Source organism: Ambystoma mexicanum, chromosome 3q (assembly GCF_040938575.1).
Source record: "Ambystoma mexicanum isolate Mex_15411 chromosome 3q, UKY_AmexF1_1, whole genome shotgun sequence".
NCBI classification, from domain to species: domain Eukaryota; kingdom Metazoa; phylum Chordata; class Amphibia; order Caudata; family Ambystomatidae; genus Ambystoma; species Ambystoma mexicanum.
In genome coordinates, this window is record NC_090926.1 from 1064381503 (window position 1) to 1064525681 (window position 144179).

A 144179-nucleotide genomic window follows, 5' to 3' on the forward strand; every position below is an offset into this window, starting at 1 on the left:
CTCGGATTGTGGGAGTTGGAGCATTCCAGTGAGTGGGTGCGAGATATGGGAAGCTGGATCCGCCCGCTCTGACTCTTTTTACTAGTTGTACACACAGCATGTTGGTATACGGTGGTCTTGTTGGCCTTGTAGAGGAGACGGGGTGGATCCTTTGTGGGAGGTAAGCAGGAGAAGTGAGGTGAATGCACTTGTGGGTCAGTGTCAGAGCTTTGAAGACAATTCTTTCCTTTATTGGGAGCCAATGGGCTGGTTTTCTGGCTGCCGAGATGTGTTCTCTTTTAGTAATGCCTTGGGCTGCCCGGAGACCACTATTCTGTATGACTTGTAGCCTCTCCAGGTTTTTATTGTAGGTTCCTAGAAAGAGAACATTGCAGTAGTATAGCCTGGAGCCAGTGATGGCTCTGGCTATGTTTGTGCAGTTCTCTTTGGAGAGAAAGGGCCCAACTGCGTTGATTAGTTTAGCATGATATGCAGCCGAGGAGGCTATTGCGTTGACTTGTCTGTCCATGGATAGGTTGGAATACAAGTAGACTCCCAGAGTTTTGACTGATACTGCAACAGGTATTTTGATGGTGAAGTCACTGAATTGGGAGTCTAGATTCTTTAGCGTGTCGGGGGAACCTACCAGGAGGAGTTCGGTCTTGTCGGAGTTGAGGCATAGTCCATTGTCTGCCATCCAGGCTTGGATGGTGTTGTAGCGGTTGTTGAGGGTCAAGGAGTCAGAGTCATAGTTGCCAGTGAGGGTGAGGAAGATCTGGGCATCATCGGCGTAGTTGGTGTAGGAAATACCCATAGCGTTGAGGAAGAGAGGTCATGTGAAGATGTTGTAGAGGGTGGGGGAGAGGCAGGAGCCTTGGTGCACACCACAGAGTATGATGGTGGGTGAAGCAGAGGCTAAGTCAGAGAATACTTGCATGGTTCTGTCTTGTAGGAAGGAGGTGATCCATGCTGTGGCATCGGGAGAATTTGGCAGTGGAGGAGAGGTAGTGGCATAGGACGTCCTGATCTACGAGGTCAAAAGCCGCAGATAGGTCAAGAAGGAAGAGAAGTGCTGGTTTGCCCATGTCTCTGGCATCGTCCATCTGGTTTTTCAGGTCAAGTAGGGCGGTTTCAGTCCCGTGTCTGGGGCGGAAACCAGATTGACGGAGCCCCAGAAGTTTGTTCTCTTCAATGAAGTGTAGAACCTGCAGGTAGGCTGCTGTATCCAGTATTTTGAGGAGGAATGGGACAGTGGCGATAGGTCTATAGTTTTTGGGGGAGGTGGGATCGAGAGTTTTTTTTTTTTTTTTTTAAAAGAGGGCGGACCCAGGCTTCCTTGAGGGAGGCAGGGACTTTCCCGGTGGCAAAGGAGGCATTGACAAAGGCTGTCAGGAAGGGAGCTAGCGCTTCAGTGCATTCCTTGATGATGGTGGCTGGCCATGCATCACCTTTGCAGTTAGAGGGTTTGATATTTCTCATTATATTGATGTCGTCTTTTTCCTGAATAGATTTGAAGGAGAAAGGGGGCGGGGGTGGAGGGGTTCAGGGGCTGGTGGTGGGACAGGGATGTGCGTATTAGGCAGGGCTTGTTTAGTGACTAGTATTTTGTTTTGGAGAAGGCTCAATTTGGTTTGCGTGGCCGTTTGCATTTCATCGCACCAGGCTTTGTCTTTGGTGAAATTCTGGGGGGCGGGAGTGGGTGTCTAGCTCCCTGAAGATGACGAAGATTTCTTTTGTGCTAGATTGGCCTTCCGAGATTCTGGATTCAAAAGATTTGGCCATTGCTTGGGCGATTGCCTTTTTGTATTTGGTAGAGCTGGATTTAAATATAAATCTTATCTTTGTCAGAGTGGGACGTTTGCCACTGTGTAAGTGCAGCCTTTTTTTCATTGCAGAGTGTATGGGGGTCCAGGGTGAACCAGGAGTTGGAGTGGGTGGTGGGTTTGATTCACGGGGTTTGAGTGGGGCAATGGAGTTGATAGCTGCTTTGATGGCAACATCATAGGCTGTTGCAAATGTTTCTGGGTCTGTGGAGAAAGGTGGTCTGAAGGCTGGGCCTTGGCGTAAGGGTAGTAGCCTTTCCTTCGTGAGCTGCCAGGAGTTTCTTGCAAGGCAGGGTGGCAGGGGTGAAGAAGTGGAGGGGCTGGTGGCGAGTATGCTTAAGGTGATGAAATGGTGGTCAGACCATTGGGTGGGAGTGCTTCCAGTGATCGGTGAGGACGAGTGGACAGTTATGCTGTGCGATCCAGTTGAGAGTTCTGCCCTGGGTGTGAGTTGGGCTAAAGATGGAGTCCTTACTGTGCAGGAGACCTAGGTTGACGTCCCCAAGGAGAATGGCTTTTGACTGTTTTTTGATGTTGTCAGAGAGGATGTGGATGAGAGGCTTGAAAGTCTCCTGTTGGGCCTGGAGGGCGGTAGACAGTGTAAACAGCAATGGTACAATGGGAAGAGAGGTTGATTTTGACTTGGAGGTAGTCGCTGTTGTTGTGCAAGGATTTCTCTACCTTTCTAATAGAGAGGCAGTCTCTGGCGATAATTGCTACACCTCCACCTTTAGAGAGGCGATCTTGTCTAGTGATGGAGTAGCCAGGGGGCAGTGCAAGAGAGAGCGCAGGGCCGGAGGTCTCATGTGACCAGGTTTCTGAGATCATGAGCAGATCGAGGTCATGGGTAGTTATGAGGTTGTGGATGTCTAGAACATGGCCATTGATGGACCTGGCATTAATCATTGCGCATTTAAGATGGGGTTCAGTACCGGCTGGGAGGGGGGGTTCATGGGGAGAGCGTGGGAGGTGGTGGTCATGGTTGCGCTGTGGGAGGTCTAAGAATTGCACATCACAAATTTTACACTGGGGGGGCTCATTTTCAGTGGTGGTGGACACATGTGGAATCACATTTGGCACAGTAGCATTCAAAATGGGGGTAGAAGAATTGCACATCACAGATTTTACACTGGGGGGCTCATTTCCAGTGGTGGTGGACATAGGTGCAATCACATTTAATATAGAAGCAGTACAATTGTAGGTGGGTAAAGTACTTCATTGGCCGCTATATTGGTGGTAACTAATGGCTGTGAAGTTGGGCGGAAGAGTCTGGCCTTGTTAGCACGTAAAGTGGGTGGCATAGTACGTGACCATAGCCAGGCATTTCGGGTGCTTGTGGGGAGGGGCTGGGAGCTGACGGTAGCTTGTAGAGTGCGGGCGCGTAGTCTGAAGCACCTGGTGGCAGGGCATGGGTTTGAAAGGAGTTGGCAATAGTTAAGCTCCTTACCTCCGGGATGCGGCATAGCTTTGGGGCAAACGGCAGATGAGCAGCGAATAGCTGCAAAAAAAATAAAAAAAAAATAAACACAGGAGGCCTTTTCTCCTGGCTTTCGCTCGTCGGCTTCATCCCTCGGTCCTCACCCCCCTCCATTTAAAGCAGGAGGGGTGGGCAGGCGGACACAACGAATTGGATCCCGGGCCTGCAGCGGTGAAATGCACGGCACCAGTTGTGGATGCTTCCATGGCAATGGCATCCATCTTAGGGGTATTCAGGACGGCACACGCGGCGGGAATTTCAGTGGAACACAGTCGTTCCAAAAGATCAGAACAACTGATCCAGCATCCAGCTGGAGTGGGCGGAGACGTGCTCGCAGCAGAGCTGCAAAGAGCACAGGAGGCCTTTTCTCCCAGGGATGCATACTCATCTCCCTGATCTCCTTCGCCTTCCCCAGGTGGCATCTCCTCCTTCTGGGGGCATTAACATCCCCTGGGTGGTGGGACATCTCCTTGGGGGCAGTGGGTTTCCCTCTGGAGGCAGCATGGTAAGTCCTCAAGTTCTGTATTATGATGCATCGTTGTCAGGCTAAATACAAGTTGTCAGGCATTAGGAGCAGAATCTTAATATCTCCAGGAGAGTCCACTGGCTCCCGCCACCCAGGCTACATGTCTCCAACTTAACATTCTGAGCACCTGCAGGACATTCCATTATGTCACAGCTCCACTCAAGCATACAAACAACGAAGAAAAGCAGGATACAACAGGCGGCATTAGAAAGGCCATCCGTGACATGGGCACTCAAGGGCTTTACTGTTCTAATCCTGGCCACATCATCTTCCTTGAGTTCCCCAATAATCATGGAAGTACATTTTCCACTTGGGGAAGCAGAGGATCCCAATACATCCCTGAAATGTGTATGCCCCAAGTCTCCTCAGTAATGCTGCATAATTCTCTTGCAGCATCTCCAGACCTACGGAGCAGCTACCAAAACCTTTTGGTGTCATGCGTTCTAATGAAAGTCTGGATCAACATCCAATTGGAAGAATCCTCCTGGAATTTATGACAACAAAGCCAGTTCTTTTTGGGTATGAAGTGCGGCAACATATTTCCTTTTCACGCTCTCTAGTAAGTACACGCCCCTTGCCAACAGCAGCATGTAGTGCTCACTTCTTTGAGATGGCAGATCAAAAAGGAACCCCAAACTGACCCATCAATTTATGTGCTACCAAGCGTCTACACTGTTTTGTCCAAAATATATCCATCATCCACTTATGGACAGAGGAATTTAGATTAATATTCGCATCAGTCCACAAAACTGGATTTCCTTTCCCTGTAAATTGAGCAACATTCGCACAGGGCTTTGCTCTAACCTTGGTAGAATGTAAGCTACAAGTTAAATTTAGAATAGTGTGGTCGATCAGATCCGTTGGGAGGGTCGAGCGTCCCTGAAAATAATCGCAAATATGAGCATTAACAAAAACAAAACCAATACAACTGTTTTGAGCAGGCAAGTTACAGAAGGAGTCGAGCTTTTAGGATTAAGTGGGCACAAATCATACTCCGTCAATAAGTCCAGCCATAAACCACCGTTTTTTTGGGTTCTTGGACACATTTTCATCCACTTCACTTATAATAGTCCGTCCATGGCAATCATCCCACCCTGTGAGCAATCGGTTACAAAATCGCAAGACAATATTATGCCAACCCTGGAGCGCTGGGTGGACCAGGACATTAATGCATCTGAAACCACCATCATTAATTAATCGGTACTTCCGCCCTCAGAGGAATCAAATAGTGTTGCCACCAATGTTTGTGTTCCACCAAACATAAATTGTGGAAGCATTGCACACAGAAAGTTATGATGGAATCTCACACCGGGATAGGCTCTGAAAGATCGGTCAGATTTAGCACCAATGCACAGTCCGGCACAAAGTTAAGTTTTCCTGTTGATGTCACAAGGTGTCCTGCCGACAAGGCCAGCCTAGTACCTTGGATTGTGACTGCATCTTCCTTCACTGGTGCAAAAGTGGTTCGTTGTTTAGACAGGGCTGTGTCCACTAAAATGTTATCAAGTTACATTGAGTCCCGACGGTGTTGCTACATGGTGGACTGTCTGCTCCTATGCCCTCCTTCACAAAAGGCTGTTGGAGCTTTGGGTTTGGGTATATCGAGCCATTTGTGAAGGGTCACTGGGTGGAGGCTCCAACGATTCCAAAAGCACCTCCCCTGTAGCTTTGCTGATCTCCTTTAAACGCATCTCCCCATTCTTCTTAGTCAATTGTGCCTCATCCAGACCTGTGTCTGTCAGGAGCACCTGTTGTTGCAAAGGAGCAGGAGGCGATCTTCTCTTTTTTGTAGGTGTACCTCAGGCCCAGGCAGTTAAGACAGCTTGCACGCCTTGCGTTTGCCACCAAAACGCAAGGCTCTTCCTTCAGAATATTGCATGCCCAAAACTGAACTTTTTCACCGTATTCTACAACGCACCATGCTTCACAGTGCACGAGCCTCGGAAGAGTACAAAACAGGAAAAGGTTCATTTTTCTCTCACCTTGTGAATGTGGCAGATGTAGATCCAATGCGCTGTGCATGCTCTGAAGGTAGATACCAGGCTCACCAACAAGCGCTACCTCACCACTTCCGTTTAGGACCCTGCATGCAGCCAAACACCAGGGACAAGGCACGAACACAAAACACTACCGCACTTTTAAGCTTGTAGTCCTGCCTCCTCCACATGGCCAAAAGGGGAAAAAAGACTTTCTCTGGCAAATTTGAGTTTGTAGCACAAACTGGGCCCCAAACACCAATTTTATGTATATAAATAAATAACAAACACTCCACACTCTGGGAGTGTTTGGTGTTAACTGTATTCACCTTTTGATGAATACAGTATTTTTCAACTTATCTGTGTGGACCTCTGTTACTTTTCAGTCTTTGTGTTAGGTGGTGGTGGGCTTGGTGTGAATGAAGTACATCTGGGTCCAAACCTCCACTTTCAGCCATACTTGCATTGAGAGCTTAGTTATGCTTAAGTGTAAAAATTGTTGTACCACTAAGTTGGATTCTCAGCACCGCTCACCAGAGTAGGTGGGAAAAACCTTAAACTTAAGAGGACAAAAACAGATCCAACCGTCCCCTACAATCTAAACTTGGCAAATACAGAATGACAAAGATACAAAGTGGCCATGGTTTGGCAGAATGGAGTAGAGAACATTTACTGACAGCAAACTGTAAAGAGAGCCCAGCCATGAATGTTTTGTCCTGCAGCTCCACCTGCAGGAAAAAGCTATTTGCAGGAGTGCCATCCAACCTTGAAACCATAGTTCTTCCCAACACCTTTCATTGCAAACAAATTCAAAACCCCAGCTAGATAAAACACTCGAATCCCATTACTTGTTCATACCATTTTCCAAAACAGAAACCAATCATTACTCAATTAACACATGTAGCCCCTTCCTTACAACTATGTACCCACTAAGCACTATTGACAATCATACACGCCTAAGAAGCTCGTCATCTTGACAGCCTTTTGAATACACACCCCACGGCATCAAGTAAAGCCAACACACCGTCACATTTCTGTACCAAGGTAAGAACGCTTAGTTGAACTCAAACTAGCCACAATTTGCAGTCAGCAGCTCCCTCACTTCTCACTGTTAAATTGCTATTGTCTCACAGGAATGGCATGGCCTGACATTTTATACACATCCAACCTCTGGCTTCCGAATTTCTAAGAAAAGGTCAAACACACAGTATACAGCCAGTTGGAATATTTTTATTTTATGGACATAAAATGGAAAGAAAACAAAATCAATTCCAATGTGCAAGTCTGGCTCCGAGACTTTATGGACAGACAAAACCAAAATTTTAAAAAAAAGAAGACATTTATACATCTCTGTGGACATGGAAGATGAGAAGCTGGGGCGAGGAGATCGCTGTAGGAACCCCCAAACACATGTTTGGTCCCAGTTCAAATAAGTGCAATCAAATTATCAGCAGAGATGCCACGATATGAGGCTGCAGAGATGGAGGACCGTCAAATGAAGAACTTTGGGCTGAAGGCAGCATGCAATCGCCAAGAGCTTTGTTGTGAAGTGTCTGGGGCATCATCCTCTACTGGGAAACAGGGATTCAAATCTTCTCATCAATGGCAATAAATATAAACAGGCTAGGCACAATATCGCAAAGGCAGAAAGAAGGTCAAGAAGAGTGGTGAAGCAAGACCTCTCCTGGACAGATAGCCGCTCCCCTTTTGAAGGGGAACTAAGGGTGTCCGGGCTTTGATGCAGGTGTGGTCTATAGCACTACAACAGAGTTATGTCCACCACTACATGCTTTACCCTGAAGCGGTTTTCTTACTCTAATCTTTGAATTCTTAATCACCTGCTTTGAGGTATAGTAGCAGAGTTCTAAAACTGCTAATAAGCAACAGTGTCCCTAGCACGGAGGTCATACCAGAGACGTGGCACAAACGGAGAAGGCAGCAAAACAGAACTCTTATCACAAGGCAGAAGGGTGACGGCAACCAGACGGTCAGACATCTCATACTTCACTATTGGCCGGCAACCAGGCTGGTGAACAATGCAGTCTTTTCACAGAATCTTTTCACAGCAAGATTTTTGAGTTTTTAGAGCTGTATCATTTCAGCATGCTCAAGCACTTGGGGCAGGGAAAGTGCTTAGCCGTATGAGCCACATTGTTAAAAGAGAATCGAATACTTGTAAGCGGTACAGTACAGGAATTTGGAATGCCACATGTCTAGACAACCAATATTGTAGGCCAAAGTTCCTATAGTCAATTGCTCAGCTCTTCCACCTAGGATTCACAATGGGCATTTGCATGCTTTCATGTGCAACATTTACACCTAGTCTGACACAAACCATAAAAACCTCCCACACAAACTGCCTCAAATCAGTTACTGAAACGAAGAGCTTGTCACATCAAGAGGGCACAACAAGATTGAGGCAGATGCAGTGAAAAGTATTGTGGCAGCACACCCAGACTGAGAGCCTTCAAACTGACATGTTTTGATTGAAAAGAAACACTGGTTTAAAACCCAAATACTACAGCCATCTTAAAAAAATTCACACTACTTGATTTAAAACAGAGCACAATTTTGATATTCGCTGATCCATTAATTGTATCCCCTTCACACATTTGATTTTAAGTGGTTTGATTTAGAAATGCATTCTCGTAATTCTCACAAACCAGATTAGAAGCCAATAGCAATCTAGAATCAGTAGTAACCCATTAAGTCAGTGGAACAGTGACGTCAACAGTCTCCATAGACTACTGTCTGCTAATCATATACCATTATAATATTTCTGGACACTCCATTCCCCTCACAGGAGCACACAATTAAGGCAACATGGTCACACAAAAAGCAATGGATGAAAGTACTACTATAAGTATTGCAACATTCCAAAGAAAAAGCAATACAGGTTGAGAGTAAAGACAGTTCCCCAGAACATAAAATGGAGGATGAGGAAGAAAGCTTCCAAGGACCCTAGTACTGCAGAGGAGTGAAGACGGGTGAGAATGTGCTGCAAGACTCCAAAAAGGGCGCAATAAGACACAAAAAAGAATGGTGCAGTAAACCGAGGATGCACTTACACTATTCTTGGTACACAGATAGCATGAATGAAAACAAACTTGTAGGCATTAACAGACCACAAAACCACCTGAAAAGTGGAACTGCTAAGGTTGACTGAGAAGGTGTTGGGACCTACATTTGAGGAACTAGCATCTGAGAATCAAAGCAATGCTATACAATAGAAAAAGCAGATGCAAAAATTTCAGCCAATATAAGCTAGGAGATTCTAGAACCCAAAAAGGATGCTGTGTTGAAGAGCGGAAAGGGGAGGCAAGATCAGATTGTGTGCAGAAAAGGAGTCAGTAGCACTTTTAAGGGTGTTGGAATAGAATGGGTAATCGCAATACTGGGGTGGGGAGGCTTTGAAAGGATTGTGGAATGGTATCAATTCAATGTCGGGGAAGTCAAATTTTGACATGGTCTTTGCATAAAATTCAGAGTGTGCCATCAACAGTTTGTATAAAGCGACAAATGGAAACTCCTGGAAGAGGGTTGGTATAGAGGGAATCAGCACTAGAGTTTGGTATCTGCCCTTGCTAGGGGGCGTGATACAGATAAAGGACTTAATAGAGTAAGCACTTAATTGGGTTGGGTTTCTCGGGTACTACTGATCTCTTGCACTCTCTCTCGCCCGTTGGCTGCTGGAGGCCTCAGTTCTTCCAATCCTTGCAGATGTGCAAGTTCCACTCCCAGGACAGGTGGTCCGTTTTGTCGTCATCTGTGAAACTCGATTTTATGTTGTAGCTCCCTCGGGCCAACAAGCCTTTGGGTGCCTCTTCTATGGGGGTCACGTATTCATATTTTTCCTTACGCGGTCCATAACTGCCCACCATGTGAGTCATCTTGTCAACTAAAAGGAGAAAAAAAAAAGAACACATCTTTAGCAAAACCAAGTAATCAACCAGCAGAACGGACTTGGTTTGCTTGTTGGGCACTTATACAGCAAAAAAATACTGTTTCAAAGCGCCCACAGGGCGAAAGGGAGGGAAGAAGGGAGTGAAACATTACACAACACAATATTTAAAGTAGTGGAGGGAAGTAAACAAACCTACTATACCTTGCGAGTATTCAGAACGTGCAAGTGCAGCAAGGAAGAGGGTAGAGGAGGAAAGTGCTGGGGAGTCCGAGCTCCTAGGTGAGCCACAGATGAAGTGATTGGATTGTAGTGCTACACGGCATTGAGCCATGTTGGGTATAAGTGCGAACCACCAGGGAGGAGGCTGTGCCATGGCAAGTGCCAATGGTAGACGGGAGATCGGGTGATTGGGTGTGGGAGGTCAGGGGCCCCGAGGATGCATAAGGGCACCGGACACCAATCAAAGCAACTGTGGGATTAGCAGAGAAGGAAAGAAGGAGGTAAAGAGGAAAGTGCAGAGGAGCTTCCGGAATTTAAGAAAGCCCTGCTCAAGGCACAGAGTGAGGGGGAGGCTGTTCTAGAGGAGGGAGCCAGCTGAGGAAAGCAATCTACCACCTACCTGTTTAGCGAAACACACCAACAGAGTTGGTGTCAGATGAACGCAGTGGTCTAGAGTGAGAGTATTTAGTAAGATAAAGTTGAAGATGGTGAGGTCCCAGGCCCAGACAGCCCTGTGGATTATGCTGAGGGATTTGAATTTGATCCGCGAAGCAACCGGGATCCAGTGGATACTTTTTAGGGCAGGAGAGATGCTGTCCCTGGGCTTAAGGTAAGGTCAATGATAAGTCGTGCTGCTCTATTCTGGATTAACTGGAGGCGGGACGGGAGGGGGGGGGGGGGTATTGGATATTCGAGTCGCCGCAAAGTGGAAATCTAGAGAGAACCAGGGATCGGGTAACATTGAGCCTCTAGGGGAAAGTGATTAAAGGGAGAATTCCTTTGGAATTCCTTTGAGAAGGAAGAGCTGAAAGGGGGACTTCTTGGCAATGTCCCGAGTGTGATGGAGTAGAGTGAGAGTGAGGAATTGAAGGACTCCAAGGTTTCTGGCTTCAGAAGAAGGGGGCGAGCCCAAGGAGGAAGTTCAGAGTGAAGGGAAGGATGGAGCAGGGCCCCGTTGGGAAGGATCTCCCATCTAAAAAGGAGAACCATCACGTGGAAGTGCAGGGCATGGGTTGCTTAAGTTACAAATATTACAAGCTATTCACTGTAGTGACTCTTGTACCTTAATTGGACTTCCTCCAGACTTCCAGCAAGAAAGAAAAAAAAACAAAAAAACGCAGATGCCCAGGGCTCTGCATGAACCGCTGCCCCTTTTGTAAAAGGAGCTGGGGGGAAGGTGGTGTTAGGCGGAAAGGGGGGATGCTTCAGTCACTAAACAGAGTAATGTACACAGAACGCGCAAGAGTCCCAAGGGTTTCTGCCATGCAAATAACTTTCAGGATGCAATGATCTTCAACACCCATGTAGGGCGCAGCAAGCAGCCTTTTTAAGGAGTCCATCTAATAAGTTTGCTCTAGACTAAAATGTTATTACCCATGGCAACATCCTTTCGACTGTATGTTCCTCATCTTTGATATATCCTAGTCTGCTTGCAGCTTGCTTTTGAATAGTTTCTTCATATAGAGGCATGCAGCGTCGAGTCATGACCCTCGACGGCCTCAGTACTGTCCTCGTCCATGAAGCATGCGTGGTTACCGTTACCTCAGTTCTAGGTTCTAGATTCCCCCCCCCCTTTTTTCTGCATTCTTTGCCACTTATGGAGATGAATCCGACATTGCGGGAAAGGAGGGTGTAAAACATGGAAATTCTTGGCAAGCAAGAGGGGAGGATGATGAGGAATATGTGTGAGGAACATGAAGTCGAAAGAACGTTAGCACGGGTAAGGAATTTGTTCTTCAAATGGATTGGGTCCTTCCACATATTCCTCATTGTTGATACACTCCCATAGCAGCTTGTTTTGGGAGGTGGGTGCTAAGAATTTCTATAGACAGTAACACCTGCTGAATGTACGAAGGGACGACCAAGTTGTCACTCTTTAGATGTCCTACACCAGTGATACCCCTCTTTCCAGTCAAAGAAGCAGCTGCTCCTCAAGTGGAATGCGCCCTCAAGCCTTCAGTCCTACCCTGCTTGTGAGTACCATTCAGTAATGCAGATAACTATCCATTGTGAAACTCATTTTTTACTGCCAAACCCAATCTAGGTCCTGCGTGTACTACGAAATGTTGGTCATCTTGACGAACATTAGCCGTTCGTGAAATGTAATAACTAACCACCCTAGGGTCTAGCTGATGAAGCCTCTCCTCTTTTTTGTGGTGGATAAAAAAAGCACAAAAAAACAATTCCGTAACACATTGCGTTAGATGAAATTCAGACACCAATTTCCAAAGACAAGACTTAACACTAACTTGTCCTGGAAATAAAAATAAAATAAAAAAAATAAAAAAGACACAAAAGGTGGTTTTGAAGACAGGGGCCATAGTTCGCTTAGCCTGCGGAGAGACATGAAAGCTAACAAGAAGGCAGTCTTAATTGTTAGCATCCTCAAAGGACAAGAGTGTAATGGCTCAAAAGGAGCCTCCATGAGGTACTAACACTAAGTTCAAGATCCAAGTTGGAACGATAAAAGGAATTGGAGGGAACTAAATAGTTAGTCCTTTTACAAACTGTACGACTATCAGCACTTTAAAGTACGACCCCTCATCAGCAGATCTCTTCAAAATTGAAAGTGCCGCTAAGTAGCCTTTGACTGGAGCCACTTGAAATCCTGAAAGGGTCAAATGGAGTAAAAAAGAAAGAACAGTAGGAAGCTTGCATGTGAAAGGATCAACTTTACTTTCCCTGCACCAGCTGCAAAACTTGTTCCAACTGCAGCATTATAGGGATTTAGCTGCTGGTCTTCTAGCCGAAAGTAACACTTCCATCACGTCTTCCAATCCTTGCATTTCACCCTCTCAGACACCAGGCGAGAAGATTGAGAGTCCTGATCTCTGGGTGAACAATGCAACCTTCATCTTGTGAGAGCAGGTCCTCTCTTTGGGGGAAGACGAATTGGGGGGTAGATGGACATTTCCAGAAGGCCAGGGTACCACGTTCTCCTGGCCCAATCTGGAGCAATAAGGATCATAGTTTTCCCGAACTTCCTCAACCTCCTGATGACATGAGGAGTGACAGGGACTGGTGGAAACGCGAACACCAGTGGAAACAACCAGTCCCCTAAAGCTCCTCTTTGAGAACATTCCCTGGAGCAGAACTGCTCGCACTTCCTGTTAACACCGGTCGCAAACAGATCCACTAGAGGGGTTCCCCAAAGAGCGAAGATCTCCAGAAGGACTTCCCGAGCCAACTCCAACATGTGGGAGATCGTGCTCTATCTGCTGAGAGCGTCTGCTGCTGTATTTTCTACTCTGGCTAGATAAACTGCCAGAAGAGAGACTCCTCTCAGTGCCCAGAACCAGAGCTGCATTGCTGTTCTGTACAGGGGCAGTGACCCTACGCCCTCTCTTTCGTGAGGTAGCGCATGGCCACTGTGTTGTCCGTCATTATCAAGGCACTTTTCCCCTGTATTGAGGGCAGGAAGGCCATTTGTGCCAGTCTAATTGCCCTTACCTCCGAAAAGTTGACATGGAGTCTAGACTCAGATTGAGACCAGTGTCCGCTAACTGCAAGATCCCTCACATGCGCTCCCCACCCTGTGAAGGAGGAGTCCATCACAACTGTCACTGCAAAATTGAAAGGAACACAGGATGAGAAACTATCCAGGTGTGAGGAGTTATTGCATTTTATGTTCTTTTGCAGTTTTCTGACAAGTGAGAGCAAGAACACAGAATTTGCTTTTAAGTCAAGCTGGTTTTGTATCAATGGCGTCCTGCACTGTGTTCTCTTGAGAGCAGAAACCCAATTGGTAGAATGGACTTTACTGACTTATCCAAGACAGGCCTTAAATATCAGAAACCCTCTTTTGTTGCTGAATTGCTATAATGAAACCAGGGTTATATCATTTATGTATTCTATTATTGTGTGGTTTATGGAATAATTCTGAAAACTCACTTTAAACTGAACCTAAAAGTTGACGCGAAGAACGATGCGAAGGTGTAGGCCAATAATTTGGAACCATTACCCCCAATATTGAAGGCTAGTCCAGCTAAACAACTGAATTAGATTCATCAACATAATAAGCATTAGCCACCAACTCCAGATCAGTGCTGGTCACTCTACATCGAGTGGCAATGGTTGCAGGCAGGAATGGCAAAAAAACAGGCCTTGCCAGAACATAATTCAAGCAATCATGAGGTGCCCTTTGCTTATGTGCTAATAAATGGATATACGTCGCCGACCTGGTTTTGCCTGCTTTTCTGTTTTAGCTGCCAATCTTTTCATTAGTCGAGTAGCTACGGTGGCATTACCTATAAGGTTTCGCTTTTTTGTGGACCATCTTACTATGGCAGACCCAGTCACATACACGCCCACCTTGGAGGATTAAAAGAAATGCTTCAGATTTCACTGCATTTTGATAAATTGTGAGCCCCCCCTTATTCAGTGACTTTCAAAGAGACTCAATAGCAGAGCAACCAACAAGAACATTCTTTCACTGGTCTCATGACATATCAATGCGTACCCTAGGTATGCAAACCCTAGTAATGGGAGGGGAGTGTGATAAGGAGAAGGTATATGCGAATGATAAATCCTCTGGATTACAAACAATAGAACACACAAATACAGCTGATCTTCCTTTAGTTAAATAGGCGTTAACCCTCCATAGTCCTTGTGCTTTGCTAAAACAAACTATGTGTCCAGAGGTCCACTCAGACGATCTTGCAGACCATCAGTTATTGGGGATAGTTTTTTCCTCACGCGTGAATTTGCCCTGCACTGTAAGAGCACATTGCAAATGTTGCCTTTGAGGTTCCAGGGGTCTGATCTGGCTGAGCGGCCTTATGTTTGACATCGCTGCTGGAACACCTTTTCCCAACTTCCCTTTATTAATAAACAGGAGCTAACTATTGTTGAAAAAAGCAGCTATAAGAGCCAAGAGCCCACACTCCTTCAGAAGAAAAATGCTGGCCAATATGCTATATTATATGGTCCACCCAACACACAAGGTTTTACCTTGCCACAAAAATACAAAATGGTCTCTCCATACGCACAGGATTTGTATTCCCTTTTTGACCCCACTAACCCAAATACCAACCGCAAGAGGTACAGTGAATTTCTTTTGAAGCTGAGCACTAGCAACTGACCTAGTCTGTGCCCTTGCTTCGCCTTTGTAAGAGTCAATGCTGTGGTAGAGGTACACTGCAAGTCCATGCGTGGACTTGCCGGTAAGCTTCTACCACAGGAATGGCATGCGGATGGGGGAGCCTGTACTGAAGCCCCTCCGACCAAACATCTGGCCAGATCAGATCATGAGTGCCTTGAGCTCCAAACATTACGTCGCAGAAATAAGGAATAAGTTACTTACCTGTAACTCCTGTTCTATCTTTCACAGATTCACATGCTGTGAATATTCCCAGTTGTCAGGCTAGGAATCCTCAGTAACAGAGCAGTTTACACTTAAACTGAAACCGTCAGTCACTTTCATGATCCATCAGTGATGTTTGGTCCCATTGCCTACAGCCAATAGAACACCTCCGTTAGCTCCTCCCTTTTCGGCCATCTTCAGAATTGGCAGCACACAGTGGCAGTAAGGGCCAACAGATGAGTCATGCGGTGCAGGTGGGAGGGTGGCAAGTGAACATATGAATGATACCAATGCTGGAGAACAGGAGTTACAGGCAAGTGACATGGTGCCCTTCTTCAGCATTGGATCTTTCATAGATTCAAATGCTGTGAATAGATTACAAAGCAGTATTACAATACCCATGGGCAGAGGCAAGCTCTGGAGACTCTAGATTCTTCTGCAGGTGAGCCACCACTGGTGCAAGGCACTTGGTAAATGCTTGCGGGGGCAGACTGCGGGCCAAAGGAAGAACTTTGAAATGATAATGTACTCCCGACACCTCGAAGCGTAGGTATCGCCGGTGTCCGAGGCGAATAGGGTTGTGGAAGTAAGCGTCCCTGAGGTCGAGGGTGCAGAATGTTTGCGTCTTTAGGAACTTAAGCACCCTTAGTTCGAAGATGGGTCTCCAACCCCCTGGCTTGCTGTGAAGTGCCTTTTTTTTTTTTTTTTTTTTTTTAATCGGGAAGTTGCGGGTGTAAACTCCTGTGCCCCATTCGCTTCTCTTGAATCTTCTCCACTGCAGAGCTTGCACTTCTTTAAGCAAGAGGTGTCCTAGTCCTACTGGTTTGTGCGTGGGAGGAATGTCTGGAGGATAGTCGACGAATTCGAGCAAGCGGCCCTGCTGGAGGAGGGATAGCACCCATTCTTCGGTTGTGATAAGAGTCCATCGACAGGCGTCCTCCCACTGGGGTGCGCTCAAGTGGGAGGGCCCGACCCCGGGCTGGTCATGCTTGCTTGCCGGACTGGCCCCTTGACTGGGCTGAGCCACAGCTTTGCTGTGAACCCCTGTAAGACTGGGATATTTTCCTGTACTGGTCCCTCGATAAATATGGGGCATTGTAAGAGGAGGAAGACTGGTACTGATATCCCACGAACTCCTGCCATAGCGACCTTTTCCTGAAATAAATGACTGGCGCCTTTGCTGAAGAGTGCCCAAGGAGCGAGCGATTTCCATTTATGGACTGCAGGGCCTCGTCCGCCATTTCTCAAAAGAGGACAGAGCCATTGAAGAGCAATCTCCGACCCTGGACTTTCGCCTTGAGCCAACCTTGCCGGCGCAGGACCACTCCGGTCCCTAGCTGGTGAAAACCAGTGCCTGGGATGTCTACAGATACCGTTATGGCATGGTCAGAAGCCAACTCGCCTTCATGGAAGATGTGTAAGGCTTCTTGCTTCATTTCTGATAGTAATTCAGCAAGGGACCCAATTTGTACCACAGCTGGCGATCGTACCGGGCGAATATAACCATTGCATTTGCAGCCCTGACAGTTGTGGCGATAACATTTCTTATCAAAAGGTGTCAAGGTATTTTCCTTCCTTGTCAGACAGGATGAGGATGGATTAGCTGACCTTTTCCTGGCTGCAGCGTAGACAACGGAGTCTGGTGAGGGTTAAGTACGGAGGCAGCACTCCCCGGGTCTCTGTATTTCCTGTCGAACCAGTCTTTTTTAGCCAGTGCAGTTTCAGGATGCACTAAGGTGATTAGGCCATCGTCCCAGAAGTCTTCCAACAGCGAGATAAACATGATGGATTTCCTGCGCAGTTCTCTGCACTGGTACGTGTTAGGACCGTTTTTCTGAAATCCAACTAAGGGCTTAGTAAAACCATTCACTTGAGGCAGTACAAGACTCCACTCTTATTATAAGGCCGTACCACAAGAGTTCAGGATAGTGTAGATAGAGCAGAGCAGCCAGGCTTATCAGGAGGGAGAGAGGGCTGTAGAATCAGTACAAATGAAATTGTAATACAAATGGTGCAAAGAAACACAAACACTATGTATTGTAAACATGGTTTATTTAAATACAAGTAAGCCCAGATAAATCTTGGGGGAAATAAGTACCATCACATTATATATAACCACAATTATAAAAACACTATGCTTGAAGGTACACAGACCAAAGCATATAACTTGATTTGTAACACCTAACACGAGTTCTAGGGAAGTCAAAACAAATTGTTACTTTTAGATTACATTCAGTAATACCAGGGTAGTAGGCCCCATCAGTTGTACCGTGACGCTCAGCAAGAAATCAAAGTCATATCAACTGGAAAATATACTTTTTTCGATTTAGTGAAACACAGATTCTAGGAACAGTATAAACCTATAACTCTGATTCAGGACAACACAGTTATTCTAGGGGAGTTGGACCTTGTGGTGTAATATTCAATTACAGTTGCTTTTCAGTTCACAGACTAAGGGAAGCAATAACCAACTCATTTTATAAGTTATACTCCAAGTAAAACCTATACACTTTATCAGCGCTATAAGCAACTAAAGGCAGGTGTAAACCTAAGACGCTTTTTGTGTCCGTCTAAAAGAGACCAGGGAAAGCAAACCCCAGTGTTACACTTTCTGAATGACTCAAAGTTATTCTAGGTAGGTAAAACCTAATGCAGACTTATTCTGGACAGGCTAAACACAAGTCAGTGGAAGCAAGACCTAGTTGGGAACACTCATACATTTATACTAACAGGAATAGTGACGTGGAACCAACAGCATTACTTTTGGGAAGAGGCATAAACAAATCACAGGTGAGTAACAACCTTATATGACATGTATTGCTCACCGTAATAGCATTTCTGATGATTGCATCTGCTTAGATTCACATGCTGTGCATATGGTCCGACATCCAGTGGTAACCGCAGAGTATTGCATCTCGTCTTTTAGGGACCGAAAGGGGACGTCGGCATAGGCGCGTCTGTAATACTATCCCCATCGTGACGTGTAATGTACCCAAAATCTCACACGCGCCGAGGTCCCTCCGATTGTATTTTTCCTGCCCGTGGAGGGAGCCCAAGGCTATTGCGAGCGAGTACATGAAGAGAGAAAGTAGTAAGATGTCTTATGTTCCTTTCACCCGAGCGGGGAGGTAGGGAGGACGGATGCGAATCTAAGCAGATAGAATCATCAGAAATGCCATTACGGTGAGTAATGCAGGTCTTCTGATGCTTGTTAATCTGCTTAGACTCGCATGGGTTGCCGCTTTGCAAATGGACTCTAGGGGAACATTTGCAATGAATTCTACGGAAGCCCCAGTGCCCCAAGTAGAATGCTCTATGTTTCAAGGCCAGTTCTCTCTTAGCAAGAGAGAAACAGTGTGATGCATTTGACAATCCACCCCGAGATAGCTGATTTAGAGACAGGATCCCCTTCTCTACCAGCTGCCACTGAAATGAAAAAAAAAAAATTGTTTCGTTCTTTCCGGGTAGAACATGACTGCCCTGCGCACATCTAGTTTGTGTAGGCTTCCTTCGGCCATGCCAGTGGGATTCTAGAAAAAGGTAGGTAGTTCGAACGATTGGTTCACATGGAACTCCGAGATTAATTTAGGCGCAAATCTGGGGTGAGTGCGCAGAACTACCTTATGCCTGTGTACTGTAACAAAAGGGTCTAGAACAGAAAGGGCCTGTTTTTCACCAATCCTTCTAAAGAAGTGATAGCCACTAGGAAGGCTGTCTTGTAAGTAAGGTATTTTAGACTTGCTTTATGTATTGACTCAAAGGGAGATCCCGGGAGTCTGGTTAAAACCACATTTAGATTCCTTCCAGGAGCTGGGTGAGAAATGGGAGGATAAATCCTCCTAACCCAATCCATAAAAGTTTAATCACCGGTATTTTCCACCACAACACCTTTTGTTGCGACGTGGTGTAGGCTGAAAGAGCAGCCAGATGAAGTTTTAGGGAATTGAAGACCAACCCTCTGTCCAACAAATGGCACAAAGTGTGTGGGTGAGCAATCAATGAGATTGACGCCCTTGGTATTACACCAGATGACAAACCGTTTTCATTTGCTAGAATAGCAATAGCGGGTGTTAGGTTTTCTAGCCTTCCTAAGAATGTCCATGCATCTCTGAGTGAGCTGAATGTGTCCAAAATCTATGACCTCAGGAGCCAGGCCACTAAGTTCAGAGTTTGTGGGCATGGGTGTAGGGTCCCTCCCAGTCCTGAGAAAACATGTTGTACGGGCAGGGTAGTTTTACTGGTGGGGAGAGGGACATTTCCATTAGATGAGCGAACCAGGGTTGGCGGGCCCACATGGGGGCTACCAATATCATGGTGACTGGTTCATGGTGCATCTTGTGCACCATCTTGTTGAGTAGGTAAGTCGGGAGGGGGGGTGGGATGGTGAGCGTAAACAAATTTCTCTGACCAGGTTATCCAGAGACCGTTCCCCTTGGAGCGGTTCTGGGGGTACCTAGAGGAGTAGTCTTGGCATTGGGCGTTCTCCAGAGTTGCGAACAGGTCGATCTCTGGGAAGCCCCATTCTGCAAAGACGTTGGGCACAATGTGTTCATGCAAACGCCATTCGTATTCTATGGGCAGTGGGAAATCTCTGCTGAGCACGTCTGCCAAAAGAGTGAGTTCCTCTGGAACGTGTTTGGACAACAGAAACATCTTGTGTTCGAGAGCCCACATCCAAATGTTTTGGGACTGCTTGGATAGCCCTGGAGAGTGTGTGCCCCCCTTGTTTGTTCAGGTAATACATGGCTGTGGTGCTGTCTGTCAAAACCAGCATTGTCTTCCCTTGTAGTTGCGTTTGAAAGGCTTTCAATGCCTTGAACACCGCTAATAGCTCCAGTAGATTTATATGGTTGGATGCTACTTGTGGGGACCACACTCCATGCGCTGTCTGCTGAAGCAGGCGAGCCCCCCCCCCCCCCCAGTCTCCCACCCCCCCATGAGGGATGAGTGTCGTGAGAGTGGCTTCCACTGCAGGGGTGGTGGAGGTTTTCCCTCGACCACCAATGCAGAGCGAGAACAAGGGCTGGCGAGACAACTACCAGATCTTCCCATTGTCCGCTGGCCCGACACCACTGGCTGTTGAGCCACTCTTGCATGGGACGCATACGCAGCCGCGTGTGGGAACCAAGTATATGCATGACGCCATCATCCCTACCAAACACATAGCTTTGCGTACCGTCACCTCCCGGCTGGCTACATACTGAGGGATCTGAAAAAGCATGTTCTGAACATCTGAAAAAGCATGTTCTGAACCCTCTCGTTGGAGGGGAAGACAAGGCCATCCTTCGTTCGGATTAGAGCCCCCAGAAATTGTTTCACTTGACTGTGGACTAGACTGCATTTTTTTCACGATGGAGAATTCCAGACTGAACAGAAGGTCTACGGTCATATGGGTGTTCAAAAAGCATGGGTCATAAGAATCCCCCATTATGAGCCAGTCATCGACGTTATGGTAAACTGGGACGGACAGTCTGCGCAGGTGTGCTGCCGCTACTGCCAGGACCTTTGTAAACACCCATGGCGCTGATGCGATGCCGAAGGGGAGCACTTTGAATTGGTAATGCCTATCCTCCATTATGAACCTTAGATATTTCCTGTGCGCTGGCAACATTGAAATATGAAAGTATGCATCTTTCATGTCCAAGGTTGCCATGTGGTCCCCTGTTTCAACAGTGGGATCACCTCCTGTAGTGTTCCCATACAAAACTTTTGAGGTTTTATAAATTTGTTCGCTGGGAGCAGGGCTAGAACAGGGCACATGGTGAGGTCCTTTTTGGGTACAAGGAAGTACACTGAATAAATACCCTCGTTTACCTAAAGAATAGGCATGGCTTTTATGGCGTCCTTTCCCAGCAGTGCTTCCACCTCTTGATTCAGGATCTGCAGATGGTCCGGTGAGAGGCGACGTGAGCGTGGTGGTCTGAACTGTGGTGGTCGGGTGAATTCCACGCAGTACCCGTGGGCAACCGTCTTTATAACCCACTGGTCTGAGGAAAGATGTTAAACGCCCCCCGACCGAGGTGACATGGGAGGAGACCTGGATTTGATGGTCATTACTGACCAGTAGCTGCAGCTCCTCTGGGATTGGGGCCTCTAACTCTGCCTTTGCCGCGTCGTGGTGGGTAGTAGGCGGGGCTTCCTGATGTTTGTCCAGAGTTCTAGTTTACCGTGCTGTAGTTCTGATTTGCATGGGACAGCTCTCGAAAGGATCAACGAGAACTACCTCCCCTTTTAGGGGGAAGGTTTCGGAGTTATCTGTTGCAAGGACTTAAGAGTCTCATGCTCTTCTTGACCGCCTCCAGGCCATCGTCTACCGCTTTCCCGAAGAGATTGGGCTCTATGGGTTTGTTGATAAGAGCGGCCTGTGTTTCAGGCTTGAACCCAGAGTTACAAAGCCAGGCGTGCCGCTTGAGTAAAGTGCCCGGGGCCAGAGACTTTGCCTGCTGTCTCAGCAGTGTCCAGAGTGTTCTTGATTAGACCAGCCTGCCTTCGGCCATGATGGCGAGAAGCCTGGACCCAACGGGTTTAGGACCCTCCTGGAGACCTTCCTGAACCAGGTTTCATTGTGCATCTGCTTAACCTGCCAGCAGCGTGGTGTTATTCGCTATTCGTGTGGTGTATGCAGCTGCTGAAGTAACACGCTTACCTAGAGCGTAATACCTCTTGGATTCCTTATCCAGGAGGTGCCTTCCTTGTAGCAAGGGGTGCTCCTGGCTATTTCCAGTTGGTAGTCACAACCAAGGAGTTGGGGGAGGCGTGGCCTTTAATATATTGAGGGTCCGAAGGAGCTGGCCGAAATAGCTTTTGCACTCTTGGATTTACTGCCCGGGTCCGAGCTGGCGACACCAGGGACGGGGCCAATCTTCTTTTAACAGAATTTAGGAGGGGAATGGTTTGGCTTGAGGGGGTGGAGGGTTTCTCCTTGAGAATATCCTCCACAAAGTCTTGTTCGGGTACCGTCTCGTGAGTAGTGATCTGAAAGTAATCAGCTGCCTTCCTTAAGATGGCATTGAAGGCCATTTGGTAGTCTACAGGCGAGGCCTGGCGAGCCGGGGCGGATGGGGGAGAATCCGGGCATAGAACAATAGTGTCCTGATCTTGCGTGAGGAGCATCCATGGCTCAGTTTCCACTTGCTGGGTTTCCTCCCAATTGTCCATGGAATCCACCTGGTCCTCAGTGTAGTCCTGCAGGAAGGAAGGGTCTTCTTCACTGTAAGTGTCCATCTGGACCACCTCTTCATGATAGACAGAGACCGAGGGATGAGTCAAGATTTTCTTGGAAACATGAAGCCGATCTTAAAATAGGTTCCCCATGCGATCTCTTAGGGGAAGGATGTTCAGAAAAAGATTTTTCAAGGCGATCCATGCACCCTCCAAAAGTCTCCCTTGTCCACTTAGAAGAACCAGGAGGGCCTAAAAGGTGGAAAAACGTCGGTTTCCGCCCTTTGGCGTCGGAATTCATCTCCCAGGGTGTTGGACAGAGGCTCCGACTGTCCTCGTAGGTTTAGCGAGTATCGGGGCACCATGGCGTGTCTTTAGACTCGTCCGCGGCCTGCCCCATGCGTTTCAACGGTGTAGGTACCAACCCAACTGCTGAAGTAATTCTCGCAATACTGTCTTCAATCTCTGCCGAATCAGCGTGAGAGCTAAAGGGTTCGAAGGCTTATCGGAAGATTTCCCGCCTACCGTGGCATTAGAGGGCCTAGCAGTAGATTTTTCTCCTGGAGGCCTAGTAGTAGGTTTTCAGCCTACCAGGCCTTAATGTTCGCTTTTGACGTGCAAACCCGATTTAGGGGTAGCGCCCTTGTTTTTTGGAGTGCCCAGTCGCAAGACGCTGCTACGAATGCAGGGAAGGCTGCTGATCAATCCGATCAGAGGAATCCTCTGAAATTTTCGATGGCCCTGTTGGCGCTTTCACCTTTTTCGACGGAACTGTCGAAATTGGTGGTGGGGTTGTATGCTTAGTGTGTTGCGGTTTTTGTACGCCTCCGGGTGTTGTCCATGAAGCCTGACTTGGGACAGGCCTTGAAGGGTCGGTGACGGGCGTGGCAGACCTAGAAGTGCCCGCCTTAAGGTCTATAACATCCGATACGGATGTTTGGTCATCGGAGGTGCCCCCCGTCACTGTCGGTGGGTGTGGCGGTGGGGGGAGGAGGGTTCAGCTCATGACATACAGTAGGCGGCCCACTGCTTTACACGGTGCTCCTTAAGGGTCTTAGGCCAAAGGAGCTTACAAGTCACACACCGGTTCTCATCATGATCTAAGGGGAGACCAGAATTACACGTTCTGTGCTCATCTTTTCACGGGTATCTGACCCTACACTAAGGGCAGAACCTAAATGGAATCCTTTCCACAGCGAGAAATGAGTCCTTTCCACAGCAAAAAGGTACAAACAAAGATGACCAGACCTAGAGGGCGAAAGAGGAAAGACATAACTAACGATATAGCCACCCCGACCCCACCCTCCCTACTGTGTAGGCTGGCCAGAGGGCCCGGCCACCTGGATGCCTCAGCCACCGGATCTTAGGTGCCGAAATCCACCGCCATAGAAACTTCCCGCAGTCGAAGTGACTTTAAGGGAATAACCGACAAAGTCGGTATAAATATAAACAATGTCGCTTATGTAAGAGCTCTGCTATAGGGCGACAGTTATCTGGGCGGAAAAAAACAATCTGATGGACCTCGGCGCGTGAGGGATTTTGGATACACTACATGTCATGATAGGGATAGTCTTACAGACAAGCCTATGCCGACGTCCCCTTTCAGTCCCCGAAAGACAAGATGCAATACTCTGCGGTTACCACTGGATGTCAGACCATATGCACAGCATGTGATTCTAAGCAGATTAAAAAGCATCAGAAATACATTTTTCAGAATAGTGCAACACATTCAAGTTACGTAAGAACTTTTGTAACTGGTAGCGTTACAGTAACCAACTCTTTTACAAGAAACTCACTTTTACACACGTATTCTCTTTTCTTAGGCAAAAGGCCCAATCCTTTAAAAGTTGTTCCCTTAGTTCTTGGGGCATGAGTGTGCTCAGTGCAGAAGGAGATTACTAGGGTCTAGTGTCCAATAGGCAGTGTCCGGATAGGTTCTTATGTAGCAAAAGTCAGAGTTCCGAAGGAAGACTGTTCAAATGTTGAAACAGGCGAGTATTTTACTTAGTTAGTTGAGGGTCCAGGGGCTTCACAGAAGACACCCTAAGAGGATTCCAGCAATGGGCCTGGGTGAACTGCACAAGGGGACTCCCAATCACAGGAAACACCCCAATACTGCACAGGAATCACAAGAGACTTAAGGTAAGTAAATACCCAAGCCAGCAAGATTTTACAGCAGGAGAAATTTCTGCAGCCAAAAACCCAGTCGGTGGATTCCTCGTTGTGGTGACTGAAAACAGGACCTTGGAAGGGACTGAAGCAGGTATCAATGGGGAAGGCTATAGGCAAGGTTTCATCTAGGCTGGATGCAGCTCTGGATTTGGCGTCTTTTCAGGAGCACAGAAGACAGAATATCACTGGTCGGATTCTTGTTGTTACAAAGGTCCAGCACACTGGTGTGGGGACTTTTCTGATTTGATTCGTGTCTGAGATCCAGCAGGATGCCCACAAAGTTTCAGCAAGATCCGAAATTCGGAAGACTGTGCACCGCACAATGGCTCAAGGTACTGCAGTAATGCAGCCAACCAAGGTTGCAGCACGGCGGGGGGTGGCTAAAAATGCAGGTCTTCTTGAGTCTAGTGGGTCTCACCAGGCTCTGGGTCGTCGTTTCGGGATTTCCCACCCCCCCCCCCCATGCCGATTGAAGGAAGGGTTACAGCGGGCTCCAGTTACACAGCAGGCTCTCTGGAAAACATCTGACGCTCTTCCTCAATGAGCCTATTCGGTTTTGGTTCCAGTGGTCGACTACCTCTTCAGCTTCCAGGTTCAGACTCTTATGCAGAAACCCAGCCAATAACAGCCTTGCAACATTCAAACTCAGCGTTTGTCCACCCCCTTGGTGTTTACCTCCCTGGAAGGGCCAGGGTTACCAGTGCAAGGTTGTCTGACTGGTGCTGTAACCGGGGCGGGTGCAGGCAGACGTTGCTGCAGGGTTGCCACTAGAGTGGTGATAGTAGATAAAATGTCTAAAGACATGTCTCTGTTTAGGAAGAGTGAAGACTTGATCTGAATGCAGATGGGGTAAAGAAGGTAGCCAAATTCGGCTTGCCTCTCCCCAGCTTCTCGGAGGCGATAACCTCTGCTCTGGAGAGGGCGGCAGTGATATGATGGCTCTTTCCTCTTCCTTCTCTGATTGGGAGAGAGCTGGCTCCCACAACGATTCCACCCAGCGCCAAGGCTACCCAAAGGTTAGGAAAAGATGCTCCCGGAAAGGCAGTCAATGCAGACACGGATGATGGCCGTGGTTACAATGGCCTGGTGGTCATTTTTGGCCGTCGACGAGGTTGTTGAGAGTGTGCGACAGCCATGGACTAAGATGCAGTCAACGAGGTAGTCATAGCCGATAAAGTAATCATAGTCGTTGACCGTTGCAATGAGGTAGTCGATGACTGTTTGACGGTTGATGCAAGCCAGTCATGGTCGTGGACGGTGTTGAAGGCCTCGGGGTAGACGACCTGGAGTGATGCTTCGTCGACGACTGTCGTCAGATTTAGATGATGAGGAGCTGGTCTTGACCCTGAAGATGAAGAGTGGCCTCCAGATTTGGAAACAAACAAATAGAAATTCCTGCAACAGATCCGCTCATATAAAAAGGAAATACAAAAAGCGAAGAGGAAACATTACGACAACTGAATCTTCAGAGCACCAAACGCACAAAAAGAACTCTTCAAAATGAAACGAAATAAAAAACCCACCAGGCTGCAACACCACGCCAATTCCATCGATGAAACTTTGCGACGACCTAGGAGACCACTTCAAAAACAAAATAACCTCCATCCAGCACACCATACAAAACAGACCAAGCAATCACAGCTCAAACCCCAGCGACACCGACGAGGAACACCCAAACAAGCTACGAAGCTTCCCAGAAATATCAGTTGAGGCTTTCGTCAAACTGATAAACCAAAGCAACAAATCAGGCTCTCCTGAAGACCCTTGCCCCCCCAGACATATACAAAACAATTCTCAAACAAGGAAGCCCCATGGAATACCACAGGAATCTCCTCAAACTCTCAATCTCAACAGGTAAAGTACCACAGGCCTTCAAATCAGCATACATCAAGCCGCTACTCAAAGACACAACAGGAAACGTAGAGGACTTCTCCAACTACAGACCCATCTCCAAAATACCCTACACAGCCAAACTGCTAGAAATGTACGTCTACAAAATAACCCAAGAATTCATAGAAGAGCACTGCCTACTAGACAGGCACAAGTTGGCTTCAGACCAACGAGAGGAACAGAATTAGCTCTCCTCTCAATATGGGACGACCTAAAAACTAACGCAGACTCCGACAACAGCACAACCCCGATTCTCCTTGATCTGTCTGCAGCTTTCAACACCGTCAACCACGACATCCTCAAAGAGATTAGAAGGACTAGGGATAACAGACACAGCCTTACTATGGATCAAATCCTTCCTAACAAATAGAACCGAAACCATATGGATAAAACCTTTTAAATCCAAACCTAGAGACTCCACATGCGGAGTACCACAAGGATCATCCTTCTCGCTGCTTCTATTCAACATCTACATGTACCTATTAATCAAACTCATCAAAAAACACAGCCTCACACGCTACAACTACGCCGACGATACTCAAATAATCTTCAACATACAAAACACCCGAGAAGAAAACACTACACTAGATAATTGCCTTTGTAAGATATTCAACCGGATGAACCTCAACCACCTCAAAATCAACCAAGGCAAAACAGAGAATGATTGTTTCAAAAAAGGGAGGAGACATCAGATACATCCCCTGGCTAAGAGAGCTCGGCATCACACCAGAACTATCAACTGTAAAAAACCTAGGGGTCCTGATGGATAACAACCTCACTCTAGAGACACAAGTTAACTCTCTACTCAAGAAACGTTTGTTCCTCCTGCGAGCAGCAAAAAGGATCCTACCGTTCCCGTCGTTTGCCAACAAAACACTTACCATCATCGCTCAGATCATGTCCAGAGTAGACTACGCCAATAGCCTATGCCTGGGCATGCCCGAACGACTTCTAAAAAAAACTACAACGCATACAGAATGCAGCGGCCAGACTCCTCCTCAAGGTACCAAGAAGTGAACACATCACACCTGCGCTAAAAATACTACACTACCATTAAAACAGCGAATAAAGTTCAAGTCCATAGGCATCACGCACAGAGCAATACACAAACAAGGCGCACAATTCCTTAACGATAAACTACGCCTACATCAACCTACAAGAACACTGAGATCAAGCACCGACATCCGCCTGGAACCAAAACCCTATAACAGAAGAAAACTCAGAGGATCCTCTTTCTCTCACCAGGCACCGAAAACCTGGAATGGCCTACCTAAGAAGGAACAAGTTACTTACCTGTAACTGTTGTTCTCCAGCATGGGTCTGGCATGGATTCACATGCTCATGAATATTCCCCGTCGTCAGGCTGGGAATCCTCGGTAAAGAAAAAACCAGTATCAGTTTCGTTTCTGATCTGTCTTTCGTAGTAATAACCAATCACTGGTCTCTGCGTCATACTGACCACAGCCAATGACTGCCCTCTACCTAAGCACCGCCTCTGGCAGCCATCTTCAGATTTGGAAGCACGTGAAGTGGCAGTATGACCAAGTGAAGAGCCGCAGAGGGGTAGGCGGGAGGGTTCGCATGTGAATCCAGGCCAGACCCATGCTGGAGAACAACAGTTACAGGTAAGTAACTTGTTCCTTCTCCAGCATGGGGTCTGGCATGGATTCACATGCTCATGAATAAAGAATACATAGCAGTACACACATGCACAACCACGGGAGGTGGCAAAGGCTCAACATTAAGCATCACATCAACTCAACATTAAGCATCTTACCTCCTCACCAGGCTCACCTCAGGCGAACAGGTTGCGCAGCACTGCTTGGCCGACCCTGGACTCCTCCCTGGAATCCCGGTCGACGCAGTAGAATTCCGTGAAGGTGTGCGTCGACCTCCACGTAGCAGCCCTGCATATGTCCAGCAGGGGCACACCAGATAGGAACGCCGTGGTAGCTGCGATCGCTCTGGTGGAATGGGCTCTCGGACGGCCAGGCAGCGGTCGGTTTGCCAACCGGTGACAGCACATGATACAGCCGGAGAGCCATCTGGAGATGGAAGCCTTCGAGAGAGCCTTCCCCTGATTGACAGGTCCAAAGTTCACAAAGAGTTGTGACGTCTTCCGAAAACCCTTTGTGCGGTCCACGTAGAACTTCAGCGCTCTAGCTACATCCAGCGAGTGCAAAGTCCTCTCAGCCGGCGACGAAGGCGACGGGAAGAACACAGGTAACACCAAGGGTTCGTTGAGATGGAAGTCCGACGGTACCTTGGGCATGAAGGAGGGGTGCGTCCTGAGCACTACCCTCGTGTCGTGGAAAGTCAAGTACGGGGCCTTGCAGGAAAGGGCCTGGATCTCTCCCACTCGTCGTGCGGAGGTGATGGCCACAAGAAAAGCTGTTTTCCACGATAGAAACTTCAACGGGGCCGAGTGCAGAGGCTCGAACGGAGGTCCCATGAGCTTGGTCAGCACCACGTTGAGCTCCCACGCCGGGGCCGGAGCCTTCACCGGCGGGAACGATCTGAACAGTCCCTTCATGAACTCTTTCACCAGACGATGAGACCACAAGGACGTCCGGCCCGTGGTTCTGGTGTATCGGGAGATCGCAGCAAGATGAATCTTGATGGACGCATGTGCCAGACCAGCTTTGGCCAGCGTCAGCAGGTACGGCAGTACTTGGGGAGCCGTAATCCGTAGAGGGTTAATCTTCTGTGCGTGGCACCAGACAGAGAACCTCTTCCATTTGTGTCCATAGCATTTAAGAGTCGAGGACGCCCTGGCCTTTGCAAGAACCTCTCTGCAATCGGCCGGTATGTCGTATCCTCCAAACTCTAGTGCTGCAGGAGCCAGGCCTGCAAGTTCAGCGACTTCGGGTCGTGGTGGAGGATGGCGCCTCCTTCCCTGGAGAGAGATCCGCGTCCGCCGGCAGCTTGATCGGCGGGGACGCTGACAAGTCCAGAAGGTCCGGGAACCATATCTGCCTCGGCCACGCAGGTGCGACGAGGATCATCCTGCACCGTGACCTCTTGAGCTGGTTGACGAGCCGGATTAGCAGAGGCAAGGGAGGGAACGCGTAGAGGAACAGGCCCTCCCAGGGGAACGAGAAAGCATCGCCCATGCTCCTCGTCTGGGGAAACCTGCTGGCGAACCTCCGGCACTTGGCGTTCGTCGCCGTCGCGAACAGGTCGATCTGGGGTGTGCCCCACCGTCGGAAGAGGCGATCCACCAGATCCTGCCGTAGTTCCCACTCGTGGCACGAGCGCAGCTCCCTGCTGAGTGAGTCGGCGATGGTGTTTTTTATCCCTGCCAGATGAAACGGCACCAGAAAAATCCCTTGGGCGACGGCCCAATGCCACAGGTCCTGCGCCTCCTTGGACAGCGCTGGGGACCTGGTTCCGCCCTGTTTCCTGATGTAAAACATGGTGGTGGTGTTGTCGGTGAAGATCCTCACCACCTTGCCCTTGAGGGACGGAAGGAAGGACCTGAGGGCCCAAAACACTGCACGGAGCTCCAGGACGTTGATATGTAGGGACTTCTCCGTCGGGAGCCAGAGTCCCCTTGCGTGCAGATTTTCGGTGTGCGCTCCCCACCCTTCCAGGGAGGCATCCGTGGTCACAGTCTCCTGGTGGGCTGGGGTCTGGAAGTCCATGCCCGCCGTCAGATGCGCGCGGGTGCCCCACCACCGTATCGCTCGTCGGAAACTCTCGTCGAGCTTGATCCTTTCCTCGAAGCTGCCCGTCGTCTGGATCCAGCGCGCATCCAGGAATTCTTGCAACGGGCGCATCCGGAGCCTGCACATGGGAATGAGGTAGATGCAGGAAGACATCATCCCGAGGAGGGACTTGATGGACCTCACTTTGGCCGCGTCGGCCACCAACATCCGTTGCACCTTGCCCAAGATGGTCCTGGTCCTCTCCTCCGACGGGGAGGCCAGAAGGGGCACTGTGTCGAGCCTCGCTCCCAGAAACAGTGCGACTTGCGCGGGCACCAGGTGGGATTTGGCGTAGTTCACGGAGAATCCCAGGTCCGTGAGGAGTTGGACGGTCCTTGCCGTGTGGACCACGGCGAGCTCCCTCACGAATCTGAGGAATTTGCGGTGCCCCTTTAGGATGGGAATGTGGAAGTAGGCATCCTCCAAATCCAATGATGATAGGAAGTCTCCTTCCTCCAGCTGACCCAGGACGTGCTGGAGGGTGACCATCCGGAACTTCTGCGCCTTGATGAACTTGTTCAGACGTCGCAGGTCCAGGATGGGGCGCCATCCTCCCGTCTTCTTCTTCACGAGGAAGTATCTCGAGTAGACTCCGGAGCCCCGAAGCCTCTTTGGGACGAGTTCGACGGCGCCCTTTCTGAGCATCGCCTTTACCTCCAGGAGAAGTTGAGGGACGTGAAGTTCTTTCCTGGCCACGGGGGGGACGCGCGGGCACCTTCTTTGAAACTCGAGCGCGTGGCCCCGGGCCAGGGCGTCCAGCACCCAACGGTCGGTGGAGATGGACTCCCACACGCTGACGAAGCCCGCCAGCCGGCCTCCCACCGGGGTGCTTCGGTGGGGGCCCGACCCCAAGGCCGGTTCAATCCTGCTTGGACGCGGCCTTGCCGCCTTGACCTCCTTGGCGACGACGGCGGGGTCCGCTAGACTTGCCTCGTCCTCTGTAGGCCTCTTGCGACGACGAGCGGGCCGCTTGACGGTAGGAAGCGAAACCGCCGCCGGAACCTTTGGAGGCGCCCTTGCCTCCGCCGCTCCGAAAGGGCGTCCGTCGTTGCAGGACTCCAAGGGCCCGGGCCGTCTCAGTATCCGCCTTGATGGCCTGAAGGGAATCGTCCACTGTCTTCCCAAACAGGTTGTTCCCGTCGAAGGGCATGTCCAGGACTCTGGTCTGGACGTCCTGCCGGAAGTCCGTAGCTTTGAGCCATCCACGACGTCGAAGGCAAACACCGTTGCCCAGCTGGCGGAATCCAGTGTCGGCGATGTCCGTCGCCACGGTGATGGCGTGGTCCGAGGCCACCTCACCTTCCTGCAGGATCTCAAGGGCCTCCGCCCTCTTGTCGTCCGGCAGAAAATCCAGCAGAGGAGCCATCTTGTACCAGAGCTCCCTGTCGTAGCGGGCCACGATAGCCAAGGCGTTGGCCGCTTTAATCGTCGTCGCTGCCGACGAGATGACTCTACGCCCCCATAGTATCCAATTTCTTTCCCTCGCCGTCCGGCGGGGAAGTCTATGTGGAGGCCGCACCCCCCCCCGCTTTCTTCCTGGCTGCCGCGGAGACGACGGAGTCCGGGGTAGGCTGCGCCCGGAGGCATAGGGGGGCCGTGTCCGGGACCCGGTACTTTTTCTCGTACCGGTCTCTTCTAGCTGGCGTCGTGGAAGGGTTCTTGAGGAGGGAAAGGCCCTCATCCCAAATGTCGTCCAACAGAGGCACTGCGAGGACCGTCTTCCTCTTGGCCTCGCGCCGCTGATAAAGGAAGCCTTCCTTTTTCTTCTCCTCAGGGCAGAGTTGGAAAAGCTCGGAAGCCCTGGAGATCATGGAGTGGAAAGATCCGATCTCGTCGGGCGGAGAGGCCCTGGTGGGAGGCGACGACGGAAAATCCTCGTCGTATGCCTCGTCGTCCGTACCCGTCGCTGCCGTGTCAGTCCCCGTATCATCCCCTCGGGTGGACGGGGAGGAGGGCTGGAAGGGGCGCGACGGTTGAAAAGGAGGTGGTGGATGGATCCTTCTTTTCTTGGTAGGGGGAACACCAGAAGGTCCCGGTTCTGGATCCCCCGACGGGAGAGGTTCCTCCGTCGGTAACGGTAGCCTCGTCCTTATCTCGGAGCATAAGGACTGTATGGCCAACAAAATGGCCGCCGAGTTGTCTTGCGGCGCTGGCAGAGGGGAATCCGACGGGCGAGCAGGGGCCCCGTCGGTATCCTCGACGATGTCGTCGTCGTCACCTGCGTCGGGATCCATTCCGACGGGCTGGCCTTCTTCCACGCCTAGGCCGTGGCTTAAGACCTCGATCAGTTCCTCTTCTGAGGTTGAGGCCGACTCTACGACGACGCCCTGCCCCCCCTTCTTCTTCCCCACGGAGGGTTTCACGGGGGTCCTATCGATGGGCACAAAGGAAGACTCCCTCCGAGGAGGCAGGGAGATTCTGGGCCCTGAGGTCGCCACCACTGGTGCAGCCACCACAGGCTGAGCCAGGGCCGCCGCGACCGTTTCGATAGAGGGCTTGGTCGGATGGATCAAGGCCTTCACCACCTTAGGTGCGCTCACCGCCTTATCCTTGAGGGAGGGGGCACTGCCACGCTCCTCCTCTGCCTTAGAGCTCGACCGGGGCCTCTCCAGGAGCTTCGCCGGGTGCTCGGCCTTCCTCTTACCCAACCCAGAGCGTTGGCTCGTGGTTGATGGTGCCGGGGAGGGTGCGCCCTGCCTGGCGCCCGCAGAGCCCGACCGTTCGGCGCTCCCGGTGCCAGCGGACTCGCGGTGCTTGGCCTTATGTTGGGCCCCCGTCGCCGGGGCGCCCTCAAAGGTCTTAGAAGACCGCTCGGATTTCTTCTTCTTCTCGCCAGACGGGCTCTTACCCTCCAGCCAGTTGGCGAGACGTTGATGGCGGTCCTTCATGGTCCGTTCCGACATGTTGCCGCAAAACGCACAGTCCTTCTCCACGTGCGTCTTGTCCTCATGAAGGCAGTAAAGGCAGAAAGAGTGTTCGTCCTCCTTGAAGACGTTCTGCAGCTGGCATCCAGGGCAGACCCTGAACAGCTTTCCGGGCGTCGAGCTTCCCTTCTCCTGGGCCATCTCCGAGACAGGGCCTGAGAAGCTTCTGGAGTCCTCCGAAGTGTAGCTCGACGAAATCTTCACCCTTGAGGGGCACAGATGAATCCGACACGGGTCCCCGTTGATCGGATGTAGGATCGGTGGAGCTTGAGGCTCTTTTGACCGAAAGAATCGAAGTTTTTGTAAAAAGCGCGAAAAAAATAGCACTAACGCTCGAGAGCAATAGCACGAGGATCCCAACACATGAACGTGCGGTAAAAATCTGAAGATGGCTGCCAGAGGCGGTGCTTAGGTAGAGGGCAGTCATTGGCTGTGGTCAGTATGACGCAGAGACCAGTGATTGGTTATTACTACGAAAGACAGATCAGAAACGAAACTGATACTGGTTTTTTCTTTACCGAGGATTCCCAGCCTGACGACGGGGAATATTCATGAGCATGTGAATCCATGCCAGACCCCATGCTGGAGAATATACGGAACACAACAAACCACACAGCATTCAGGAAACTCCTCAAATCTTGGCTCTTCACAGCACAACCACAACAACGACGACGCACTAGAATGCCCACCCCATTCAAACAACAACGAAAATAACAAACCTCGACCACTATCAAATGGACAAACACTGAACCCAAAGAACCGACCACACGACAGACCATAAGATATCATGGGAAATAGCCACAAAAGGAGCCCTCCAGAGACTGATCACATACTCAGACCCAGACGAAAGCCCCAAATGACTCCCCCACTCCCCCGGACGTACCATATCCAAACCGCAGATGCATTTAGATAGAAAGTTTGAGGAGTCCGCCACACCAGCCCACCACCCAAGGAGGAGAATAGCCACCCAACCCACAATAATCAATCCATCGGCACTAGAATGCCTATATAGCTGGCTAGAATAGAATGGCGAGGAGCAATCCTAACACTTACAAAGCGCGTTAGAACAGCACAGGGACCGCCCCACACAAACCAAAACCCTGCCAGGTGTAGCCCATTTGCCCACCCGGATGAAATTGGGAGGATTGGCCACACTCGGGCAGATTTCTGAACTTCCGTTAACCTTCATACAACCAACTAACGAAAAACTCAGTATTTCTACAGACTTATCTTACTCAAAATCTCACACAACCATCTCTCGCACAACAACCCGACACACTTCACAACACTGCAACAACACATTAGCAACACCAACAGCAGATGAGGACCGACATCGATACAATACTCACACCGAAGCTCAGCATCCGGTGTATACCGAGTTGAAGCTGCCAACAGAACACCACTCCTCTCACTATCCTACTCCTGCTTCACCTACTAACCAACCCATCCCACCTTCTCATTTGCAGATCCGCCAGAGCGCCTGGGGACCAACTCAGTTGGTGACGGTGCGTGGTACAAATACCTTTAACATTTAATTAACTCAAGACTATTTCATTAAAATAGAGCCACTCAGCACGGTGTTAGTAGCAAGTGCAGCAATGCTTCCACTACCACTACATCCTCTTTATCTTACTCAAGGTATATGGTATTTAGTTGCCCATAAGGCACATAAGTGTCAGGGATGCCTTCAAGGCAACCAATTTTTGTTTGGGCTTTACCAGTGCTCTACGCGGATTAAAAACGCAGATTAAAATTAGTAACCCTATGTACCTTTATGGTAGCCATTGCGACACTAATTTTTTGTGTTTTGTTTCGAAGTCCTACTCTCGCCCATTTTGCCTCAAGGGCTTCCTTTTTTCAGGGAAATCACAAGGTAGGCCTTAAATGGCTGTTCTGCCCCCATGGGTTCTTTATGAGTGAAAGATGGAAGCCTCCATAGTGGTCTTTACTGGTTTTCGAAGAGTTCCTGGTCCTATGAAGGCCACTACTCTTGCTTTGGGAGTGGGCCTGTGTGTCTGGTGGTTTTGAGGTACAATTAATGACAGGCAAAACTTTTTTTTAATTCCCTGATGGGTTTGGTAGTCTGCCAGAAGGCAGCCCCTGTAAGTTAACCTCTTGCCAAGGACTAGCCATCTCGTCCTGGACATTACCTCCGCGTTGCCAAGGACGAGATAGCTTGTCCTTTTTGGCACTTCGTTCCAACCACTGGGCTATGTGAGGGGGGAGGTTCCTCCTCACGGCCCGGGGGTTGAATTTCCTTCAGTTTCACATCGGTGTGCGTAATGCATGCCGAAGTGAAACAAAGTAATTTTCACTGCGGCAGCCATTTCAGGCTTCAGCAGTGAAAATGAAACGCGAGTCTCCATCTTTCTCCCACTCTGATCTGCAGCACTATTGTGCCGTTCAGATCGAGGAAGTGTCGTTGGAAAGGGGAAGACTCCTTTCCAACACCACCTTTTTGTGGAAGTATTGCTGGGCGCAGAGTGCTCGATCCACGTCCAGCAATGCCACTAGATCATCAGGGATGTTTGTGCCTTGGGGGGGGGGGGGGGGGTGCTGCTTACAGTGAGCAGCCCTCCCCCCCCAGACCCTCCAAAGCATGGGGCCATAAGTATTGGGCCCCCTCGGGGCAGGTGGGTGTCCATCAGCCCCCAGGGGAAAAGAGTAAAGAAAAAAAAAGTAATATGTAAAGATTTGGGTGGGGGGCCCGCTAGACCACCAGAATTATTTGTGCCTCCCCCCCCCCCCCCAACCTAAGTGGATGGGGGGGCACATCATGTAGCTCTCCCTGGGGGAAGATTTCTGTGTATCCCTCCCTGGGGGCAGATTTGCCCCCCCCCCATGGGGCCACTAGAAAACATTGGAATGGCCCCCCAATGTATGGGTCAGTATGTTTTGCCCTCCCCTAGGGGCAGATGGGCACACGTGCCCATCTGCCCCTAAGAAAGGGGCAAGGCAAAAAAAAAAATATATAACTCTTGTTTTGGGTGGGTGTGGGGGGCCACTAAACCACTATAGAGGTTTTTAGTAGACAGGGGGGTGCCCACGGGTGTCCTTCCGGAAGTGCATGGGATCCCCGTTTTCCTTGGTGGCTTCAACACCCTAGGCCGAAATCTGTAGGTTGTCCACCGGAGCAAAATCTGCTCTGCCGAAAGGCTTGGGGTTACCAGTGGGTTAGCCTTTTCCCGTTGCGCTTAGGTAGGTGCACCCACGCATGAGGTACCGTTTTCGTCGGGACACATATGGGAACGCCGGAAGGTAGGCCATGTGTTGTTGGCAGCGTGTTGCGGTGGGTGAGCAGAGTGAAATGTACAAAAATGTGTTTTTTTCCAACCACATTTTGGACTTTGCCGGGGATTGTGGGTAATAAATTCTGGGCCGATCCGCGCAAGTCAGACCTCTGGATTTCCACGGGGGTCCTCTTTTCGGAAATGCATGGGGTTCCCAGTTTTCCATGGTGGCTTCGACACTGTAGGCCCAAATCTGTAGGTTGTCCACATGAGCAAAATTCCAGAAAATCTGCTCTACCTCAAGACTTGGGGTTACCCATGTTTTAGCCTTTTCCCTTTGCGCCCAGGTAGGTGCACCCACACATGTGAGGTACCGTTTTCGTCGTGATACCTGTGGGAACGCGGGTAGGTACATTACCTGTGTTTGCATGGTTTTCATAACCTTCGACCCATTTGCTGCTGCCCTTTGTCACACAACCCTTTCATTGACTAAATGTGACCTACATTTGTTTACTGCTTTAGGCACTATACACTTTTGTAACCTGCACAAGTCACCTACCCTTCAGAAGGTCTGCCTGTGCCCTTTCAAAAAATGTATGCTTGCCCTTTCTCACCACATTTGTTTTCCTTAGTTACACATGCCAAGTACGTCTGTTTAGGCCGTAAGCCCTAAACTCATGTGTACCATGGATCCAATTTTGGCTTGTGGTATTGCTTGTTTTGTGATTACAAAAAAAATTGTGATTTCCTAACTGGAAGAGTCGGGGAATGTAGCAGAGCATTGCTTCTCTCAAAATTCACAGAAGCCATTGCCTTACCAGGCCAATCATGTCCACCACATACCTTTTTTTCTGTCATTTTCCCGAATTTTCCCCAAACTATGGAATTTTTCCCTACATAGTTGTTGCCTGACCTGCACAAATCACCCCTTCCTAAACTTGGAATATTGTCTTTCAGAAATGTATGCCTTTCTGTCCTCCCGTTCAGCTTTCCTTGCCTTTTCTTCCATTCCATCGACATGTCCTATTGGACAAAAAGGCCAAAATCGCCTACCTCTCACAAAACAGTTGGTAACCATATCAAAATATGTTTATTTAGTTTCCACTCAACCTGTTTTTGAAAGCCTGGTAAATGGGGAATGCAGTACAGCAAACCATTTGTACTTACAAGAAAAAAAAACACAGGCTTCTTTGTACATCATTTTATTGGCATTTTCTGAAAAGCCCAAAATGTTCCTTTGAATGGCGACATACCGAAATCACCCAAAAAGGCCTTGGCACGGGGGGGGGGGGGGCTTGGGTGGCACAGGGAGGGCCATGGCAAAGTGGTTAAGGATTGGGGGAACTGGCAGGTATAGGTAGTATAAACACGGACTAGCAAGTAGAACACTGGTATTTTGGCCCATTTACTGCAGATTTTAGGTGGTGTGTATGGGTCACCTTATCACAGGAACAGAGATCAAAAACTTTGGCAGGACTCCCAATCACAAGGGTCAAGATCTGAGAATGCAGGCGTTTCTCTGGTCCAATGGTGAAGTGTTGCCTATTCTTGGGGTCCAGAGGAGTATCCTTGGGGAGAAGAAACAGCCTGATGTCCTGGCCTGAGAGTAGAAGTCCCCATTGTTTGTGCCAATTGTGCACCGGTGCGGAAGCCCTTCACTGCAATATAACAAAACTAAGGTCTACATGAGACACCCCTCTGTCAGCTACTGGTTCAGTAAGCATTTCAGGTCTTCATTCTCAATGACTTCTTTCATTTTGGTTGGTGGCAGACTCTGGGAACAAGGGAGTATTTGGCTAACTGCGAAACGCCTTTCCGGAGAAAGTCCACAAGGTTCTTCAGAGCTTCACCATCATTTTTCTACAGCTTGCTTTGTAACCTCAGCTTCGCTCAGCACCTCATTCCTAGCGTCAGGGTCATGCATCACAAACGTGGAGGAGAAAAGTACACATGTATATAAAGTAGGTTGATTTAACTAGGCCTCAATTTAGCAGTAGGCCCAACTCAGCCTAGAAAGAGAATATATCTTGACAGCAGAATGGAGACTACCTTTGCTGTTAACGTTTACTGTTCTTTATATAGCGCCTTTATCCAAAGCGCTTTACATGAGAGATCAACAGTACATCAGAACAGTGGAGCAAAACATGGATCAGGTACAGGTAACATTGATTGCATAGGAGATGGAGGCACACTCACTGCCAGAATTATATGAGCCTACACTGATAATGTTGCTTTTAGCCTATCACTGTAATGAACATTTAAATTCTTATTTGTATTAGTTCCTTGGAGCTCTGAATGCTCATGCAGACTCATTGTAACCTTAAGTGTTTGAATTGGATGGGATTCAGAAACCCTGCATATTGGTTTCATTGGCGAAAACGAAATCTCCATTACAAGCTCACAGTAATATTCTGTTTGCTGCATTGAAAGTAATGGAGTAAAAGTAATAAGGTTTAACACGCTGTAGATTTATGGGACAGGTAAAGTATGGGATTCTACGGGGACCTGTATAGCTCTTATAGTCTGTTTATGACAAACTAACCTCACCATAGATGGAGTGTGGGTCTTGTCTGTGACAATCCAGTGCTGTTACTTGGATTAATTGGCCGGCTGGGGCCCTAGGAGTATTCAGCGATGACCCTGGGCCCACAAGAGAAACTAAGATGTCCAGTGTTCATGGATATCTGGCTGAAGGGAGCGAGAGTGGGTCAGGGAGCCTTTGGTGAACGGAGGAATGAGCATTTTTCATTTGGAGGTTAATATTGAAGACTGCGACTAGTTTGTATTTTTGTCTTTCTCCGTTAACACTTAGTTTTGGTGGCAAGGGAGCAGCCGACTGTTCAACCAAGCACACTATGTTTTAGTGAGGTCTTACAGTGTTGGGAGTCAGTATTCATGCGAGAATGATTGTTGGTTCATTGAGAAAGAAATATCTAGTCAATTCAGAATTTTAATTAAACAAAATAAAAAATATAATCCCAGAACAGTCGTACCTAGCCAGTGAGTCCCAATGGAAATCACAACCAGGCATAGGTTGTAGTTAAAGGCTGGCGGCAAAAAGGATTGTACAAGTGCCAAGAAGTGACCATGGGAAAATGTGCCTGTTCACCCTTTACGATCCAGATTTATTTGTGCAGCCAAAGTCGCGATGTCTCATTATATACGTCTTTGGCGAAGATTATTTCTCTCTCGAGTAACCACAGTTCCAGTGTTTACTGGTGGAAGCATCAGTTGAGCTGACCTAGTGGCTTGGTGAAGGGGACACTAGTAACAGGGACACTTCTTGATGCTTTTCTTAGTACTATAATCTTGCCTTCCTATCCAGGCAGTAGACATGTGCATGGAGTTCCCATTTTTCTTCCCTACTCTGTCTTGGAACCGCTATAGAACCAGTCTCGACATAGTGTGTGGCATGGTTACTGTGTGCCATTGTCTGGTCTAGCTATGTTTTAGCACGGTCTTGCAGGAGATTGAAAAGAACAGCAAAGACTTCATAAGCCAACCCAGGTGAGCACGAGTACAGGTCAGTCTAGGCAAGTGCCACTCCTTCCTTTATTTAGTTAAGATGGTCCATTAAATTCAACAGACCGTTAAGTTACTTGGGTCAAAAGTCCCATTCAAAAAAATTGGGATGCGTTCTTTGACTGGTATGCAGGCTACTAAAAGAAGCTCTGAATCCAAGATAGATGCACATGCTACCAGGGTAAAGGCTTGCAGTTGGCAATCACTTACCTCTCATTCCCTTCCTGTAGGTCTGCTGAATAAACTTAAGGCCCGACACAATTTCTTTGTTCACCTGCAGAGGAAAAATGAAAATTAAGTGTGGGTGGTGTGACCAATTCGGTTCTCAGGCTTCATGGCACACTACAACACACCACAGAGAGCTCCATCCATGGTCAAGTTAAGACTCCCAACAGACCTAAAGCATTCGCCTCAGCCACAAAACCAGCATGAGAACCACTCCCACTTAGTCCTCCAACAAACACCACTGCATGGCAGTTAGTCTGGGGTAGATAACCAGCGACTCGCCCGATGTTTCGAATTATGGCTCCCATGGACTTTGCTTGCTGGGGCTGGTGGATCTGTATTCCAACACAATAGGGAACACAAATGTGCTGACTTCTGCAGTAACGCAACAAGCCCAAGGGTGCGTGACATGCAAACCTCCCAAACAGGACTCATCAGTCTGAATATCATGCAAAAGAGTTCCTTACCTCAAAGGTAATTTTTATCATGTACTCTACACCCTCTTTCAGTAGAAACGACTGCTTCTTGAAGCACTCCAGATCTCCTATGGGAGAAGCAAACATTTGTTAAGAGACAAGTCCAGGATAGTTTATGTCCTAAGGGAGCAAGGGTTGGTGGCATGAAGAGGATGGGGAGACCACAAGTGCATGTTGTGCATTTTTCATAGGTACCTTAAGTGAGGCTCTTCATGCACCTCCTAAACAAATGATTTCATAAAAAGCATACAAATTAATTTTATGTGCAGTTCATTTAAGGAGGACATGGTGGGCATGAGTGTTAGGGAGACTTTTCATTTCAGTGCCAATTCCTTTTAACCATAGAGACCCCCGCCCCCCACCCCCAGCTTTTTTGCTGAATCAGGGCTTTAGAATTTTAACGCCCGAGTGAGCAGGACTTTCTCACGCATGTGTTTTTACTGACTAGGAGTTTTGTGTTTCTTACTGTGTAATAGAGTCTAGTAAACTCCATAGGCATCTGTATTTTGCGTGCAGTGCCACAGAAGTCCCTTGACTTCTCTGAATGTTTAACTACATTTTACTGGGTGAACTACTGTTCCCAAGAAAGAAGACTCCCGTTTTATTTACCTTTCCTTTTGTGGGTCCAGCACACACTACCCTATGTGGAGGGCTGGGGGTTACATAGTAACTCCTTTAGTAACATACAAAAACGGTGCCCTTTTCTTACTTTTCATGCCACTAAGCTTCTGGTTTCTTCATTAGTCTTTTCTCGACTCTTCTACTGCTATTTTATTCTTTGGTCTTCCCGGTTCACGTCTTGTCCCTCTCAAATCAATATATCACTTCTATTCACTCACTTTGTCTGCTCTCTTTCAGAGACTCAATTTCCTCTCTTGACTCTCTCGGATGGCTTTCTTCACTCTCAGCTCAAATACAACTTCTTTGGTGTGTCTTGGCCCAGATTATCTTGCTTCTCTTCTCTCATTCTATTCTCCTTCTCGGCCTCTTTGTTCTGCTGGTCTTTTTCGACTTAATGTTCCTCGTGCCTCCTGTGCGCAATCCCGCGTCCGATCCTTCCACCTTCTTGCCCCCCACCTCCACTGGAATCTTCTTCCTCCATTACCTCGTATTCTCTTTTTCACTCTTAACAGCTATTTACGTCAATTATCTGATTGTTACTGGTTGACTCCGAACACCGATTGCCATTTTAAATCTACTGCTGATTGTTCTCTGAATCGCTTTGGTTAAAAGCACTATATAAAATATTTAAATATATACAAAATACAAAATGTATCCCACTTCTCATTTAACATTCTGTTACACTAACTAACTTAAATGGCTGGTGGCAGTGGTTTCTTTTTTACTACCTTGTGCCATGTATATGCAGGCTGATGCCTCAGCTGCAGTACAGGAGCAAAGCGTGACCATTTTTCCAAAATGACCCCGTCTTTTTTGCCATTTCTTGTCTGTTAGTTCCATCATGGCTTTTACTTCGTTTGAATCCGATTTCAGTCCGTTGTGCATTTGTCTTTGGCAGGCTTCAGCCCTGAAGCCGCCCAGGCTCCAGTGTGTCTGGAAAGGCATGAAGTGAGGGAGGGTCCCCAAACGTCCATGTCCTTTGTCGGTGTGCCTGAGTGAAAACAGTTCTGATTGGCTGGGGGCAGCCACCCTGCTGGGTAATTGACAGCCTAGGGCTGTGAATGAATGGGACTAGAGGCAGAGTCGACCACTGGAGGACAACATCCGACAAAGACGATGTGAAGAGACGCCAGCAGCACCGTCCAGGACCACAAAGTGCCCGGTAAAGCCCTGAAGCTGTGTTGACCCAGTTTTCATATCGAATGGGAAGACCCGTACGGGACGAAATTCCTCTCTTGGGCTGGTGGAACCAACTAGCCTAAAGACGAGCTTCATTTTGGTGCAACCTCTCCGACTTGCTGAGACTTTCCAAGGCTGCAGAATCCCAATTCCCGAGGACCCCCCCAATCGCCCCGAGTGCATGGTCTTCGAAGTGTCAAGACGTCCTCCCTTTCGTCACCACGACCAGGAACAAGGGTCTGCTACACGGCAACAGGAAGACATCCAGCTGGAACAAATTCTTCAAAGGCTTGGTGTATTTATTCTGATGTCTGTTAACAGCTTCCCGGTGGGGTGAGTGGTGAAATAGTGTAAAGGCAGGATTTATCATTTCTTAAGCTCACATTTCAGGTTTATGCCAAACGCCATACGAGTCTGGTTTCTACTTATTTAAAATGTTCACACATGCGTTTCTTCTTTGTATGCCAGTACCTTTGAATTGGCAAATATTTTACATTTATGGATTTTTGGGCACCATCTTCCATGGTATTAGAACAGTTCCAGGCCATCGCCATTGTAACCTGTACATATAGAAATGTTCTCAACAGCCCAATAATTGAAACATTGCGTTCTGGCTCATTCTGGCATTTGCTTACACTTAATGCAAGAGAACAGAAAGTAACTTGAAAAAAACAAATAGCGCGATAAATTAAAACATTTCCATAGGTTTTGTAAATACGTTACCACATGTATTTTCTATGAAGATTTCAAACCTGTGCGCTGTATATACCCATACCATTTCCACCTTAACAGTCCACTTAATGTCCCCCTTCAACCCAGTTCATACATCATGCATAGCATGAATGATGTACTTTTGTAAATCACAGAGAACCGGAATTGTTCCATCCAGTATAGTGCTTCGCACAAATAAATATACATTGGATATCAGCCAACTAACAAGAAACAATATATAAACCGGGTTCCCTGCAAGTACGCCCCCACCAATCTATTTGTTACACAGATTATTGTGGCATAAAGCATACATGTACTCTTGGAACGATTTAAAGGTTTTCTAACTGAAGTTTTCTTCATTGGTAAATAGGATGTATTCTATTTTTATTTGTTGGATATTTGTATGGCGCAGAAGTGTTTCCAGGTGCCACAAGATAAAAAAGGGGGTGCGGGGGGGGGGGGGGGAGAGATAGCAGATAGCGAGAAAAACAAACCCAACAATAACGGTCCTACTAGGCCTTGTGACATTCATACCGTGCAAGCGCAGAGACAAAAAGAGCAAGGAAGGGAGGGAATAGGGAGAAGGGCTGTGGAGGGGACTGGAGAGGAGGTAAAGGGGTGATGTGCAGGAGTGGGGGCCTCCAGGGGGCTGAGAAAGTGCTGAGGGGAGCCACGGAGGACAAGTGCAGGGGAAGAGAGGAAGGCAGAAGTGCGAAGGGGAGCCAAGAAGGGCAAGTCCAGGGGAGTGCGATGAGGGGTGGACCAGATTCAGGCTGGTCCAGGAAAAGGGTCCGGAGGCAAGTGCTCGAAAGAATGCTGGGGGCTTGGGGGGCAGAGAACTGGTCAAGGAAGGCCTGGACCCTGTAAGGCTCATAAGGGACCAGGCTATCAGTCACAGCGGTAGAGGGACATTAACATGATGAGCATTTATGAGGGGGGCAGAAAGGTCTTGACAAGTTTACGGAACAAAAAGGGATCTACCTCCCACTCTCTGCTTGGAGAAGCATTTGACATGCAGAGAGCTGGAGGACTAACGAGCGCTAGCATGGAGGTATTTAGGGAGAGAAAGCTGGATGTAGAGAGGTCCCAGGCCCCAAACATCCTTGTGGATGATGCAAAGGGTCTTGAATCGAATCTTTGCGGTCACAGGGAGCCAGTGGAGAGATTTTAGGGCTGGAGAGATGCAGTCCCTGTGCTTGAGGCCAAGAATACGTCTTGCAGCCCTGTTCTGGATTAGTTGGAGGGCGAAAGGAAGAGACAGAAGAGTTGGTTGCAGTCGTCCAACCTAGAGACCCAGAGCTCTGGAGTCATGGAGTTGCTGGGGGAAGGTGATGAAAGGGAGGATGCCTCTGAGGAGGTGGAGCTGGAGCTGGCCATTGTACTTTGTCATAATGTGCTCGTGCTCTGTGGAATGTTGATGCTTCCTCAGCAATCAACATTCCACAGTGGCGGTTGGGCTGGACTGCTGAAGGAAGGAGCCTGCGCTTGTGGGGCCCAGTAAATAAACCTTTACCTTATACTTGGTGTCCGTGGATCTTGTCAGTGGCGACGAGGATTTTACTGGGCCCCGTCCCACGCGTGCGGCAGCTAATTGCCCCGGCCCCTCGCCGGCATCACGACACCGGGGCTGCAGCTGCTGAACCCGCTGGCACATCAACTTGCAGGGGTCCGGTCTGGACGCCGAGTCGAGAATACGAGTTCTTCCTGCCCGCCGCGGATGTGAGCGCAGGAGCAGCCGCGGATCCTGGCAAGTTGTGGATGGTGTGTGTGGGCGTCCCCAGGACCATTCGGGTTGCGCAGGATTGGTGGCTGTCAGCGGAGGGCTCTGCTGTGCGTGCCTGTAGAAACCGCTTGACAGCTCCGCCCCGGCAGTGTCGACCCAATCAGCTCCTGGCCTATTTCACAACCACGAGTAGGAGGGGCTGCGCTGACGCTGCGTGTCCCAGGAAGACACATCAGCTGATCGCTGTCGGAGAATCAGCCGATTGCTGCTTTTGAGCAGCCGCGGACCCTGGCAAGTTGTGGATGGTGTGTTTGGGCGTCCCCAGGACCATTCGGGCTGCGCAGGATTGGTGGCTGTCGGCGGAGGTTCTGCTGTGCGAGCCTGCAGAAACCGCTGCAGCTGATTGCTGCTCTTGAGGAGGAGGTGGACAGCGATTGGCTCCTCGCTGCCCCCAGCAGGAAAACGGATGAGCGGCGATCGGCTCCAGCTCTGGCCGGTTTGGTGACAATAAACGCCTCTATTGGCCCACTGGAGGCGAGTTGGGGGCATATATTGGCAAGGAAAGCTGACAGGAGGAGATTCCTGTATTTTGTTTGTTCTGGAGGTGTTGGGCCCGAAGGCAAGAGGGGGGTTCGGGGGGTGCACAACTCCAATCAGCAATCATAAGTGAAATTGCTGCAGTTTTCAAGGGATGTCGCTGTACTGACTTTATTCTTGGATCTGATAATCGTTTTGACTCACCCAGCAGCACCAGTACTGCATTCAACGTGTGGGTGCACGTTTACAAGGAGACATTGGGGTTATCTACACATTCCAGACCAGCAGACATTTTGTGGCCCAAGTTCCTAGTGTGGGCCTAGCGATCTAGAGACTGTCTCCAGCCATGTTGCATACAGCAGCCAGGCCTCCACCTGCTTTTCTTCCAAACCCGGGGGAGCCGACTGTTGCTTGGGAACAATGGGTAGACGCTTTTAAAGTATACTTGAGGGCTGCCGGGGGAGCAAAGTTCAGTGATGATGAAAAAGAAGCTGCACTGTTAAATTGTATTGGTACTGAGGGTTTGAGGATTTTCCGTCACCTTCCTGGAGAGAAGGTTATGGTTCAAGGGGGGGGGGGGGGGGGGGAAATGGTAGTAAGCGCTTATGAGACTGCTTTAAGGAAGTTGCAAATACGCTTTGGTAAAAGAGTGAATGTGGTGTTAGAGTGATATACGTTTTTCTCTAGGGCGCAGGGTTCAACAGAAAGCATTGATGCTTGTGTTACTGCATTGTGTGCACTCATGGCTACTTGTGCATTTCCTGGCAATTATGATGAAGACATCTAATCAGAAAATAAGAGAAAGGTTGTGGATTGAGAGTGACCCATCCCTTGATAAAGTGTTGGAAATTGCCAGAGCATTGAGGGTTCTAAGGCGAGTGTGCAAATTGTTATGGAAAGAGACATGTCTAAGGACATGGTGCATGCAGTGGTGGCAAAGAATAAGAAAGGCTGGGATAAAGCTGCAGTGCAGGCGAGCAGGGGATTTAAGAGCAAGGAGGGGTGCAAAAATTGTGGGTGGTCCAGCCATACTGCCGGTTCCAAGTCATGTCCTGCTGGCAACGTGGAGTGCAGGAAATGCAAACGGATGGGCCATTTTGCATGCATGTGTAAGGGGCAAATTGTTGCTAGTGTGGCTCCAGATGATTCTACTGTGTTGTTGGAAGGTGCATGTGCAGCTGCATCTGATCAAAATCTCATATTGCATGTGGAAGGGAGTGGGCGGAGAGGTCCATGGGTGTCAGTGTTGGTGGATCAGCATCTCGTGGACATGCTGGTGGATTCAGGGTCACCTTATTTCCTGGTGGCTCCGGAAGTGTACCGAGATGTTTTGGGTAGACAGGTGGCTACTCTGTTGCCCCCGGATATCAATCCATCTGCATATGGGCAGAATCCTATTGATATACTAGGATACAATTGGTCAAAGTTTTCTTTCAACGGGAGGCAAACTGTGGGTAAATTGTATGTAGCTTCAAAAAGGTACGAGTGTTTTGGGTTGGGATGAGCAGGCTGCATTGCAGTTACGGATTCACCCGGGTGAGGAGGTGCCGGTTCTCAGCGTGATGCAGGGGGCGGGGCAAGAGATCGCAATGGTTACTCCTGCAGTGCTCATGGGTGAGTTTCCTGAAGTGTTTTCGGACACCCTTGGTAAACTCAAAGGTTTTACCCATCGCATTGTCCTGAAGAAGAATGCTATTCCTAAGGTGCATAGAGTGAGGGGAGTACCCGTAGCGGCGAGAGAGGCATTGAAAGTGGAATTGGATAAGTTGCAGTCTGCGGGCATAATTGAACCTATTGAGTCCTCAGAGTGGTTGTTCCCTGTGGTCTTAGTTAAGAAGGGTGACGGGACCATTAGAATGTGTGTAGACCTTAGGGAACTTAACTCTAGCATATGGGTGGATCGGCACCCCTTACCGAACATTAATGAGTTGTTGTTAACATTAGGTGATGCCAGATATTTTTCAACTTTTGATTTGTCAACGGCATATCACCAGATTGACCTGCATAAGGAGTCCAGGCCCCTTACTTCGTTTGTGACTCCATTTGGGGCATTCAGGCTTTGTCGCATGCCTTTTGGCCTGGCTTCGGCTGTGTTCCAGCGGTTAATGCAGCACCTTGCTCTTACCGCTGCCTGCGCATTCCGTTTGAATTTCCTGCACTCCACGTTGCCAGCAGGACATGACTTGGAACCGGCAGTATGGCTGGACCACCCACAATTTTTGCACCCCTCACTATGTGTGTTAAAATTATACTTGCTATAACAATGCTTTGGTCCCTCGCACCTGGTGGGCAAGATTGTCATGAGTTGTATTGTGTTACAAATTTCTTTTTTTTGTTTTCCTAGGATATGTTATGATCTGTTTAATAACAAGTTCAAGTGTTCCAAATCATACCTGCATTTTAATTAAGAATGTGTAAGTTACCTTGTTAAACCAGTTCATGTTTCTCATGGTTGCTAAGTAAGGGAAGAGGATATGTCATAATGTGCTCGTGCTCTGTGGAATGTTGATGCTTCCTCAGCAATCAACATTCCACAGTGGCGGTTGGGCTGGACTGCTGAAGGAAGGAGCCTGCGCTTGTGGGGCTCAGTAAATAAACCTTTACCTTATACTTGGTGTCCGTGGATCTTGTCACACTTCTTAGCAAGGTCCGTAATGTACAGAGAAAAGGAGGAGTCAACGATGATCAAGGTTTTTTGCCTCACAAGAAGGTGAAGGGGGGACACAAGGAGGGTGGTCAGAGAATGGGGGGGGGTGGGAACAGGTGTCCCTATGAGAAGGATCTCCGTCTTACTGGCACTAAGGCAGAGATCGTTAAAGCACCACACCTGAATAGCAGTCAGTATGAGGGCGGACAGGGAGGAGGTAGAGTAAGGAAATTCAAAGGAAAGACGAGTGTTGTCAGCCTAACACTGGAAGTGGGGAGAGAAGGTGGAGATCAGGGGGGCAAGGTAGATGTTCATCTGCATGGTCATGTAAAGGTTTCCTTTTCTCATTGTTCCAAATATTTTTGTTTGTATTCCTTTCATAGTTTTTGGCAGCTTTAATAGGGCCTCGCCAGTGGTCCTTTAATGAACCTCCAGTGCAGCAAAAATCCATACTGTTGGGGGGATAGATTGTACAGGTTTCTTTATACACTTCATTAGTTTGGGCACGTACATGCAGAGGACAGGAAGCTCTAGGTTCGCCTACAGACCTTTGAATAATGGAAACCAGTTATCCAGATCTCTTGCTCGAAATGTGTAAATGCAGATCTAAGCTGCGAGTGCGTTGGGGAGGAAGGAAATTAGAACACACCAAAACTTAAGGACTGTGCAAATCAAAAGCACAGTTTCAAGTTAAGATGTTTGGTAAACATGTACTTCGCAACAAAACACAGATCCTGGCAACAGAACACAGATACTAACTGACCAACATAGCACAAAAATGTCACAGCAGCATAAACCCGATCTGGCATAGCATAAGATACTAAACCTAAGAAATGATTGCATTTCAAATCATGAGATAGTATAGGTACTACAGTACAGCCACATGTCACAGCGTAGCACGCACTAGTAAATAAGAACAGAACCCAAGTAAGCACATCTTGAATAAGATTTTAAAGTGTGCCCTCTGCATACACGTTCCGATTGAGGCCAGACTGGCAAAAATCAGTACTTTTCCCTTTATGGGAAGCAACGTTAAAACGTTTCCACAGATATTAAGTGGAAATGAAAAAATCATTCGTTAAAATGCTTAAAAGCATCACAGTCGGCCGTCTGTCTCTGATGGACTTCAGACATACGTGATCAACATTCTTTTCAAAATGCTGTCAAAGTTAAAATGTTAAGTGTGCAAGAGGGATATAGTTATTCTTCTGAATTTTTTCAGATACATTCATTATTTATTGAACTGGTTTGTTTAGTGTGCCTCCTAACAAGACCCTTCATAATTTGGTTTTTGCAAACAAATTCTACGCTCTGCATTTTTGCAAGGGTCAATGCATGGGAGTGAAACATTAAAATATTTGCATTGGTGCTGTGGTGCTGCCCAGATCCTTACTTGCTGTACACATAAGTAGGACACTGCATAATATGTTACTGTGCAGAATACAGAATCTTGCAGGACAATGAAGATAAAATTACAAATTTGCAATGGCATGTATTAGGCCGCCCCACATTACTGTAAGAGTGCAGGACAGAGTTGGCAAATTCATGGGCTAGCCTGTTAAACTCAGCATAGCAGTAGAATATTGCATTTCAAGGAATCCGTGCCAAAGTCTTTCCCTAAACAGGGCAGTCAAGCTTCGTAGTAGTTCGTTTTTTTTTTTGCAGAAGTACTGCCTGAGCCAGCACGTGGGAAAGCCCACCTTGGGTGAACAGGATTACACTACTTAGGTTTAGCCTGAACCACACATAGGTTCGATAGAATGGCTTAACCTAAGGAGGGAGGCCTGTAGTGAGGTACAAAGCACTCAAGAAAGCACTTATACACTTAGATGTCATTAACAAATAGTTATTTAATATATACACCAAGTAAGCCTTTCAAGTAAGTACATATCACAGTAAAACAGAATAACACTTGCAATAGTCTTTGGAGAATAAATCACAGTGGAAGTCACACTAGAATAGTTTTTCAGTAACAAATCACATAGTAAAAACATCTGAAAACCATCTGAAACACAGGACTCGTCGAGTGACCACGCAGGTGGATGGCGTCCACCCACATTTTTGAGAGGGCAGGCCCCGTCCCCCTCGAGAGTTAAAATCAAATAGCACAAGGCTACAGTGCTGCGAACGCTGGCCTTGTGCCTTTTGAAACCACACAGGTTCCTTGCATGAGCCAAAATTCTTACATCTTCCTATACAGAACAGGTTTTGTTACAAGTCCTTCGCTTTAAAAGGTGCCTGCATTTTATACATAGGCAGCAAGGTAATTTGAAAATCTGTTCTCTTGGGAAATATTTTTCTTTGGGTGTGTTTTTTCTCCAACCATGAAAGACAAGCTAAATTAAATTTGCATATTTTCACTTTGACTTCTCATGGCATCACTTCCCAATGAGCGTCAGAGTCCCCCACACCCCCCCACTTATTTTTGTTTAGGACTCGACCCCTGCTGAAACATATGCAAACTTTTTCAAACTCTCATAACTTTATTTCGGTCGGTCTTAAAGAGTCCAATCCTATCTTATGAGAGTATCACAATGTTCAGAGGGGACACGTGGCCCTCAGTGACCAGGGTTAGAGAAGAAAAGGCAGAAAAACAGAGTGAAAGATTCAGAGCGGCAAAGTCCAACAGGATCTCTTCTTGGTTTTGCAGTTAAAAGTTAAGTTTCACAGGTTTCCTTGAAGGGTTGCAGCAAGGACCAATGCCCAGAGGGAGGTTGGAGTACAATGGGTTGTCCACCCCAGTAACTCTATGGAAGCCCTGGAGGGGTGCATGGTACCAGCTACCTACAGCCCCCAGGAACAGTATCAACAAAGCAGGCTGCAGGCACATTTTACTAGGAGCAGGACAGTACCTTGGAGTGAAGAAACCGTTGCAGGACGGTTCCATTGGTGATGGAACAGCAGACCCGATCACAGGTTTCTCGGTCTTCGCGACAAAAGAAAGGTACTTAGGTGGATCTAGCGATAGCTATTGTGCAGACAGACGCCCACCAAAGGATCTTTGCGGTTCTGCCGTGTTGCCCTCTTTCATGCTTGGATGAATGACTGGTGTCACACCGGTAGACTTCTCCTTTTCACGGGTCTCGACTCGGGTGAGGGGTCTTAGTGGGCACTCTTCCAAGTCTACAATGACTTGAGCCAGCGCCTCAAAGTTACAGGCAAACTGGTGCTTTGATCGAAGATGCACAGCGATGCAGCATAGGTCCCCGGATATTGGTGATTTGCAGGTCTTGGAGGTGGCAGCTCTTCTGGGGTTGGCGCAAAATACAGTTCGTCATGGGACTGGTTAGGCCCACCAGTCCAAGGGAGAAAAAAATGTTCGGATCCTCCCCGTCGCTTAGAAGTGGGACAATAGCGGTTATTCCGAAGGCTCTGAAGTGCTGGCAGCATCCTTGTTAGGGAGAATTTTATTTCTTGTGCCCATTTCCCCCCCCCCCCCCCCCCATCAATCTGCGAGACCTCCACAGCACTTTTGCTGGACTTCTGGGATTTCTTTTGCTTTACTCTTCTGAATGAGTGGGACTTTTTACTACTCATTCATTCTTTTGCTCTGAGATGAAAACCCTATTTTTCTGCTACTGTATTCTTGTCATGCTGTCCTTCATATATTTCAAAACCGGCACCTGTAATAAATTATTGCAGCACACAGCAGCCTATGTACAGTGTTTGTGGGGAATCCCTTGGGCTTCCCTTTCTGTTCTTTATTACTTTTTCCATAGAACTACTGTTCAAGAGAGTAAGGTACTTTTATCTTACTTCCCTTTCTTTTTGTGGGATCAGCACACACCGCCTTGTGTGGGTGATGAGGGGCTACATTTCAACTCCTTTCCCACTGCTCCTGTAACTTTAATAGTTACAGTGAGAGACGGCCTAAATGACTGGTGGCAGTGGATATCTTTTTAAGGTGTTTGAGTTAGTTACTCGCAGGCCGTTTCCACAGCTCCAGTACAACACCCATAAGTGACCATTTTCCCAAAAAGGCCTCAGTCTTCATTAGTCACCATTTTTAGTTTGGATGTCCTTTGTTGGCCCTTCTACCATTCTAGCTGCAGTGGAATTTTGCCTGTGGCGGGATCTGTTAGCGATGCACACCTAGTCTGCAGTGTGTCTGCTGAGACAGGAAGTGAGGGAGGTGCCCGAAACTTCCCTGGCCTTCGTTTTAGGGTATGCCCGACTGGAACCAGTTTGAACTGGGTCCTTCAAGGACAGCCACCGCCAGGTGATTGACAGGTCCATAGTACTGAATGAATGGGTTCCTGCATAAAAGGAGAGGCTTTTGGGACAGAAAGCAGAGCAGACCACCGAACTGAAGCTCCGAAGAGACTACCAGAGACGCCTGCAGCACCTCAAGAAACCGCACAAGCACTGCTACGGCCTTAAGACACTTCAATTTGAGCCGTCCATTGACCATCCTGGGCTGCAGAACCCCAAAAATAAATCAAAATCCGGGGTAACAAGACCACCTCCCTCAGTGGCATCTGTGTGGACCTCCAGAAGTACGAATCCTCTGCTCAAAGTCCCCTCACCGGAGTGCAGGACCGAGAAACCAAAAGGTTTCCAACCGGCAGTGATAGTTACCTACTGGTGCTGAGGAAAAAAGCACCAAAACCATAAACCAACGTGAGAATACGAAGATCTCTGTGATGGCAAGAGTCCCTCTCTAGACTACTGCTGCAGGAGCCCATCCAGGGTTCCACCTTTTGTCACCACGACCAAGGACTAGGAGACCGGGTTTGCAGCCGTGCATCCTGAAGGCATCCAGCTGCATCAGCTTCTTCACTCTCAAAGTACTGTGGGGCTTAACTGAATCTTACCCGAAACTGTCTCTCCTTTGCTTTTGGAGCACTGCTTCTACTGGGTACTCACCCATTTGCAGTCGCCCAGGCCTAAAAGCAGGTGCCCCTCCAGGAAGGCTTTTCCTAAGCTCCTGAACTTTTTCAAGAAAAACTAACTTGTTAACTACTTGAGCTAAGAAGATTTGTAATCAGAACTGCATTGACTTGGTCATTGCTGGCGTCATAAAAGTAAATCCTGAGAACCTCTTGGCTTGGGCATTGCTCATTTCCCTCCAACACCTGAACTGAATACCTCCTTTCAAGAGTTGCTACCAAGTATCGCTTACTGTGATTGTTGTACTTTTACTGACCTTAACTGAAGTCACTACATGTGTGGATAAGGAAAGTATCTAACAATTTACTCACTGGCTTTATTCCCTTAATATTCTAAATCAACGATTGATGTTGCTAGTTCATATAGTTTAGAACTGCCTTGTGTATATATAAAATAAATCACTTTTTTTTTTAGATAAAAGGACAAGTGTGTGTTTGTCGATCCATGCATGTTCAGATTTCCGTGTACTGATTCAGCCAGTTTGAATGGCACCCCCTCCAGGTACATCTGATCGGACCTGTTCACGTTGTGGTGCAGAGATAGACCGAGCCTTGAGGGAGCAGCCACGGCTGTGGACGGCAGGGGACAGGCTCGGGCGGAGTCGGGAAACAGTAGGGGCCGTTATCCGTCCCAGTGTTTGATGACTGCACGAGTTGAGCAGGCTGCACGAGCACGGGTGGAGCATACCCCCGGCCTGGTGACTCAACTGACAGTGAAGGGATGACAAGACCTCAAATGGGGACCTGACAAGGGGTGCGAGCGCCTGCTCTGTGGAAGGACTCTACAGGAGAAACAAAAAGGCGCCCAGCAAAGACAGAGGCCAAGCAAGTGGGGGAGGGCTGGAACTGAGTGTAAATGTAGCCGTGGCTTTGGGAGAGGGCTTGATTGGAGCGACTGTTCAAGACTGCACACCAGGTGGGGGGGAGAAGTAGCTGTGGAGCTGGAAAGTGACCTGAGCGCAGAGTGGAGTTGGTGCGCGGGTGAATGGATGAGCTGGAGACATTTGATACAGCATTTATAACGCGCCTGTACACAAGTGTGAACAGTTTCCGATATTAGGAGGAGGAGATGGCGATGCCAAGGGGAGGCCAACCTACAGGGGCCTCAGCCATTAAGAGTAGCAGTCGGGTCATTCTTGAAGAGATTGGAGGAAAGCGGACAGATCTAGGTACCACAATGGCAGAACTCTGAGGTGGAGAACATAGAGGAGAGGCTGGGGGGGGAGGGGGCTCCAGGAAAACCAAATGCCAGTGTATACTTTGAAAGCCAAGCTGGACAGGAGTTTTCAAAAGGTGGAGCGCATGGGGAATGAACTGCACCTCAAGATTGATAATGACAACAGGGAGAGGCGCTGTAATCTCAGGTTTTTGGGTAGCAAGTAGCCAGAGGGAGAACCCTTGACTGCACTGGCCATTAAGCTACAAGTGATCCTGGCACTGTTTCTTAAAATCAGGGGAGTGCCCTCCTGTAATCCTCAATAGAATGCACAGAACGGGTGGTGGAGATGGGGCCGGAGCTAGTGAAATTTCACCATTACACGGACAAGGCCTGCATTCTGGAAAAAGCCAAATCTATGGCCTACTTTAAATAAGAGGGAACTAGGGAGGCCGTTTATCAAGATCTTTCAGTTTACACACCAATGAGGCGCAAGAAATGCGCCCCCCTGACCCAATGGCTGAGGGACAAAGGTGGACTTTATAGGTGGGGCTATCCCTTCGTTCTAATTTTCAAGTGGGTGCACCAACTGCTGCTGGGATGCCGAGAAGGACTACCTTAATATAGGGAGTTGGGAGTCTCAGGCGGATGGAGTGCGAGCAGGGGGACCAATGCAAGAATCAGGGACCTCGGACATTCCCTCACCGAGGAAGAGGGTTACTTGATGGGGATCTTAAATTTGGGTTCTACCTTTCAGCACTCTATGTTGGGGGTTGGTCAGAGCTGGGGGGTGGCGAGTGGGAGAATCAAGTGATTGTCTGAGGTGGGTTTAGAAGGCGGGCACGCCATCTACAAGTGCCTGGGAGGTCATACCTCTATGGTGAAACACAGACCTTTTGTGGCAAGGTATGGGGGGGGGGGGTGTGGGATGCCGCGAAGGAGGTTAATGAATGTCTCAATTAGGGTTTTGGTTGTGCTGTAGATTCATAGGGGAGGTAGTGAGGTCCTGGCGGTTCAGCTCTTCACGCTGTTTAGGGGTGGGAGAGACCGTACGCCCCATGGGAAGGAACTATTGGGGCTTCAAAATCAGAGGGAGGTGCGGGGGAATTATTCTTCAAGGATAAGTGAGTGGGTATTGCTTGCATTTGTTGTGGTCTTGCGCCTCCTTATGTGTCCTTTTATGGCGAACTTTGAAGTATTGCCATTGTTGAAACTCCCGATGTTTAATAATGGGTAGTGAAGGCCAGTGGGCTCACTGAATTTTAGGAGCATCAATTCACCCTTCAAGAGAATGAGTTTAGGAGACAGGGATTGGAGGTCCTGTGTGTTGTGAGGGGTCAATAATTAGAGGCGGACAACCATTTGATGATCAAAACATGGCATTTTATTCTCAAAATAAAATACCTCACTATCTCTACTCTGCTGTGGATTTCCCTGCCTAACCAAAGGGGAAAGCATTTGGCTCTCACACTAAGCAACGAATACACAAAGAAAATATGTTGCAATACAATATCACATTAATAACATTCACAGTTTAATAACCTTCTAATGTCCTGGATACATTCCCTTCCCAAGGATTCAAGGTAAATTCTGCTAATGTTAAACCAAAGAAATCAATGTCTCAAATCAGTGCTTGATGCTTCAAGTAAAGGTTTAACCAAAGTTCCAATGACAGCAAATCTTTTCTCCTTGGTGAAATATCCACTTAAGGGTAATGAAGCCACTATGACTTGTCAGCTCTTCAAGAAAAACACACCAACTTCTTGTATATGAAAGGTATGCCGCGTTAAAGTAAAGAATGGAGTTCAGTCTTCCAATAGGAATCACAATTAGGAATTCCTTTAGGAATCACAGTTAGGCACACGTGACATTACTTTATGTAGTTTTCACAACTTCAAGGTGTTCACAATTGTTTTATCAAGGTTAGGTATTCGGTAATTCTCTTCACAACTTTCATTCTTCATTAGTGGCACGCGACCACTCCTTCAGATAGTTATTGTCAGTTAAGGGTTTAACAATGGGGTTAAGCAGCGATTGCTCTTCATGCAAGTAAAAGGACTTTAATAATATACGCGAGTGCTACTTTCCAAGTATTACAACTTCAACCCATAGCTACAGCTCGTTTTAATCCATACGCAAGTGAATATGGAACTGGATACTGTTGCTAGCAATGCTCGCACAAAATACTAGAACGCCAGGCTTCACGCACCCGCTTCTTTAACACTTGCTCTGCGTGTTGCACCGCTTCAATGACTTCTGCCACAGCGTGTACTGCTACTAACTTCTTAGGGGGCCACATCCGTCCTTTCTCAATGAATCTCGGTCCGGCCACAGGTTTATGGATCCCCTCTCGCTCCCAAGACTCACCGCTTGACAACTGTTCCTCACCTAGTCTTCAACACGTTCACTTAACGGCAATAACAGCAAACAGGAAAGACCGCTCTCCTGCACTCCTTCCACTGCGCAGCCTCTACACTCAAAGTTTGGTGGAACAGGACCCTCTCAGAACAAGCAGGTGAAATCTGCTGCAGCCACGTGCCTGCGTCCCTCTTGTTCTCCCACTTCTGCTCGGTTTCCAGCCTCATGCTTTCTTTCTGCTACTACTGATCGCACTCCAGCCACAGTTCCAGCTCCTTCCAATTGCCTGCAGCCAAGGGGGCTTTTATTCCTCCCAAGGTCCTTCAGGTGAGGGCAGTTAGGCTTAATTGCCCGACTACTGTCACAGTATGCCTCTTCCTCGTCCCAGTACTCATGGATTGCGATTTCTTTAAAGCATAGAATTAATTTTAAGGGTTGATTTATTCCCCTTCTATTCTTTCAAAGGTGGATTTGGCTTAAGGTGCTTTTGCCAGCTCCTTTTACGTTATACCTTTTTGAGTAAGGAGGGTGTTCATCCTGAAAGGCCCTAGAGGATCTTTCGGTTAAAGCTTGGTCAGATTTTACAGACCAAAAAGGCACTTCCTTTCAGGGGACAAATTAACTTGGGCCTCGTCTCCTCCCAGGTGGTCCTCCTGCAGGACACCATCCCCAAGGTCAGGAGAAGTTTGCCTTTCGGTGGCCACCTGGGAGGAGACTTTAAGCAGGGTTTCAGTGAGGGATCTGTAGGATTCTTCAGTGTCCAGGACACTCATTTTGTGAAAGGAGAGGAGAGAGGTTGGGTAAAGGGGGAGGGACTGCTGAATCCTATTTTGCTTCGGGGGTGGAAGGGACACGGGCTGGAGTCACTATTTTGTTAGGGCGAGCATGTAGATTTCAGGAAACAGACAGATATGGAGAGGAGATTTCTTGAAGGGCATTACAGGACGCTGGCGTCTTTATACATTACCAGAATACGGCGGAGGGGACCTTGGGAAATGGTGGGGTGCCGTCTCCAACATGTTGTGGAGGGCATTCTAAATGGGCAAAGGGGATTTCAATATGGTGCTGGAGTCAGAGACGGACAGGTCGAGTACGAGAAAGGGGAGGGAGGATACCACTAAGAAGGTGTAAATCTTGAACATTTCGAGAAACCAACAGACATTTGGTCTTGCGGATGTGTGGGAGCCTAGGGCAGAGGAGACGGGTGGTGGAACGGACAAGCAGACAGCCTTTATTTTTTTTCTGAAGTTCAGGAATCCTGCTCTAGGATCGAGTGGTTGCTGGTAGATGTAAATATTCTACCAGAGATTAGGAGGACTACAACAGTGGCAGTCCCGTGATGACACCATGATTTGGCGTTGGCAGAGGTGGGAGTAAGAAACAAGGGCACTAGGCAGGGACGCTGGTCTTGCAATGACTTTCTCCTCAAGGAAAAGGTGGTGGGACAATTATTACTTCAGAACATAAAGGAGTACTTTCAGATTAATATCTCTGGGGAGTTTTCCATGGGTATGTTATAGGAGGGGGTTACAGCAACTATGAACGGTGTTGATAGGGATGGCTTCGAGAAGAAACAATCGAAGAAAGAAAGGGGACTTGGCATCATATAGCTGAATTGAGGCCTGGGAGGGTGGATAGTGGTTTTAAGTGCAATGAGGCTGACAAACTCAAAACTTGCAGGGCATAACTACAGGCACTGTTGGCCTACAAAAACAAGACTGGGCACTCCATCTCAAGCAGAGATACTACGAGAAAGGGGAAAAGGGTGGATAAACTCCTGGTGTGGAGGCTGAGAGCCCAAGGCTAGGATGATGAATGACTAGGAGTAACAAGGGAATTGCAGACAAATGTGCACACTTATGCAACCTTTTATAACCAAGAGAGTGAGGGAGCCCCTGGAGGTGATCAAGACTTATCTGCAGGGCGTGGAGTCGCCACGGCTCTCTGTAGACGATCCAAGGGCATTAAGATGACCAAATTGAAGTAGAGGAAATTATTGCTACCATAAATTGGATGGTTAGTGGGAAAACCCCATGGGAGGGCGGCTTTACAGTAAGTTTTTATAAGATGTTGCGGTCAACATAGCTCACCCAAAGACGATGCTTAAAGCCCCGATATCAGTTATCCCAAGGGAGGGGAAGATCACAGTAGCAGAGCCTCGCATAGGCCTATATCCTCCTTAACAATGATGGTAAAATTCTAGGGAAACTTCTGGGGAACAGACTGGATAAGCTCCTCCTGATGTTGATTCAGGGAGACCAAGGTAGGCAGCAGGGATTGCAATTGGTATCCGTTTACCAGGAGCAATTAGGTTTTGGTGATGTTTTTTACCAAGTCACTTTAGATGATGTGTAGTAATGCACCATATGTTCTATGGGGTCACCCAAGGTGTAGGTATGGTTGTCACGGTTCTGTAATGGAGGGAAATAAGTAGTGAATGTGTGATTGTGGCACAGTGGTGTCTTTGGTGACGAGACGTGTTCTCATGTGGTCCCATATAGAAATATAATTATGGGATGGTGGTGTTGTTTTGCAGCACTGAACGGGACCTACAGCTATTTAGAAGCAATTAATAAAGTGATAGAGACTTGAATTTTGGAGTCTGCAGCTATTCTATGGTATATTGAAATACCAGCACTATAAAAATCATACGAAGAGGTATGTAGTTTGTTCTACAGATTGTGAGGCCAGGTTGACAGCAACCTGTGCAACTCATCACTAATCATATTGTGATTAAAAAGCATAGGGTATCTGGTTGTTGAACTATGTTTCAAGCATATACTGACTTTTGTAGATGTATGATGACAATGTCCAGTGACAGCCCCTCCTCCTTTGTGTATCCTCGTTTTAGGAACATTTTTGGAATCTCTATGTGTGGCCCTGGATTGCATGGTGGACACTAAGGAAATGGAGTTCTTCCCCTGAAGAAAGTTCGTGCAATTAGTGCAAGAAAGAACTGAAACATGTCGGGACTGTTTATCTGAGCTAGTATACTCAGTTTTTGGAAAAGTGTTAAAGCCATTTGTGTATTTTTGTATTGTTTTTTACTATTGTATGTGGTTATATGTATGTGAATTGTGCGATTTGTATTGCTTTTACATCATGCTGTGTTGGGTCATACTCCTACAGAACATTTTTATGAGCTTTTTATTACTGTGCAACACTTTATTAAAACATTTTTTTGATACTGTGCATAAGTAATACGTACTTGGTCTATTTTTTCAAGACTAGAGGTACTGGGGGGTTTGTTGTTCATCAGACAATCTGCATAAGATCAGTACATTTTATAAATTGTGTAACTGTCTCCTCGATATATAAACAGTTGTGGTCACCCCCTGACCGTGTGAGAGAGGGGGTATTCTAAAGGGGTACTTTGGCCTTTTATAAAGTTGATTACCAGGAGGAAAAAAGCAGCTCCTGGGTATTCGGCATAAAGAGTTAGGCAGGAGCTACCTGTGCAGAACCAGGAGCTAGTACAGACTGCACAGCAAATCTAACTTTGCGCAAGATGCAAACTAACTTCTTGTCCATTTCATGGTATCCCATATGCTCTAAATGGCCCTGAAGTGTGTTCTTAATCGTACATCCACAAACATATCACAGGTAGGTTTGTATCGCACCATTTTCCCCAGGAGTCAAAGTAGCTGTTGGTTTCAAGCTAACCAAGCTCCCCTAGCTCCCAAAAATGTTGAACCCTGCAGCCGGGTGAGGATAATGTCCGAAAGACGCTTATTCTCATCTACTGGGCAAAGAAGGGGAATGATCCGGCCCGTTTGGTTTCACTTGATTCGGAGAAGGCCTTTGATAGGGTGGAGTGGGCTTTCTTAACAAGGTCGCGCGCAGTGGAGAATTGCGGTGCTGAAGTGTGGTGTTGTCTCGCTGTCCTGCCCCCCCTTCACCTTGCTACTTGTGCCGGAACCAAGACGTTGCCCTACAAACTTTTGTGAGGCGTGATACAGATGGCTACTCATTGGCTGGATTCGAACGATACGAGTGACTCTGTCCTATCACCAGAGACTTACTGGTGTTTGCGGACTACTGATAAATCATCAGTCCTTTTCTTCTATTCGTGTACAGAGGCTTGTGCCCGCCTCCCTTCCCAGCGTTATATATCCAGAGCGTGCTCGCGAAGTGGAATAGTGCAGTGCTGAATTGTGGTGCTGTCTAGCAAACTAGCGCAAGGCGAGGCCAGCACCTAGGCTTCTACGTTCACCCAGGTAGGCCTTTAACTCTAATTTGAATTGTGTGTTAGCGAAGAAGTGTCGCATCACATCTACTGAACACAATGGTGCTTCGTAAATTTACTCTGAAAACAGGCATGCCGTGTGTTGTCCCAGAGCAGTTTCCTGCCACGATTCAATTGCGGACAATCGTATCTCGGCTTCTCTCTAAACAATTATTTTTGCCATCTGTAAACCCTGCTGGCACTAAATTGCAGTGTTCACTCCGCTTACATCCGATATTCGATCCTATTATACTAAGGCTTCTCCTATGGAAAAAACAGACCAGCAGATGGTCAAACGTGCCGACGCTAGAGGCCGACAGCACTTTGACTCCGTTAGTATCGAGGACCGATGATATGCCACAGCTGCCGTTGCTAATAGTTGATACTAACGCCAGACTGATTATATCTAAAACATCTATGGAAATAGATTCACACCGACTTCTTCCCAGGGTCACGGTCAACCTGCCCACCAGCTAAAATACAGCGATTGTATCCTGTACTAGCGAGGTCACTGACACAATGTTTAGAGTCTGCCCGTTTAGCACCATTCGTAAATGGACATGAAGCCTGCATAATTGGTTCTAATTGGGCGATAGACTGTATTTCACCCGTTAGTTTAAATAGTGATACGCAGCCTATCAATGCGCAACAACTGCAGGACACCATGGCCCCAGCCACGATTATGGAGCCCACTCGGTGTTCCTACGTTGAGCCCATGAGCAACTGGGCCGAGGACACCATGGATTTGCCCAACAACTCCTCTTCCCCTAGTCCCGATGTTCTAGATATTTGTTCAAACAACGGTTACGTGATTCAGCTGCAGGAAGACCCCATACACAATGCTACAATTATACCCGCTACAAGCACCCCTTCTTTTCAAGCTTATCACCCTAACTCATCATTATCTCCAGTCATGGACAATTCCCAAAATCAAATAGACGAATCCCCATCGTTTATAGCGCCTACACCTCGGCGCACAAGGTTCCAAGAAACCTCCCAAAACTCAGTTTTTCATACATAAGACTCAGTCGAAGCGCTTCTCATTTCCTGAAGCACCAGCACTAAATAATACATGGAGTGCAATGAACACTGCGATGTTAACTATTGCGAAATTGTATAAAGTCCTGGACAATAAGATGTCCCACCAAACAAAGATTCTTGAGCAATGTCTCAAAGATTTTGCCTGTATAGCTAATAATCATACTATCAAGACTCGGTATCGAGTCCCAAATTGATTGTCCCTAAACCAACTAATGTCTGAGTCGTTTGTTCCTTCCACGAATACCTCAACAAATAAATTAACAACCCGCCTACTCGAGGAAAGAATTGGAGTAAAAAAATAAAATAAAAATAAAAGTCAAACAACTCGCTACTTTCGATTCAAAGCCAAAACACGGAAATATATCAAAATTCCATCCAGATTAGAGAAACTTCCTGAGCCTCTAACATTGGAAACAACTGCTGTTGTAATTCCATCAATAACATCATACAAACCACTTGACGATCTAGTGGCCTTAACTAAACAGGCCACTCTGACAAATACTCTGTCCATGCCTGTGTCCCAACCCATGGTTGCAGTTCCACCAACTATCATACTGGACACCCGCAACTCAGACCATGTTACACCTCCAGCTTCTTTACCTCATACGGATGCAAAGATCCAAGTTGAAACAATCATCACTCAACTTCGAGAGGAAATAAGAGCATCTATCACTGCATACACCATACAATCCTCCACCCTGCAAGCAGCACCCACATCTCAAGTTGAGCCCACCCAGCCTATAATGGCTGTAACTAAGGCCTCTTACGGGTGTGATAGATCAATCTAATGTTCAAATGACTCCACAAGTGACATATGGCCTAATTTTTGTTGCTAGACATATTGATCTTGACAAAGCTTCCCAGACCGCGATTCCAACTCAGTCACAATTCCAAATTAATTCTGCATTGAACCATGTAATTACGTCTAATGCACGGTCTGAGCCTCTGCAACAATCCATCGTGCCTACGCAAGATCTAAGAGAATTTATTAAATCTTCCATTGACTCGTATTTGCTTGAATCTCAAGTAGGTGATCGGGATAGCAAAACATTAACAACTTCCACATTCCCCGATGTGAGCTCCCTTCTACAAGGTCCCAATACAATAACAGCAGGGTCTCCGAAAGAATACACAAATGGCCTGTGACAGATAAATCACTTCTTCACTCTTTTAACCTGAAGTGTCGCACTTCTGTTACAGACGTATGCTGGAAACGGAGAACAAGTATATTAAACATCTGTACTGACGTTCCAATCTTGAAGAAGCTAGCGACTTCGGATATAGAGTTAGTGGAGTTTGCAAATCAAGATTATTTATCTGAGGCTAACTATATGTATGTTCTGGCCTAGTGTATAACTTGCTCTGGCAGGCAAGAATGAGACTGTTTGATTTGGGCTTTATTTTATCTCAAGACATCAATTCAAATAGTTACCAATCTGAAAAATCTCAACCAAAGATATATCGTCCACATCAAGGCGATTTATCTAAAACGATGATTACTCACCAAACATCTACAACAACTACAGGAATACAGGCATATGGGGTAAAATCGTAATGAGAATTTGCAGATGATATGGTTAGTCTTGTCTGTTGGAACACCAGGGGTCATAGTCACCTCCTACATCCCTCTAGTAGGGAGTTGGATCAATTTGATAGTGTTACAGGAGACGCGGCTCACGGTTGCTCCGATCTGGGCTCCTCACCTAGTCATTTCAACATTTGCTGTTAAACCAATGGGACGTCCATCTGGCGGCCTCTTATTGGCTGTTAAACATGACAGCGGGTTCATTGCAGTGAAATACCCCTCCCCCTCTCCTTATTTCCAAGCCGTGAAATTAACCCGTGGTAGAAGGAGTATAGCTGTCATCAACATCTACTGGAGCAGGCGTAATTTAGCAGAAGATCTTTTCTTCATGCATTTACTATGGCACTTACATAATATAATTACGGATCAAAATATTGTGTGTTCTATTATTCTTGGCGACTTAAATCTGCATATTTTACCAGTTGATAGTGTCAATCAAATGCATGAAGAACGTACTTGGTGTAAAATCATGCAAGAAAGGGGATTTAGTATGGTGAATGACACTGTATTCGGTGATGTGCCTGCTCGACCAACATGGACATGGGGCACCCGACAGGCCATCATAGTATATCTATGTAAATACGAAATTTCTGTCTCAGGTGCAGTCCATGAATGTAATACCATCGTGTGTGAGCGATCACAACAAGCTAATTATGCAGTTCAAGTTTCCCCCTGAATTGCAACCCCTGAACAAAAAAAAAAAAGAACAAAAAAAAAAAACGTGCAGCACTTTCAAGTGAATAGTGGTACTCGCCTGCGATGGAATTTACAGTCATTGAATCATTACTAACACATTTAGACTGAATCCTTTAATTCTCCGTCAACTAATGTTTCAAGGTGTTACGTTAATACGATGCAAATCTTTAAACTAATAAAAATGCCTGATTCTAGCACCAGATATAAACATCAGCACACCTATGATTTGGAAGCGAACCCGAGGCTCGCTATACGCAACTTAAGATATGAGCCTGTGGCTAATAGAACAGGGTTAAAAAAAGCAGTTGAAAGCTATGTCTAGAGGCTGGTTGAAAAGGTAGAAGGAGCCTTTAATACCAGAAAGATGGTGAACAAATGTTGAAAAAAGATAAATCACTAAATCAACAAGTGGCATTTGGAATTGTTTAAATGAAGCCACACTAAAATCACAGGCTGCAATAGTTACCTCTGCTGTAGCGAATGGAAAATGGTGCAAGCACTTTAGAGATCTACTGCTCTGCATTTCCAGATCTTGTCTGGAATCTCTCGAACATGGCCATACCTCGTTCCTTTCCATTAGAATATATACTATATTGCATTAAAAATCTGAGTCGCTCCCGAGCCATTGGTCCCGACGGTCTTCATAATGGAATGTTAAAAGATCATCCACATGAATGCACGTCCATTCTCATTAAAATCTTTAAGCATGCATTTGCCGTGGGTGAAACACCCAATTCCTGGAAGATTTCAATCATACTTCCAATTTTCAAGAAGGGCAACAGGGCCGATCCAAAAGCATATCGCCCTATCGCCCTTCTTGTCTGCCCTGGCAAAATATTTGCCCGCCTTATCTTGAAACAACTTAACTCTTGGCTAGATTTGAATGAGCTTCGGGTCCCATTCCAAACAGGGTTTCTCCCTGGCTTAGGTACTGCAGTAAATGTAATCACATTAAACTCTATTATCCATCAGGTTCGCCAGCGAAAACAAGCCCTATACATGGCTTTTATTGATTTTCCTATGGCGTTTGACGCCGTCCCACGCGAGATATTGTATAACAAATGAATGGACAAAGGTTGTCCCTGGTCCATTTTGAAGTGGATCATAAAATCATTACATTCAGGTACTTCTAGTCAGATTAGGCTAAACAACGAAGGCCTGCTCTCTGAACCCATAGAAACTGCACGCGGCCTAAACCAGGGTTGTTTGTTAGCGTCAGCGATGTTTAACTTTTTTATATCGGACATAGGGCATCATTTTAAATCCGTCATTACATATTCACCCAAGATTGATGGCGTACAAATTAAATTTGTGTTGTATGCAGGTGACATGGTGTTGTTCTAGAAGACCAACTTAAATGGTCTCCGTGCCCTATTGAACATTCTAGATGGGTATTCGGTGACTAACTGTATAACTGTTAATATAGCGAAAACCAAAGTTAATCAATTTGGTACAACAAAACAGCGATGTGCAGTCCATCAGTGGCCATTGCAATCGACAACTTTGAACACAGTGTCATCATATATATATCTGGGCACCTATGTCACGCATAACCCGAATTGCAATGCTGACGAACATTATGTCAAAGAAAAAGTGTTAACAGCAGTGTCCCAGGCTCGGTTAATTAAGAGTAAATATTGTAAGTTTCCCTTAGTTCCAATTTTAACTTATTATAAAAAGAAATCTATTCCCGTCATTACATATGGGACCGAGGCCTCTGAAAAAATCATATAATTACTGGGCAGCAATAGAGGGGTGCTATTGGAAACTGATCCTAAATTTGCCATTATCTCAACCCATATGTATCCTAAGGCACGAATTGGAGCGGTTGTCTTTACATGCCTCTCACAAGTGGAAAGTCTGTTCATTTTACAGAAAATGCGTTATGTCTGCTGGCAAGATTGGCTTATTAAAAAATTGTTGCGAAATATCTTTTGCCATCAATGGATGGGTTTCCCTCGACTTGGGAGGACAAAAGCGCAGAAAATCATCAGCGAAATAGGCATATCTACAACGCTCCTACAAGAACATCCAGATAAAGCCAAAAAATGCTTGTGGGAGCGCGATTGGATACAAACAAGGGGCGCTTGCTCACAATATCGTACATTTATTGAGTCTCCCTTTACCATGAAACGTTACGGCGCCCCCGAAAAATATCTAATACTGTACCCTAATTCACGTTTGCGAGATTATTTCCTGCGCTATCATCTGAACATTTGGCCAACTAATGAACTTCTATATAAACGTAAATTAATTCCAGTGAGCGAACTGCCTTGTCGATTCTGTAAGTTAGCTATCGAAACATTGAAACATCTTTGTACTGATTGTCCATCATTGCTTCCTCAGAAAATTATGTACTTTAAGCCTTTGCTTCAGGATCATGTCATTGTCACTAGTGCCCGATTGTGGGATTTGTTTCATTCTACAAGGCAGGTGATAAAGATCGATTTTGAGGTTTCTATATATCTTGAAATTAACGAATAAGGCAACAATTCACAGTAAATTGTGATGTTTGATTGTACTTCAGATTTTATGAAATGGGACTGCTGGTTATTTATTTATGTATATCTTGATTATGAAGAATGTATTGTAACTGAATAGTGATTCCTTTACTTTCTCTCTATTTCTTTAATTACATGTCATTAATTGTATAAATTGTATACATTTTAAGGATATTCTGTTTGCATAAATTTGTAATTTTTATTTGTTGAAAAATCAAGTTTTCTTAATTAAAACAACTTAATTAAAAAAATGAACAAGGTCATGGTTAAAATGGCCTTTGGGGCCAACTTTCGCAAACGGGTAGGGGCACTATATAAGGACCCGACAGCAAGTGTATCAGTTAATGGATTGGTATCAGAAGAGTTTATTATTTAGGGGTACAATGCAGGGCTGTCTCCCCTCTCCTTTTTGCCCTGGTTATAGATAAACTGGCAGCAGAAATACAGTCAACTCCGAACCTGTGTTGCTCTGTGTCGTCTTGCTTTCAAGGCAAGCACATTGCCCCCGAGCTATCCTCCCGGGACTAGAGGTATAGGGGTAGATGGGGTTGAATTCAAGCTGTTCCTATTAGCAGGTGTGTTTTGTACTACCTTAAGGACGAGTAGGGCTCACTGACTACATTGATTAAGGTGTTCGTGACATGGGAGGTTTACCGGACTGAAAATCAACTATTCCAAATCCTTTCTTCTTCCATTGGGGGAGGTGACTTGTGGTCAGAGTTGACACTGACAGGGAAGATGACAGTGGTGAAAATGAATGTGCTCCTGAGTTTTTTATTCCTATTTCAGATGCTTCAGACTACTCACTGAGAAACCCCGCCGCCAGCCCCCATCCCCCGAGGGTTTCCTCAAGGAGGTTGAAAATATGACTCAACATTGTCTGGCAGAAAAAAGCAAGGATAACAAGGGAGACTCTGCCTGCCGAAACGCATGAAGGCGGGGGTTTGGGGGAGGAAAGAATACCCCAATTTCTCTCAGTATTTTATTGCCGCCCAATTGAGAGTTATTTTAGAGCATATGTCGGAGGATCTTGGAAATTACTGAACTTTCTCAAAAAAAGGAGTGATTATCCATAGACCGATCCCAGTGGAAGCCTGTGACCTTCCAATATTGGGAGTACTGTTGGGGTTATGGTCAAATTCCGAAGGAAAGGAGAATAGGGAACCAGCCACATGGTCCTCTCCGTTGAGCTTGGTGTGGGGACACCCTTTCAGGCTCGGTACTAGGAATTTCCAGGTGGTCGGAGGGGGAGGACAGGCAAAGCATTGGTCTGACCTGGGATTGGAAAGGGGAGCACATCTGCTGAAAGGAGGCAAATTTAAGGAATATGAAGGTGACAAGACACGTTGGGAAAGCAGAATTTTTTTTTTTAAATACATTCGGCTGAAGGGATTGCGATGGACCTGGAGTGAGCAGCGGATTTGGTGAGGGATCACACCCCTTTTGAGATAGTCTTTGCAACCACGGACGTTAGAAAGGGTATCATCTCTAAATTATACCAGTCCCTGTTGTGGCCCCGCATGAAGAGTAGGAGAGAATTCAATAAGCATTAGAACAGTTGGCTGGAGCACCAGTGCCTAAAAAGCTATGGAACAAAACCTATAAAGTGGGTTTACTGGAGAATCTTTCAACACATACCATAGAGGACAATAAGATTCCCAATGGCTGGCACATGGACTTGGTTGTGAGGAGTGGGTATGTTAATCCATACGTGGTGGAGGTGTCCTCATTCAAATTTTCTGGGGGCCAAACAGCTCAGTTGGATTAAGGAAGTAACTGGGATCCCGATATCACTGGAACATCCAACAGTGCTTTTGGGTGTACCACCTGTGGGTTATGATTCGTACAGATTGCCTAGAATGTGGGAAGGCCTTCTCTGAGCAGGAAGGATTGTAGTGGCACAGAATGTGCAGAGGCCATTAGTGCCAGAGAAAGGGGACTGGCTGAGGAAGGTGTGGGAGGTATACTCGATAGAAAGCTCAGATACATGGCCCACGGTGATAGTTCACGGAAGAGTGGGGGCAGTTCACAGAACAACATGACTCAGCAGAAAGGATGAAACCAAGAACAAGTGTTTGCTTGTACAAATACAATTACATCAATCAATGGTAAAATAGTACCCATCTCTATGGTGCTCCACGACATTTGCTCTTAGCCTAGATTAACCCTCGCTGAGATGAAGGCGGAGAAGATTAAAAAAAAACGACATGCTTTGCCTGTTTGAGAATAAAACGTTAAGGTAGCACCTCAGGAGGATAGTGGCTTCCATCACATCAGCTGAAACGGGTAGTGATGGGAAGTCATTTAAATTGATCAGGGTTCAAAATTGAGGGAAGCAGAGGGGGTGCTGTTGAGCAGCCTAACGTAATGGGTGCTTAGTGTAATGCTCTGCACCACGGTTGATAAGGCGGCGTTCCACAACCTCCGAATCCGCCGATATTCTGAGTCCAGGCTGGAGGAATATCCTTGACACACTGGACAGAGTTGCAGGGGCTGGGAAGCCATGGGTGCCGAGCCGAGCTTTCCTCGGCTATGTGCGTAAATAGACCCATGTGAGAAGTGAGGACTACAAGGGCCGCCTTGCTCTCATTTCAACTCTCTGCTGGGGAAGCCGGCGCAGCTTTGGGGCCACCGGCTACCATCTGGCGCCCCCCCCTTTTGCTGGTCGACATCCGCAGCCCTGTGGGTGCCAGTGAAGCCGAGCTGCGACGGGGTGCCATAGCTCAGCTAGCGTGTTTGCAAGCTGTGCGCTGATCGAAGGTGCTGGTGGCCGTGCTCCTGAGAAGCCGACCACAGTGGATGCGGCGCTCCAGCTACACTGCCTGGGAAGGCACAGCAACGAGGAGACAAGCTGATCTGTGCTGCCTCCCGTTCCGCGAGCCCCAGCCTGTGGTGGATCATCATGTGGAGACGAGATGGACACCCAACAGAGGCGGAGCATTATGAAGCCTGTAGCGGGGTCCGCCTGGTGAGGAGCACTTAGGGCACAGAACAGCCATCCCCAATTTGCCTTGATCCGGGAATGCTCACGGGGTGTTAAATGCATACAACTTCTCCTCCAGCAAGGTGAATATACCAAGCCCTTGCTGGGGGACATGACATCACTTCCCCCTCCTACAAAGAGGCACACCACGTCTGGCCTACTGCACTGGGAGCAGGGGGCCTCATGCTGCAGCTCCCTGTACATGCAGGGACATAGTGGACCCTGCCGCCCTGCATTATTACATTAGCCCATTAGCCCACAACTCGTGATGGGACATTGAATTGCTCCTGCTTGTATGGCGGACTTCTAAAGCACCTGGCAACTGATACCTCAGGGCACTAAGTGAACCAGCCCTGCCTCTGCTACAGCGCTTCAGGAGGCAAAACACACATGGGAATACGTGTAGGGTGTACACACCAGTATCCATTTGGCTGCCTCTACCCTGCCCTCCGGCACCCCCACTGCCTCAGTGGGGGTGCACGCACCACCGGGCCTCACCCCTCTATACCAAGCACCAAAACTCGACGAGTCTGTTAATAAGGGACAGTATGCTCGTCTCAGCCCGGTCATACTGAGCACAAGCTATGGCTCTGTATCATAATCTGGTCCCGGGATGGGTGAGGGGGAGGCACCAGCTGGCAGGTGCACCGAAAAGCACGGGACGTTCCACTACAGCTCTTCTGCCATAGCGACAGATGCGCCCATCAGCGGGGGCGGACCAGGTATTGTGAGACCACACACATTGGTCTGAGACCTCCCTCACACCATAGGCGGGCCTGCTATACACCAGACATGCCCAAGTGCGCCGGGGTGGAATGAAATCCGGAGCCATGGGTAAATTCACGAGACACCCAGACCTGAACAAGGACACTCGTCCCAACTCCAACTGGAAACCCCCACCAAATCCTGGTTCCCCCCTCCCCCCTCCCCCCGGACCTAACCAGCATGATTGAAGACTATGGCGAAAGGGTTTGCGGCCGTTCATGAAAAACTCGATCACGGCAACGTGGCCTCTATGAGATCTCAAATGAGAGGGATGCACGGATTACAGAGGCAGAGACCAGAATTGGTGCCAATGAAGATAGCTTGCACGCACTCCAGGATACTGTTGCCACCCTGACCAAGGACATGCAATACGTAAACAAGCGTGATGACCTCGAGTCCTGCTCACGGAGAAACATTTGGATAGTCGGGATCCCCGAAAACTAACTCACATGGGAAAACGGAGCTGGCCATCGATAAGATAGCTCAGCGGGTTGAGCGCTCGCTGCTGCGATCTGAGTGTGATGTGCAGGTCACAGGTTCGGATACCGGCAAGGCCAACTCAGTCTTTCATTCTTACAAGGTCGATAAATGAGTACCAATTTCGGTTTGGTGATATTGTATGTAAATATGTGCTCTGTAAAGCGCTTTGGATAAAGGCACTATATAAATAACGCATCATTATCATTGGGAGCCCAGACTCCCCCCCCCCCTTTTTTTGCGGTAGAGCGGGCCTACCATACTGGCTACCTTGGCCCAAACCGGGAGACTTTCCTAGGCCCATAATCGCTACGATATTAAGTTACCGCGATAGGGATCATATTCTCCGCGTAGCCTGAGAGAAGAAGGAATTGAGGCTGGGCTCCCAGACCATCCGGATCTTCCCTGATTTGTCGATCATCTATAAATATAAAGACGCCAATTTATTGGCGTTAAGAAAATGCTCAGGGAGCGAAACATCCAATATGCAATGCTGTTCCCGGTGTGTCTGAAGCTCCACTTCAGGGGCAAACTATTTCTTCACGGTCCCGAGCGAGGCTGTGAAATGTATAGAAGCACAGATACCCCTGGAAGATACAGCTGTTGATCCGATTGAAGGACACCAATCGGACTGACGGTGTGGGGTGTGTGTGTTTTGGTCCTTATCCATGTATCACTGACGAAATATGAGTCGATGGTAGCGCCTTGGTGCAATTGCTGCCTCGCCATGCTACACATACAGGTAACGCGCCCCAACTACAACACTTAAGGCTGTGCGGCAACAGCGCACCCCTTTGCAGTTGCTATGTGTGTGTTACAGGTTAAATGCACCCCTGGTCCCCGGACCAGGGGCGAGTCTGTTGGTGGGGGAGGGATGGGTAGAGGCACTGCTAGGTTGGGAATAGCATTGGGGGAGTGGGGACGGACAGCGTTATTAAGCCACAACCCGGTGGAAGTTCGAGCGCCCGTTGCACCTGTTGGGGAAACAGGGGAGTAAAAACTGAAACAATTGGCAATTGAGTACAATCTCAAAATACATGACACTGCGCGAATACACTGCATCAAGTTAAAGTGATTGACTCACATCAAGCATGGCACAGCAGCTTAAAATACTGAGCTGGAAATGTCCCGAGACTGGGCAACTTTGTCAAGATACGCAAGATACCGTCATACGCACAGCGACACCAAGCAAAACATGTTTCTTTTACAAGAAACACATGCCAGGGAGGGTGTCTGTCGCAGCATGGCCCCTACATGGGGGAAGAACAGATTCTACACCACCTTCTTCTCCCAATCTAGGGGGGGGGGGGGGTCATGACACTCGTACACAAGAATTTACGCTTTGTGGGGGAAAAAAGCTCATAAACCCTGATGGGAGATATGTAGTGCTTCACTGCATAATGGAAGGCACTGAAATGATCCTTGTTAATACATATTGCCCGAACATTGGCTCCCCGAATTCTTTGACAAGTTGGAGAGGCTGTTCTCTACATACGTGGGTTTACCTGTGCTCTGGGAGGGGAGGTAAATGAACCTGATAAGTCGCTCATCAACAGAACCAACCATATGCCCAGACCCCAGCCCAGAGCCGCCCGGCGGCTGCACTCCATGATAGAGACACTAGGCCTCTGCGACCCATGGCGGATCATGCACCCACTGGCCAGGGACTAGACTTTATTCTTCTGTCATTATACAGGCTCATTGATGGGTAAAATCAGGGACACAGACATTAGACCCCGCACACACTCCGATCACTCCCCGGTATCCTTGACGCTACAGTTGGGTGGCAGACATAATAGTCACATATGGAGGTTCAAGTCAGCTGCGCTGGACGACATTGTATGTGAATTAAGGCAGCCATTGAGAACTTCCCTGCCAGTACGTGGCAGGTGGCAGGCTTTCAAGGTTTATATTAGGGGGGTGGCGATATCCAGGGTAGCCGGGGGTGCTCAAGTGCATACGAAGGGACCTAGAGAGATCAGAAGCGACCCTCAAGAAACTGGAGACTGAATACTCAGTCCCCTAGCCCCCACTTCCTACTGCAAATACAGTCAGAACTCGATACATTTGAAGCACACGCGTTGAAGGAGGTGCGCTATTTAACCCCTCCCTACCCTCTGTGGTGGCCAAGAAATACAGGCAAGGAGACAGACCTGGGAAAACGCTGGCAAGGCTGGTGTGGGAGGAGGGGAAAGCGGTCCCAGGTAGACTATTCTCGATGTGGAGGGCAATGTTAAGTGGACAGATGCTGATGCTACAAAAAGCTATATACCACAGGGCCGCCTCGAAGCAATCATGCCATTCATGCACTGTGTGAGGGCATTCCACTGTCATGCTTCAACTCCAAATCGCGGATGGCGCTTGACAACCACATCACCCTTGAAGAAATCCTGTGTAATCTCCAATTTGCCCAAAGGGAAAAGCCCCAGGCCCGGACGGCCTATCTACGTGAGGCCGTAATCACGCTACTCCTCAAACAAGACAAGCCTGGTAACCAATGTGGCTCCTACAGGCCCTTATCGCTTATGAACTGAGATATCAAAATATTTGCTAAAGTATTGGCAAACAGCTGACTGCCCCCGATGCTGCACTTGGTCCACCCAGACCAAGCCATGTTAATTCCCGGAGGATCGACCTCACTAAATATTAGGAGGCTATTCAATGTCATGGCCGGAATGGACACCCATGGCCTTCGATATGGTTTAGTGGGGATTCCTGTGGGTGGCTCTGGAAAAGATGGGGGAAATCGGGCTAAACATGATACTGTACATCAAATTACTATATACACACACAACCAGTAGCTAGAGTACTTAACTCCTGTTTATCTGAATAATTTCAGCTGGGCAGAGGCACCCAACAGGGCTGCCCCTTCTCCCCCATAATGATTGCTCTGGCCATTGAACCCATGGCGGACTTTATCTGAGAACGCCACAGACAACGGGGTATATGCCCAACGAGAACGCCGGAGATAATATCACTGTACTCCGATGATGTGTTGCTATATGTCGGGACCCCCACATTAACCTGGACCCCATTCTACACGATATAGTACATATTGGGGAATTCGCTGGCTTTACTATTAGCCTCTCGAAATCTAAAATAGTTCCGCTCACGGATAACACTCATGAAATCAGGGTCCCTTCCCCTTGCGATGGGCACCTAAGCACATCAAATACCTGGGGGTGATGGTGTCTAGAACATGTGGTACGTTACTAAAGGACAAATACGATTCCGGCAGCGCGGTAATTGTACATAAAACGCAAAAATGGCAATCCCTCCATCTCTCCACAGCAGCCAAACTCTCCCTAATCAAAATGACACTACTACCCAAGTTACTGTATATCTTCACTAATGTCCCAATCTGGCCCGGAAAACCATACTTCACTCCATCCTCGCCCACTTTCTGGGGCGATCCAATAGAAATGGGTGGAACCAACACCCCCATATGAGAAGGGTGGGTTCTCGGCACTGCATCTGGAAATCTATTGGTTGGCTGCGCAGGCACAATTCTCCCCCCACCTTCGTTCAACCGGTGGCTACCGCTCTGGCATTTCCCAGAGCTTAAACCACTATGGGACAAGTCATTCCAGGCAAAGTGGGAGGGGTTGGGATACAGGGTGCTGGCAGACCTTTTACCCAACGGGGAATTTATTACAGCACAGACCTGGCAACCTGGACATGCGAGTACAGGGGGAGAACTATTTCAGTACTACAGAATCGGCACCGCTGCGTCATCCCGATGGCCCGCTTACTCCAGTGAACCTGCTAAAACACTTATACTGGTGTATATAGCAAACTCCGGGGACTGTAGACACATACCATCTTCCCATTACAGAATGATACTGGAAAACACGATTTCCCCCCAAACCCCCTCGCAAGCAGGAACCTGCGGATCCAAGGAAATGGATCTAGAACTCTCGGATGCCCAATGGACCCAATGGTCCCACATGTGTGCTCACACTAAGAGGGTCTCTTTCAATTTCAGGTTTAAATGCCCCTGCCATCAGAGCAATAATGTCCCAGATGCCACACTGCATCAGCAGATTACCTACATATGCTTTGGGGAGGCCCCCGACTGGCTAATTATTGGAACGGCACACTAGATATCCTGTCTGAAGTGATGGGCACCACACTGGAGAAACATCCTGAGTAAAAGTCATACAACATTTGTGAACATGGGTTGCATGTTAACAAAAAGAACCATTCCTCAACTGTAAAATGAACACCCTTCCTACAGTGAAGGGAAACCACCCCATCGAATATTATTTATTTTTTTTTTTAAAAAGGAAACCACTTTTTAAAAGGTCTCAAGAGAAAAAGGACCTTTACAATGACGTTTTCCCGATAAAATAAGAAATAATTAAAAAAATTAAAGTATAGGTCTCTCTCTAGACCTTTAAAAAAACATGTCATTTCACATAGAACCAATTTTTCTTTCGAGAGAGTTATGATGTGTCAGTGGGAGCATACATACACATGTAAATCACACAGCAAGTTCAGAGCATTTCCTAAAACTCACCTAGCGTGCATCATGCGAGCACAGACTGTTCAGGTCTTACCTGTAAGATCAAGCTCCAAAGGACCTGGAGCGGAACTGCATAAAAGGGTGAGTTTGGTCACCACTACATTCTTAGCATTTGGATCTAAAAACAGATCAAACAGATTAGGACTAACAACTTTAAAGAAGAGGCTTAATACATTATACAATCAAGTCACTGGAGAGGTAAGTACAAGGGAAAACATTAGAACAAAGTACAACTAGGTGATAAAGCAATGAAAAGCCAAAACAAGTAAAAGCGGCAGAGTTATGGAATAGTACACAAACTAAATGCTTAAAGTGGTAAACAGGATGGGATAAATGAAATGTAAAAATAGAAATAGGGTGGTAAGCTAGGTCCAAGGTAAGCCTTTTTGCCACTCTGAATGGCACCCATTGAACTCAACACATGCATTAACATTATTCTCTTTAGGCATCTTAAAGTAGAAGATTGAGGGTTAGGAGCAGATGGAAAGGTTGTATGCAACAAAGACACTCACCTATTTTTTCCGGCACACACCCCAGGAGAGCTTCCTTATACTTGCGGAGACTCTCATCCTCCCTGTCAAGCTCTTGGATCTCCTGGATGCTTTTCTGAGCGGGCGGTTTGTAGTTGACAGAATGTTCATCTTCCTCATTCTCTGCTGCAATCTGTGCCAGCTGCTCTACAGTTGGCTCGTGTTCGGCCATCTCTAAAATGTGAGGAAAAGTGTCACCACTAGCAGCAATACTACCAAGAGCTAATTCATAACTTCACAGGCCTAGCACATTATTAAAAATCCCATTAGACTGGAGGGCAAGTTCCTTAGTTTACACACTCGATCTAAGAGAAATGCACTTGCCCCAAGGGGACTGGTGACAAAATATGTACCAATGCTTTTTGTAAAATGGTACATATCGCCATTAGTACACTTCATATTTACTGCAATGCTGTCAATCATGCACAGTGAGGTCTTTATTTGCCATTAAAATGAAAAATAAATTCCCAACATCCCTATACTCGCTAGCAAGGTAGGGTATCACGAGAATGGTATTCACCCTTGATAAACTACTCGCCAATGCTAGTGGGCTAGTAGATTTTGCGAGCCCTGCTTCACCAGTGGCTATTTAGTACAGAATCACTTTTAGTAAGGCTCTCCGATTAAGACCTCCCACAAACCCCCCCCCCCGCCCAAAAACAAATTTCCTATTTAATGGCACATCTACCACACTCAACTAATTTGCTACTGTGTTAATTATTTTTTTTCCCACCCCTCTAGAGAGTAGTGTGAGGACATTCTTACTATGGGAAAGAGAGGGCTCCAAAAATAGCTGGAAATCTATGGGTATATGGCAGAGCATTCAGGCTTCAATCAAAGAGTGGAGAATGCTGGTGGACAGGTGCAGCTGGTCCTATAGATAACCCCCAAAAAAAATAACACTAACCAGTTGTAATGAAAAATAAAACATTACATGGTTGGGCTGCAAAATGTACACTACACTAGCCATTGGCTTGGGGTAATTGCTTAGAGAGTAAGACATGGTGTCCTGTGTGTATGTGGAAGACTGAGTGGGTAAGTGTCTTTGTGTCTGGCTAGTAGCTTACAACTTGAACTGTTGACACTTTACAGAGTTAGGGCATCCAAAAATTGCTTTCAGCTCCAGAAGATTTATATGGCCTTTCCTTGCATACAAGCGAATTCCCCCCACCCCTACCCCACCAGCCAAACTCTGGCTAGTCTATTGTGAACACAACTTGATGTAGAGGGGATTGAAGGAGAAATTCAACCAACAGATTTAGCGAATAGTTCCATCAAATTAGAGATTCGTGAATATGATTTGGCACTGGAATCTCTGTGCTCTGAGGCTCTGACGCCGTTTCCAATTGCTGGCAAGTTGCCATTGAATAGTTCTCATTCAAAGTCTTGATAAGGATACCAGATGGATGCAAGATGCCATTAGCCCCAAGAACCTTTGGTAACACCAGGACGACAGACTGATGCATCATGAAAACCAATTACTTGAAGTGTTGAGAACCTGTCTAAAGGCAGCAAGAGCTTTCTTAGACTAGTATCCATTACTGCTCCAATTAATTGAATAATTTGAGATGGGATTAATTTTGACATAGCCACATTTATAGAGAAGCCTAGAGTTGTGCAATGGGATGTACGTAAGCGGCACCTTCTGCAACACTGGTTTCGGGGATTGTGCTTTTAAACAGCCACTCCATCCATACCTGGAAGAGATTAACCTTCCTCAACCAAGCTGCTACAACACCCTGGCCTTGGGTAAAAATCTTAAGAGCCGAACTCAGCCCGAAAGGGATACAGGTGTATTGGTAATGCAGCTTCCATATGGTAAACCTCAGGTATTGTTGGTGTTCCTTCAAAATAGGTATGTGGAAATACACATTTTGAAGATCTAGGGATGCCATCCAGTCACTGTTCTGTAGTGTCGTTTGAATGTAAAGAGTTTCCACAAGCAGAAATTGATTCAGAGCAAAAAGATCCAATATCGGACTATTCTACCTATATTCTTTTTTGGAATTCTAAATAGCAGAAGTAGAACACCCCCCTCCCCAACCCCGTGACTTATTTTTCTGGTGAAGATGATGGTGTAGCAGAAGGGCCAGAGAGTAACCTTGGCGAATGATGTTCAATACCCAATTATCTTGTGCGATTTCTCCCATTGATGTAGGAATTTCACAATATTTCCTACTACTGGAGATGTATGCTCCTTAGTACCTAAAGCTGCACAGACTAAGGAAGACTGTGCAGGTATATTTCCCCATCAGAACAAAGGGTTCCTTTTTAAGGGACCTGGTATTCAGCATCCAAAGCTTTGGATACATGAGGATCAGAATGTGGTTTACCCAAATGACTTAATGCCTGTTCCAGGACGAACAGTTCCATAGGCAATGGAGACTTGGTTTGTTGAGAAGGAATTTTCCTCCAAAAAACCTGCAGTCTCAGGTTTGTCTTCTGCATAATCTCCAAGGCCTGCATGGCCTTTGACACAATGTCATGGAAAGCTTTTCTAGGAGAAACAAATTAATTATCGTCATCTGACTCAGAATCCGGGTCCTTCGTCACCTTTTGTTTCTTGCTAGGAGAGGCAACACCCTCTCCAACTGTAACTGGTGCTCGTAATGGAGTTGGCTCCTTGGGAGGCGCTCCTTGAGGAGGTTTAGGAGACCCCATTTTATCCTTTATACGTTGGGCTAAGACTTCGAGAAACAGTTCAGAGAACAGTCTTCTGGACTGCATTAGTAATATCTTTAGCCATATCTGATTTTTCGCCTTCGATTTCTTCTAGTCTCAAAGGAGATAGTCCATTCTAGCCGATTGTTGAGCAGAATTGTAAATGTTGAACACAACAGGTATAGATCCGTATATATTTGTAAACACTTATCGATTTAGTTGGTTCATCCAAACTCTCCTCTGGAGTCTTGGGTCTCACTGGAGTGCCAACACATTCTTAAGGTGGCACTGAAGTGTTTTGACAAATCAAAACCTCCAGAGTCCGAAAGGAGGCCAACATGCTAATTTTTACTTTCCGGGACAGATGCTGCATCTGTCCTTAGAAGATTTCCTTCTTTTATGTCTCTTTGGAGAAGCTGGCACCAAGCTTGGTACCGACAAAGAATGTCCATCTATTGTGAAAACAGCTCGCCTTTCTTTTTGGGATGCGTGCAATGTAGTCCCATCATTTTCAAATTCTTAAAAGGAACTATCTTTTAGAGCCAGCTTTTTTCCAACCTGGCCTTTTCCAACCTGGGAGGAGGTGGAGCAGGATAACAGAGAAATAGATTAATAGAAAAAAAAAATAATAATTCACACAATACCAGCTCTATACCTGGCAAGGCATAAAATAAGCAGTGCTGTGTAGAAATTTGATATGTAATTCTGTAGGTTTGCTAATTAAATTGGCACTTGTATAGCAAATGCATCCATTTAAGTTACCCTGTTCAATGAAAGCACATCTCGCCCTGCATTTCTCGCTTGCATTCAGGGCTCCCTTCCACCCTCTTTTCACTGCAAATTCAAAAAGGGCTAATGGAGATGCAGAGTGCAGCAGCCTCCTCTACTCGTGTGCCAAAGGCCCGTTGGAGTATGCAAGAAATATTTTTTTCTCTTTTTCAAATAATTGCAAACCAGAAGTAATTGGGATGATCGCTTTATTAAACTAACGGTATCCTGTCTGCCAAAGACAAGTATGTGCTAACTTTACTTTATTAAACGCAGTCATTTAATTCCATTTCTAAAAATGTAATGTGTTACATAATTCATAATTGCAGCACTGAGACTGTAAAACACTGTAAAGTCTCCATGGTTTACAGTAAAGTGTAGGTAAGTATCTAAATATCAGTGTCAGCTAGATTTCATTTTGTTGGGGAAGAGGCATATTGACAAGTGGACACTTTTGAAAACGTACATGAATAGCAGAAATGCTTTTGATGGCAAAACCAACCTGTTAGTTACATGCAGCTTGCAACTGGTGCTCAACTCATTAGCTGATCCCGCACTCCTTGACATTCTGTCTTATCGCACTGTTGCTTTATAACAGCTACCATGAAAGTGCCAACTACAATATTCCACCTATTTTTACTCATTCTCTGCCTGCTAGACTACCCACTCTGCCTAGTCTCTTACTTTCCTCCTACAGAATGAAGACTAAGCTAACTAGATGTTTACGCATAGCAGTGATCAACAGTTCCATCCAGTCTGTACATCTATATATCAGCTGCACTACAATCACTGTAGTTGGCCTCCAGAGCTCATTTGGCTCTACAAATAGGATTACATTATACATTAGCACCTGAATTAGAGAGTTGGCCAAACCTTGCAGCGCCTTTTTATCATATCTATTTCTGTTCATTCATGCAGCTAACCGTTTACATACACTCATCCAGGGTTCATTTTCGCCCACTCACATAGTTGAGTAGATTTTAAGAAGGGCCAGTACCATTTGCAAGGGATGGTTGAAACTTATTTAAAATGTACTTTGTTTGCAGCAAATGTCAAAAAGTTCACTGTACAGGGCTGATCTCTATGTGGCAGCAGTGCCCCAAACTAAATTAGGATTGCGCTGGCATGCACCATTTTACAGAAAGCAGATTTAAGTTTGTTTTCATGGGTCTAATGCATTTCTCTTCGGTCGAGTGGGTAAACTAAGTTAGTCGACCTGCAAGTCTAGTGGAATTTTAAAGAAAGTACAAGGTCTGAATTCTCTCTAATGTCTTCATAGTCTGCATCTTTAGAACAGTTTTTTCTCGCCCTGTAAAATTCACCCCCTGGGATGTTGAGTATGGTGGCTTTTTGGTGACAGCTCCTGGCGTGCAAAATGGCATTGACCCACCACTGTCGAAGCAGAAGGCTTCCTGCCTTGAGGTAGGTATGTGGCAGAAGACCAGGCTAAGTCAGTTTAAACCACTTGGGCATGGCTGCGCTCATAGTGAGCTCACGTCACAACAGCCAGTTTAGGTCTGCGGCCCACACAAACAGATAGCTTGCAACTTGAAAGGTTTACCACTGATCGGCCATGAGATTACTTAGACAGCCCCTCTAGTTGAATAATTGCTGACAATTACACCCACCCTAAGCATGCCTGCTTGACATTACTTCCTAACAAAATGATGCCAGGTCTGCCTTCATAACCTCCTGTGCTAGCATCCACACAACGCTGCAAAACCCTTCACCGCAGAGACTCTCACCAAGATAGAAGAAACCTTCTTACATGCTACTTGAATCTAGCACAATATAAATCCTAGATTAAAGTAAAATTAGGTCAGGCAATGTTCAATTAACGCAACACAAGAGTGACAGCGACCTCACCTCTTAACCACATTCCACAGGCTTTTGAAATACCAAGCGCACCACTTAAAAACCAGCTGATCAGGCTTCATGCCCCATGACAGTGGCATGGAAAAGCACAATATTTACTGAAAATGTGTCAAGATGCCATGGTTGGAGATTTCCCTCGAGCTCTGGGCGTGCGCGGGTGGCGGGGAGAGGGGGGAGTAGAGTTAAAGAGCTGATGTAACACTAAAAGAAAACAATGTTTTAGCATCACATTGTTCATTAAATCAAAATAACACTCAGTTAATGAAGAACGGGTGCCATTGTGGGGCACCATACTGGCTAGTTTGATTTAGAAATGATGTGCATAGGAGATCGGTGTCATCTGCCAAATGTCTGAAGAGGGCAGGTCTTTTCTCCACTTTTGGGGTTTGCTGGCCTGGCATTTAGGAGGGAAAAGTGTACTTGTGGGATGGGCCGAATACACCAACTTTACAACATGGCTAATAAAAGCACATGGCATTGCTTAAAAGGTGGTACCTTGCCCTGCAAAAGAAGTGTGGACATTGGGTGGTGGTCCCTGCACCCAAACCTTAACTTACGCTTTGGCCCAAATACATGCCTCAGACCTCATCACCCCCACCCATACGACCATCCCCGCATCAGAATGTACAATGAGCCCTATAAGAACTGTCTACAACAAACTGTACCTCAGAGCTAAATCATGCCTCAGCAAACTGAGCACCCTACTGCTATCCATGCCTTCAGACCTTAAGCAATCAGAACTATGGCAAGAGGATAGCTCTGGGACAGCACGTTTTTCTCGAAAGCAAGGCAATGCAGAGCAACACATTTGAATACCAGTCCTGTGCTTAGAAACTGGTCTCTGGTATTAAACCGGTTATAAAAGGAAGTTTAATTAATGCTTCACAACCATTTGTTGCTATGTCCTCAAAATCCTCTCTGGTACAACATACTTCAGATGCTCTACCTATCCTTCTCAACGTACGCCTAGCCATGCTTAGAGAGACTAGCCACTAGATCGGACGCAACAATCTGATCTGTCCTTCAGTGATGCTTAATAATGCTATTTTTGTAGGTTTAATTAGTACTTCTCTTTAGTTTGAAACATTTGCCCCCTTAGGTTAATTTTACCTTTTAAGTCACATGTTCTCTTACATGTCCCCAGTATAAAAGGGACTATTTTGGTTTTTATTAAAACACTCTGGCTGACAACTGGTCTCATCTATGCTTTTGTACAGGCACCCTTGGTGGGAATGCTTCCGTCATGTGTAAATATGTTATTGGAAGCCATTTCTGATCAGAATTGACATCGCTGTTCTTCAAGTCTCCAATACTATTCTTGTCCACACCACAATGACTTCACCACAACCTACACCTGATGCCAATACCCCGCTCCCCCGCTCTGAAACCCAGCCAACTGCCCATGCCTAGTTCTTATATTACCAGGCTGGCCATACCACCATAGCCGTAAACACATCCCTCAGAGCCTATAACAGCCTTGCTACGGCCTCAGACTGGACCACCCAAATAGCCACACCGTCCATGGTAGCACATATGCACACAAGCAGGCCTCAAAATGTACACTAGCCAATGGAGTGCTATAACCAAATTGTTGAGTGAGAAATGCCTACCTTCATATCAAGATTTGATATAGTGATGTTCCCAGTAGAACAGGGAAATTCCTCCAGTTTCTTTAGACTGCATTGGCTGCTCTCTCTCCAGCTAAAAAAAAGTGGAAGAAATATGGGGACTGGACATCTATATTGTCAACGGAAAAGTCCGAAAAGTCAAAGTCTGGAAAGAAGAAAAAAAAAAGAAAAAGGGGGACCTAATGGGAGATTTGGCCAAATTTAGACCAAATCCCCCATTCGGTGGCAAGGGCTGCGGGAGTGTCCCCCGCACCCTTGTTCACTATATTGTGAGTGGGTTGCTGGGGTGTCCCCCGCAGCGAGTCCCATCAAAAGTAAAAACAAAAAAAAGGACTCTGCAGCGCCAGTTCCTGATAACAGAAGAGAAAGGGAACAAGCGTTGCAGGGACATATCGAGTCGGCAGCACACAGCGAAGTGTGCTGCAAGGTAGGTAGGGCTGTGGGGGCAAGGGCAAAGGTTGAAATGTTCAGGGGAGGGACGGAAAGTTATTTTCGGGAAAAGAAAAAAAACTTTGTCTTCTCTCCCTCGAACATTTCAGCCATGCTATTTATTAATAGTTGCATGCGGTACACCCCTTGTCGGCACAGGCAGTTTGGCGCGGGGCAGTTGGCACGGCCTGGACAACTGGTCCAGTGCTGGCACCTTTTGGTCGGCAGCATTTTTCGGCACGGCTGCACAATTTTTTCATTGGGAAATATTTTTTTTTTCTTCATTTTGCTACTATCTCGAACCCAGTCCTGCAGGGATGCAAGACTAAAGAGCCAACCACTGTGCTATGGAGGTCTTATCAGGTTCAGTTGCACCAAGGCTTGTATAACTTCATATAAGTAACTGGTGCAAACAAAATTGATAAGAGATCCATGGCCTTGCGGTTACACAAGTCACCCAGCCCTGCAGGGCAGGGTTCGCGACAGCCCTAATTCAATATTTTATTAAAATTGCACTATGAAAATAGCAATGTTAATAAAAAATGCAGCGAAGTGGCTGCACTGAAATGTCCTGCTCCAGTGGTATGCACCATTTAACAAAAAAAAAACTTGATTTTCTTTTAATACATTTTCTGGGGTAAGTAGGTGAAGTAAATAAAACCGCCCTGCAGGGCTAGCAATTTGCAAGGCCTGGAATGGTTGGTCCCACCACTCCAAGGAGCGAAGTACCAACGAAGGCCATCTAAAGATCATCAGCCAGTCAGGCCTCCACCGGGACAGCAGCAAAGGTTGGTCGCCAGACCTTAGGATGGGTCTATGGGTCTTCCGACACCTTCACAGCTGGGCAGGATACTGACTCCTCATAGTATCTCTCCATGGTCTCTGGGGCATGGCTGCAGGACTCGCAGCGAGAAAGTCTCGTTAATTTTTACTGTACTTTGTTGGCCTTATCGTGCTTACCGCCCAACAGTGGCTAGAAACGAGGACATCAAGCTGTAGAGGAGATGAGTGGGCAAAGGTTGTGGTGGGGTCCTGCCGTTATCCTCAGTGAGTGAATCGAGTCAATGATCGACCGACAATCCCGCCAATAACACAAATGTATTCTGAGCTAGGTCTCGAAGGGATTAATCCACACGGTCCCAGGCAGCCATCCGCATCAGTCAGGCAAAAAAAACGGATTTAAGGTAGACTACGGGCCCTAGTCCTGGGAAACGCCTCCAGTGGCCAAAGATGGGCCCCCTCGTCTCACAAGGAGAGGCAATGGATAGTCATTCAAGAACCCCATGCCCCCCCCCGGCTCTTCAAGGCCAACAACTACAGCATTCTTGATGAATGGAGAGGGGGGGGTGGGGAATCAAAAATGACGCAGCAAGATCAAATGGATTTCACCTAGTAGAACCATTTTACACTCGCAAAAAAATCCACCAACAGCCTAACTCTACGACTAAGAGAGCAGGTACTCTCTGGGCGACTAAGGGGTGCCTCTGTCATGAGTCATAAGGACTATTAAGGTAGAGCTCATAAAAACAGAGCAGTGCTCTAGGCCAGGCTTAAGATTTACCCTGACTGGTCAAAAACAAATCACAAACCCATTAATGGCAAAATAAAGTCCATGGGAGCAACGTGCGGTAAAATGTGTGCATTCTGCTTAACACTCCTTTCCCAACACAACCCCGGGTTTCTTAAGTTCTGTTGATTCTTAATCTACCAACTTTTGCACGGCACAGGCTTGAACTAGGATACAAAAATTACGACCATAGTGTTGCAGCCCTAGAAAATTCATGATAGGCTAAGTTATATTTCCCCCGATATAAACTGAAAAACGGTTTGTTGTGCTCGTTTAACTCTCTCCCGCAAAATTCAATGCAGTTTGTACAAGAGTTCACTTGTTTAGGTTGGGCTGGCAAATTTGGAGCATCTTCGATAACAGGTTTTCAGCTTCTAAATTAACACAGCAAAATCCTGCATTTGTCCCAGATGGAATCCCTCTTGTACAATCTCCCTAATTATCAAAATGTTTACCTCCTGCAAGGGGAACAATCATAGAAGACCTCTTTGTTGCTTGCGCTGGGGATTGTTGTGTATTTGCTCTACCTTTATCCATTAGGTTACACAAAATAATAAAAGCAATATGAACCTCTACTGAAATATATATCAGTATCAATACAATCCTATAATGAACCCCCATAAAACTATAATTTGTTCAAATATTCAAAACAAAAAAAACAAACAAGAACTTTGACACTGATTTCAAGTTAGTGAAAGCATGGGTTCCAGGCAGATTAAATTGGCCCCCAGTCAACTGCCCCTTCGGTAGTTCTAGTCTACATAGATCTATATAAATAAATCTTATTTACGCCTGATTTTAACTTAGTCCTTCTGATATAACATGACATGGGTGGCAAGCTAATGAAGTAGACCCCAGTAACCTGCTCCTTCAACAAGTCTGAAGGTCCCTACATAAAACTAATATCAGAGATATCATCAAGCTGACAATCCTACAGAGTGACGCAGTGCAGGTTTGAAGCCAAAATAAAAAAGCACCTCTACTCACCTGCACCTTCAGTAATTCAAGTCTAGGTAGGCCCTGCCACAAAACAAACCCCCAAAAGTCCAGAGCTGCCTTACCACATAAGCTTTTGAGAAATGGCCATTCAAATATCATTCAATATCACTAGTCCTGTATAATACTGCACTCATAAGATATCTGTTTGCCCCAAAAGTTACTAAGTTGAGGCACAGACCAGAAGCAAAAAGAGATGGCTGCATGCAGAAAATAAAGTCAACCGCAGCACAGAAACTGCTTTTCACCGGGCAGGGTTTAGGAGTTCAAGTAAAAGTGGTATTTAAGCATTTCAAACCCTCAAGATTTCTGCCTTCACTGTGCTTGCACTAAAGGTGCTGATGGGACTGGTCTGCTTTTTGAGGGCTTAAGGCCACTTACTAGGTAGGACCCATACTGTGAGCAATGAACCACCTATATAATCTTGCGTGGGCCAAGCACAAACTAAAAGCCATGAAAAATCTATCCATTTGGTAACCCACCAAACCATATTTACGCACTCATCAATCCACCCCTTAATTCACACATTCATCTTGCTATCCAACCCTATTCATCCACTCAGCCATCCATTCATCGACTCTTTGAGCTACCCAAGCCATTTCCACTCACCTTTAAACTGGCTGCCTTTAAAAGTACTGGCACTCACTGTTCCAAAGAACGCATTTTCCCCCATTGCAGTTGCTTTAAATACTACAGTATGTTATGTTAGGCTGATTTATATACGGCGCACTGCTGCCATTTTCATGGTCTCCAGGTACTGGCGTGGCTGGCTCTGCAAGTGAAAGTGGGTAGGATTGGTTAGTGATGGAGAGAGGAATAGGAAAGATGTTGTGCTCATGTGTTGATGCGTGACCAACCGGGAACAACTGGCATCTGGACGCGTTAGCTTTCTGGTTGTGCTTTGTTTTGTGTACTGGGCTTGTTGTGTCCAGAAGGGCGGAGTCCAGTGTTTGACTTGTTTGGTGTCTGACGTAGATGGGTGTGTAGCTTGGTTAGAGCAATGTGGGTTTGCGTATTTTGATGGGTTCATGTACGAGCCCCCTGGGCATGTGTTGTGGGTTAGGTGCGTGGGAGAGAAGTGGGTTTTGCATCATTTGTGGTGTATTGTTTTCCATTCTAAATGTATCCCTGCTTTATGGTTTGTAAAAGCAAGGATTGTACGGTCCGTTAATTGAGTAGTTGATCAGGGTTTATCTCAGACTGAAATGTCGGGTTTTCAGACTTTTCCTGAAAGATAGGTGGTCTTCAGTCATTCTCATTTCCTTGGGGGATCGAACTGCGTAGTTTGGCAATGAGATAGGAAGAGGCAATAGGTCCTCGGAAATGTTTTTTTCTAGCGTCAGGTTTCTATTTGGAGTTCGGTGCTGGATCTTAAGTCTCTCCGCTGGTATCGGGTGATTTTTGTTTGGATGAATTTAGCTCCTTGTCCATGTAGTGATTTATGGGCAACGCAGAGGGCTTTACTTTACTGGTAGCCAGTGTAGACTTCTTAGGGCCGGTGTGATAGTTTTTTCAATTTAATCTCAGGAGTACTCTTGCTGCAGTATTTCAATACGGCATACGAGGAATTGCCCGAGACCAACCTGCTGGTATTTGTATTATTCACTTGACATCTGTGAGCTGCAGACCCACATATGTAGTGGGCCCCGCCTTGGAGTTTTACCTACGACAAAGTGCCAGACCTGCCCACAATGCCCTTTGTTCTCTGCTGGGAACCATTGTCACCTATCCAGGAGAACAGGGCATACCTCATCTGAGAGGTGGTGACTTCAAACGGGCATCTGCAACATAACGGGGAAGTCACACGAAGGAGTTAATAACTGGAGTCCTTTTGATCTGAGGCATTAAGGTGAAGGAGTGAGGGTGTAGGGGGGTGGGAGAAGGGCTGTGCAGCTGGGAGAGAATGTACAGACTGGGGAAGGGGCCAGCCATCTTGGATGTGACAGTCACCCCTCATCAGCACCATCACTCACTTCCTGCAGGCATAGCACTCTGATGAATTGTCGCCACCATGAATAACCCTTCTTATAATAGCATATTGGCCCCTTTCAGGCGGCTTAGAATTAACCAATACACTGACTTATTGGAATCATCGTTAAGATCCACTAGGGGAAATCTGCTTTGAAAAATCTTGGCGCCATCGAGAACTGACTTTTCACTTGAGCGCTGTTCAGGTAAAAGGCTGGCAAAATCCCACTCATAGGGTGAAGACAAGAACCGTAAGGAGTGTTCAGACCCTCACCTGAACAACTTCTGGAGGGGGAGAGGCCTAACTGCTGGAAACAGGTTCCCAGGACTTCCTGCCGAGAGGCAACCCTGCAAGCGTACCTGGCTTGGAAGGGCAGAAGACTGACTCTTTCCTCAGGACTCAGCTTTCCAAGGACTAAATAAAGTTGCTTTTGGCCCTCTTGGCATGGTCAAGCTGCTAGCAGTGCTCTGTAGGACTTCCAACTGCTGCTAAGGCCCATCGACGTTGCCTTTGACATGCAACAAACTGATTCAAGCTACACAAACTGTTCCAAGTTCGGAGCCACAATCAGTTGCCCTGTATTGAACCGCATCGCTTTTTTGGTTCCAGTTGTGCCACGGAAGCTGAACATCTGCTTTCCTCAAAGCAAGACCGAGTCAATCCTCAGAGCTAAGCACAATCGACAGTATCTGCCTATCCCAGGTTTCCTCAAGAAATTAGCCATTGCCCTTTTTTGAAGCACATCGTTGGCTGAATCCCATGAAGCCAGCTCTCCCAACTTGAAACAGACAACGTACCAGAAAGCACACAGTAGCCTGGATCAACGCAATCAAGACGCTTAATATCAGAGATATATATCAGGGGTTCAGTTCCCCAGCTTTGTTCTATGGCCTACTGACTTTAAAGACCCTACATGTTGCCTAAAGTACATATTCTTTAACCCATTTAACTTTTCTACACGAATGTCAGACCAGCCGAGCCTTGTCCTCTTGGTACTAGGTTACCCATGGATGGTATAGGTCTGTACTACACAAGTTGGTAGAGTGAATGAGCAGCCAGACTTATCTCAAGAGGGGTAAATGTGAGCTGTAGAGATGTAACAGAGATTCACAATTACAATACACAAGGTTTTCTAGTAAAATAATTATTTATTTAGTTAACGGTCAGTTTTAATAATAATAATAATAATAACCAATACCTGACTTATTGGAATCATCGTTAAGATCCACTAGGGGATCTTTAAATAAGCCTTCTCTGGAAAGGACAATATGCAACAAATACACTTCATAACACATCCTCAGATTTAAGATAAGCAAGTAGATACTCTTTAGAGATGCCGGCAATACACTTCCTACACCCTGAGGTGACTTCCATTTATATATCACTTTTTGTACATGATGAAATTCTAAGTTTATGGAAAAGGAAATGGTTAGGGAAAGAAAAAGGTTAACAGGTTCTCAAAGCATGTGAATACGTTTCAATCCCCCCGATGAAGTCTATATATTAGATAGTTCCCAGCAATGCACCACCTTTGACGGACAGTTACAATCAACGTCAATGGGTCAGAAGAGGTTGCAGGAGTCAGGACAGCCAATGTCAATTCGGACAAAGTCTAGAGTTCTGAGGCACTTCTTTAGATAGCACAAAATCATGCACAAAGTTTAGAGAGTTTGTAATGAAATCACTGTGGGTCCACAAGCTGTTAGGCTTGTGAAAGAGAGCTGAGATCAACTCTGCAAAAAGCAGCTACTTCAAGTCTCCAGTGAGATAATGCAAGCTACAGACAAAACAGGTAAGTAACCCTTAGTCAGCACAGTACCATAGGTTTGAAGAATAGGATCCAGCTGGCTTCTGTTCCTGTTGCAGTCCTACAGATCCTGAGTCTCAGTCGCGGGGACAAGAGGGATGACGTCTGGGGACTCCTGCACTGCGGTTTGAAGGTCGGCGGCAGCTACGGGCTCTTTTCAGTTCAGCGGTACGTCGCGGTTTCAGCTACCAGCAAATAGCACCACTGCGGATCTTGGACACTTGATGGGCTTCCCTCGCTTCTGGAGCCCAGCACTCTGCTGAGGTGACTCAGGCTTGTTCTGTTTCAGGAGGGTCAGGGTCTTCCTGGAGCTCTGGTCCAGCTTAAAGACTATGCACTCTACTACAGATTTCTCAACCCCTGGCACTTGGTTCCAGCAGCAGCACGGAAGTACAGCCAGTCAGGGAAGTTCCTCCAGCAAGGTTCGTCTTGGGGTTATAGTTGGTCCCACCAAACCAAGGGAAGAAGTCATCCGTTGTGGAGCTTCTTTAGTAGATTCAGAGTTAGGAGCTTCAGCATTGCAGCAGGGCTTCACCGCGCAGTTCAATGGTCCAGGAGGGTGCCGCAAGCTTTTCTTCCAGTTTCCTTCGTCAGATGTTTTGTCCAGTGGTCGACTGTCTTTGGTTCCAGAAGCTTTGCATTTTATGCAGGTTTCTCCCATTCATGCACAGCCTAGCTGTCACTCACACAACAGGGTGGCTGTCCTGCAAGAACAGCCAGCCAACCAATCACCAATGGGTGAATTCAGGTAACCACTATGGAAAGGGAGTTACGGGCACCTCCCTCGCTTCTTGCCCTGCTAGACACACTGGAGCCAGAGGCAGGTTTCAGCACTGAAATCCACCAAAGGCAAAATGAACAAAAGGGTCAAACCTTGTTTGGAGCGCAGAGTAAAATCCAAGAAAGACCTCAAAAGCAAGAAATGGCGAAAAAAGAAGACCGAGCCATTTTGACAAAATCGTCCCCCATGGTTGCTATACTGCAGCTGATGATTCAGCCTGCGGTAAAAAACAATGGTAGGAAAATTAAACCACTGCCACCAGCCATTAAAAGTCGCGAGGGTGACATAATAAACGTTACATGAGTAATAGTCAAATGGGCTACCAAGTAACCCCCAGCAATCCACATACAAGATGTGTGCTGGTTCTACAGAGAGAAAAGGCAAGTAAAGTCAATTTCACTTTACTATCCTTGGGAACAGTAGTAGTTCACCGAAGAGAGGGTGTTTAAACCTTAAGAGAAATCCAAAAGACTTCTCTGCGACACTGCACTGATGGTGATGTGTACCACCATACAAAAGTAGATGCCTATGGAGTTTGTCAGACTGCACAAACAAAGAAAATACAGAATCCAGATCAAAAATAATGAGTGAGAAAAAGGTCTCACTCACTCCAGGATAAAAATTAAAAGTCCTCAAGTCCAGCAATAGAGCTGGGGCATCCAAGGTGTGAGGAATTTAGCACTAAAATGAAAATTCTCCCTAACACCATAGTATTATTTTGGATGCTAGCTCACACCCCTCGAGTGTATAGCCCGTCGATGGCCCATGCTACCTTAAGTAGCAAAGGATGTATACACATACATGTTGCGCCAGTTGCCTCTCTAAGATGGAGATAACTGATGACCTAGTCATAGTGTGGAACTGATTAAGAACTTAGAATCCCTGTACTCGTGTCGCAGTGGCCATTTTGTCACACAGACTTCTTCATCCAATATTCACCCACTCGCCCATTCATTTATAGGTTATCCACCCTTTCCATCCACGCATAGACCCATATTCGCCAATTTATGATATGGCATTTATAACTCGCCTATACACAAGTGTTTCAAGGTGCGACGAGGCAAGGGAGGGAAAACAGAGGGAGGACAAAAATAACGATCTTAGTAGGCCTAGTGACATTGAGATCTCGCTGGGGAGGGAAAGGGAGGTTGGGCAAGCGCCGGACATGGGATCACAAACAAGTAGTGCTGCCAACAGGTGACAAGTACGAGTGTTAAAAGTGCAGACAACAGGTGTCGATAAGTACAGGTAAGGGGACTGCAGGGTTGCAAATACAGACCACAAGTGCAGGAGATGCCAGGAGGCAGTGCGGGAGTGCAACTGGGCGGGCAGGGATCTGGGCCAGAGTTCAGAGGGTACCCAGGTGACCAGTGCATTATCAGACAAGATATCAGCAGGGGAGAGGAAGAGAGAAGGCAGAAGCAAAGGAAAGTCTTGAGGTGATTCCGGAACCAGAGATGGATCTGCTCAAGTTTCAGCGAGGTACCAACCGAAGAAAGATCTGCCCCCAACTCGTTACTTGGAGAAGTGACTGACCCTAGTGAGTGCAGGTGGAGGAGCAAAGAGCTCGAGTTGGAGGTATTGCGCCCCAGGCCCCAGATGACCGTGTGGACAATGCAGAGGGTCTTGAACTTGATCCTTGCTGCCACTGAGAGCCAATGGAGAGATACAACCCCTGGGCTCGAGGCCAAGGACAAGCCTTGCAGTCCTGTTATGGATGTGTTGTAGAGGACGGAGAGTAGAGGCAGGCATATTTAGAAAGAGGCTGTTGCAGTTGTCCAGCCTAGAGAGATTGAGAGCTCTCTAGACAAGTGACCTTCTGGGGGAAGGGGAGGAAAGGAAGAAACCTCTGAGGAGGTGCAGCTGGTAGTTTGATTTTTTCAGAGACGTCAGATGTGAGAAGATAAGGAGAGTTTGGAGTCGAAGATGACCCTGAGGTCCTGAGTGGACAGCCAGAGAGTGAGAGGGACGGAAGGTGCAGGTGTGCCGATGAGGAGGATCTCAGTCTTACTGGCATTAAGGCAAAGATCATTATCGACACAACACGCCTGGATTGCAGACAGACAATCCGTGATGAGAGAGGGAGAAGAGGCCGCTGAGGGGAGCCTGAAAGCAAGCCGAGTGTCATCAGCATAACACCGAAAGTTGAAGTAGAGAGCACCAATTTGGTGGGGAAGAGGTGCCAGGTATTGGTTGAACAGCCAGGGAAAAAAGGTTAGAGCCCTGGGGAACACCACAGGTAGAGAGTAAGATAGAGGAGAGCAAGAACTCAATTTTGATGCGGAGGGTGGGTCAGAGGAATGGGGTCAGCCAGGCCAGAGCCCGATCATGGATACCCAGGTTATCATGGAGCCGGTTGAGTAGGATGGCATGGTTGACGTGTCAAAAGCAGAAGAGAGATCGAGTAAGATGACAGAGGGTGTGGTTAGAGAGCAGGCCTTCACAGATGTTCAGGAAAGCAATTTCTGTGCTTACGGCTGCTCTGAAGCCAGACTGATGGTCATGGAACCAACAGATTCAGTGTGAAAATTAAGCTGGGAGATGGCCAGCTTTTCCAAGAGTTTGTCCAGGAAAGGAGTACTGGAGATCAGGCGATGGTACGCCGGACTGGAGGGGTCGGCTGAGGGTTTCCTAAGAAGAGGGTGCACAAGAGTGCTTCAAGGGTGATGGGAAGGTCCCAGTGGGGAAAGAGTGATTGCAAATGTCGGCCAAGGCTGGAGCGAGGATGTCAATGTGGTCCTTGATTGTTTTGGATGAACAGGGAAGAACCCGTTTTGACGAGACTTTCATAGATCAGACTGGTCTAGAAACCTTGTCAGATGTGAACAGAGGAAAGGCAGCGAAGGGAGGAGGAGAGGTGACCACAAGGAGGTCAGAGGTAGAGGAGAACGTAGAGGTATAAGGAGGAGAGGACGAGAGGGTGGGCAGGATGTCCTGGGTTTTAGAGATGAAATGTGAAGCCATGGCCGTGCAGAGGGCCTGGGAGGGGACAGGAGAGGTATAGACTGCAGCAGGATTGGCCAGCACCTTGCAGATTTTAAAGAGGTCCACCGAGTTGTCAGATGCTGCAGGCCTGGATTTGAGCTCTCTTCTCAGTGAGGACAGAGTCGGTATTGTCTTTGGAGCAGGCCTGGGTTGGAGACCAGGATATCCTTTTTAAACGATTTAAACGATTTCCTACCAGACTTAGTGAGAAGGACAGGATAGTTAATTGAGATGCAGTTAGAGAAGATAGGAGAAAGTACCATAGAGGATGCAGTGGTGGGAGAAAGACGAGAGAAGCGGAGGTAGAGGTGACAAGGTAAAGGGGAGACACTAGGCGCAGTTGTCTCCCAACTTTTTTGGCCTGGGCCCCCCCAAAAGTGCCAGATGGACAGTATGTAGAAATCGCTATGAACTTTCGTGTGCCGTCACTGCACCCTACTCCCAGTACAGACCCTGGGCTCTCCCCCACAGTACCCCCACCAATATCCCAGTGCTGCCACCCATCCTGCTCCCACCACAGTCCCATAACACAATAATACACACATCCATACACATTTAAATAAAAAAATAAATCGCCATAAACGTACCATTTCCAATGAGCTATGCAAGGCTGGCAAAGCAAAACACCTCCAGCGTTGCATGGCGCAGTGATCATGTGCGGCTGGGGAAATGAACTGTCAAAGGCAAACAGTGTTCTGTTCTGTGTTGGTTCTGCCAGCCCAGGAGCACTCCCTCAGCTGGAAAAAGCAGCTGAGCGAGAGCTCAGTGTTTCACTGGGCTGGCTCCTCCATAATGGGTGAGGGGGCCAGTGGGTGGTCGCCCTCTCACCCATTATGGATGAGCCACCAGGCTTGGACTGGCCTATAGGGCAATAGGGCGATGACCATACCAAAAATGCAAAATGCTAGTGTAGGCCAGTCAAAAATGGCCACTTTTTTGGCCAATGTGGGCCAGTTTGAGGAGTTACTTCGCTATGCAGCTAGTAGTTTTGACCATTGTTGCTGAATAAATATTCTTTAAATATCACCATTTGTTTACATTTGAACAAAAAACCACCCCTTGGGTACTATTCAAACAGTCTGTGACTAAATGACTGAATATCCATTTGCAACTGCTGGCTATTTTTTTCATTGGTGCCTAAGACCGTTTTATGGTCCAGTCTGACCATGTAAGCTGCCCCTTCCCATTTCCTGCAATCTAAAAAAAAAAAAAAAAATGTTTAGTCATTTTTTTTTTTACATTTCATGCTGGCCTCTGCCCCCCCCCCCCCCCCGGGTTGCAGCCACCCCCCACAGTTTGAAGACCTCTGCACTAGGGTAAGGCACAAGAGGTGGGGTGCTAGAAGATGAGACAAGAACAAGTTAGTAAAATAAAGCCAACTAGACGATGGGCTCAAGGCACAAAGAGGAACAGTCAAGTAGAAGTGAAAACAAGCCAGTAACAAAGAACAAGGGAACCTGAAAGAAAAAAAAAGGACACAGCAAGGGAACAACCATGCCGAGCACGGACTAGAACAGAACGATCAAGGGAACCTAAGGAGAGCGTGAACAAAAACAAAGAAGCTGGCATTACAAGTATACAGCAGAAAGAGGGAACCTGAAAGAGAAGGACACAGCAGGGAACAACCAGGCAGAGCGAGGACTAGATGAATGAACAGTGATCAAAAGGGATGATGAACAGTGCAGTGATCAATGGTATGCAGAGAAGAGAGAAAAAGAAAATGGAGATAGGCAATAACAGTAGTCGAAAAAAGCCAATACAGGAACATGGAAATAATCAAAAAGGGGCCCAAAAGAGGAAATAGAGCAACACAACATAGCAGCAGGGTCTAGGAGGGGAAAAAAGCTGGGGGCCTGCATAGGAGCACGGACATGGAGGGGTGCTAGTGAGCTGAAGATGGAAAGGCCGAAGCACACACGATCAAAGATTGCGAAGAACCACACAAGCTGGGGATGCGCAAGTGCAAGCACAGCCAAAGATGTAAGGGGGCTGGGGATGGAAGGGGCACGGAAGCATATGCAATCAAGGATTGTGAGGGACCATGCAGGCTGAGGACGTGCAAGCGTAGACAAGGATGAGAGGGGCGCGGAAGCTCACACAATCTGGGATTGTGAAGGACCACGTGGGCCGAGGACGCGCAGAGTGAACAGGCAAGGACCGAAACGGCATCCACGAAAACTACCTTGTTCAGCCACTGACACTGCTTCCCTATTCCTCTACGCCCATTGCAGTTCCCTGCATTCATAACTTCTGACAGCTGGTTTAGTAGGTCCATATTAATTACCTTGGATTTCTAGTAGAAGCGGAATTTAAAAAATAAAAATGTTTTGCTTTCACACTTCAAGGGACACACTTCAAGGGACTTGACTAACTATAGTATTTCCATGGTACTACAAAATGCATCACTGAAAAACGATTAACACAAGTTTCTTATGTTCCCTACTTTATAGATTAGCAGTCTAACAGATCAACTGCCTAGCATTACAAATGCACCCCTAATTGAACAAGCACAACAATCAAACAATTCCATAGAAGTGTAATTTCACGCCCATGCACAATTCTGCCATGACAATGCGAACAGGGTTTCAGTTTCACCGTAAATCAGGAAATCTCGTCACCTGAGCCACAGATATCCAGCACATAGTCTTCGCTGCAGTACCAAGTCACTCATACGGAAGCAATTATAGACTAAAATGTCATATTACTGTGCCAACAATTTTGGCTTTTACGTAGGTATGGGGAATGCATTTGCCAAGGCACTGCCATAGGGGGGGGTTAACTTTCCATGATGGTAGCAGCTGCAAAATGGTCCCAGTAAGAGCATCAAATAGCAAAACTATTTGTCAATGCGTGTTCTTAACGTCAGTGAAGGACACACAACACTCATAAATCAAGTGGCTGAAGGAAGACCTGGTTAAGATTTTTTTTACATGCGTAGTTAGTTTAAAGCTCAAATTAAGTCATTAACTCTCAGAAGACTGCTTTGATAAAACAGTGAAAGACATTTCTAGCACAAAGTTTGATGTAGGCTTGATAAAGTTGTCTGAAAGATATCTCAAGGGGATGGGTTTTGAGTAGCGAGGGGCAGGAAGGTAGTGGAATGGCCAAAGGGATTACCCTGGCCAGTTAACATGTGGGTATATAACCAAACAGCACCTACAAGATGTGTCCATTCTCAAATGTCACTTGTCCCTAGCTGTACTGAAAAGCAATAGTTTCCGCTGATCGGTGCATAGCCAAAAATAAAAAAAAAGAAATCCCACGTGCACCTGTCATAAGAAGAGTGGAGCGAGGCTGGGGGAATACAAAGTGCACTTATCGCGTACCCCTTTCCCATTTGAATTGTCTGGGCAAATTAAATCATACGATGTTGCTTTTGGCCGGTGAGAATCCGCAGGAATCAACGGACGGGTAAGAGAGAGCCATGGTCATGACCCACTTCCCGACGGCTGACACCCGCCGAGGGCGCGCGAGGTAAGAGGTGTCAGAAAAACGCCTCCCCCTTGCCTGCGGTCCACTGAAATCAGACATACACAGCAAAAACACTTGGAGACATGCTAATTATGATTAAGTAACGCACCTGACTTGTGTATTAATTACCCCCAGAAAAGCAAAGGACGGCCGTTTGCGGATTTAAGGAGCAAAAGAGGTGCGGCCTTTTCGAAGCCCGATACAGGAGTGCCTAGTTCCGGTCTATCTAGTTCCCGTCCCACAAGAGAGCTCTAGAAAGGCACCGCCCTCTCCTCGTCACGTGAGTTGCACGTTACGTTCAGGCCATGGACGTCGTTGGTGTTTGCTCTGGGGGCTAGACTTGAGCCTCTGCCGGTGATGGTGTAAAGCTCTCAGAGGAATGGACCCTGCTAGCGCTCCGCCTCATTACGTGTATGGCACGTACCGTTTAGCTCATGTACGTCGGGTTTCTTTGCGCGTGAGCCTTCGCCTTCTAGCATGACCGCACCTCGTCGCGAACATTGCACGGATGGGCACTGGGCAGTGACCACTGGCGAGAACTGATGGTTCCTCGGCGCTTGAGCTCGTTTTGGATTAATGACGGCGATACAGGCAGATCCCGCGTGAATTTGCGGGGAATCCCTTTACATTGGGACTTTCTTTGTGCTAATAGGTGCCAGCTTTTGATTTTCGCTAAAGGGGCTGAAATTCCTGAATAAACCGAGCGAAGCGAGGTAACTGTACCCGTTCCCAGGACGAAGCAAGCACTTTTAGGGCACGTTTTGCAAAAAGCATTGGAAAAATGAGGCACAGGCTTTACCGTCCGGTCTAAACATAAATTGCCACAACCGTCGCCTAACCTGTGTAGGCGTCTTTCCTCCCCTTTCTGCTTTTCGGTGTATACCGTGCCCCTTCTTCTGCCCCAAACAGCTTTCTACCTCTCACCTTCCACCCTGAAATTACGGCTCAAGTGGCCCATTGATGAGGCAAGAATACTACTACTTTTGAAATGAGCGTCACTTACTAATTTTGCAAGGTGCATCCCACCGCACTGAGCCGCAGCCCGCCAGGAGGCCATATATATATATATATATATATATATATATATATATATATATATATATATATATATATATACGACTGAATTGCACCACCCCTAGAGGTGGCGGCCTTGCTATAATCGTCAGTCTTAACATTGTTATCTTTATCTGCACCAACTAACTCTAACTCCTGCGAAACTCTAACAGCCAAACTCACTATAGCCAACAACCAAACTATCATTATCCACTTGATCTACCGACCACCAGGACCCCAAGGCTCCTTCGAGGAAGACCTTATGAACTTACTGTCCAACAACCTAAAAAACACCACTCAATGCCTCATGCTAGGTGACTTCAACCTTGGATTTAATGACGCACGAGACACTAATGCCCTACAGATCAATAACGTCCTTGAAGAACTAGGTTTCTCGCAAAAGATAAAGGAACCTACACACATTAAAGGTAGGATGCTTGATTGGATTGCGGAACATAACTGCCCAACCACTATGACGTCCATACTACCCCAACACTGGTCCGACCATCATTTAATTTCATTCTCCCTAGAAGCCACTTCTCCACCAAATAAAAGCATCATAGCCCCCACTGCACCCACTAGAAATAAAAGAAATATAATATAACTCCTGAAAATCTCAACCCCCTCATTTTACGCGCCTTAAACTCCATCTAAGATCAGACTAACAAACACAAACAGGATAGCTCAGCGGCAACATGCACGCGTTAGAAACAAGATGACACAAAGCAACACAAGTTCGATCCCCGCGACCGCGCTTAGAAACCTCTGGGTATTAAGCGCGTTATAAATATGCAACTAAGAGACACATTCCTGTAACAGCGCCTTGATGCCCCCGGGCTGTGTGAGGACTTTAAAAAATGCAAATAAATAAATAGACTGGCCCAGCCACTATGGTAGATACCTACAACGAAGCGATGCTGGCCTCTCTAGACGCCATTGCACCACTGAAAATTAGAAAAAGCAAACCCCGCCAGCATCTAAATACGTGGTTCACGCCCTTCCTGAAAGACATTAGACAAAAGAAAAAGAAACGACTGAGTGAAAAAATCTGGAGATCTGATCCCTGAGACGTCAACAAATAACAACCTAAACATACTAGCCACCCTTTACAAAAAAGAGATAATCTTAGCTAAACAATCATCCTATAACTCCCGAATCTCTCAAGCTAAATTCAACACCAAAGAATTATTCGCAATCCTGAAACAAATAGAATCCCCCATCCAAATACCTGATTCATGCCTTAAAGACAAGAACTGGTGTACTAGTATACAAGAAGCCCTGGCCAACAAAATTACAATGCTCCAGGCAAAGATAAACAAAAAAAAAAGTTCTATCCCTGCTCCTAAAACCAACATCAAAGATATCACCCCTAAGACAGCTACAAACTTTCCACATACACCGCAAATTACCCCAACGCCACATAGACCAGACACCCCCAATTTCCACTTCCACAATGTCTCTATTAAAGAAGTTGAGAAAGTCATCCTCACCCTTAAACCATCCAAATGTCGGGGACCTGTGCCCAGCCCAATTTATAAAAGATGCAGTCCTCGAACTCTCGCCTTTCATCACCAAACTTATAAACGCATCATTTTCAACTGGCACCAAACCTTGCAACCTGAAACACTCGTTGGTCCTTCCCCTCCTTAAAAAACAAACCCTAGACCCCGCCATCCCAGCTAATTATCGACCCATAACTAATGTGCCCTTTTTACTACAAATTTTGGATAAAGTAGCATACTTACAAATTCAGCATCATCTGGAACTTAACCAACTCCTTGGAGTTCGCCAGTCTGGCTTCAGACCACAACACGGTACCGAGACTGCACTCCTTGACTTCAAGGCTCAAATTGACATACTTGGGGACAAAGGCAAGACATCACTCCTGTTACACCTCGACTTGTCTGCCGCATTCGACCTGGTGGACCATTCAACACTCTGTGACCATTTGGTCACCGCCGCACACTTCTCCCAAGAGGCAGTCGCATGGATACAGTCCTTCCTCAACAACAGGACTGAGGGTTTTCTCTCCCCTAGCAGCTGCTTTCCCTACTCCCATCACATGTGGCGTACCCCAGGGTTCGTGTGTATCTCCCGCTCTTTACAATATCTTCACAAAGCCCCTTTTCGATGATCTAGATGGTCTTGGTATCACCTACACTAATTATGCAGATGATACACAGATCCTCATCCCGCTGATGGGCGATTATGACAAGGATTTGGCCTTTGTGAACAGAGTCTACATCATCCAGGCATGGATGGCCTCCCATGGACTATGCCTAAATGATGACAAAACAGAACTCCTTATCCTGGGCTCACCCTCTAATATCAAAAAACTTGGTCCCATCTACACCTCCTTCACAATTGACACCAACAACATAACTGTGGCCAAAGTAGTCAAAACCCTTGGCTTCTATTTGGATTCCACACTCACATTTGGCAAACAAGTAAATGCCATGGCTTCATCCACCTCCTACACTTGCAAAATAATCAGAGCATCCAAACCCTTCCTTTCCCGTAGTAATTGCATTACCCTCGCTAGAGCTCTATTCCTGTCTAAATTAGACTACTGCAATGCTCTATACATAGGTAGTAACAACTATATTATCTCCAAAATTCAGACCCTTCAAAACAATGCACTAAGAGCTGCCCTTAGTCTTCCTAAACATGCCCATATATCAGACCTTAGGAGATCTGTCAACTGGCTCTCCACTAAAGACAAAATACTCCTCAAAACGGCATCTCTGACACACAAATGCCTCAACCACGCAGTTCCCCAATACTTAATAGACAGATTCACCAGACAAACAGCCGCTCGCCCCCTAAGAAAATGCAATTCCAACCTTCTGCTTGTACCCAGATTCAGGCTCACTAAATCTGGTGGGAGTAGCTTCCCTGTTAAAGCAGCTCAACACTGGAACTCCCTCCCCCCTGCCTTAAGCGAAGATCTCCCCTATGTACAATTCAGATCCAACTTCATTCATTGGTTAAAGAAACATGACGTCTAACCACTCCGTACCAGCCTCTGAGAGATCCATTGTATTTATGCCTTGCCTTTTTTAAGCACTCCTCTGACTATTGTACATACCTTGTTTTACCTCCTTTTTCCACATTGTCTGCATACAGCATTGTAACCATGGCTTTTCTGTAAATATTATGCTGACTCTGTAACGCAAAAGCTGAACAACCCTCTATGTGCCTTTGCGCCCGAATACCCCTGGGTCTGGTGCGCTATATAAATAATAAAAACAAACCAACAATAAAAGTGCATATCACTCCATCCTTTGTTTTCGCCTTTCCTCGTTTTTGTGCCCCCATACGAATACATGCAGAGTACCCACGGGGGGCAAAAGGACCCGCTTGCCCCCGTGGTTCAAGGAGTACCTGGCCAACTGCCCTCGATTCCCTCATGTACTCGGCACATATGCCTGTATTCCTATTCCGACGTGTGGAATGAGCAGATGGGCAATTTGACCCCTGTAACAAAATGTGTGTGGGGGGGTGGGTGGTGGGGATAGTTGTGTGAACAACATAGTTGCCACCTTTTTACATTAGGCTCGACAGTTACGTGTGCGTTGCCCATGGCTCACGTTCAAAAAAATTACATAGCTGCACCCACCTCCCTAAGAGAACAATTCATTGTGAACCCACCACACTGTGGACAATTGCATTCGATTTAGAAACAAGCACAGTTCTCTTTTATTCATTCTTTAGTAAAAGTTTATTTGCTCCAATTGAGATGGGAGTTTTTAGTTGACTGTGATTTGTGGGATAGACAAGCAATTCAAATAATTGTCCTCACTCAACGTAAATGTGTTCTTTCTACTCTTTAATACGAATTCAGAAGTGGTGAGAACCGCAGTGTCGTGATCATGGGCAACACTGGTTTGAATGTGTTCTCTATCAGTGACTTTCTTGACAAATTGCAACATCAGTATTAATATATTGTAGATGGAGTAAACATAATTATCTGGGATTAAAATGAACCCAATTGTAAACACTTGTATATCAGGTTCCTTGATACATTATTTTCAACCTACCCTCAAACAACTTTTGGGCCCGAAATCATATTTTTTTTTCTCCATTTGGCGATGAGGCGGTAAGGCTGTACACACTGGACTACGAAAACTGCAGTATTTAGAATGTCACATGTGGTCAAATCTCATTGACTGGCTGAAGCAGATCTCTGTAAAGCTGTTGTACACAGATAAAAGGCTCGCTTTTCACCTAAAAGGTTCATCACTGTAGTAACATGATCTTGATTCTCTGCTTGCGGGATTCCTGACACCTAAGCGTCCTCGAGAGTTCGGTGTTTTATTGCTAGCCAAATGCTTGCGTCGCTGGTCAATTGAAAACTGGAACGTGTCCCAGGTTAGGGCCCACTGTCCCAGAGTGGAAAGAATCGCAGCACAGACTTCATGAATCGTCACATCCTGCTCACCAACAGTTTACATCCAGGGCAGGTACATAATCAGGGCCTTTCAACTTTTTTGAAGAAATGGTCCCGAGCATCGGGTTCACGCAAGAGGTAACCCTTGTGTTAGCAATCTAACATCTTTACGTCTGGATATTAAATGTGCATGTGACAGGCTGCCTTTGCTGGTGCCTTCAGATTGTCATCTTCCTCTGCCTCTCGCAGTATCCAGCCAGCAATGTTCTCACCTTGTGTCATTGTTCTCCCGTGTCATCTGTATAATCCCACTTTGTCAGCAAGATGATAAATTAGTTTTCAGTGTATGTTTAGTGTTTCAGCTCCCCCGTGGCTTACTGTCCCCCAGGACAACCTGCCACCAGGGGCGCAACGAGACCTACATTTTGGGACTGGGGTTCTAACGTGATAGGAGGGACCACTATAAAAACTGGAAGGGGCTAACTTGGAGGAACCCCCCCTTGTTCTGCCCCCCCAAGGGTCACCTGGTGTGGGAACCGACTTTCAAATGGTACGTTTTAAAGCACAATATGCCAGTAAGAATGACAGTTATTGGATCTAAAGACAACACACACATTTAGTTGATTTGATAATTTGTATGTTTTATGACAGCAACCTTTGAATATTCTTGAGAAAAAATGTAGATATTACACCATAACACTTGTACCTATAAGGTTATGCCACAGTAATAAATGACAAGACTCACTGCACCAAAATGCCAGTGTAGCCATGTCATAATAGATTCCATGATCACAATCGGGGAAAAAGTAATTACAATTCAAAATTCAGCCTGAAGTGTTTGTTAGAGTACAGAATTTTTCACACACAAACACTTCTAGAAACCCACTCTATCGACGTGGGATTGCTTGTTAGTTATACAGTAAATTTATTACCTCAGTGGGGAATCCGTCCTTAGGTGTGGAGGGGTGGTGCCGCCTATCCAACTGGAGTAGAAAAGAAAGGGGATGCTATCCCTGGTTCTGCAACTTTAGGAATGCTAAAAAACCTCTTAGTGACGATGAAGCAGTGTCTCAAGCACTAGGGCCACATTTTTATGAGGAACTATTTCCCATGGGTCATAGACCCTTCATTCTTTAATCGACCTTCAGAGAAGTGTGTGGGACCCGAATTGTAGATCACTTGCTGAATTTTGAAAACAAAAACAGAAGCATAAGAACTGGCGCATGTACAGTAAAATACATTCAATCAGAGAGTCATAAAAAAACTCTTCTATTGAGGCCTAATAATTTGTATGGTGGTATGAGCTCAATTTTCCAACCCTACGGTGGTCTCTTGATGATGTGAGCTGTAGACCATGACTAATTTTAAAGTTCGGGTATAGGTGTCCGCATTGGTACAGAGTTCTTGAAGAATCCGTTCTCCATTCAAGAACATAGTTCCTTGTCGGTATCCTCAGTATATTCCGCTTAAAAGGGTCCACCAGTTTGAATGATTTCCTAGTTTATCATCTTCTTCAGGACCGGTTAGTTATAGCCTGTTTTATGAGAGATCAGCATTTCAGGTGGATGAGGGGAACCATCACCCCGTCTACCTAAAGAGGAACCAAAGGCTGGTTTTTATATGGGTTCATGAGGTAAGTATTTCTTCTTTTGTTGCTGCTTTGCATACATCCGATTACTCACATTAAGTAATAACTTTTAAGTTTACTATGGAGAAACAACAGGATTAGATACGTTTTTACTCTTTTCCTCCTTTTTTTTTTTACCTTCAAATACTGTTTTGTCTGTTTTGGATATGCTTCTAAATTTTCTTTTTTGAGTAGTTGATTTTAATCTCAGCTTAAATATTTTGTATGTCTGTGAATATTTTTGTACGTTTGTGAAAGGTTATATTCTGTAACCATATACAATAAAAAAATAAGATTAGATCAGTTGCCCACATGACCCCTACACTCTGCATTATCATAGGGCTTACGCTGCCATTTTGTGAGGTTACCTTATCCCGCAGACCTGGTGGTAAAGGTCTGCATGCTTATTGTGGCTGTCCAGTCTTTAACTGTTCTTCAATGGTCTGGACAAAATGGCGGTGGTATCGGTTGCACTCTATGCCCCTAACCAGGGTCCAGCAGCGTTTATCCAGGGTGCCCTGGACACGATACAGGCCACCACGGGGGATATTTTCATCACAGGTGGGGACTGTAATTCATGGGCCGATGAATTGCTTGACAGGAAATCTGTTAAGGACCCTAAGGAACCAACCCCCCCCTCAAAGGAGAGAGGGGCACCTAGGCCACGCCATCACAGTGAGGGGGTTGATAGATGTGTGGAGAGCGCTGCACATAGGAAATTAAGGTTACACCTTCTTTTCCGCCCCTCACCTATACCCGAATGTACTATCTGCTGCTGAATAGGGACCATGGGGGAGAGCGATTAGCAGTGTCGACCAGAGGGGTGGTCTGACCACGATATGGTGGTAATGCAATTGGATACCAAGGGGGTTAGCAGGGCGGACAGTAGATTGAGATGTAATTACTCCCTATGGTGGGACCCACTTTTTGTGGACAAGTTTGCAGATGATATTGGGGCATATTTTGAGATTATAGGGGTTGCCATAAGTGCAGCGGACAATGTTTTGTAAGAACGCGCATAGAACATTGATTGCATGCCAATACAAAATGCATGGCATTAAGTTGCTATATAGGTGGCAGTGGGACCCGGTGAGGTTGTCAAAGATGAATGTAGGGGTAGACCCCAAATGTTGGAGAGGATGTGGCCAAATGGCAGACTATTGGCATATGTGTTGGGGGTAGGCCTATCTACAAGGTTTCTGGAAGGAGGCCTTGGGGTGGATTAAGTCCCTGGGCAGAATAGAGAAATATCTCGACCCCTGGTAGGTACTTTTTGGAGTAGAAATACTTGAGGGGGAGTGGAGGTGGTTGCCACACGTGGTCCATTTTCTCCTGCTTGCTGCACGCCCTTGGCTGGCTGGGGGTTGGAAGGGGGATTTGCTCATCAGTGAGAGACAATGGACCTTGAAAGCACAGAACATTTATGAGATGGAGTTGCTTACCGGGCTGCTGCACGATCAAAGATCCAACAGTGAATTGGAGTGGGCTTCCTTATCAAGTACAGCCCTGATCAAGCTCCACCTATGATTGTATGATTAATAAAAAGCAGGTGTAAGAGGAGGGGTAATGTTATTTGGAAGGACCAAATGGCCCCCTCATGTTAGACGCCTGCCCGAGTACTAACGCACAACCCCCATTGCCAGGCGAAAAGACATAATGCTGTGGTGTGAAATGAACAGACATTTGACTGTCAAACTTTGCTACCCTAAGGGTGGGGTGGTTCTTACGTTGCGGGGTTAGGGGGGTAGTTACTTGTTTGTGTACTGGAAAAGTAAAGTAAACATGGGCACGTTGTCAGAATGTGATTCTTTTTTTGTATGCGTATCTGTGTTAAATAACTGCCAATAAAAAAAAATAGCATTTATCTCTGCCCTTTACCTCTGAAAGCATCCACTTAAAGGACTGGTGTGAGAGAATGAGTGGTCTCCTGTCCCCGCAGCCCTTCCAGTCACTCCACTAGCATGCAAATGCTAACCCCACATCATGATTTCAATTGCCTCAAGACGCATGCATACGAATGCACGTGCTAATAGTCAAATGCCTTATGTAAGTAAAGGCAGTGCCTTTTTTAACAGCGAAGCCCAGGCGCCGCTTAACTTCTGTCATTTTCTGTCTGACCACGGCTCTGTAGGTCAGCCAGGTCGTGTCAACATAGCTAACATTTCGGGGGCTAGAGCCTGATCAGCTCAATAGTGCTGCGCAACTGCCTGCAGCTGTTTACCCCCTAATAATACATAATAATAAAAACACCCTGCAAATTATATCTGTCTCGCTTGTAATTGAATCAAACCCTAGGTGCCTCAAGACTGTTTTTCCCAGCTGTAACATGGGGAAATGGGCACACACAATGGGAAACCAGCACACCCAGCACCTACACAATTCAGCCGAGGGGGATCAATTTGCCCAGTGCAGATTGTGCATTTTTTTCATGTGCAGCCGAGGGACCGGGGTCGTCCCTGGTAGTGCAGCAGACTTGGGTATTTCTCCTGTGTAGAACGTGGGGGGGGGGGGGGGGGGTTCTGTCCCTCACATAGGGGTGTGATTCAGTCTTTTACTCCTGCAAAGGGGTGGGGAGTTAAGTTGTCCTTTACAGGGAGTAAGAGTTGGATATTTGTTGTGGACAGTGGTGGTATTTGTCCTCTGCAGCAGAAGTGTGGTTGAGGGACATGTTTGGGTTTTTGTCCTATGCAGAGGGCCACATTTCTTGTGGTCCTGTGAAGTGGTGAATTTCACCTGTGAATAGGAAGGAGGGTAGTGACGGGGGGGGGGGGGGAGGAGTGGTTGTGGTTTTGCATAGCCGGGGGATTTTTAAATTATTGTTGATGTTTATAAAATAACGATTAAAATTCTAAAAAAAAAGGACAAAAGATATAATACAATCACAATTTACATCAATTACAAAACTTTCCACACTACTTAATTCATTTTATCTGATCATAAGCATAATTGCTTTAAAAAAAAGTCTCAATTCTTTCTATGCATAGTTACATTCTTAGTGGCTGAAAAAAAAGCTCAAACCTTTCAATGCATAAAATGTCATTCTTTATTGCTAAAATGATGCATTCTTCCAATAAATTAATTTCTCAAAAAATAAAATGTCGTTATTACAAATATAAAATGGAATTACAAGCAGTCTTTCTTTATGTTTTTGAGGTTTGAGGAAAACCAGGTTACATTTTGGGGTTAGGCACCGTGGAAGCAAATTGTGCTTACAAAGGAAGGTTGGGTGGTCCTTGTAGGGAAGGATACCTTATAATAATGGTAACCACTCGCACTCAGAATTAATATTATGTTGTCAAATTGTTCAGCACTAAAGACTTGCTGAGCGATGAGACATGAAGTGGCGTGTTACCACCTTAGTTTGGCATTCAAAATAATTCCTTGATCATATGTGAAATAGATCTGTTTTATTTTTCTTATAGTTCTATAGCTGTGGCAGCATTTAAATGGTGTCAGCCACAACATGCACATGTTTCGATCCTCTGGGATCATCTTCTGGTGGCTTACGTAATCGTAATCCACTAAGGGAAAAAAGTTACAGTGACGTGCTACTACTTCTTCGTATGTGAACCTGAACGCAAATGAAACAATTTTTCACATGAAGTGATGTGTTACCACCTTAATTTGTACTCGGGTGCTAAGACTTCTTTTCTACAAGCATCTGTGTGGAACAGCACTAAAGACTTGAGTGATGAAACAATGTTTCACATGAAGTGATGTGTTGCCACCTTAATTTTTCATCACAAGTCTTTAGTGCTGTTCCAGAAAAGGAGTCCGAGTACCTTTTTAATAAAGGGACACATGTGGCTTTGCAGGTGCAGCCTTGAATGGTGGGTGAGATTGATGGGGACATGTGTACGAAAAGGAATCTGGCCATAAAAACTTTTTTATGTGCTTGTGTACCTGTAACCCATCACCTGGGGAGAAGGAAGCCATTGGTAGGTCGAGGGATCCAGATGAGGGATAGAACGAAGAAGAGGAAGTATAAAAAGGGACCTGGTGTGAAAGCAGAGCCCCATTTAAATAAAAGAAGTGAAATACAAATGTAATAATGGTACACTGAACCTGGGGATGGAAAAGATTATAATTCTGGAGGGGGTGGTCTCGGGAGGAACTTCCTTGACAAACAAATACCTTGCCATGACGTCACCTTGTGCCCCAAGTGTTTTCATTTTCTTTAAATTGTATTGTGTAGGACATTGGCTAGGCTACTCCCATTTCTATTGCCACCAAGCATTCCCGGACGCCACCATTGGACTGTGCATGTATACCTGTAAAGCTCACTTTGGACTTGTGCGGCTCCAGATGACTGGGGAAAGGCTACCAATGGATCTTGCAGGACTAAACCAAGTCATACAATGAGCCATTAATCTCTGGCTGATGCTGATTTAGGTGTATTTATCTATGTCCCTACTTGTGGAATATAAAGCCGAAAGATGCTAGCACCACTATGTTGTATCTGGTTGCAATTAGGAAATTGATGGCCTGGACTTGGACATAAATGGAGGACCACTCCGTGGAGACAATTAAACTTATTGTTCTAGATAAGGTAGGAACAGTGCGCCGGAAGGGCAGGTAAGTGTTTTATGACATTGTAGGCTCTGGCGTGCATTAAAGGAGTGCATCTTTAGGGCAGGAAAGTTGAGTTGGGAATGGGTTAATGCTATGGTGCTGTCGGCTTGTTTTACAAGATTAACTAATACCCCCTTTTGATCATCCCATTGCATGAAATGCAGAGAATACATTTTTGACATTTACACGGGAAATCAAGGCTGGGTTGTTTGGGTGAGGTTAAAGGAGAACCAAAAGACAAAGGAAGGACAGTGCAGAAGAGTGTGGAGGAGGATTACTGAAAGTGTGTTCAAGGTGAGGTATTAGTTGGTGGGGGGAGAAAGTGGTAGTTGCAAGGTTCGAAATCGATATTCGATGAGCAGGAGCCAAACCCAGATTCTGGTTGTCAGGCACACCCAGGATGTAGGAGCTACAGCAGGGGAGCCAAGAGCTACCAGAGATGCTCCATAACATTTTGGCCATTTTGTATGAACCATTGTGTTTTTTAAAATATATTAGAGAAGTATTCGAATTCTTTATTAACATTCTCATATATTCAAAGGTAATCACATTTACATGTTTGGAAAGCACCATTTGGCCATGGGAATCATAAGTAGCTCCTGGTAGCTGTTGGATTCAAGCTAACCAGGATCTACTGTGCTAGAAGCAGGAGCTAAATAGACCCCAGCTCCCCTCAATTTCGAACCCTGTTGTTGGTTGAGAGTGCATACTCGATGAGTGAGTGAGACTAGCAGAGGGAGTGAAGGGGGTGAATGAAACTAAATGGGAATGTGACCGGGAGAAGGTGTGGGTGTTGTAGTGTACGAATAGTGGAGAGTAGCAGGGGTGGAGAGGGGAGAGTAGTCCCATCAAAGGGAGAGGAAAATTGAGAGGAAAAGACAGAGCAGTATGGGAGGAAGGGTAAAAGATCAGAGTGAGGAGTACAAGATCGTGAAAGGAAGACTTAGTCAGCCCTGGGTGACTGGAAGGTACCACCTCTTAAAACCATTACGTTATAGGTCATCACGACCAGCCAGGCAGTTATTAGAGGCCTCTGAATCTTTCCAGATTTTGGCAAATTACACTTTTGCCGAATTTATTTGACCCTTTTTAACACTTTTGTACAGCAAAATGCAGGGAGAAGACCACCTTTATGTCCCTCAACCCTTCTATATACCTTACTATCTGCATGTCTGAGGTAAAATGAAAGTGTCAACAAATGCAGCAACAATTGTGCAGCGAAAGTGTAATTTGATAAAGTGGGTGATACCCGTAGACAGTAGGGGTTACCGATCTGTAGGGACCATCTTAGGGTTTAGGGATACCCGGGCTAGGAAGAGAACCACCCAGGGGAAACTATATAGAGCGAACAACTTTAGGGAGCCCCTTCACAATCAGTTCACGAAGATCTTGAACTGTCTTCGAGAGTTGGTGTGTTTTTGAGGCCATCTGTTACAGTCCATACACTATAGTCTGGTCCTGCAAGTGCTTTTGTCCTGAGTTTTAAGAGTGCTGGGCAAATCAGTAGACAAGACATTGCATTTGACCATCAGGGAGGACATTAATCAATGTTTGGACTTCAACTCAAGACTTGCACCCAGTGCTTCTCTTGGCATGCCCCCCTCTGTAGGGTGCTGCCAGATTAATCAGAAGTGTAAATTGCAGGGGCAGTAACCAAGCCCAGAAAAGACCTGCCTATATCACGAAGGGAGGACCCCCTCATAGTGCTGAGTTCATCCCTTAAAAACACACAATTACAATTGTAATGAAAGGCATGCCGTCTGGCCCCAGAGCGCAGTGGGATGTAACTACAGGTGGACTGCGATCCTTACAGGTGTCCGGTTTGGTAGATGGAGGCCAAGTGTCTACCTCAGATGATACCTACGGTGAAGATGGCTCACAAAAGGAGCTGTGAGATTACCAGTACAGGAGATTATCAGCGACCACAGTATGGACATCAGTGAAGAAACCATTAAGCTCAACCATTTTTTAAACCTTGCAATTCACCATCGAATGAGTCCCTTCTCCCAGAGTAGCGACTGTATGACCTCCAGGTTCAGAATGTCCTGTGCAAGGACATCTGAGCCAAACCTGTGGCAGAGTCCCCCAGGCCCACTCTGGAGGGAAAAGTTAGCTACTGCCCTTGAAATAGGTTTAAAAATATTGACCTTGGAGACCGCTAGGGGGTGCGTGGCATGGCGGACGCGTGAGGCTCGAGCTCTGTCCACACCGTATAGCCCAACAAGCTAAAATCACCCCTGGCGGGGATTTTATGAAGAAGGTTAGGCTGTGAGCCCCCTGCCCGCGCTAACAGCCGTCATATGGAACGGGAGCCAGTGGATTAGCCCAACGGCACCCCAAAAGGGAGAGCCATGAAACGGACAACGGGTGGGCGCGAAGCCCTGAAGAGCGACAGCCCGGTCCCAGAGACGTGCGGCCTGCTGGCTCAGCGAAGGACAGACGTGACACCAGAGGACACAGGAGGCCGGCGGAGCCTTCGACCACAGGGACCGAGCTTAAACCTATGCAGCTGGAGTCTAGGGGTCAGCGAAGCAGCGCCCAAGCTAGGATAGCTGGGTGACGGAGATTGCTGAGACCGGGGGCCTGGAGGAGAGAAGGCCTGTGCATGGAGCCAGATATCCCACAGGCCCCACTGTGAGCAGAGGGATACCCAGAGAACGTCGGAGGCGCCCTCAGAACTTGCAAGGCGAGTAGCGAACTCTGAAAGGGAGGACTGGCCATTGTCGGGAGAGTGCCCGCCTCAGACTGGCGTGGTGACGCCCCCATAAATCTGAAGCGGAGAGAGGTCTATGCAGAGGCCCGCCAGGGACCGTGAGTGCGGAGAGAAGGCGCTGGGCCCACTCCACGACGACGACCAGGGAGAGGCTGTATGGGATGGTTGGTGAGCCCGCAGAACATTCCCCAGCCCATTCACACTGAAGCCGCGAGGGAAGAAGTGAGGAGGAAACAGGAGTGCGAGGAGGGCCGAGGAAGGTGCCAAATCACGGGCCAGGTCCCCTACCTATTCTCTGCAAACACCTCGAGGGGGGCTGACAAGAGCGGGACCCAGGAGGCATTCCCCACTCTGTCTTCCTGGTGCTTGTGACCCCCTCCTAGAGAATGCCGGACCCTGCGCCCCCCACGATAGGGGAGGGGCTGCCACCAAGAGGAGCCCAGGAGGAAAGGCGAATATCGAGGAAACCCAAACAGAAAGCCGGGAGAACCCAGGTGGGGCCCCTACGCGGGAGCCCGGCACTGCCCCGGGGGACAGCGGCAGGTGAATAGACGCCTCATAGAAAGACCGAGCCGAATACATAGCACATGAGAGACACGAGCAAACGGTACTGGCGCCCACATACCGGTCCTCGGTGGCATCCGGACCATACATCCTTGACAGCCCTCGGCTTGGGAGAAGGAGCATACGGAGAGGGTCTCGGGCTTCAACCCGGACAGGAGAAATAACTATGCGGTGGTAGGGGGTGAGACCCAGAGGAGGGAGGCTGCGCTCAAGGGGGCCCACCTAGAACCCAGCTCCAGACCAGACCCCAAGGAGCCCCGGGCACGCAGTACAGTTTGGCCAGTACAAGTGCCGGATCCTGGACCCTCGGACACGCAGTTCATAACGGAGAAGCCCCAGGCAGGGTGCTGGGAGTGCCAATAGGAGATGCCAGTGGCCCGGACCATACCACAGTGGTCCCGGAAACCAAGAACCTGGAGCAATCACCAGCAGGCACTCCGCAGGAACGGGCGCCCGCCCGTGCAATCTTCTTTCCATCCCTCCAGCGCTTTTGTAGGCCACAAATAGTCCCTGAAAAAGGACCTTGCGACACACCTGACAGAATGTCCGCAGGGAGTGCTCCCCTCCCCCAGCAGTTACTATGGATGATCTTAAGGACATTCTCCAAGAAATTAAAGCTATTAGGACTGATATACAGGCTTCGATAGTGGACCTCAGAGGAAGAGTGGACACTCTGGAAGAGAAAATGGAAGGCATGGAGAACAACCACCTCCAGACAGACCTGTTAGACATGAAATACGAGGCAAGGCTAACTGATCCAGAAACAAGAGAGGAGGACATATTCCTGAAGATGGATGATCTTGAAAACGGGGAACGCCGAAATAACCTGCGAATCCTGGGGATGGCTGGCACAACAAAGGGGTGAGACAGCGGCAGACGTCGGGAGGAAGGTCCAAGGACTAAGAAACCAACTTTTTGCCCTAGAGGGGGAACAAGGAAGTCCAGCTGGAGAGAGCTCACGGAGGTGGAGGAGGCAGCCCAAGATCCATCGTGGTGCGCTTCCTCCGCTACAGGGAGAAGATGGAGGTCCTGGAGAAGGCGAAGAGACTGGGGAGCTTCACCTTTGAGGGGGATACAATCAATATTTTCCAAGATTTGTCTGCTCTGACGATCACCTGCAGAAGGGAGTGCTGCCCGCTCACGCAATGGCTCACTAGGCAAGACATACGATATAGATGGTCCTACCCATTTGCCCTTTCGTTTGAACATGACAGAGTGGACTATCGAGTCACGGGGGGCAAGGAGGCACTCCAGGTGCTTCAAGTTCTCAAAGGAGAGCCTACCTCTGAGGGAATGGAGGAGGTGCATCAGCACTCCCAGAACACAGGAGAGCCATATAGAAGATGATGAAGGGCAAGAGAAAATTTAAGAAACCAAATACCCCGATTCGCAACGAAGAAGTGAATTAGGGGATTTGGGTCACAGCACATGTGCGGAAAAGGAGGAAGTCGATGGATCCCGACCAGGGGTGACGAGGAGATACGGAGGTCAGCGGGGACAGACGATTCTCATGCCCTGGTGGCTTGCCCACAGGCAGGCGTCTCAAACGTGGGGGTAGTGGGTGCGGGTGGAGGGGGAGAGTTGGGATTGTATGTTACCAGGCACAGCACGGATTGGGCTCCAGAAGAAAGCCAAGTAGTCTCCATGAAGCCGGAGGTAACGTGCATCCTTAGATGACATTTGATGACAGAACCTGAGAAAAGGGGCAGAGTCGAAACTCTTAAACTGGGATCGCTTCGTAAAGGAACTTAACTCACCAGCAACGCGTTCACTCCTGGGGAGGGAAATGAGGAATGCGGGGTTGGATGTGCTCCTAGTACCAGAAACCAGAACAGTGAAGGGAGAAGAGAGGCGAATCCCTGGTAGCCATGTGGGTCAGACATACTGGGCGTTGGGCTGTAAAGACTGGAGGGGGGGGCGGTCTGAACTTCTGCTCTCTATTTGGTGGAGGAGAGGCACAGAGGACCCCAGCCTTGATTCTCTATTAAGGTAGCAATGGACGAGCAATCAAGGCCTAGCTTCTCAGGTGGTGATGCAGGCTGGTTTTTAAGTACAGTGTAGTCCCCAAGCCCCCATAAAGGAATGTCCACACACTGTATTAGTTAAAGCACAGTCTTTATATAATTAAGTTCAAGGTTATGTACACAATCACAATAACTCACTTTGTGCTCAGAAAATCTACAATGGAAAATATATACAGTTCTAAGTGGTACCACAATTAAAGTGCATCAACTATACTTTGGTCAAATGTCACACAAATCAATTAATAAAGGTAACCAACAATAGACATAGGAGGAAAGCAGTTGGTTAGAACAATTGGCATAATACTGGCCTCTACCCTTAAACACAGTTCTGTGTGGAGATCCCCCTACCTGGGCAACCTGTAAAGTAAAGATATATCACAAGCCCAGTCTATATATTGTTCTAGCAGTCTTATTTCCTTCTATAATGTTTCTACCACCCCAAAGTACCTGGAATAGCAGAGTTCCTCGAGGGATCCTTCTTGAGTGGCTCTCTTTAAAGCAGGAGCCACAAATCGTCGATGGGCCTTGAAGAAAATGATCTCGGCGTCGAGATTAGCGTCAGTTTCAACTTCAGCTTCTGAACGATTTTTAGCAGTGAGAGGCCCCCAGATATACTAGTTGATCTCTCATTCATTCTGCTGGGTCACACTCGGGCACCAATCACTCAGAAGGGCATTCAGCAGTCAGTCAGTCAGCCAATCAGGCATACAGTGCATTCAGGCCATACTCCTCTCTCTCAGACACTCACAACAAGGAATGTGTATTGGGACAAGTACCCAGCCATTCAACACTACACACTACATTCATGCCAGTTTCGGGCAGGGCTGTCTCAGTCATTGTGTCAAACACCAGAAACCAGACATCCACAACAAGAGGTGCATATTGGTCACACACTCCATTCACCCAGGTCCCACCCACAGGGTGTACCCACAACATACAGTCACTGGGAAGGCTCCAGCCAGTCTGGCCTGGACTTCACAACAACACCATATATGGAACTTCCACCCAACAGCCAGTCAGGGGGCAGGGACAGAGTCAGGGCTTCCCAGGACTTTGGGAAAACAGGGTAACAGGCAATAGAAAGCAAGAGGCCACAGGGTCCATCTTGTTTCCTATCAGGAATCAACTGATTCCAATGGCAGGGCCTGAGTATACCAAAATGGAGGATACTCAGAGCACCTGTCTAATTCAGCATGGAGCTGCCACCAGCCCATACCCTGCTCTGTGGGCCACACACACATGCCCAAAAACATACACTAGGGCCACAGGGTTGTACCCCCACCCATGCGTGCCATAAGGGTATCCCACGGGTCTGTACACCAAACCAAAAACAGGAAGAGCTGCACTGCCAGGAGTCCTACATGGACTCCTGGGTATAAAAAAACAATACAGAACACACATGGAAAAAGACTACAGGACAAGGACAGGGAGGCCCTGTCCCTCAATGCATTTCCAGCATCACACATGCCCCTCCAAGAAAGGGGATGTTGGGATCCTACTCCACAGACAACACAGGCTCACTGAGCCGACAGTATGGGACAGAGCGGATGGGAGGGTTTTAGTGGTGTCGGGAAATCTAGACAACTCCAGAATAACCATAGCAACTATATACTGCCCAAATGTGGGCCAGATGCAATTCATCAAGGAGGCATTGGGGGAGGTACTAGGCAGAGCAGAGGGGCTCCTCCTTTTGGGAGGGGACTTTATCATGTGGGCAGACCGGGGATTGGGCAATACTGGGAAGCTCATCCCCACAGATAGTAGAGGGGATGGGGGGGCAGGCACACCAGGGGTTCATAGACGTAATGTGGAACAAGGGCTGGTAGACATTTGGAGGAAGACACACCCGCCCACGGAAGGCTATACATTATACTCCGCAGTTCACGGCTCTAGAACCAGGATAGATTACATATTCTTGGAACACCAGCATATGAGCAGAGTTGACAAATGTGACCACCGTCCTGTCAGCTGGTCAGACCACGACCTGGTGGGGGCGGACATCACTATGTCGGGGTTGAAACCTAGTGAATCATTGTGGAGATGCAATGACCTATTACTGAGGGACGCGGCCTTCAGAGATGAGATGAAAGAGGCCATTAAAGAATATTTTGAGTTAAATGACACTGGAGAAGTACAACTGGAGATAGTATGGGAGGCAGGTAAAGCAACGTGGCGGGCAGGTTGATTAGCGAGGGGCGGCCAAGATGAGGACCAGGGCCCTTCTGGCCCACAAACTGAGGACAGAAATACACCTATTGGAGAGGGTTGAGGGAGAAAGACCTGGGGATTGCTAGAGGAAAGCGGCAGGAATTGAGAGAAATGGAGATGTGCAAAATTATAGCAGGCCTCCAACACTTGAGACAAAAATATTATGAAAAAGGGGATAAGACGGATGCCATGCTGGCAGCGAAGCTCCGGGGCCAACGGGCAGACAGGTGGTAAATATCAAGGGGGAGAAAGAGGAGGTGCGATCGGACCCGGAGGCAATAGTGGGAGAATTTGCTAGTTTCTATGAGACTCTGTATGGGAAGGAAGGGGATGCAGGATGGGAGACACTGGAATCTTACCTGGAGGGGATGACCCTCCTGGCCCTTAGACATGGAGAAGCAGCAATAACGGAAGAGGAAGTCCTCAGGGCAATAGCGGGTTTGAAGCTGGGTAAGGCACCGTGAGAGGATGGGTTCACAGCGGGCTTCTATAAGACCTTTGCGGGCCGACTTGTAGGATTCCTGGCAGGTCTATTCTCGAACATTATGGCAACCAGGAGGGCTCCCCTATTCTTCAGAAAGGCATTAATCACGGTGATCCCCAAGGAGAAGACACAGACAAACAATGGGTTTACTTGGAGAACGCCCACCTGCGCCCAGTAACCATGGGGAATGGTTGCGGGTCCCATTGGGCATGCTCCTGAAGCGTATTAGAGAACACCCATTCCTTGGGACCATGTAGAAAGCCTTAGCGGGGAAGGGAAAGAGGGATAAAGTGACCTCCTGGCCTTCACCGATGAGCCACATCTCGGCTCTGTCAGTGAGGGAGGCTATCCCAGGCCATGAACACTATCAGTCTTGGTTTGATTCAGGGCTCTGCAGGGCGGGCCAGCTGGTAAAGGAAAATACTTTCATAAGCATCCAAAATTTAGAATAATCATTGGGCATTGGCAGGCTGTCCCCGCTCCTCTATTTAAGTCTGAAAGGGATATTTAAGGCAGAGAAATGGAAGCCACTCATACAGGGGACACTTACCCCAGTAGAGAAGGTTTTGGGCACACATGTAGACATGAAAGGGCTCATCTCTCACCTGTACAGAACACTATTGACACCCCAGGAAGGAGCAACCAGAGGTCTCATAGCGAAATGGGAGAGGGACTTGGGTTGTGGAAAGTTTCTGGGTGCGACTGTGTATAAGGGCATTTAAGACTTCAATTTCCTGTCAATATAAAGTGCACGCCCTAAAACTGCTTCACAGGTGGCAGTACAACCCGGTGACACTTTCCAGGATGTTTCCGGCGGTCGACCCCCACTGCTGGCATGGATGCGGGGAAAGAGCCAACTATTGGCATATGTGGTGGACATGCCATTAAGTTCAGGCCTACTGGTCAGAAGTCCTGGGCTGGATTATGGAGGCAGGAGCGGGATCTTTCACACTGAACCCAATCCTGGTGGTATTCAGTGATAAAATCCCTGCAAAAATATCACCTGTAAATAGAATCGCGGCAAAAATGCTGTGGTTTACCCGTTATAGGTGTACCCCATTACACCATTTAAGAGGAGCAGGGGTTGCGGGGTGTCTCCCTTAAATGGTATAATGGGTCCAGGGGTTGCGGGGGTGTCCCTGCATCCTTTACATGGATTGCGGTGTCAAAACCACAGCATTTTTGCCGCAATATTTCGTGTTCACAGCCATTTTTGCCACAATTTTAACACATGGAACCATCCTGGTGCTATTCGGACTGGAAAGAAGGGAGGATAAACTCCCACAGCTGGTGCACTTCTTACTCCTGGTGGCTAGAGCCTGTCGAGCTAGATCCTGGAAAAGGGTTTTTCTCCCCACAGTGAAAGAATGGGTGAGAGTGGCCAAGGACATCTATTTTATGGAAAAAATTACAGCTGCAATACAGGGGTCTAGTGCACTAGTGGAGACAGAATTGCTTCAGTTCCTTAACACTTTTAATAACTCTGAAAGTACAGACTGAAAGCCCAAGAGGAGCAATGACTCGGCCCCAGTAGGTTCCCATCTTAGAAAACGAGGATTTAATTTCAGGGGAGTCGGTGCATAACCGACGGTACAGAGCCCGGTCGGGGCTACCCACAGAGGAGTGTTATGAACAAGGTTAGTCAGCAATCTTGCACTTTGCCTTGAAGGGGTGTGGAGGGAGAGGGGAGGGGAGGGTGAACGTTTCCGGGAATTACAGTTTGTCTGAGGTTAATAGGGGCAAGAGCCCCACTCTGTTTATTCAAAATGTTCCTTGTTCTTTCCATAAAAACCAATAAAAATAAATGTGTGTATATATATATATATATATATATATATATATATATATATATATATATACCTTCATATGTAACGCCCTTAACCCTAAGAAGGGCATAGATCGTTCCTGGAGTGCATGTTAAAAGAAATTGCTGGAACTGTTCTTTGGCTAAGATCATGGAACTCTCAGGATGGTTCATAGACCCTGTCGCAAAGAACCTTAGTAATTTGGTCAACACTTACACGGCCTTGGATAAGCCTCAAGCCTCCATCCAAAGAGTTTTTCCTTGTGCTGTTACAAGGGCTGGCTGAGGTAGGCACCACTCTTCTGGTTGCTCAGTTCAACAGCGACAGATGCCAAGGAAGTTGTGGTTCATCAGTCTAATGGGAATCCCGTCAAAAGGGAACCTTCATTCCATTCAGACGTAGAGGTGGCCATCAATGGAGGAACAGCACACAAACAGCAAATACTGCAGGTGAGGAATTTGGTACATCACAACTCCCCTGTAGGTCGGTCAGGCAGCATATTTATCCACAATTGAGGTCTGAAATTAGATGATGCATGGGTGTTCAAACAGTATCAGGTTTGTCATAGATCTGACCCACCCTGTTCCATCCGGGCCAATACAAGAACTTTTTTTGATGGGACAAGGAGGGGCAGGTTCTAGCCATCAAAGGCACTATAGTGCAAGCACATCATCCTGAAAGGTTTTTGAGCAACCTATTCTTAGTTCATGGTTCAGAAAAGTTCACCTAGTCATGAATCTAAAGTTCAACACCTGGGGGATGTGCAGACATCCCCCAGGCAGAAAAAACATCTACAAAGACATTCAACCTCATTCTAAAACATTTCTGGTTTTATAGTGTTACAGAAAGGAAAGGACAACACTTGTTATAAATCAAATACATTTTCCAGGCTTCTGATTCGCCTGCGTCAGTTGCATTATAGGTGTAAAGGAGGTAATTTCTCAGACATAACCCACTCCAGCCATCCTCAGATAAAGAAATGCACTGTGCAAGAAAGAGAGACATTATTTATCTTCCCCATGGCTAGCCAGAAGCTCTGTTTAATGGTGTCCAGTCATAATATCGAAAAAAAAATTTCGAATGTCAAAAAAGTCGAATCAAAAATGTCGAAAAAAAAAATGTCGAATTATTTTTTTTTTCGATATTTTTGTTTGGGCTCTAGTTTATATTTAAAAAAAAGGTAAAAACAAAAAAAAAAAAAAAAACGGGGGTTGGGGGGGGAACCCCCCCATTTCGAAAAAAAACGTCATAAAAAATAAATTCGACATTATTTTTTTCGACATTTTTTTTTCGACTTTTTGACTTTCGAAATTTTTGATTTCGAAATTATGTCTATAAACCCTGTTTAATCAACTATTATACAGCTGAAAAAAGAAAGTCTCAAAGTCCACCTCTCCTTAACATATATTTTTATATATATTCATACAAAACACAATACGTCATTTCTGTTCTAACATTTGTTCTATAATCACATTAGTCAAGTACCTATGAATGAAATGCATTACTTATTCTCATTGGATAAACATGCTTCCTGAAATACGTTATTATTTAGAAGATTTGCTGTCATGTTTCCATTGGCCACTTCATTCTTATCTACTTACTTTACTGCCAACTTTTAGCCTAAGACTCGCTTTCTGCCATGGCACAGCTAAAATCATATTTTCCTACCATTTTACTGTTAAATGTGTACTCCTGGCTTTTGCCCCGACCTCCCCCTGTTCACAATAAACTTGGCTTAAGTGGCTAACTATTTGTCTGAGACTCTACACCGCTCTGTATTTCTGTCTTTTCAGCACTTTGAATTTCCACGATGGTTAAGGTCTATATTCATTTTAATGCATGCTATGCTGTCCGTTTTTGGAAGAATGGCTACCTTTTGCTGTATTGTTTCTATGCCGGGGAGCTACATTCTGTGTTATTCAAGTTGTGTGCAATGTATGCATCACTTTGTGTTTTCCTAAATGAATGTGCAGTGTAATATTTTTCATATCTCTTAAATGCGTACATGTGTACTCCTTTCACCTATTCTTGTCATTTACAATTTCTATTATACTTATTTCCTAATGTACCTGGTTGGGATAAGGGCGGTGTGGTTGCCTCAATGGACAATGCTTCTCACTTTTACGAGCCCTGAATGACACATCTGTCCATCACCAAAGGAGGGGGGTAGTCGATTTTGGTCTACTAATCTTCATTCACCCCGTATGGTCGATACCCTCATTGTTTACCCTCCCCCAGATGAGGTAAGTTTTTGTATCCCTATCTTGGTCACCCCCTCAGCTCAGTGCTCTTCTCAATAAGTGAGGTGTCATGGAACCAATAGTGTCTTCACCCATGTTGTATTCTTATTTATGTATCTCTTTTGTCAAGGGTGTGGCATATTTTGCCATCTTTTGTTTATGTGTATGTATATATCCTTTAACATGCACGAGAGACCCTGCCACTGTGAAAATCAGATATATCATTAAATGACATATACTCTTTGAGGGGACCCACCAGCCCATATTTACTTTTCACTTGTTTCTCTTCTTTTAAAATAGTAGTTCATTAAAAAAATGTATATGCACCCATTTTGTTTCTTTCTCCACCCCATCCCCCGTTTCCTTGTGCCTGTCCCATTCGCTAGCTGTTCTTCTTTTATTGCCTAGCAATCAACTGGCTCAACGTCCATCTGTGCATCTTCCATCTGGTTCTTTGTTCTTCTCCGTATCAAGTCCGAGGACCTTTCATCAGTCCATTATATCTTTGACTGCTTTGCAGCAAGTTCAGGAGCCCCTTAGTTCACACAACGGCCGTGCTCTGAAATGGTTTATTTTCTTGAGCAGGATAACCGGTCAAGAGGGCATTGTTACAATTGGTGACACAAGGGTGGGGGAGTACATAAGAGGATTGCTGCTGTTGCTTCTTTCAGTTCAGTGTCAACTGGGCATCTGTCTGGGTCTCCTAAACCCTTTGTATGACAGTAGGGGCCTTCATCCCTGCTCATAGGCTCAGGTCACTTGAAGTGCAGGTATTCTCTGTCCATATGTAATATAAAAAACTGGGTGAGTTTCTTGAAAAGTAAGTGTGTTTTACTATAGTTCCCTCCTAAAACCTAAACATTACTACGTCAATGCTTTTGTTTCTTTGAAATATTACTACCTTCTAAACACATGCTACTAAATTTCCTCTCCTTTTAATTTAGTCGAATTGCTGTTCTTCCTCCCTTTTGTCCCTATTTTAGTATCGCATATGTTCATCTAAGCTTGTACCTAGGTGTGCCTGTGATGTGGGACCAGAAAGCACACATGAGTTTTGCCCTTTCTTGCCTCACCCGTTTCATAGGTTCACACCCCACTTTATCCTTCTCAGTGTTGTGCTGATCTCAAATGTCATCTCCAAGCACTTCTCTTAATTGAAAAAGGGAAAGTGTTTATCTTTTGATAGAACGTATTGTGCACTGTTGCATCATTACTACTACTGGGGTTTAACCATCCCCTTTTTTATAACCACAAAAAACAATAATGAAAAAGGAACAATCTTCTTTTATTCATCCCCTGCTCTTTCTTCTTGGTGCATCCATAGTTAAATGTCATTCACTTCCTGTGGAGATCAAATGGAGGTAAAAGTCATCATATACTAATCAAACAAAACTGTACTTCCCGTTTAGTAAGTCTTCTCCTGTCTTTGCATGTGGGGCATTGGCCTTGTCGCTGTGTTGTTTCCTTGACATCATGGTGCTGGTGTTATCTCTGTTTGTCCATAGCCAGGTATAGTGTGTCCCTATCTTCTTAGAGTAGTGGCTTCAGTGCACTGCTCTTTTATCTTTTTTGGTGTAAACACGATGGCAGGCCTGCTTTTAGCTTTCTTTATTTTGATAACAGTTTTTGTTGCCCTTCCTACTCTAATATACCTACTCTTGATGCTGAAGATAAGCTCATATTCTATATAAGTGTAGGCAAGTGTGAGATATATGCATACTATTTTTGCCTATCCCTTTTTTTTTTTTATTAAATATCATATTTCTCTGTTCCTTTACTAAAACATAACATATATTAAACATACATACATTTTCAATACTTTATATTGGCGGTCCAAACAGCACAAATCCACTTCCTCCTCTCCTTCCAAGCAACAACCCTCCCTTCGCTCCTCAGAAGCCCGTTCCCCACTCCCCTTCCCACCCTACCTCATCATCCACCCTCCCTCTGACACTTATTGAGAACTCCCTGATACCACCCGCCATGACACCATGCCTCCTATCAAACTCCCTAGCCAGGGGAGCCCTATGGCGACCAAACAGCACAAACCCACCCATCCTCTACTCCTTCCTTGCACTCTCCAAGGTACATACCTCCCTGTCTTCCACTCTCCCTTACCCCCCTGTCCATCCACCTTAACCCATCAGAGAACTCGCCTCTCTCTCGCCCACCCCATCTACCACCCCCTCCCTCCTTAACCACTTCACAACCCCTGCCACCAATCCACACCCTTCATATTGCTTCCCCTCGCTGAATGCAGGATGTGGCGCCCTCGCAAGAACAGTAGCTTCATCTCCCTCCCCCCCCTGGCCCCCTTCCCTCTCTCACACACCTACAGCACCAAAACCCACGAAATACAGAAAAAGAGCCTGGTCCTCTTCCTCGAATTTCTACTCCTCACCACTTCTACCTCAAACCTTCCTGCCAATCTCTCCCTTCCCTACCCCCTCACACTCCCCACTGCCATCACCCTGCTTCCACCCCTCTCTGAGCACACTGAGCAGAGAATCCACGTCTGGGTTTCCCCCAGTTAACCAACCCCAAGTTCCTTGCAAAATTGTTTCAAAAAGGTAGCAGGTGCCCCTCTCCAGATAACCTATTCTGTGGTTTTTTCCCCACTTTGAGAGTGCGCAGCCATCGCTTTTTGCTCACTGTACCTTTCACAGATGGGAAACTCCCTGCTCTCTGTGCTCAGGCCAACAAGGTTGAAACACGTGTATGGGGTTGCTGTTGGTACTCTTGTTCAGAAGGGAATTTCCATAGCATTTCGGTGCTGGACGGCCCATGTGGGTGGGACAAAGACTGATATGCAAATGGCTATTTGCCATCTGTGAAAGGTTAGTGAGCAAAAAGCGATGACTGCGGACTCTCAAAGTGGGAAACAGAACAGATTATCATGCCATGTGTCTTCAGGAGAGGGGTGCCTCCTACCTTTTTGAAAAACACCTCCTCTTAAAGCCCACTAAAACTGAAATAATGGTGTGCGGCAACACTGCCCTTCTACCTCATCCACTCCCATGGCCCCCGTCCCTCGGGCCAACCCCCCAACACAGTAAAAAATCTAGGCTGCACTATGGACTCTGGCCTAACCCTCTCCTGTCAAATCAACATAGTGTCAAAATGCTGTCACTACCATCTCACACTTCTCAGACACATCTTTCCCTACCTCTCCTTCCCAAGCAGACTTGCCGTAGTTATGTCTATTGTAATGTCGAGACTGGACTATTCCAACTCCCTATACCTAGGAGCCCCGGCTTACCATCTTAACAAACACCAAAGAGCACAAAACAGTGCTGCTAAACTGCTCCCTGCCCTGGGTCCTAGAGACCACATCTCTCCAAACCCTCCACTGGCTCCCAGTAGGACGAAGGGCCACTTTCAAGACCCTGTGCATCACTCACTGTGCAGTGCACAAGACCGGCCCATTATACCTGAAAGAAAAGATAAAACCATACCTCCCATCCCGCACGTTAAGAACAAGCACTGCCCTCCTTCCATCCTCCACCTCTGTCAGGATCGGAAAACCAGCATTCTCAACCTTGGCCCCACTCTGTGAAACTCGCTTCCCCCACATCTTCGACACACCCAAGACCATATGACATTCCGCAAAGCTCTTAAAACGTGGCTCTTTCCATAACACCAAGCCAGACCTTCTGATCCAATTGAATCTAACGTGGCTAATATGCAACTGCCTGCCTGAAATGCAGAACAATGATCTCCTTAGATCATAACTCCACACAATTCCCTCTCCTTAATAATATTCACATATCCTTGCCAGTATCCCTACTGCCTCCTCACCATACTAGACCCTCAACATAGCCTACGTCCCCTCCTGCCTGCCTCAGGTACACCTCCCACCCTGTGATGTCCCCAAGTACTACCACCCCTCCCCCGCTTTCCCATGTTGTGGCTGTGTACCCACAGCCCCCTCTAGTCCTGTGATTTCGCTATGTGCCCCTTTGGTCCCCCATGCCGTCGCTGTGTACCCGACCCTCTGGCTCCCCATGTTGTCATGGTGTACCCCTCTGGTCCCCCGTGCTATCGCTGTATGCCCACCCATCTAGTCCTCGTAATGTCAATGTGTGCCCCTTCTGTGCCCCGTGTATTGCTGTGTACTCCCTGCCCTCTGGCTCCCTGTATTGTCATAGTGTACCCCTCTGTTTCCCCGTGCTATCGCTGTATGCCCACCCCTCTGATCCTGTCACGACCCTCAGCCCTGATCCCCAATCGCAAGCCCATTGGTCAGGTGGAATCAGGGCTCGGATCACTAGTAAGGCCTGGCATCCACTTCTCAGACCCTCTTGGGGCCAGTCCTGGACTACTTTACCTGGCCTACTTTACAGTAGCTATTTAAACCACACCCGAACAAGACAACACGCTTTGCGTTACTTTGCTTCTGGCAACGTGACGCTCACCTTGTCCAGCTTTCTCACGAGCCTGGTGAATTCCGGACCTGCAGAAAAACCAAGAACATTGTTAGCAGCAGAATCTTACCTGCGTTCATCATCCTTCACTGCTCGCAGCTCCTGGGCAGCTCTGTTGGTGGAGTTCACCGCCCGGATCAAAGGACCTGAGAAAAGGAGAAAGACATCATTAAAGGAGGTAATGGAGACATTACAACCACAAAGCACTTAAAGACTTACCTGGTTGGTTGCTTTTCAGCCGGCATAGCTCCGGAACTCCATCTGTGCTGGGAACTCACTGCGACCTACAAAAAGAGAAAAACACAGGTCAGTGAGGACAAGACATCGCTGCGCTAGGCAAAGCGCCTCCTTACCGCATCATAGCGCTATAGCGCGCCATCCTCTCCCGGTGAGAACCAGCATATCCAGTTCTCCAAGCGGACACTCCACGCTCCTAGGGAGATAAAAAAAAAGAGACATTTAGAATAGAGAAGAATTACGACGCCATCAATCGCAATAAGACCTACCTGAAAGACACTACAAGGGCAGCAGTCAGTGAAGTAACTGGACCGCCGCGCCCACAAAAGACAACGCGCCCCTGCCCAGAGAGCAGAATGGAGAGCCCACTGATTCCGACAACCAGGTGAGAAGAGAGCCTGGAGGGGCCGGAAACACAAGGGAGGTGGGGGAAAACTTACCTTGGTCGCCCAGTCCTAATATAGTCTTCATTTCCAGGCGGAATCCCATCGACACCGAGACCACACCAGGGAATCATTGGGAAGGGCACCAACGACCAACTGGCTGGGTGGCGTCCCCGTGGATACCAGGTGAGCTTAACAGAACGCGAAGCCTCACATAAATAATCCACCTGGGCACCATGGAAACATCAGCAATCGACCAATTGGCCCAATTGTTGGGGGACCTTCGTGCTGAGGTTCATTCAGCCCGACAAGAGACAAATGCACTCCGGAGAGACCTAATAGTGACCAAGGAGCGCACAGACGAAATCAGCAGACAATTGATGCAAAATCCTATCCCACCATCTTATACCCCCCACACAAGTACAGATCACGCTGCCTGGAACAGTTCCCCTGGCACCACCAGAAAAGTTTTCGGGCGACCCATGAAAGTATGCAGCATTCATAAATCAGTGTCGCCTTCACTTCCTTTGTCGCCCTGGGGCATTTCCAAATGACCAAGCTCAGGTACCTTTCATCCTATCATACTTGAATGGAAGTGCAGCGGATTGGTCGGTGCCGTTGGTGACCCATAATGATCCGTTGTTACAGGACTATGGGGGGTTCCAGAGAGAAATGGAAAAACTGTTTGCTCGCCAAACCCAGGAACAAGCAGTGGATAACAAACTTTTATCCCTCTGGCAGAGGAACCAAGACTTGTTAACATACATTGCGACTTTCAGTAGACTGGTTGTTAAAGCCAGGTGGCCAGAAAACAAAAGAACCACGTTATTCCATCGAGGCTTACGAGGCGAATTAAAGGACGCCTTGGCCCAGGTAGTTGATCCCCCCCCAGTGACTGTACCGAATTCATAAATCTGGTCGTGCAGCTAGACCATCGGTTGCAGGACCGAAAAGCAGACCGGTCCAAAGCAGACTCTCGAGTAGTTTATTTCAGCCTAAAGACAATGCGCCACGGGGGCCAGACAACGCCGTAGAACCCATGCAGATCAGAGGGATACGACCTCCATTAACAAAACAAGAGCGGGAAAAAAGAAGACAACAGCAACTTTGTTTGTATTGTGGAAAACCAGGACATTTTCTGAAAGACTGCCCAATATAATCCCTAAGGAGGACAGTCGGGGCCACAGAAAAGGATGAAGTTAAGGAATCGGAAAACTACCAACCTCGGCAACCGTAGAGGTCAGTTTGTCGAGTGATGAGAAAGAGCCACTGACCTCACACTTTGCGATACCTGTGATCTTAATAAATCACCAACAATCGTCAAAGATGCATGCCGTAGAAGCGTACATCGACAGCGGAGCAGTTGGGTACTATATAGATCAAGAGTTGGCAGCAGAGATGGGGCCCCCTTTGTGTTCTAAGTCTACCAGGGACAAGGTGACTACCGTGGATGGGACAGAAATCGCCTCCGGACCAGTAACCCAGTGCACAGCAGTAGTAACCTTGCTGTGCCAGGATGGACATCGGGAGTGTATTTCGTTCGATCTTATGAAGGCACCTCAGTTCCGGTTGATACTAGGGATGCCATGGTTGGTTGCTCACAACCCTTTGATAGACTGGCGGGCACGGAAATTAACCTTCTCCAGCAACTGCTCCCTAACTTGCTACTCTCCTGACCCGGAACCCGACTCCTGTGTCTCCAAGACTTCCAATATTAGAGCCTCTACTCTGGGAGTAACTAATACTTTGCCAGATGAATATCGTGACTTTCAGGACGTATTCCAAAAAGACCAGGTTACACATTGCCGCTGCATAGGCCTTATGATTGTCAAATTGACTTTATTCCTGGGGCACAAATCCCTTGCGGCAGGATCTACGCTCTTACCGAACCAGAAAACCTTCACCTGAAATCCTATTTGGACCAGTACCTTGCAAACGGTTTTAACCGCCCATCTAAGTCCCCAGCAGCCAGTTCTTTGTTCTTCGTACCGAAAAAGGAAGGGGACTTGAGGACCTGTATTGATTACCGCGCAATAAACCAGATAACCGTGAAGAACCGCTACCCCTTGCCTCTTATCCCGGAAATGCTAGACCAAGTCAAAGATGCCCAGATCTATACCAAATTAGACCTTCGGGGAGCATACCACCTGGTCTGGGTCAGAAGCGGAGATGAGTGGAAAACCGCTTTCCGTACCAAATATGGCTTGTTTGAATATCAAGTCATGCCTTTTGGCTTATGTAACGCTCGCGCAGCGTTTCAATATTTCATGAATGATGTCTTGAGAGAACTGATTGACGTTTGCGCCTTAGTGTACATTGATGACATCTTGGTCTACTCAGCCTCAAGACAAGATCATATCAGGCATGTTCGTTCAGTCCTCACCAAGCTCTGCCAACATCGTTTGTATGCAAAGCTGGAGAAATGTTTTTTTCACATCACCGAAGTAGAATGCCTTGGTTTCATCCTTTCGCCGAAAGGCATCAGAATGGATGTACATAAGGTTGACGCTATTCTAAATTGGCCATCACCAACATCTCTGAAGGGGATACAGAGCATGCTAGGCTTTGCAAACATTTACCGCCGGTTTATCCCAGACTTCTCTCAGGTTGTGCACCTGATCACAGTACTGCTACGAAAAAGCAATAAAAAGTTTGTTTGGACTGAGGAAGCAGAAAGAGCCTTTCAGGAACTGAACAAAAGTTTCACCTCTGCTCCAATCCTGCGGCACCCGCGTCCAGACCTCCCTTATGTCATAGAAACTGATGCTTCCAGTATGGCAATGGGAGCGGTCCTTTCACAGAGGGACCCAGAAACTGGCCAGCTGCATCCTGTGACCTTCTGGTCAAAACAATTCTCACCCCCGGAAATTAATTACGCTATCACGGACAAAGAACTCCTAGCCATCAAGTCCGCTTTCAAGGTGTGGCGACGCCATCTTCTGGGAGCTAGACACACGATTACAGTGATCACAGACCACCGGAACCTGCAATATCTCAAAACAGCCAAAGCACAGTCTTCATGCCAGTTACGGTGGGCCCTCTTCTACGCCGAATATGACTACGTGATCACCTTTCGATCAGGGGTCAGGAATTTGAAAGCTGACAACTTATCTCGAATGGGCATCGATGAAACGGTGTTTACAACTCCAGACCCGGTACCTATCATACCTGAAGACAAACTCTTGGGTATCACAACAGCGTTATCACAAGCCGAATTACGAAACAAAATTGGACAGTCCATGAACCCGGATGCTTTCCTCGCATGGCAAACTCAAGGAGAACAATATTGCATCAAGGATCAGTTACCTTATTTTAGGGACCGGCTATATGTACCCGAGAAGGAGTTACAACAGCATATCATTTCAGGTTATCATGACTCTCTGATCGAAGGACACCCTGGAACCGCTAAAACTTTAGCCAAGGTAAAAAATAACTTTTGGTGGCCTACCTGGCGTAAGGACATTGTCCAGTATGTTCAATCCTGCGGCGTCTGTGCACAAAATAAATCACAGAAACAGAAACCATCGGGTCTCCTACAACCACTGGACATCCGTCCCGCTCCATGGCATACTCTTTCCCTCGACTTTATTACTGAGCTGCCACTGAGTCAAGGCTTTAACACCATTCTTGTAATCGTGGATTTGTTCTCAAAGATGGCACATTTTATTCCTCTCAAGGGTCTCCTGGACGCATCCACCCTAGCAGAAGTATTTCTGGAAAACATTGTCAAGCTGCATGGCTTTCCATCAGTTCTGGTCTCCGATCGAGGCAGCCAATTTGTATCCAATTTTTGGAGAAAATGTTGCGCAATGGCACAGATTGACGTCCGGTTATCCACCAGTCACCACCCCCAGACAGACGGCCAAACCGAGTGGACCAACCAGACCCTCGAGCAGTATTTACGGTGCATGCTGCACCATGAATTGAAAAATTGGAAGGACTTACTGTGGATAGCCGAGTACGCATATAACAACTCCGTACATACTAGACCCTCAACATAGCCTATGTCCCCTCCTGCCTGCCTCAGGTACACCTCCCACCCTGTGATGTCCCCAAGTACTACCAACCCTCCCCCGCTTTCCCATGTTGTGGCTGGGTACCCACAGCCCCCTCTAGTCCTGTGATTTCACTATGTGCCCCTTTGGTCCCCCATGCCGTCTCTGTGTACCCGACCCTCTGGCTCCCCATGTTGTCATGGTGTACCCCTCTGGTCCCCCGTGCTATCGCTGTATGCCCATCCATCTAGTCCTCGTAATGTCGATGTGTGCCCCTTCTGTGCCCCGTGTATTGCTGTGTACTCCCTACCCTCTAGCTCCCTGTATTGTCATAGTGTACCCCTCTGTTTCCCAGTGCTGTCGCTGTATGCCCACCCCTCTGATCCTGTCACGACCCTCAGCCCTGATCCCCACTCGCAAGCCCATTGGGCAGGTGGAATCAGGGCTCGGATCACTAGTAAGGCCTGGCATCCACTTCTCAGGCCCTCTTGGGGCCAGTCCTGGACTACTTTACCTGGCCTACTTTACAGTGGCTATTTAAACCACACCCAAACAAGACAACACGCTTTGCGTTACTTTGCTTCTGGCAACGTGGTGCTCACCTTGTCCAGCTTTCTCACGAGCCTGGTGAATTCCGGACCTGCAGAAAAACCAAGAACATTGTTAGCAGCAGAATCTTACCTGCGTTCATCATCCTTCACTGCTCGCAGCTCCTGGGCAGCTCTGTTGGTGGAGTTCACCGCCCGGATCAAAGGACCTGAGAAAAGGAGAAAGACATCATTAAAGGAGGTAATGGAGACATTACAACCACAAAGCACTTAAAGACTTACCTGGTTGGTTGCTTTTCAGCCGGCATAGCTCCGGAACTCCATCTGTGCTGGGAACTCACTGCGACCTACAAAAAGAGAAAAACACAGGTCAGTGAGGACAAGACATCGCTGCGCTACGCAAAGCGCCTCCTTACCGCATCATAGCGCTATAGCGCGCCATCCTCTCCCGGTGAGAACCAGCATATCCAGTTCTCCAAGCGGACACTCCACGCTCCTAGGTAGATAAAAAAAGAGACATTTAGAACAGAGAAAAGGCATGCAAGAATTACAACGCCATCAATCGCAATAAAGACCTACCTGAAAGACACTACAAGGGCAGCAGTCAGTGAAGTAACTGGACCGCTGCGCCCACAAAAGACAACGCGCCCCTGCCCAGAGAGCAGAATGGAGAGCCCACTGATTCCGACAACCAGGTGAGAAGAGAGCCTGGAGGGGCTGGAAACACAAGGGAGGTGGGGGAAAACTTACCTTGGTTGCCCAGTCCTAATATAGTCTTCATTTCCAGGCGGAATCCCATCGACACCGAGACCACACCAGGGAATCATTGGGAAGGGCACCAACGACCAACTGGCTGGGTGGCGTCCCCGTGGATACCAGGTGAGCTTAACAGAACTCGAAGCCTCACAAATATAATCCACCTGGGCACCATGTAAACATCAGCAATCGACCAATTGGCCCAATTGTTGGGGGACCTTCGTGCTGAGGTTCATTCAGCCCGACAAGAGACAAATGCACTCCGGAGAGACCTAATAGTGACCAAGGAGCGCACAGACGAAATCAGCAGACAATTGATGCAAAATCCTATCCCACCATCTTATACCCCCCACACCAGTACAGATCACGCTGCCTGGAACAGTTCCCCTGGCACCACCAGAAAAGGTTTCGGGCGACCCATGGAAGTATGCAGCATTCATAAATCAGTGTCGCCTTCACTTCCTTTGTCGCCCTGGGGCATTTCCAAATGACCAAGCTCAGGTACCTTTCATCCTATCATACTTGAATGGAAGTGCAGCGGATTGGTCGGTGCCGTTGGTGACCCATAATGATCCGTTGTTACAGGACTATGGGGGGTTCCAGAGAGAAATGGAAAAACTGTTTGCTCGCCAAACCCAGGAACAAGCAGTGGATAACAAACTTTTATCCCTCTGGCAGGGGAACCAAGACTTGTTAACATACATTGCGACTTTCAGTAGACTGGTTGTTAAAGCCAGGTGGCCAGAAAACAAAAGAACCACGTTATTCCATCGAGGCTTACGAGGCGAATTAAAGGACGCCTTGGCCCAGGTAGTTGATCCCCCCCAGTGACTGTACCGAATTCATAAATCTGGTCGTGCAGCTAGACCATCGGTTGCAGGACCGAAAAGCAGACCGGTCCAAAGCAGACTCTCGAGTAGTTTATTTCAGCCTAAAGACAATGCGCCACGGGGGCCAGACAACGCCGTAGAACCCATGCAGATCAGAGGGATACGACCTCCATTAACAAAACAAGAGCGGGAAAAAAGAAGACAACAGCAACTTTGTTTGTATTGTGGAAAACCAGGACATTTTCTGAAAGACTGCCCAATATAACCCCTAAGGAGGACAGTCGGGGCCACAGAAAAGAATGAAGTTAAGGAATGGGAAAACTACCAACCTCGGCAACCGTAGAAGTCAGTTTGTCGAGTGATGAGAAAGAGCCACTGACCTCACACTTTGCGATACCTGTAATCTTAATAAATCACCAACAATCGTCAAAGATGCATGCCGTAGAAGCGTACATCGACAGCGGAGCAGTTGGGAACTATATAGATCAAGAGTTGGCAGCAGAGATGGGGCTCCCTTTGTGTTCTAAGTCTACCAGGGACAAGGTGACTACCGTGGATGGGACAGAAATCGCCTCCAGACCAGTAACCCAGTGCACAGCAGTAGTAACCTTGCTGTGCCAGGATCGACATCGGGAGTGTATTTCGTTCGATCTCATAAAGGCACCTCAGTTCCGGTTGATACTAGGGATGCCATGGTTGGTTGTTCACAACCCTTTGATAGACTGGCGGGCACGGAAATTAACCTTCTCCAGCAACTGCTCCCTAACTTGCTACTCTCCTGACCCGGAACCCGACTCCTGTGTCTCCAAGACTTCCAATATTAGAGCCTCTACTCTGGGAGTAACTAATACTTTGCCAGATGAATATCGTGACTTTCAGGACGTATTCCATTCAGGCTACACATTGCCGCTGCATAGGCCTTATGATTGTCAAATTGACTTTATTCCTGGGGCACAAATCCCTTGCGGCAGGATCTACGCTCTTACCGAACCAGAAAACCTTCACCTGAAATCCTATTTGGACCAGTACCTTGCAAACGGTTTTATCCGCCCATCTAAGTCCCCAGCAGCCAGTTCTTTGTTCTTCGTACCGAAAAAGGAAGGGGACTTGAGGACCTGTATTGATTACCGCGCAATAAACCAGATAACCGTGAAGAACCGCTACCCCTTGCCTCTTATCCCGGAAATGCTAGACCAAGTCAAAGATGCCCAGATCTATACCAAATTAGACCTTCGGGGAGCATACCACCTGGTCTGGGTCAGAAGCGGAGATGAGTGGAAAACCGCTTTCTGTACCAAATATGGCTTGTTTGAATATCAAGTCATGCCTTTTGGCTTATGTAACGCTCGTGCAGTGTTTCAATATTTCATGAATGATGTCTTGAGAGAACTGATTGACGTTTGCGCCTTAGTGTACATTGATGACATCTTGGTCCACTCAGCCTCAAGACAAGATCATATCAGGCATGTTCGTTCAGTCCTAACCAAGCTGTGCCAACATCGTTTGTATGCAAAGCTGGAGAAATGTTTTTTTCACGTCACCGAAGTAGAATTCCTTGGTTTCATCCTTTCGCCGAAAGGCATCAGAATGGATGTACATAAGGTTGACGCTATTCTAAATTGGCCATCACCAACATCTCTGAAGGGGATACAGAGCATGCTAGGCTTTGCAAACATTTACCGCCGGTTTATCCCAGACTTCTCTCAGGTTGTGCACCTGATCACAGTACTGCTACGAAAAAGCAATAAAAAGTTTGTTTGGACTGAGGAAGCAGAAAGAGCCTTTCAGGAACTGAAAAAAAGTTTCACCTCTGCTCCAATCCTGCGGCACCCGCGTCCAGACCTCCCTTATGTCATAGAAACTGATGCTTCCAGTATGGCAATGGGAGCGGTCCTTTCACAGAGGGACCCAGAAACTGGCCAGCTGCATCCTGTGACCTTCTGGTCAAAACAATTCTCACCCCCGGAAATTAATTACGCTATCACGGACAAAGAACTCCTAGCCATCAAGTCCGCTTTCAATGTGTGGCGACGCCATCTTCTGGGAGCTAGACACACGATTACAGTGATCACAGACCACCGGAACCTGCAATATCTCAAAACAGCCAAAGCCCAGTCTTCATGCCAGTTACGGTGGGCCCTCTTCTACGCCGAATATGACTACGTGATCACCTTTCGATCAGGGGTCAAGAATGGGAAAGCTGACAACTTATCTCGAATGGGCATCGATGAAACGGTGTTTACAACTCCAGACCCGGTACCTATCATACCTGAAGACAAACTCTTGGGTATCACAACAGCGTTATCACAAGCCGAATTACAAAACAAAATTGGACAGTCCATGAACCCGGATGCTTTCCTCGCATGGCAAACTCAAGGAGAACAATATTTCATCAAGGATCAGTTACCTTATTTTAGGGACCGGCTATATGTACCCGAGAAGGAGTTACAACAGCATATCATTTCAGGTTATCATGACTCTCTGATCGAAGGACACCCTGGAATCGCTAAAACTTTAGCCAAGGTAAAAAATAACTTTTGGTGGCCTACCTGGCGTAAGGACATTGTCCAGTATGTTCAGTCCTGCGGCGTCTGTGCACAAAATAAATCACAGAAACAGAAACCATCGGGTCTCCTACAACCACTGGACATCCCTCCCGCTCCATGGCATACTCTTTCCCTCGACTTTATTACTGATCTGCCACTGAGTCAAGGCTTTAACACCATTCTTGTAATCGTGGATTTGTTCTCAAAGATGGCACATTTTATTCCTCTTAAGGGTCTCCTGGACGCATCCACCCTAGCAGAAGTATTTCTGGAAAACATTGTCAAGCTGCATGGCTTTCCATCAGTTCTGGTCTCCGATCGAGGCAGCCAATTTGTATCCAATTTATGGAGAAAATGTTGCGCAATGGCACAGATTGACGTCCGGTTATCCACCAGTCACCACCCCCAGACAGACGGCCAAACCGAGAGGACCAACCAGTCCCTCAAGCAGTATTTACGGTGCATGCTGCACCATGAATTGAAAAATTGGAAGGACTTACTGTGGATAGCCGAGTACGCATATAACAACTCCGTACATTCTATCATGGGCCAAACACCTTTTTACACCTTGTATGGCAGACAACCAAGTACATCAGAACTTGACCTTCCTGCCAGCTTCGAAATGCCTGCAGTAAAGACTCTTCATACAACCATCACTCAGGCATTCAGAAAGGCGAAGGAACATCTTATTCATGCTAAAGAAAAACAAAAGCACTTCGTCGACCAGCATCGGAAAAAGGCCCCAGACTGTCAAGTAGGAGACCAGGTTTGGTTAGCCGCCAAATATGTACCCATAAAAGGGACCCAGACCTTCCATCCTCGATATTTGGCACCCTATACCATCAAGGCAATTATCAACCCAGCAGCCGTCAAATTGGACTTACCACCTAATCTACAAAGCCATCCGGTATTCCATGTGTCCCTCTTAAAACCAATGCAACCCGGTACACGAATCAAGACACCACCTCAACCTATACTAATAGATGGAGAATCAGAATTCGAAGTCAAGGGCATCCTGGACTCTATGTACCCTAGAGCCAAGTTGTACTATCTCGTCAACTGGAAGGGGTTTGGGCCTGAAGATAGATTCTGGGAACCCAGTGAGAACATCCATGCACCACGTCTGATCAAGAAGTTTCATCAGAACTTCCCAACTAAACCTGGACCAGGCAGGAGACACACCTTGGGAGGGGCCTTGGGGGGCGTGCTGTCGCGACCCTCAGCCCTGATCCCCACTGGCAAGCCCATTGGCCAGGTGGAATCAGGGCTCAGATCACTAATAAGGCCTGGGATCCACTTCTCAGGCCCTCTTGGGGCCAGGCTCATCAGTAAGGAAAGACATCTGCTTGAGGAACTACTTTATTTAGGCTTTCAGCCAACATGGAGACATCCACATAGCTTGATTCCTAGAACCAAGCTATGCGGTCTAGTGTTTTGGGTGTGATGGCCTAGGGACTACATTACCTGGACTACTTTACCGTGGCTATTTAAACCACACCCGAACAAGACAACACGCTTCGCGTTACTTTGCTTCTAGCAACGTGACGCTCACCGTGTCCAGCTTTCTCACGAGCCTGGTGAATTCCGGACCTGCAGAAAAACCAAGAACATCGTTAGCAGCAGAATCTTACCTGCATTCATCATCATTCACTGCTCGCAGCTCCTGGGCAGCTCTGTTGGTGGAGTTCACCGCCCGGATCGAAGGACCTGAGAAAAGGAGGAAGGCATCATTAAAGGAGGTAATGGAGACATTACAACCACAAAGCACTTAAAGACTTACCTGGTTGGTTGCTCTTCGGCCGGCATAGCTCTGGAACTCCATCTGCGTTGGGAACTCACTGCGACCTATGAAAAGAGAAAAGCACAGGTCAGTGAGGACAAGACATTGCTGCGCTACGCAAAGCGCCTCCTTACCGCATCATAGCGCTATAGCGCGCCATCATCTCCCGGTGAGAACCAGCATATCCAGTTCTCCAAGCGGACACTGCACGTTCCTAGGGAGATAAAAAAAGAGACATTTAGAACAGAGAAAAGGCATGCAAGAATTATGACGCCATCAATCGCAATAAGACCTACCTAAAAGACACTACAAGGGCAGCAGTCAGTGAAGTAACTTGACCGCTGCGCCCACAAAAGACAACGCGCCCCTGCCCAGAGAGCAGGATGGAGAGCCCACCGATTCCGACAACCAGGTGAGAAGAGAACCTGGAGGGGCTGGAAACACAAGGGAGGTGGGGGAAAACTTACCTTGGTCGCCCAGTCCTAATATAGTCTTCATTTCCAGGCGGAATCCCATCGACACCGAGACCACACCAGAGAATCATTGGGAAGGGCACCAACGACCAACTGTCTGGGTGGCGTCCCCGTGGATACCAGGTGAGCGTAACAGATCCCCGTAATTTGTCAATGTGTGCCCCGTGTGTTGATGTGTACTCCCTGCCCTCTGGCTCCCCGTGTTGTCATAGTGTACCCCTCTGGTCGCCCGTGCTATCGCTATATCCCCACCCCTCTAGTCCCCACCCCTCTAGTCCCCATAATGTCGCTGTGTAGCCCTTTTGTGCCCCATGTGTTGCTGTGTACTTCCCACCATCTTGTTCGTAGTGTCATAGTGTACCCCTCTAGTCCCCCGTGCTGTCACTGGATGTCCACCCCTCTAGTCCCTGTAATGTCGTTGTGTGCCCTTTTTGTGCTCCGTGTGTCGCTGTGTACCCCTCTGGCCCTTGGTCCTGTCGCTTTAAGCCCAGGCCCCTCTAGTCCCTCTGATGTCCCTATGTGCCCCTACCCCATCCAGCACTGCGTGTTATCGATGCGTATGCCAGCCTCCTCTGGTCCCCCGCTGCGTCCCCCTCTGGCCCCCTGTCGCTGTATGCCCAGCCCCTCTAGTCTCTGTAATGTCCCCTGTATCCTTTTTAAAGCACAACACTCAACCCCTCGAGTCCCCATGTTTCACTCTGTGCCCAGAACCTCTGGGTCACTGCACCCCCCCCTCCTGTATCCCATGCTGTCGCTGTGTGCCCCAGCCCCCTCTGGTCCCCCATTGATGTTGCTGTGTACCCCCAGCCCCTCTGGTCCCGTGATGTCTCTCTGTGCCCCAGCACCCCTGGCCCCTCAATGCTGTTGCTGCATTCCCCTATATCCTGTGGTCCCCCACGATGTCTCTATGTGACCCTACCCCTCCGGTCTGCATCTTGGCACTTGACTGTCCGGTTGTCGCTAGGCTGAGTGCAGTGGCTAGTTTTCTTCTGTTCATTCCCTGTGGGAGTGTCTTTGCGTACTCCCTTGTTTCCCTCCCTTATCGTCGAGCGCTTTGAAGCGCATCGTGTGTGGGCACTGTCTGGATGAACCATCATATACCATATCACTATGCTTACTCTCTACACCATCACAAAAATAGCTATACCCCTCGATCAATTCGGCCTAGCTGCTCACATACAAACACTATCCCATAAACACCTCATCATTCTAATAACACGCAGATATACCCCACGAAAAACTGGCCTGGCTGCACACATAAGCGTCCCACAGGCCTAACGCAGCCAGAACCCAGTCTTGGTGTCCACACGCCAGACTGCACACATTGAACTGATACCACTACCACCACAATGAATGCTAGAATGCAGCTACCATCAAACTACTACATCAGCTGCACTCCTAACTGGTGCACCCAAACAACTTTTGACACCCTACTCCTTCAACTGACCTGGACATCGGTCCCCCCCCGATACACTCTACTTGGGAGAAATGCTATGATTTTGAAACCACTGTATCCCTCGCTATCTTTCACTTGTACTCACCTGTGTCCTCTTTCCTCTAATAATATAATAATAATCAGTGAGGAGATCCACACACTCCCTGTGTCCATACCTACCTTTTCTCTCTTTGTGCATCTCCTTCTTTCACTCACTATTACTTAACTTTTCTTATGATGTTCCTTCCAACTTTATCACTCCACTATACTCCACCAAGGCCATATAAAATTCCCCTTGCGCTCCAGAAATGACAATGTTTTCATCTATAACATAAATCAATAGTTTTATATGTGTATATATTCCGGATTTGCACTGACAGATTTAACAGGTAGGGCTCGAACGCTTGAAGTGCTCTGAATACTGCCAGAAGCTCTAACAGGTCGATGTGAATCTTGGCCACTGAGTGCGACCAGAGATCCTGAGCTTTGTGGTGGAGATGGTGAGCTCCCCACCCTGTCAGGCTTGCATCGGTTGTGACTACCGCCTGTATCTCGGGATCGTAAAAGGGTTTCCCCTTGGACAGATTCTCTCTTGTCCACCAGTGAAGGCTTTGTACAAGTGTTGGCGAAACGACCACTAGATCGTCCCACTGACCACTTGCCTGAGACCACTGTTTCGCCAACCATTCCTGCATGGGACGCATGCACAGGCGTGCGTGGGGGATAAGTTTTGCTAAATATTGTTAAATTTACCCATTTCTCCACCCCAATGTCGAGTCACCGAACTTCCACACTCGACGCCGGCCCGGAGAAGAATTCTGACTGTCGACAGCTGCACGACGGATTTGGGCCTCGGAAGGCCTCTGGCCTCGGCCCGGGCCTTTGAAGGCCGCTGGCCTCGGCCCTGCAAGTAGGGAGAGTGGGAGGTGGACATACTCTACACTCGTTTGGTATATAGGTACATTCTTATATATTCCTACACTTACAAGGCCCTGCCACAAGGTGCGTATGGAGGGTACCCCTTTCCAATTCTGCCCCAAGTGCAACCGCAAGTACCCTTGGGTCGACAGGCACGCCAAGTGCAATCTCTGCTTGCCGAGGGACCACCCCGAGGCGAACTGCAGAGCGTGTAGTAGGTTTAAACCCAAAACACTTAAGGACCGTTCGATCAAGCGATTGGCCCACCACGCCAGGCGTCAAGAGGCCATAGCAGCGGAGGGCGCCTTCAGCGATGGCAGCGACGCCGTGCTTTCGGACGGCGAGGGCATTATGGCGTTGAAAGACAGCCGAGCGCAAGTCCCCAACCTCGGAAGGTCGTCCGGCAGGGCGGCTATGGGGAAGACCCCCGGCGACACAAGCGCTTCCCACAGCACTTCCACAAAACACATGAAGTCCAACCGGGACTCGACGCGCACGTCAAGTTCTCGGAAAGAGGCACATAGAGAACGGTCCGAATCGGTATCCTCTGGGCGTTCTTGATCAAGATTGATCAATCATCCACTGTTGCCAAGAGTGCCTCGCTCACCAAGGTAACAGAAGTTCGATCGTCGGAGGACGAAGCCGACTTCCATCCCCAGACCACACTCCAGGAGTCGGCGCCCGCAGACCGCGTTACGGCAGCCCCCGAGCCCCTACCTCCACACTCGAAGGATAGGGACACTACCTCAGAACCTCGACGCCAGGTGTCGAAAGGCTCCGAAGGGGCGAAAAAACAGGGAAAACACTCTTCCACTCACAGGGAGGTGAAAAAATAGCAAAGGAAGCAGACTCTGCCTACTTCCACACCTTTAAAACTCTCCTCTCCTCATAAACAGACAGACAAGACCAAGTCTTCTGCTATCACAGAGACCCCTGCTCAGACCACCAAGTCTAGTCAGGATAAATCAGAGAAACTTCCAGAAAGAGTCATTCCCAGTTCTAGAGAATGGTCTAGTGATGACATAGACAGGGTCATGTCAAGGATGTCATCATTGGCAGATTTTTACACTAAAAACCCTGAACACTTTCTCTCTTATACTCCCAACGGGTCAGCACCCTCAGCCTCTAAGGATCCTATACCTCCAAGTAAAAAATCCTGGTTTGAAACACCAACACGGTCTTCGGACCCCTTCTATGTACAGCCCTACTCTCAGTATCAATGAGAGACATCCTTTTATGAGGATCCAGATTTGGGCATGTTGGAAGAACAAACTGGTACGGGCTACTATGGGGATGATGAGGACCAAGAAGAGGAATAGGACGACCCGGAAACCTACAGAGTAGATTCCACGGTAGAGAAGGAACCCCCGGTTACCGACTCCCCTGTCGACAATCAACCTCTCCTAAATGAAGTTCTGTCTCAAGCAGCTGAACATTTCCACATTGACACCCAGGGTGCTCAAGAGGAGAGGGACTTCGCTGAGGAGTTAGTGGGAGAAAGGAGGCCTGTTGCTCAGGCCATCCCTATCCTAAAGTCTATTCAGAGAAGAATAGATCCTTCACTCGTAAATCCTAACCTCAGCAGGGCAGTGAACCCCAGAATTGAGAAACTTTTCAGGGCAGCCCAATCGGACCCACTGTATATAAGGGGGCATCTGAAGCCGGACTCCCTGGTTGTTACAAACACCCGTAAGAGGGTTGGAACACCCTTGTCATCGTCCAAAGCTCCTCCCGACAAGGAGAGCAAGAAACTGTATGGTTTGGGCAGGAAAGCAGCCTCCACTTCCACCTACCAGGCAAGGATTGCCAACTCCACCACCCTGTTGGCCAGCTACAACTGCCATCAGTGGGAAGACGTCGCGGCACTCATAGACTCCGCCCCAGAACCCTTAAAGGCATGGTCCAGTAAAAAATGTTATTGTCCCTACGGGTCGGCCATGTTTTTTTTAAGCCTAAGTGGCTCGATTTTAGAAAACTTTCCTGTGGACCTTACCCGAGTTTTCATCCATTAAACGCACGCGAAAACAGGCACCAGGGAGCCGCCATTTTGTGATAATCCTATCACTTGCCGCATCGCCCTGGCTGACCTGCTTCTGCGGCACTAAATCAAATCCCCCGCCCCTGAACCTGTCATCAGCAGACTCGTACCGCCTATTTCCCAACGCCAAAGCACGTCTCGTGTCAACAATCGCTGCGCCTCAGCTAATGACGTGTCGCCATGGAAATGGCAGGACGCCTCTTTCCTCAATAAGTATAAACAGACCGTTTCCCAACACACAGCAGCAGATTTTCGATTCCATTCCTCTCTCTGTGTTACTTGTGACTCGTTTCTGTGCTCTGGTCAGCTACCTTCGCCGCTTGTAGCCCGTGTGAACACCTGTACCATCTCTGTAAATTATTTTACTTTGTTTACCACACAATGGCTACAATAATGCCCTACATGTACGAGCCCGTGTATACCGAGGAGGAACTACTGGAAAGGGAAGCACCCGAAAACAATGGGGATTCGGACGGCAGTTGGGAGGACGATTCAACAGATGAAGAGCCTGGGCCTAGTCGCATGGATGGCGTCTCCACCTGGTGCACATGCAATCGGTGCGAGCTAATGCCAACCAAGGATGAGAACTGCTGCTGCCGAGAAAACTTGGGATGCCTGGCCTACATTTCGGAAGGCGAGCCACGACCGCAATGCATCACCGAGCTGCCAGACTTCAGGGCAGCCTGCCTCACACGGGCCGTGTTGAGAATAATGATGGTGCTTATGCACGAACTTCGCGCAACTGTTCGTCCTCGTAATCCGAGTAACGAGTAAGTATACTCTGCTTGTCATGCCACTCCTATTTCATGTTCTTCTACTATATCCAAAATTATATATTCATATCATAGCAACGCATGAAAGTCGTTCAATAGTGTGCATTGTCTAGATAGCATTTGTCCGTGCAGAATGCCATTAGTTACAAGAATTTTCATTGACAACAAACGTTTATTAAACTTATCTTGGTCATTTAAAAACAGTTTGCTTCATTCCTTTTCACAGGTGGTACAGGCTGGTGGCATATCGTTCCTTTACATGGTGGCTCCACGGGAGGCTTGGACACCGCGTTCGAAGAGTGATACCCGCCTGTGCCGTTCGAACCATAAGAGAAACGTTCCCGAGTGACAGCGGTCAGTACAGGGGATTTTCTCTCGCTGTGCTGCAACCTGACCTGTATAATCTTTAAAGTCTTGTATTTTTGTGTTATGAAAATAATATACAAAATAAAACACCACATATATTTTAACAACGGTTGTTTCGATTTTTTAAATGAATCAAGTGTGTCTCCATTCAAGGATGGACGTCAGACATCTGTGCTCCGAATGGGTGAAGGTCTGGTCGCTGTGAAGCAGGGTGGTCACTATCTATCTAAGCTAACATAACATATTCTCGATAATGCATGCACTAAATAACACTTGTTCAAAGTCTTTCAGTAGGTTATGTCTCTATAAAAGTCACACATATATCTATACTAACAATTACCATTGGATTATACAGGCCTTAGGGTCTTGACCACTATAATACACCGGTTGAAGTGTGGGTCTGTGCTCACAAGAATCTCTGGTTTGTGGCATTTGTTATTGATAAGCAACGATATACTATCAAAGGCAGTTCGCACCCGTGGATGAGCGCTGGCATGTGGGGCTGTCTGGGGCGCGAACGGCCAAGGTGCCAAACAACATGTACACTTCAAAAGGTATCCCACGCCAAGGGGCCATCGGTCACATGGCCTCCTCAGACCCCGTGTCTACAGCCAGGCCTCCCCTTGAAGCAGGCCGCCCCCCTGCAATCCACATAAGTGTGTCTCCATTCAGCAGTCTTCCTGTGCCTTATTTGCACGCCCCAGGCCCATCCATCCCACCCCCTCTATCAAAGGCGGTTCGCACCCGGGAATGAGCGCTGTCATGGGGGGCTGTCACGGGCGCAAACGGCCAAGGTGCCAAACAGCATGTACACTTCAAAAGGTATCCCCCGCCCAGGGGCCATCGGTCACATGGCCTCCTCAGACCCCGTGTCTCCAGCCAGGCCTCCCCTTGAAGCAGGCCGCCCCCCTAAGACCACGACATACATACATAATTCATTCACAAACATACCCCTGTTTCTAATACTTTATAAACCACTTGATATGTCTCATGAGAACATCTTTGTGCTTTGCAAGTCAACTCCTGAACGTGCTACCTGGCAACCACTGAGATCTACGCTAATCTGCTCGTTGCCATGCTATCCGTGAACTTCTGTGACCGCTTAGAGCAAACCCATCAGTGTGCTACCTGTGGCCACCCACCTATTCTCCTGCAACATACTGCTCTGCTTGCTGAATCCAACTGTTTGTTGGTCAAGGTAAGGCCATGTATCCTAGTCATATTTCGCAGATTTTTAAATTTCTATCTATTTGCGAGTAGAGTACACAATAGTGCTATGTTCATTGGTCTCATTGATATTGACTTGAGTTTCCATTGCTATGCTATCAATAGATCTATTTATTTTCATCTTTGTCTATTGTCATCGAATTGCATCCTTCGGGGGTCCAGTCTATAATGTAAGCATGTTTCCTTCTCGTGCAAGACAGAACATCCAAGGGACGAGTCACATGTTCAGATTTTAGTCACATCATTTATACATTTCTGCAACTTATGCAAATACTAAGCCGCACATAATGAACTGGTATAGTTCCGGCGACCAAAACAAACCTTGCATTGATCATTGTATGATTCATTTACTTTTGTATCAAATCTTTATTCATTGTATAATAATGTCGATATTTACTTTTCAGATTTATCAACAATGCCTGCCTGTTCGATTAGCGGTTGCCCTTCGAAGACCCATGCGAAATCTGAAGGCACTACAATGCATGTATTCCCGAAAACTGTTGACCGAATGAGAGAATGGGTCAGACATTGCGGATATCCACTGGATGAGCTGGAAACTAGAGTCCAACAAGTCTTATAGGACAAGAGGGGTGATCAATACTGCATCTGCAGCCGGCACTTTTCCTTGGACATGTACACAACATCTTGGGTAACAAAGAAGAATAAACGGCGAACGACACGGAAATTGCTCGAAAACGCTATTCCCACTCTATTCGTCCACATTCCGCCACCGGTGAGTCAAGTGTCCGGATTTAGCTTTAGGCCTTGCGGTAGTGTGTAGGTAGCCGAATGGATTAATTGATATTGTAGGTGTTCTATCCCTTGTAATAATTTCGATATTGATATGAGTGTATGGCTTTTTGAATAATAACATTTATCAATATATTCTTTTTCGATTTCATAACCCACAAACAAAATGTATATATATGGGAACAGGTAACTGTGCTGTATTGAGCATTTTTCAAGTATTCTGTCGCCTTACTTGGCTATTTTTAATATTGGCGCTTCATTATCAATCATTAACTTACCTTTACAACTTCTTGACTATCCCTTGCATCTGAAGCAAGAACATTCTACATCCTTGACGTGGTCGCAGTTATCAACCACTTCTAGCGCGTGTCAGGTAATCTTACTAGGCTAATCCGCTACAGACTTGTTTTATGCATGTCAA

At 47.2% G+C, this 144179-nt stretch overlaps 1 protein-coding gene across 1 annotated transcript; it reads right to left on the bottom strand.

Moving 5' to 3' along the window:
* Positions 1-6991: 6991 nt before the first annotated feature.
* ARHGDIA (Rho GDP dissociation inhibitor alpha) lies at positions 6992-96857 on the bottom strand. Its single transcript, XM_069655294.1, has 6 exons — positions 96709-96857; positions 75645-75836; positions 75167-75250; positions 40505-40581; positions 40023-40086; positions 6992-9679 (listed from the first exon to the last, which is right to left on the bottom strand). The coding sequence occupies exons 2-6, from the start codon at positions 75832-75834 to the stop codon at positions 9480-9482; spliced, it is 615 nt and encodes a 204-aa protein (XP_069511395.1). The 5' UTR covers positions 75835-75836; positions 96709-96857; the 3' UTR covers positions 6992-9479.
* Positions 96858-144179: the final 47322 nt, after the last annotated feature.

Bases quoted from the DNA above. Each gene is read 5' to 3' on its own strand.
- ARHGDIA (XM_069655294.1), bottom strand. From the start codon at position 75,834: ATGGCCGAACACGAGCCAACTGTAGAGCAGCTGGCACAGATTGCAGCA. The intron at 75,251-75,644 runs GTGAGTGTCTTT...ATCTGTTTTTAG, and splicing joins GTGTGTGCCGGAAAAAATAG to ATCCAAATGCTAAGAATGTA. The intron at 40,582-75,166 runs GTAAGACCTGAA...CTTCTCCCATAG, and splicing joins TTTGGAGCTTGATCTTACAG to GAGATCTGGAGTGCTTCAAG.